We start from the raw sequence: 112,968 nt of genomic DNA, 5'->3' as shown, positions 1-112,968 counted from the left end.
GCCTTTGGACTTTTGAAAATTCAATTGTTTTTGGTTTTTATTTCTTCAATTCCAAAATATATTTCCATTAAAATTTATGTATAAGCAAAATTGATTACCATTCTGTTGGTAAAGCCACTGTGTTGTAAATCTCTCTGAAATCCGCAGCCATGATCAGAACGTATGTAATTAATAAATGTAGAGTGACCTAGAGTTTTTGGTGAGTAAAAACCTGTGGCTAAACTACATGAATTCAAGAGGCTGCCACTCCCTTCCAACCTTTCTTTCCCCTGTTTCAGATTGCAGTTATAAGAAAAGCTAAAATGTGAAACAGTTGATCTAGCACAACCTGTGGATGCCTGGTTTGACACACACTGGTGCTCCTTAGCCCACATGGGACTGAAATGCTTTTACAGTTTAAACTCCAGTCGGCAGGCCTGGCTCAGAAATACTGTAAATGCAACACAAAATTTTTATGCCAAATTATTAATTTCCACTGTTATTTGCCCATCTCCAAATATCTTACAAATATCATCTGAGATTTTAGTTCTAGAACTGTATTAATTTTTACAACTATATTTATTTATATACATATTAATTATATATGTAATTTTTTCAACTATTTTCTTTAGTAGTTCTTATAGCAAGATTCATTGTGAGTCAGTTTTGTGGCCACTACATGCTCCCAACCAATATACAATGATGGAACAGGGACATAACAAACCATAATTAAAATTTCCATTTAGAAAATTTAAAATTTCCATTTAGAAAAATAAAGAGAGGCACAAAGCAGTTACTATTCCATAGCAGTGATGGAATCCAGCAAGGCAGGCATTGTAAAGGTCTCTACTGCAGGCATGTAGAAGTGCTCTGAATAGGCCCTGCTTCTGTTTTCTGGAAGGGACTACTTTGTCCATTATTCTCCATGACCCCTGGCCTGTTCTCTGCTAGGTTCTTCCTGGTCTCCTTGGACTACTTGGAGGGGGACATGGGGTAGTATGCCAACTTTGTAATAACGGAAGGTTGGAGACCGGTGGTTGATTTAAGTCCGTCTTCACGGTTTCTCTGGCAATATAAATTACTTCAAAACCTTAGTAGGCTTCTGATCTATTTGCTTCCAGTCAGTTGAATAGTCAATAGTACTGGTCAATAACTCCACTCCAAATCCCTTTCTGGATATAGTTCTTAGCCTGATATATTTTGCTTCACACTTTGATCCCTTACCCTCTCAACTTAATAGTGCCTATTTTAAAACTACCTTAAACCGTGGTTTAAAAAAAAACGTATTTTTGATTGTATCATAGACTGATCTCCTAAGAAAAAATAGACTGTTTTCTGTTTACTGGACACAGAAAGCCAGTAACAACTCAAATTAGTTTTAAATCCATCCTATTTAATCAATGACAATTTGCATCTGTAATCACACTTTAAAAGCCAGCCAATCAACACCACCTTCACACCAGTTAACATCCCTCTGAAAGACAGCCAGTTGACAACAGTCTTCCTCACTTCCTAGCTAAAATTCAACCTCCAAACTCTGTTTCTGAAAATCTGCCAAGTTCTTAACTCAATGGTTTCCCAAACTCTTTATATAGATTTTCTGTCTCACAAGCCTAGATCTCCCTTTCTTAGTAAGTAGCAATTTCAGATTTTTATTTTAGAAAGTTTATTTTAGAAAGTGAGTGGTGGTCTCTTACATTGACAGCTCTCAGTCACTTTATTAAACTGAGAAATTGTACTGGGTCAGTGTGGCTCAGAAGTCTTAAGTCTCATTCTTTGATGTCTAGATATAATTAGATTTTACAACCCAAGAAGGTAAGGATTTCTAGTCATCCAGCTTGCTTTTTTTCTAGAAAGCTCATGCCCAAATTCTAGGTCAATGCTGTATTATTTAGGTTTGTGTGTCACCATTAACTCCACCTAACGTAAGTTTTCTTATATATGTTAGGAAAATCAAAACTAGCTATTATAAACAAACTTCTCACAGTTTCAATAGATAATATAATAAAATTGTATTTCTTACTCACATCATAGTCTTTTGTAGGTTGGATGGCTTCTTCTCGTGTGGTTCTACTCCAAATAGTAATTATAGTAATTCAAAGATCCAAGATTCTTCTATTTAGTGGCATCACCATCATGGATATCTTTTCTTCTGGCCATGTCAACAGTGGAAATGTCATGAAAAATTCATATATCTATATATTTATTTATTTATTTTGAGATAGGCTGGAGTACAGTGGCATGATCATAGTTCACTGCAGCCTTGAACTACTGGGCTCAAGATCTTCCCAACTCAGCGTCTCTGAATAGCTAGACTATAGATGTAGGGCACTGCACCCAGGTGACATTTTAAGGATCAGGCCTAGAAGTAGTGGACATCATTTGTCCCCACATTCCATTGGAAAACAGTCCAAGGTAGTCTTCTGTGTGCACAGGAAGAAAGAATGGAATTGGAAATATTCAGGCAGTCTCTTACACAAAAGACCACCCAATTTTCTTAGTTCTTGGAGCTCAACTCATAGTGCACTCTTCGTACATAATAAATATTACTTGAACTAACTGAAAACAATTTTATTGAACAGGAATGAAACCTGAGAATTTACCGCTAAAGTATTCATTTTGGGGAATTTGGCTTTTATGACTTAAAATCATAGGGAGTAAAAAGTTATTTCCTTATTTTCTTCTTGATATTACAGTTCTGCTTACATTTTAACAATATTTTCAAATAACCATAAATGGGAAGGGAAATTAGCCTATATACAAATAGACTTAAGGATCTGTACATGTTCCAGTTTAACCATGTGGACTATAGTTACGCGATTATGCAATGAAATTTTATTTCAATGCATTGTGTAGAAAATCTTCCAAAATTATATAAAACCCTAAGTCTATCACTTTGTCATGTCAGTTTCATTTTAAAGGTATACCACTGAGAATTCTAAAGATTTTTCCGTGCTTGTTTAAAAGTATGTATTTTCAATATGCAGATATTTATCAATTATATTCCTCTAGTCTGTTTCCATGGCATATTTCACTAATTTACTTCCATTGCCATTCTTAGGTCCAGGAGAATGTACAAGGGCACACGTGATTTCAAAATCTTCCAGCAGCCACTCTTTCCCAGCTGGGCTATGAAAACCTCACAGACATACAACTGTAGTATAATACGCTATGAAATCAAGTTTATATTTTTCTGTATGTCTTATAACAAGGACCTCAACATTTCAGATTGCATCATATTGTCTTTTCCATTGGATTCATTGTTTGACAAGGTTTAATGACAGTAGAAATATTGTGACCTTTTCTTCACCCCAGGTAAAAACATTTCACTCACTGAATCTTTGGCAAATCTGTTGATTACTATCTGATGAGCAGAGAAAAGTCTAGTGATTGCATAAAAATGAGCAACTGAACAGATTCAGGAATAATTATTGGATTAAATGTCTGTAAGGAAAATGCTGTAATTTAACTTTATTCCAGGCCTAAATATGGAGAGAGTTAAAATATTGTGATGTATTCTAGCAGCATACTTGAGGATCTGCCAAGATTGCCATTATAATCCTTACTTGTCAGGAGTTTATATTTTGTCACATTTGGTTGACTATGAATTGGAATATAATACCTAAATCTCACTTTTAGCTTTAGACCTAATTATATTTAAACTATTATATGTGTTGACACAAGAAAACACACACAAATTGCAAATCACGAACATACTTCTACGAACAAAAATTTTTCTCTCTATCCCAACAGTGCTTCTTCCATATAGAAAATTTCATTGTTATCCTGACCAACTCTCTGAAGTATCTTCATATTTCTGGTCTTCCCTTTGGCTTCCGGAATGCTACCTACTCATCCATTTACTAACTTATTAATTCAGCAAACATAAACTTAGTACCTATTGTGTACCAGGAACTGTGCTGGATTCTGGAAATGCACTTAGGGCTAGCAGGTTGCCGAGGCAGCACAGTAGTAACTGCATGTCTGGGCTTTGTTCAGATAGCCTGTGATCAAATCCCAGCTCTCCCATTTATTTTAAAATTTCCTAATTTGTAAACTGGAAATAATAATATATTTCCTGGCACAGTGCCTGACACAAAGTAAATCCTGAATGAATGTTAGCTATTATCATCTGATAGTCTCCCTGGCTATCAGAAAGGAGAGGGATAGGAGGGGGGTTATGACAGAGAAATAGAAAATAATTAAAGTAATTCTCTTGATGTACAAATTTCCTGGGACAAACGCTCATCAGCATATAATCCACACATCCTTCAACACCTTCTCAAGGTCAGTCATTCTATACTCAAGATATATTTGCCACATTTTTAAAATAGTATCTTCTCTGATTATGTTTTAGGTGAATTCATATAGACAACACCCAAAACATATTTATCTAAACAACAGTAATGAGATCATATGTTCATCTTCGTAGTCCAATTATCCTGTTTTATTTTTAAAATGGCTAATGACAATTTTAAATAAGTTGAGGTTTGTATTGTTATTTACCTGTGCTGGTACAGGTAAAGGTCTATTTTATTTTATTATTTCCTATTTGATTTTCTCTGATGATCTCAACATTGTAGAGCAAGAGAGTATGTACAAAGTCTGCAATAGTTCCAGACCTGGCCCCAGAAACTAAACAAATGCTTTATATGGATTATTTATGTTATTAAAATGCATTATCAGCTATCAATTTGCTTATAGAAGCAAGTTTTCCTCAACATGGCTTATGAAGTTCTAGAAAACATGTCTCAGGCAAATGAAATAGTACTCTGAAGAAAGGATTACTCCAAAGGGGTCATCACAGAAACACTAAAAGTTGAGGCCGGGCGCGGTGGCTCAGGCCTGTAATCCCAGGAGATCGACACCATCCTGGCTAAAGCGGTGAAACCCCATCTCTACTAAAAGTACAAAAAATTAGCCAGGGATGGTGGTGGGTGCCTGTAGTGCCAGCTACTCGGGAGGCTGAGACAGGAGAATGGCGTGAACCCGGGAGGCGGAGGTGGCAGTGAGCCGAGATCGTGCCACTGTACTCCAGCCTGGGCAATCCAGCCTGAACAACAGAGAGAGACTCTCTAAAAACAAAAAAAGTTTAGATCCACCAAGCTTTCAGAAATCATCTTGCTTGCACCGCTCAGTTGGAACTTGAAACTAAGGCTGAGACATGTTCAGTGATTTGCCAAAAGCTATGCAACACTGGCAAAGTCTAAAAGTCAAGGTGCATAGATTTCCCATTCATTAATTTTTCCTTCATTCATGACTTAAGTCATTCAATAAGCATGTATTAGGCAACTTGTCTAGGCCAGGGATTGTGCTAGATGCTGGGGATAAAGCTACCAGTGAGACAGTCCTGCCCTAATGGAGCATAAATTGCTGAGGTGACTGTGGGACAGGTGAAGAGAATATTAATAAAGAATTATAATGTAGGTGCCACAAAACAGGAAGCATAAGGGGCTTTGATAAAGCCCAGGGGAGCCTATCTCAGTCTTGGTGTTCCCAGAAAGCTTCCTGGAGGAAGAGAAGTCTAAGTTGAAATTTGAAAAAAACAAAACAACAACAATAACAGCAACAAACAGACAAAAACAAGACAAAGGGAGAAAAGAAGAAAAGTAGAAAATTCTTTATCAAAACAGACCGAGCAACAAGACAACAAATATAACTCTATACAAAATGGAGTCACCATTACTGCTCTGAGATGGTGCCATATGTTGTAATAAGGGATACCACCTATCTGATGAAACTTTGTATCACATTATCCAGTAAAATGTGTTGACAAAATCTTTGGTAAATGTTGAAAACTTTTCCCCAGGCTTTTTTCTCCCACACACAGTGTCTGAGTCTTTATTAAGAGTCATGGCTTGGTTAATGTATAATCCACATCAACGTTACTTGAAAAAGAAAAGGGATACATTTTGGTTGCACTGAAAATAAAATATAAAATATTTAAACAGTGAAATTTGAAACATAGAGTAATCCATAGAGTAATAAAATACATAGAGTATTTTATTCTGCTGATGACTTATTTAGCACAATAGCTCACTAAAATATTCTCAGCCTCAAATATGTAGTAGGACATTTCCAGTAAGTGTGCATATTCATTTGTGCTGAGCTGGCTTTTTATGTTGTCTTAACCATTAATTTCTTATTGTCAAAATACTGAGTGGGAAATTTTAGTTAACAACATCAATTTTTATTTAGCATTTTTATGGACCAATACAATTTTAGGTGCAACAACAACAACAACAAGAACAACTAAAGTGCTTTCTCTACACATGAACACAGGGAGGGGAACAACACACACTGGGGCCTGTCAAGGGGTGTGGGGGAGGAAGAGTACTAAAAAAATAGCTAATGCATGTTGGGCTTAATACCCTGGTGATGGGTTGATAGGTGCAGCAAACCATCATGGCACACGTTTACCTATATAACAAACCTGCACATCCTGCACATGTATCCCAGAAGTTAAAAAAATTTTAAGTGCTTTCTCTTATAGGCAACTGGTATTTCACTGATTTTAAAATTCATAAAAAGTTCAAGTAGATTATCTAACTATAATTCACTATTTTGATACTTTACACTGTCACAGAAGACTAGGAAAACTCAGAGGTATATGAAAATACTGTTTCTAGGGTTTTATGAATGAATGGTCTGCTGTGGTAGATAAAGTGATATATTTTTATTTCTTAAGAGAATGTCTTATTGACAGTTAGGGATTCCATAAAGGTTTTGAATGACTTAATGCCTGAAAGTAAAAACAAATATATGTAATTAACATGAGGTCTGATACAGACAACTAAAACCATGCAGATATTTGTAAAGTCACTCTTTATACAAAATGGAGGTACCATTACTTGCTTTGAGATAATAACTAAGGCTGTAATTACTAATACTGCTTATGTCCTGACATTTAGTATTACACTATCCATTAATATGTGTTAAACAAAAGTGTGGTAACTGTTGAAAACTTAGCCTCTCCTCCTCTGCAAGAAACCACATCTTCTCACATCCAGCACTCCTAGACAGTAACAGCAGTCTCTTGCCTGAAAGAATCTAGTGGTCCTAAACGTATAGAATCCAGATGTTAGTGGATGGCTTCAATCATCCCACATGGGACCCATGTAGTGAACATTTTCCTTTTTTTTTCATTTTTAATGTCCATATGTTTGTTTGGCTAGAAATCAAGTTTCATTACATGCTCCTATTATTCCACTGTATAACAATTTTATTTATAGGCCCTTCACATAAGGACTAATGTCTTTGATAGAAAGGCTGCTAATGCTTATTTAAGCTCACTATAATGAAAACAATATTGTTGGAACACCAAACAAATGCCCGACCTCAGAACCATGACTTGGTCCTCTCCTGGATAATGGAACTTCACAATGTCAACTTACTCTCTGGGTTCCTTACGAAAATGCACTGAAGGTAGACAGAAACTTTATTAAATGCTGGAAATTCACATATAAAGCAAGCATAGTATACTTAATCTCCGTATTGGCATTGAAAAATCTTCTTGATGCCAAGGCTATGCTTGAATTTAGGGGCTCACGTAAGTTATGAATGACTTAGAAAACCAGGCAGGAAGTAGGCAATTTTGTTTCTGAATACACTCTATATGTGTGTACACATGTAGTAGAAATGGCAGTCTTGATTTCTGTTCTACTCTGCAAAAACATGTTTGGTCATGGCGCATATTCCAAAACTGAATGTAAAATACATTATCTGAAATATTAAAAGTGCATTGATGTCAAGTTGGATCCCAGCCTATTCTTCCACACTGATCCATAGGTAATTAAATTATGTCCTGTAAACAAATGCTTGACTTGACAGCCTCACTTCCTCATTCAGAGGGGTCTGGTAGTAATCAAGGATCCCTTGGTATTAACTTTAGAAAGTTATGTTCTCAGTGAAAAAAGTTTTCTGTTTTAAGAGTGTCGCCTTTATGTTTCAGTTATTTACATTTTTGCTTACATATATAGCCATGAACAAATACATTGATTAGTATGTGATTTAATAGTACCGTTATCTCAAGCCTCTGCAAAGTGTCTTATCAGCCATCTCAAAGCATATGTTCTTCAGTCAAGCCCCAATAATATTTTAATTAAATCAATCTACAGTTTTCTTCAGGACATCTTGGTCAAAGTGAATTATAATGTAAACAAATGAGAGATCTTTTATTACATAATTAAGATATACATACTCAGCTAGTGTGAAAAAATAATACTTCAGCAATCATTTTAAGTGGCTCAAATTGTTGTCATATTGTTATTTCATCAAATACAGGGATAAAGAAATGAATAAACTTAAAAAATTTTTTAAAAGATGAAATTCTCAGTTTGCCTCCAAACTAGAGGCTGCATATACATTATCCATTGTTTGCAATTATAACTTGTCTTAGGGACTGCTCAATGTGCACTCAATTGAGCGCACATGAATAAATATTCCTAAGTGATAAAAATACCAGGTCAGCAATCACATGTTACATTATATAAATAATCTATATAAAAGATATTTTAAAACTTAAAATTCTATAGGAATGGCATGAATGCCTCAAGGTGTTTTACAGGACTAGATAGAAAAATAAGTTTTTGGAGTGATGGGCAATTATTAATATAGAAGCAATAGTTTTCTTCTAGTTTGAACTGCAGATTTTCATTATTATTTTATGTAACTTTCAATATTTTCTCTAAATATAAATTTTAAGGTTCTAACTAACATTACATTATCTTTTGTGCATAAATAAGTATGGGAATCCTTTACAGTTAGTATTCTATGAATATTGTTTATTTGGTTTGGGAAAGAAACTATTACTTAAGGAAGTTATCTAATAGAGACAGGTATATTTGATTTTAGGCTCTATAATAATTTGATTCAATGGTTTATGAATAAGAGTTACATACATTAAGTGTAACTTTTAGTATATTACTACTTTGTTTTGCGAGGTTCAAAACAATTTTTATTTGAAGCAAAAACATTTTTATTTGAAAATAAGCAATAATTGTGGTAATAATGATTTATTAGTATATCCTTTGCTCCAGGCTGTGTATGGGATACCTAACAAACACACATATATAAATTTATTCTCAACAATCTTATAAGGTTTATACCATCATCACTTAACATGGAGAAGTCAGGGACCAAGATGTTTAATGATCTTGACCCAAAATAGCAATAATTAGTATGGTTCAAACCCTAATATAAATGACCCAAGATGCTACAGTCTTTCTGATGTTTTCTTTACTTCTCCTCTGCCCCATCACCCATACACATCACATCTCTTTTCACAGAATCTCTATCACAGCTTCTGTTCCCTATGTATGGTCATACTTAGAGGCAGAGATGATACTACCTTGGAAAGCATTTTTTTATTATTATTGATATCTGACTGCATTTTGTTAGGCCTTTTATATTTAAAGTGCTAAAATGTACATAACACAACATTTGTCATCTTTTTTTTTTTAATTTTTTTTTTTTGAGACAGGGTCTCTCTCTGTCACTGAGACTGGAGTGTAGTGGTACAGATCACAGCTCACTGCAGCCTCGACCTCCTGGTCTCAAGATATCCTCCTGCCCCAGTCTCCCAAACTAGCTGGAACTACAGGCCTGCACCACCATGTCCAGTTAATTTTTTTAAATTTTTTTTGTAGAGACGAGGTCTCCCTATGTTGCCCAAGTTGATCTTGAACTCCTGGGCTCAAATGACTCACCTGCCTTGGCCTCCTAAAGTTCTGGGATTACAGGAGTGAGCCACCATGCTCGGCCAAAATTTACCATCTTAATAATTTTTAAGTGTATAGTTTACTATGTTAAGTAGATTCATACTATTGTGCAAACAATCTCCAGAACTTTTCCAGAACTGAACCTATACCTGTTTTACAATTCCCTATCACTCCCTCCTTTATCCCCAGGCTACTACGATCCTATTTTCTGTTTTATGAGTTTAACTATTCTAGTTACCTCAAATAAGTGGCTGTCCTTTTGCGACTGTCTTGTTTCACTTAGCATATTGTCTTCAAGTTTCAACCATGTTGTAGCATGTCAGAAGTTATTTCATTTCAAAGGCTGAATAATATTACACTGTATATGTGCCACATTCTGTTTATCCATTCATCTGTTGATGGCCATTTGGGTTGCTTCACCTTCTGGCTATCGTGAATAATGCTGCTATGAACATGGGCGTACCCTGCTTTTAATGTTTTTGAATACCAAGAAGAAGAATCACTGGATCACAAGGTAATTCTATTTTTAATTGTTTGAGGAACTGGCATAATGTTTTCCATGGTGGCAGCATTATTTTACATCCTCACAACGGTTCACAGGGGTTTCAATTTCTCCACTCATCACAAACACTTGTTATTTTCCATTTTTTTAAAAAAATAGTAGCCATCCTATCAGATGGGCAGTGATATATTGAGGTTTTGATTTACATTTCCCTCCCTAAAGAGTAGGCATGTTGAATATCTTTTCATATGCCTGTTGGTTATTTATATATCTTCTTTGGATAAATGTCTATTCAAATCCTTTTCCAGTTGTTTAACTGGGTTATTTGTTTTCTTGCGGTTGAGTTGTAGGAGATCTTTATGTATTCCAGACTGTAACCTCTTATCACATAAATGATTTGCAAATATTTTCTCCCATTTCTTAGGGTGCATTTTCACTCTGTTGATAGTATCTTTTGACATACAGAAGTTTGTAATTTTGATGTAGTCTAATCCATCTATGTTTACTTTTGCTGCCTATACTTTTGGTGTCATACCCAAGAAATCATTGCCAAATCCATTATCATGAAACTTTCTTCTTATGATTTTTTCTAATAATTTTATAGATTAGCCCTCATTGATCCATTTTGAGCTAATTTTTGTATACAGTATAGGGTAAGGGCCCAACTTCATATTACACTATTTTTTTAAAAGTATGCATATATGTTTGTGTGTATGTATGTATTTATATTTTTAAATGAACTGCATTGAGTCTATCTGAACTCGGGCATTACTGTTGAGTTATAGAAGAGCTAAGTTGTTTGGGGATCTCAAATCTATGTAATAAATAGCTGCCTTAAAAACTCACAGACTTTAAGTGAACACAGATAGTACAAATACCCTTTCTGAAACAAACACAATATGAAAGCTAAGGTAATAAAATGTAGAACTTGAAGAGAAAACATGTCTCCTGAAACCCAAAGGCCAGTTGTATGGAAATGACTGTGGCAGAAACATATATAATTTCAATTGTATAGGAAGGGACAATAGTCTCAAGATATGTGTCATGGAGAACACAGTAAAAAACACGAAATGGTCCCTATTTCTGAAAGTGTTTATTATTTAGTGAAAATATGACAGCTAGTATATGCCACATAGAAAATAATTATATACATATATTGGTAGTTATTTGACATAGCCTTTACCCTCATGAGAACATATATAGAGTTGTCTATAGATATTGATGTTCAACATGTAAGGGAGGCATGCCAAGCTTGTCAAAGCATGGCAGATGGTCTACAAGGAAATTGATGCAGACAAAACATCAGTCTGGTTGGACTTCCCCAGGGAGTGTTTTTGCCATCTGTTTAAAAATGAATGATCCTTTTCATTTTCTAGCTTTGGTGTTGTTGTTAAGAAAATTAAGAAATAAATGTTTAATAACAAACATTTTCTATCATTTACTAGTGATATTTGTTCTCTGAAAAACCTCAATACATGGAAATACACACCCACTATATACAATGCATGTGTATTATATACATACACGTTTATTAATATGCACATTTGCATGAATATATTTATATATCAAGCTAAACTCTTGTTGATAGAAAATACAAATATTTTCAGTCCAGAGAATGACTAAATGAACATACCGTGGGCTTTGACATCTTCATGTTCTTGCATTGTTTTACAGTTTAGGACAGTTATTTCCGTTGCTTACAATCACAGTGTTTGATGTTTCCAATGTTCTCCTCTAACATGTTTCAAACAACCCTTTCTACATTCTTGTCATCTGGATCTCATCTCCATGTATGCAAGATACTCACCCACACAGCCCTCCATCTGTATGGAATTGTTAAAGGGTCTTAAAGATGATTTACTTAAAATTCTAAACATTTCAATATATCAGCAAAAATGGCTAATTTAAAAGTAACATTCTATTTTTTTAGAAATGCCCTATATGAGTTAGTTGTCATTGTCAATGCTTTTTATTAGTTATTTGCAAAGATTTATGTAATTACATTTTGACAAGTAATTTTTTAAGAGAGTCTCTAAAAATGACTTCTGAATCAGAACAATGCCCACTTGGGTGGGTGGTCAAGTGGGATTCTGTGAGTCTGGCACAATGTTGGATGGAGAACTGCCCTGGCATGGTTGTCTTAAGAATTTGGTTCTTCAGCTAGGACATTGGCTAGTAAAAACAACTTCCAATCAGCACCCTAACAAGCTTCTTTGCATCAATCCATGAGTATTTAAGTTGAACAAACATTTTGAATTTAAATATTCACTGAGCATTTAGATAGCACTTTAGGCATTAAGAACCAACTGAGTTAATAGAATAGGGTTAAAGGAGACACAGATGGAGCAGATTGTTATACTTGGGGATAGGAGGTTGTCTGCTAAACTTTAATTATAATTACATTTTAAAACTTTAATGCCATAAGATTAGCTTGATACATATTTTTCTTGTATCTTTCTTTTAGACATGATTGAAAACATTATGAATCAGGAAGATACAATCCCACAGAAACTAATTTTCTCTTGATACAGAAACTAATTTTCTCTTGACCAATGAATTGACTTTGCTAATTAATCAAATTGCAAGATAAGCCTATGGCTGGATGTGGTGGCTCACGCCTGTAATCCCAGCACTTTAGGAGGCCGAGGTGGGCGGATCACAAGGTCAGGAGTTCGAGATCAGCCTGGCCAATATGGTGAAACCCTGTCTCTACTAAAAATACAAAACTTGGCCAGGCGTGGTGGTGGGTGCCTGTAGTCCTAGCTACTCAGGAGGTTGAGGCAGGAAAATCGCTTGAACTCGGGAGGCGGAGGTTGCAGTGAGTTGAGATTGTGTCACTGCACTCCAGCCTGGGTGACAGCCTGCTTCAAAAAAAAAAAAAAAAAAAAAAACGGATAAGCCTACCATACAGTTTTTAAGTTGTTGAATAGTGAAAGTAACTCAGGACTTTTATTCTTGTTTTCAAAATGGCCTTTACACAAAATGATTCACCATAGTTCATAAGAGGTAAAAACACAGATTAAGATATTAGCCAAAAGCAAAAAGCACAGAGAGGATTCTCTTGAACAATGAAACATGGCTTCTCCATAACATTTCAATGACTTAAAATACTGATGTTATTCAGATATCTTAGCAATTATATAATACTTTCACATGTCATTTGCTTTCATTTTATTTTTATTAATACTTTAAATGTAGTGTAATAAGGTTTGTCATATAAAAGAGTAGCCCTCTAGGTCTTTTTTATTTGCTTATTCTGGTACTTACTTTCACATCTTTAAATAACATGTTTTAGCTGCTATTTCTTTTTCAGTTTTAAACTTTACCATCTTTCCAGTAGGGAACAGTGAATCTGCCCTTCTGTTATGTTTAATATTGAGAGTCAATTTGATTGGATTGAAGGATGCAAAGTATTGTTCCTGGATGTGTCTGTGAGGGTGCTGCCAAAGGAGATTAACATGTGAGTCAGTGGACTGAAAGAGGTAGACCATCTTCAATCTGGGTGAGCACCATCTAGTCAGCTGCCAGTGTGCTAGGATTAAAACAGGCAGAGGAACGTGGAAGGTCTAGACTGGCTGAGTCTTCTGGGCTCCATCTTTCTCCCATGCTGGATGCTTCCTGCCCCTGAACATCAGACTCCAAGTTCTTCAGCTTTTGGACTGTTGGACTTACACCAATAGGTTTGTGAGGGATTCTCTGGCTTTTGGCCACAGACTGAAGTCTGCACTGTTGGCTTCCCTACTTTTGAGGTTTTGGAACTCAGACTGGCCTCCTTGCTTCTCACCTTGCAGATGGCCTTGTGGGACTTAACCTTGTGATCATGTGAGTCAATACTCCTTAATAAACTCCCTTTCATACGTACATCTATCCTATTAGTCCTGTCCCTCTAGAGAGCCCTGACTTATACACCTTCTTTTGTGCTTTCTTATTTACCTATCCTACACATGCACCTGTCTCCTCTCCATCCTCCTGTTTTCTATTTGCAGTATCTATCTATCTATGTATCTATCTATGTATCTATGTATCTATCTATCTATCTATCTATCTATCTATCTATCTATCTATCTATCTTTCTTTCTTTCTTTCTTTCCTCCCTCCTCTCTCCTCTCTCCTCTCTTTCTATATATGTATATACTTTTAAATACATATAATATTTATATTTCTTTTATTACAGTGAACAAAATGCCTTTTTAATTTTTTTATTATACTTTAAGCTCTGGGATGCATGGTCAGAACGTGAAGGTTTGTTATATAGTTATACATGTGCCATGGTGGTTTGCTGCACCCATCAACCCATCATCTACATTAGATATTTCTCCTAATGCTGTCCCTCCCCTAGCCCCTCACCCCTGAACAGGCCCCAGTATGTGATGTTCCCCTCCCTGTGTCAATGTGTTCTCATTACTAAACTCCCACTTATGAGCGAGAACATGCAGTGTTTGGTTTTCTGTTCCCGAGTTAGTTTGCTGAGAATGACAGTTTCCAGCTTCATCCACGTCCCTGCAAAGGACGTGGTCCTTTTTTATGGTTGCATAGTATTCCATGTTGTATATGTGCCACATTTTCTTTATCCAGTCTATTACTGATGGGCATTTGGGTTGGTTCCAAGTCTTTGCTATTGTGAATAGTGCTGCAATAAACATAGGTGTGCATGTGTCTTTATAGCTGAATGATTTATAATCCTTTGGATATATACCCAGTAATGGGATTGCTGAGTCAAATGGCATTTCTGGTTCTAGATCCTTGAGGAATCACCATACTGTCTTCTGCACAGCAAAAGAAACTACCATCAGAGTGAACAGGCAGCCTACAGAATGGGAGAAAATTTTCCCAATCTATTCCTCTGACAAAGGGCTCATATCCAGAATCTATGAGGAACTTAAACAAATTTACAAGAAAAAAACAAACAATCCCATCAAAAAGTGAGTGAAGCATATGAACAGATACTTCTCAAAATAAGACATTTATGTGTCCAACAAACATGAAAAAAAAGCCCATCATCACTTGCCATTAGAGAAATACAAATCAAAACCACAATGAGATACCATCTCACACCAGTTAGAATGGTGATCATTAAAAAGTCAGGAAACAACAGGTTCTGGAGAGGATGTGGAGAAATAGGAACACTTTTACACTGTTGGTGGGAGTGTAAATTAGTTCAACCATTGTGGAATATTTATATTTTCTTAATGATTACTGTTCATTTACTATAATTAGGCAAACTCCATTTAGAGCTGAGATATGTAGTATTCCATGGTTACATTTCCTCCCCTGAATAACTTATATTTGCTGGAATTAATAATCATCTTATTTAATTCATTTGATTAGTATTATTAGACGTGTACGCATCACCATTACAACCCACTAGCATTCCCTAAGTTGTACACATCTTCTCTCAGGATGTTGAGTACATATTGGGGAAATCTGTCTGCCTGTATCTGGGCAGGTAACTAACATCGTACTTTAGAATGTGTAGTTTCTTACTGCATATTCTCAGACTTAGAACTTCTGGAAAAATTCCTGCCTAATAGGAGAGACCCATTTAACATAATGTTAACGTTTATTGGCTTGCTTAGTTTCTGTTTCTCCCACTAAACTATAAGCTTCATGGAGACAGGAAAGTTCCTTGCTTGTTCAGTCCTATATTCATACTCCCTGGTGTGGTCTTTAGCCCAAGGGGTTCACTCAATAAATATTTATAACACGGAATGAAATGAGCACATCATATTATAATTCTTTGAAGCTAGGTTATTTCAAAAGTTTCTATTTCAGAGAAAAATCTTTTATTTTTATTTAAGTGACTAAAAGGCCATTTGTGTGGTAGGCTTCATAATACATTACCCTACCAGTAAATTTAAGTCTCACCCATTTAAATGACAGAAAATATTTCCAGCCTTTGGAAGGGAATTTTGCCCTCTTCAAATCATTTCAGTTTGTATAATTAGAGGACCTTGATAATATTAATTTAGGGGAAAGGATCGAAGTGAAAGGGGAAAAGTTCCCTTGTCCCCCTCGCAGGGCATGCGATGGGGGTATGGCTTGTGTCTTTAGTGTCCCGCTGCTCAGACCTCTAGGAGAGCATTCAGAGGGGCAGGTTGTGGGGCTCCGACCCCAACAGCAGTGTCTAGGGGTTAATATATACAGCTGAAGCCCTGGTGGGCATGTGTTACAGTGTGCTCTTTTAATTTTGCCGTCTATAGGAGGTCTGTGTTAACCAGCTCAATTAGACACTATACCTTGTCGCAAGGACAGAGGGATTTCTGTATCCCGGGATTTTGCTTTGGTGTACCGGAAGAATCGGATGATACATGGGCTTGGAAAATTCCTGCAAGGTTTTATTGAGTGGAAGTAGCTCTCAGCAGATGGGGGAGCCAGAAGAGAGACGGTTTTCCCCGGGGAATCGGGCTACTGGGTGGCACGGTCCTTCCTCCAACTGCCCCAGTCAAACTCCGCGTAGTTCTGCTGACCGGTGGCTTGCCAGCGTGCTGGTTACTGTCAGTGAGTTCTTCTCTCTGGGCATCCAGCCTCCTGTATGTTCCTCCACTGATGTGCTCCTCTCAACGTCCAGCTGCCTGTGTGTCTGCCTGCTAGGGTCTCGAGGTTTTTATAGGTATGGGATGGGGGCGTGGCAGACCGAGGTGGTCTTGGGAAATGCATCATTTGGGCAGGAAACCAAAAATGCCTGTCCTCACCTGGGTCCACAGGAGTTAAGCCCTAGACAGGTACCACACCCTTCCCTGCCTCTGTATCATTTAAAGGGACCACGCTCTTCCCTTCCCAGCACTTCCATATCACAAGCAATATTTAGATACCTCTCCTTTTACTTACTTTAAATAGTTAAAAATGCATTCACTTGCAAATGACTTTAGGTAAATTACCCTTTCTGTGTTTCAGTTTACTCATATATAAAATGAGAATAATAGTAACATCGATTTCAAACGGTTGTGGTGAAGATTAAAAGAGTTACACTACATATAAATTCCTTATGGCCAGACGCAGTGGTTCACGTCGATAATCGTAGCACTTTGGAAGGCCGAGGCGGGCGGATCACCTGAGGTCGGGAGTTCGAGACCAGCCTGATCAATATGGAGAAACCCTGTCTCTACTAAAAATACAAAATTAGCCAGGCACAGTGGTGCATGCTTGTAATCCCAGCTACTCAGGAAGCTGAGGCAGGAGACTCTCTTGAACCTGGGAGGTGGAGGTTGCAATGAGCTGAGATGGCGCCATTGCACTCCAGCCTGGGCAACAAGAGCAAAACTCCGTTAAATAAATAAATTAATTAAATTAAATTAAAAAGTGCTTATAATTGTATTTGAAAAAATGTATTTCCAGATAACTACTTACCACAGAGATACAATGAGCCATCAGGCATATATTCTATATGGGAAGCTTGAGGAAATACATGTAATTGTAGTAAACAAAATAATAAATTATGTCATGTGAAAAAAATCATATTTACGTGAGATGATAAGACATAGCAATATTTAAGGGGAAAGTTTTCTATGTTGGAGATTGCGGCAGGAATTCCAGTTGCCTACCCAGCATTGATTTTCTCACTTTCCAACCAGAATCTAATTACATTCAGGTATCTGGTCTCCACAAAGACATGTGCTTCACCAAAAGTGATTCTATCCCCAGTTGTAGGTAATAAACTCTAATTTGGCTAAGCAAAGTATGATAATTCCACTTATCTCATCAGTGATTGGTTTAGAAATGGGCATGTGACCCACATCTGGCCAATAACATGTGAGAGTTGGTCTTACGGGAACCTTTAGGGAAGTTTTCTCACTCTCAAAACGAGCCAGGAAAAGAGATGGTTTCTCTTTGTTCTTTTGATGACGATACATCTGAATGTGATGCCTGGAACCGCTGAAGCCATCTCTCTACCAGAGAGGGAGTCAGTCTGAGAGCAAAACCAGCCCTCTTAGCATGGCGGTGCCAAGTGATGGCATGAACTTGGGTCCTTAACAGCCTGGCTGCACTGTGGAGGGCTCTAGGCTTACCCAACCTCTGGACTGCTTTTTGTATGAAGTAATACCTTTATTTCTTAAGTCAGTTTGAGTTAGTATTTTCTATTAATGCTATTCCAAAGCATCCAAGCTGATAGAATATCCTTTTAAAATAGATAATAAGGAATAAGTTATTATTTAATTAAACATATACTGTTCTCCTTTAAGAAAACTGTATCATGGAGAAAGGGTGATATAATAACATTCCCTCTTTTCTTCTCTAAGGTGTCAAAATCCTAAGATTAAATTTTTTAAATGTCATTCTTCAATTTTTTTTTTTTTTTTGCCAAGTCCTATACAATCTAAAAACACTCCTGTGGCAGTTTTCCAAAGTCATGTTGTACAGCAAAAGTTTCCATTTAAAGTATAACCTCCTTCCCCAAATGGGACACACTAAATTTAAGGAAAGCTGGCTGTTTAAAGTGCAAGACTACAAAATTTTCAGCACTATAATTGATCAAAATGAACAAAAAGATGCAAAAATAACCTTGCAAGTGTTAATACTTATAAGTAGGAAGAAGCCCAAATTGATTTCATAAACTAAGAATTATTAGCCAGGAAAAACACAGTATCAAAACAGACACCACAAATCAACATCCAACTCCTGTCTTTGAAAGAGGAAAGCAGAGTGGTGGGAAGTAAGTAAAGGCAATTCTGAAAATCTTCTGAACTCCTCTGATTTAGATTTTTTTTTTCTCGAATGGAATATGGATGTGCTACTAGAATATAAGCTCCTCAGGGCAGAGATTTTTATCTGAGTTGTTTACCAAAATCTCTCAGTATTTACAATAATGTTCAGTAAATATTCATTGAATTAATTAATACATACACTTTAATCTTGGCAGAATTAGGCCCCTGCATAGGAGTGTGAACAAGTTCAAACAAACAGATGCAGTTTTCCACATATCACTCATTCAGTACAAAGACAGAGTTGAAATTATCTTAAAGTATACATTGGTACTTTCTACTTGCCTGGTTGTTATAACACAATCATAAGATATTAAGTTGGTTTTGCAAGTGACTTAATGAAGTACATAATACTTAAACTTAATGAGACTATTCTTTATATATGATTTTAACCCTTTCCCCTAGTTAATTCACATTCCTCATTATATTTATCTTTACACCAACTACCAAAAGTTGCTTGAAAATTAACTCTCCTATTTTTGAATCAAGAAAATGAGGCAAAATAGTTTGGTAATAAATATTAACTAATAAATAGTTAACTGTTGAATATCTATGGCACACAAGATATCAGAGTGCCATGGCATGCATGTTAGTTGTTTGTCAGCAACAAAGCTGGATCAGAATTTGAAGTCATTGAATATTCACCTTCTTTTTTGACTATGTGTTGTTCTAAAGAGATTTCACATCAGCTACCAACTACATTCAGCTAATAGCAGCTACTTGATGTGCTGTGTTGAGAAGGGAAGAATACTTTGACTGATGATCAGTGTTTTCCAAGGACTGAGAGGGAGCAGAATGCATGCTGTATATTTGGCAGCATTTTATAGTCAAAAACAAAATGTTGCCTTCATAAAAACTAAATCTAACCGCAGGGAAAACAAAGGCAAAAAACAGAGGATCAGATCCCTGAATTCTTATGAAATAAATATAAAAGAACATCCAAATAAACTAGCAGCTAAAAAAGGCAACCAGAAATGATAGTTATGTTATCGTCCAGTATTGCATGTCAATTGTGTGGTAATCACTGTATTAGGAATTAAGAGAAAAAAAAAAAACAGATAGATAAAGGGATAGATAGCCCTTACCCTTGACTTCAAAATGTGTAGTGGGTACAGGACCAACATATAAAAGATGAATACAGAAACATGGAGAACAGAGAACATGAGTGACTTCTTCTACTATAGACACTTGGGCAAGGCATTGGGTCACTGAAAACTTGGGTCTAAAACATTTAGTTTGTCAATTGAGGGAGAAGGAAAGAGCATTCCAGGTAGAAGGAATAATATGCTACCCACAAAGTCATGAAAAGGTTTGGCATGTCCAGGAAATATTGGCATGGCAGAGGCATCAGGGGTGTGTGTGTGTGTCTGTGTGTGTCTATCTGTTTATGCATATGCACTGTAACATGGGAGACAAGAGAGGCAGGAGGTGAAGCTGTGATGAAGCTGGTAAGGACCAGATTGTGAAGGGATTTACTGCTGAGCTAAAGAATTTGAGTGTTATTCTGAAGACAGACTAACATGGGGAGTCAGCAGGGCTTATTGGGTGGTGAAACAAACCAATAACTCTCAGGGCACATGGGAAATAAATAGATGGAAGACAGGAGAAACCAGAAGCTGGGAGATCCATCCAAACTGATGATGAGGAGGGTAGAACTAAGATGGAGACAACAAGGATGGTTTAGAGGCCACAACGGAAAGATGTTGCTTTTATAGAACATCAAAAACATCTGTTAACCGACAAGTGAGAAGATGAGAAGGAGGATGAATAGATGCTGACATAATGATATTATATGGAGGAAAAGTCATTTTTTAAAGATCACAAAAGGAGAAGAAGGTTCCAGGATGAACCACAAAAATAGTAACTTAACTTCTGTCCTGGGCTCTTTATATTAAATCTCACCACAAACCCATTTTACAGGTAAGGAAACAAAAACCTGGAGAGATTAGCTTCCCCCTCCCCGCCCCCACCAAATCACACTTTTGGTAAATGTAAGAATTTTGCATTGTTTTGAACATATTATGACTGGTGAGCAACCAGGAGAGGAGGCCCAGCAGGAAGTTAGAAACATGAATCTGGAAATAGGAATGAGTGCTTGGGGCCAGAGGTACAGATATGGAGCCAGTAGTCTGAAGCCATAGGAATAGCAGCTCAGCCAGAGTGAGAATAAAAAGAAACAACAGAGCCAGAAGGACCTTCCACATTAAGGGGCTAACAATGAGTGGGTCATTGAAAGAAATAGGAATTAGCTGAGAGGGACAAGAAAAACTAGACTGCAAGGTCCAAGTTTCTAGAATCAGAGGTTAATCAAACCCTATAAAGATATGGAAAAGATAAGGACTGAAGCAGGCTATGGAATTAGAAAATTAGAACTCTGAAGGAAATGATTCATAACCTTCAAAAACTCCTAAATATACAATTCTATACCATGACTATGGAAATTAGTTTGGGTCAGCTATCACATTGAGGCAGAGGGAGAGACCAATGTATTCCTTTGGCAGAACAGTAAAAACTGAGCTAAAAGCAGCATGAATATAAAATGTCTACAAAGGAAATAGCTCTGAATCTAGATCATTTGAATTTTATATGAATTTTCAGTCATATTTTTTTCTGAACACTACCATTATGGCAGTGTGGCACAGTGACAATAACATCCATAAGGAGAATTATGTTTTCGTCCTGCATAATCAGAACCATGAGTACGTCACCAGTCTTCTTTGGATCTCTGTTTCCATATGTATACAATGATAATCTCTGAATTCCCCTCCAGTAATAAAAGTTATTTGATTCTATAGAAGAACTAAGACAATGATAACCAGCTGACCCAAAACATATGAGACTTCTTAAGGTAATTAAGAAGTCCCCCTCAAAAGTGCATTTTAGCTACTACTTGAAATGGAAACTTTTTTGTCTTGCCATTTAAAAATACTGTTGTTAGACTTACCTAGAGATTTATTGCTGTTGAAGTAAAATATTTTAAAAGAGTCATTTATTTGCTCTTGCCAGTTAGTTCATGTTGTGAACTTTCATTTTTAACACTTCTTTCTTTCTTGTTATATAATTGAGAAGCTGGCTTAATACCTAATGCCCAAAGGAAAGACTTCTGTCTCTCATGGATCCCCCCACTCAATATTTCAATTTCAGTAATTTCACTGACAAAAGAACACATACCAGAAGTTGCCAAAATTAATATGTTAAGTAACTAATATGTCAAGTATATCTCTAGTTTCAACTGGACAAGTCAACAACTGAATAGGAAAAATCAGGGTAGGGAAGAAAGAGAGAGACAAAAAATGGAAACAATGATTTTTAACGAATAATACTATGCCTTTAAGAGTAGAAAGTGAAACAGCAAAAGAAAAAAACAAAACAAAATACCAATTATGAATTCATCACAATACAAACTGAAGTAACAAGCTATTTTGAAATTACCCCTAAAACAAATTTAAAATAAAATGCAAAAGCATCGAACTTTCTCATCACTTTTTAAGAAAACAACAACAACAACAACAACAAAAAAACAGATCCCAGAGGCTCTGAACCAAACTGTTGGCAAAAACATAAGTCTCTTATGGGCATTTTGCCCAAAGGATGATTTCTCCAAAACAAAACATCCACTATTCATCATGGAACCATTAATTCTATTCTTGTTATAAAAATCACATGACTTTCAAAACCAAATTGAAAACTAAAGGCCTAAATAATATCACAAAGCAAAAGCACATAATAATGAGAGGACAGCACAAAAATATATTTTGAAGTAATATTTTACATTTTTGAAAAGTCTACTCAATATTTTAAATATGATTTCACACTTATTTTCTAAAGTACTCAAGGGCTAGAAAACAATGAAGGGCTTTGCAGGAGGATTAACAGGATTTGAGGGAAGTCAATGGCAAATGTTGAAAATGTTGATCAAATTGTATGGTTTACCGGGCAATAAATTATTTTTCACCTTATTTCCTCTTAATGAAGATAAATTAGGGAGGTAGGTGATTGTAGGCTGAAGGAAGACATCCAAACAACTACCCAAATGGTGTGTTATTTGTTGCTACTTCTCTTTCAGCTGGGAGAAGCTTGGTCCACCTCAGCCTTGGGCCCATGCTTTTATAACTAGTGTTAACATTCATTCTGGATGGGTAGAAGGTTCTGCCCTCTTTCAGACAACAGTTATTGCTATGGTTTGAATGTATGTGTCCCTCCAAGATCTGCATGTTGGAATTTAAACCCCAAGGTGATGGTATTAAGAGGTGGAGCCTTTTGGAAAGTGATTATGTCACGATGGCTCTGCCCTCAAGAATACATTAGTGCTCTTATAACAGAAGTTGAAGGAAACCCCCTAGTGCCTTTTGCCTTCTCCATTCCACCATGTGTGGACATGACATTCTGCCATATGAGAATTTAGCAAAAAGACACCATCTTGAAGAAAAGAGACAGGCTTCACCAGACACCAAATCTGCTGGTACTGTGCTCTTGGACTTCCTTATCAATTAATGATTCTATGGTATTTTGTTATAGCAATGGGAACAGACTAAGACAGTTACAGAGACACACACTTGCATTGAGTGTAAAAGGAGGGAAACTTACAGTCCTTTTAAGCAGAAACCAAGCAAGTTGCTAGACAGCTGGCTGGTACACCTGGAAGATGAGGGGGATGATGTGCGTGACAGTTGCAAAGGAAAAACCAGCAACAGCGGGACTTCTAAAGTCTATTATGCCAAACTTTGATCCATTTGAAGATGGCAGTGAACCACCTCAGAATTTTGTTTTGTTTTCTTTACAACTGGTCATGCCTGCTTTCAAGAAGCTTTGGCCCTCTCAGGGAGATTTCCCTGAGACAATTTCCCATGGGAAACCAAAAATGGGCCTTGACTAATATTCAGGGTCTTATTGTTTAGACTGAGTTTACAAAGCTGAAGAGGTTGATGCCCTGAAGTGTGAGAAACTGACCCCTCAAAATCAAAATAAATTCTTGCCAGCAGCTGCCACATTGCTCAAAATTGAAATGTGGTTTGCTTACTGCATAGTGCCACTCTCCTTCTCTATGGAGAGCCCTTTGATCCATCCCTCCTCCTCTCACTGCCTTAAGTGGCATGAGAAGGATAATTGAAAATAGGACAACACCTCCCTGCTCCCAAGAGGGATTAAAAGCCATACATCTATTGAATATTTTGAAGAATAGCGGTCAGGGAAAGGATTCCAACTTTTGTGGCTCTGTTGCATTCTAGCATGTGAGTTATCATCCTAGTGGGTCCCATAGGGTGAAGATATGTCCAAATTTGAGTTGGGGCAGAGATCATGGTGGGGAAGGAAAGTTACCATAACCTGAGGGTTGAGCCCTCTGTTGTTTTAACATATTGTTGTTTTGGCTTCCACTGCTGAAAGTATGAGTGGTGTTGACGTTTTACGTGCCTATACTGTGAATGCTTGCAAGTACCAAAAGGGATTTTAGTGATTGGAAACAGCCAGATGTAGAGAGGTGCTAATACTTCTGCAGTCCCACATCTTCAATGATTCCTTTGAATTACACATCTCCGTGACTCTAATGTTGCCGATGGGAGCCTCTGGCAAAGGAAGGTGGCCTCCACTTGGAGGTGCCCCTTAGAATTTGGGCTTCGCCTCCTTAACACAGCTACCAGCAGATAGGCCTCTTTTGAAAAGCAGCTATTAGTTTACTATTGGGTGGGTTCTTGTTGAAACTGAGCACCTGACCCCCGGGGGAACTGTAACTCTTTGGGTGATATTTCAGTTTTGGCAAGATCAACTCAGACTCCATGACTAACAAAGTGAAAAAGGTCCAAAAAGCTCACTTGTCAAATAGAAATGATAAATCAAGAACACAGCCAGCCTGGCCTTGGTGACATCTAGGTGCTACATGAAAAGATGCAGCTTTTCTATTCCACCACCTGTAGCAAGATGCTGGCTCAACGGAGCCCCTGATTCATAGAGGTTCCCCATAATCACTTCGCCTGCTTCACCAGTGGTTCAGCTAAGCTGAAATCTGCTGGTGTCCACTGGGTGGCTTCAACTGCTCAGTCTCAGGCAGGGCCAACTATTCAGAACTGAAAATAGGCACAGTCATCACTGCACTTAGTGGGCAGAACTCAAGGCTGTTCTCATAGCTCTGGCAAATAATACCCTTGATGAACCTTATTATATTTTTACTGACTCTTGAGTTGTTGCCATGGCCTGTCACTAGGAAAACTACAGACTGGCAGATTTTAAAACACTCTTCTTTGGCTCTACAAACTAATAAAACAAATAGTGGCTGCTGATTGAATCATCTGGGTCACTCATGGACATGGATGGACCCATTCTCTGTTGAAACTTTCTGTAGTCAAGTTGTCAATTGGGCCTGAACTGCCTAGATTGCTACCCTTGCTTACCTAAACCACCATCATAGCAGATATGGCAATATATCAACCATCACATTGGGCAAAAAGTAAAAAGTCCTGTGTTTTTGATGCATAGGCTACAATTGCGTGCCAGAATTTTGATTCCTGCTAAAAGTTGACCTGATTGTCTTGAGGGCAGCCACACAGCATGGGTCACTGACCTTGACCATATCTGTTTCTGACACATTAATCACATCTGCTCTGTGACCTCTCCTAGGGGTTGTAAATGCTGCCTTACTGCAATGAACATTTTTTCAGGTTGTGTATTGGTGTTCCAGTCTCATAAGTTTACTCCGTGCACAACATTGTGGCCCATGAAACTAATCTGTTGTATTTCTGACTTTATGGGCCACTTGGCATCTGACAACAATGTGCCTTTTATTGTAAAACAATTCAACAATCGGCTAGTACTCAGATTTGATGGACCTTTTATACTTACTATAATTCTCAAGGACCTAGAATTGTTGAACGTTCTCCTCAAAAATTGACTCAAGAAATGTCATGTCTGGCTGTACCTCCCACACCTTCTTCTGGTTCACATGCCTTAGTAAGGCAGTTTGGTCAGTAAATGCAGGTGTTCCCAGAAAGAGATCATCTTCTTTCAATGATATCCCAGATAAGGGTCAGAAGGAAAGTGCTGGGAGCTACTCTGAAAATCTGAGATTCCACCTGATCATTACTGGGCATGATGACGCTTTTTTACCTAATGGGTAGCCCTAGGGAAAAGTCCTTCCTTTCCCTAATGGTAGTAGATAGAGCTGGCCTGGTTGATATACCTTCTGGGAGGCTGCTTAGTAAAAAAGTGGCAGGATATTTAAACTTAATTCTGGTTAACAGATATGGATTTACTTGTTGCACTGACAAGATCTTAGCTAAAAAAGCTAATGGCTAATTGGTTGAGTACATTACTCACCAAGTGCCCCTACAGTGGTCCATGTAGGCCAAAGTAGGGTGGCATAATGGGTCTCTTGCATATTTTTTAAATGCTTTAGTCCCTTTTGTATCTAGTCCTTCTGGAGGAAAGCTTTGAATTAGCAATGATTGGAAAAAAGATGAAGTTATAGCTTCTGAAATGGGACACAAAATTACAATTGTAGGGAAAGCAACAATTCAAGGACTTGAGAACACTCTAGTAGCTACACAGAAGGGAGGAACTTTAATGATGGCTATCTTCCAAAACAACCCCTGGAGCTTTCATCGCAAAGGAAAACAACATGATGTTGTTCTCCCAAACTGTTGCCAGCACCTTACATTTAAATTAAAGTTGAAATTAAATTTGACTGCTAGGCCTGCCATACCTCAACAGAGGAATCACTAGTTAATCACTATTCTCCTTTACCTTACTGAGACGTTTATGGAAACAGCAAGAGAGCCCCAGCTCCTATACCACAGCTGGGTGTGTGTGTTTGTGTGAGGATACACAGACACAGACACAGACACACACACACACATGAACCCACCTACCAATACCCCCAGGTATCTTCCCCATTTCTCATAGAATGAATAGTTGTCACTGTTCATTCTGTAGTATGGACAGATGGCACCCAGCTGGTGGCACAAACGGCACAGGAGTGCCCCTGGGCATCCCCTGCATAAACCAAGAACTAGACTTAATTGTTTTAACTGAACTGGGAACTCAGGCTTACCAGATGGCCAGAAGACCACACCCAGGACAAGGTCACCTGTTCCTGTGACTGATGTTGGTCCTGTTTGAGGTGGCCTAATAAGCGTTAACTTGTCTCTAGAAAACATGGTGACTTTGACCTTTTGTAAGAGACTTTGGCATTTAAGGAAATACCACAAATCATTCTTGTAGACTTCGGGTGACTGCAGGGATCTCTCCAAAATGAGGCTTACCTTGGTTATTCAGGAAAACTTTCTGGAGAGAAAACTGATTTTTTGTTTAAGTACAGTCTGAGGGCCCATGATCCCTACATTGGGAATAACTATGAGAATAATTAGAAAAGTTGATATGAAGTTTGTGCCAGTCTTTAGCTAAAATGATTAATGATAACATCTTGGCCCTGAAAGCATTCAGGTCCACCTCAATTCACTGACTATGGATGCTGTGAATGGCAACATTGTCCTAGACTTCCTCCTTGCAGGCCAAAGTGGAATCTGTGTACTTGCTTATACATCCTACAATGCTGGGACTAATGCTTTGGACAAAGCAGGAGGGTCGATGCAGAAACTTAAGGAGGAGGACAGCTGGTCTCCTAATGCACACCTTTAATCATGGGATTTGTTTGGCTGGATGGGGCCAGGACCCTGGGAGGCACAGTTGAGGTTAGTACTTCAGCTTGGCCTCATTCTGGTACTTGCATTCTTATTCATGGTTGTCTTAATTCAATACTACATGAAACAAATTGAACTGATTTCATTGCAGCTAAATGGCAGAATTGAACAAATATGAAAAAGACAACACATGCATGGGTCTGTATCTTACCTTCAGTGTAGGAATATGCTTAGTCTTCCCTTCAGAAGAGTTTACATGTGTACAGTTAGGGTGTACACATGCAAACATTTCTTAAGGGAAACAGAATTATAATATACCAAATGGCCTATTTGTTCTAAGTACAGCTCTAGCTCTTCATGTGTTAAAATTACTCAAAGGCTGGTGAATCATCTGTCTTGAGTGATCATGGAATCTGAATTTTCTTGAAACGTTTACATCAAATGTGTCCAATTCTGTGGTTTCCCTGGGCCACATTGGAAGAAGAATTGGCTTGAGTCACACAAAAAATACTAACACTAACAATAGCTGATGACCTAAAAAAAAAAAAAAGAAAAAAAAAAGGCAAAAAAAGTCTCATGTTTTAGGAAAGTTTATGAATCTGTGTTCATTCAAAGCTGTCATGGCCCACATGTGACCTGTGGGCTGCAGGGTGGACAATCTTGGTTTACATGCTTTTGGTATTTTCTTGAAATATTTGGTAATTTGGAATTACATGGCTTTGCTAATTCTGTGCTCTGGTCATATGTCAAGAAATTTTTTTCATCTAATGAACACAGTGTTTAAATATGTTCTTGGTAATAATATCTGAACATTTTATTTTACATACCAAAGTACCACATATGCTCAATTATAACCAGTCTGCCTCCTATTTTGTTCTCAGTTCATTTTGTTATACTTCAATTGAACTATCCAATTTCCTATAAACAATGTATTTAATTTCCTTACTACTGATGGTCATTGCCTATTCAGTTTTCAGCTGAGAAAAAATCCTATCAATAAATATTTTACTTCTCTTTAAGGATTATAAAGTAATAAAGCCTGTTATAAAACTTCAAGCAGAAGAACTATATAATAAGAAATCAAAGTCCCCCTTCACTCATATCCTAATCTGTCTCTCTCCTCCTTTGCAAAATTCCAGTTTCCCCAACACATAAAAGTAATCTATTGAGATACTGATTTATGCTTTCTTCTTGCTGCAATTTCTCCTCACTTATGTAAGAAAGTATCAAGGCTATACTTCAACTTCCTGGCCTTAGGAAATGTTTATATGTGCAAAGCTACAGAAAATTTTGGGGTGGGGGGCATGGAGAGAATGGTTGAGTGGTTTCCTAGGAGAATATAACCTTAAACTCCAGGGTCCCCAGCCTTAGCAATGATTTGTCAGGCTCAAATACTTGGCTTTAAGAGATCACACATCAAGGATCTAGAACTAGATGTACCATATGACCCAGCCATCCCACTACTGGGTATATACCCAAAGGATTATAAATTATTCTACTACAAAGACACATGCACACGTATGTTTATTGTGGCACTATTCACAATAGCAAAGACTTGGAATCAACCCAAATGTCCATCTGTGACAGACTGGATTAAGAAAATGTGGCACATATACACCTGGAATACTATGCAGCCATAAAAAAGGATGAGTTTGCGTCCTTTGTAGGGACATGGATGCAGCTGGAAACCATCATTCTTAGCAAACTATCACAAGAACAGAAAACCAAACACCGCATGTTCTCACTCATAGGTGGGAACTGAACAATGAGATCACTTGGACTCGGGAAGGGGAACATCACACACTGGGGCCTATCATGGGGAGGGGGGAGGGGGGAGGGATTGCACTGGGGAGTTATACCTGATATAAATGATGAATTGATGGATGCTGACGAGTTGATGGGTGCAGCACACCAACATGGCACAAGTATACATATGTAACAAACCTGCACGTTATGCACATGTACCCTAGAACTTAAAGTATAATAAAAAAAAAAAAAAAAGAGATCACACATATGTGGGCAATCACCATCTCAAGGTGAATGAGGAGTAGATAATTAAAGGTCTTCTCTGAATATATTGTCCTGTGCAAGGGGCCCAAACCTTGCATGATTTAGAATGAAGAGTTCATAACTAAGACTAAATATCCTATCAGCTGATTAGATGGAGAACCAGGATTGAAGATTATAGAAAATATTTTGATATAACTTCCATATAACTCAGTCTGTGAAGATTTACAACCATCCGACACACACACACACACCCCAACCCTGGCAAAACATTACTAACAATACTTTGTATCTGTTTAAGTTTTCATTTGGTTAAAGACTTACAGAACAAGCATTCATTAAAAAATCTGGATTTATTTCCTTTAAATTCTACTATATTTGGTATATACACTGAATATATGTCACAGGCATGGTATTTATGACACATGCATAAAACATGTATGCTACTCTTAAGGCAAAATGCATCTGTGAGGATTTTAAACTTGAGTGGCATAGAATATGGTCAACATAAAACATTCAAAATTTCAAGGTGAAGGTCATTAAAAGCTTTAGAAAATTAAAGAGCAGCATGAGTTGAGTCTTCTCTGAAGGGATTTTATAAAATTCTCACTCTCAGAGGAATGAAGAGACTTCTACTTTTGACCAATATGATCAAGACAGAATAATGGGTTCCAAATTAATTCTACCTCAAACAACTAGAAAGCTGTACTATACATATGTTTTTACATATTGTACTCTGGCAGCACAGGACAGTCATTCCTTAAGATGGGAAGACAAATGAGGTGGCTTTAAGGTATGCCCCAGCTTACTGTCTGAATCAGAGTTTCCAGACTGCAGCCTGGGGAGGGAGATCTAGCTGGGGCCAGAGGATACTGAGCTGGGAGTCCACTGAGGTAAAGAACTTAGAGTTCACAGAGTACAGTACTGCACCCAGAGTGCCAGGTATCTGCAGAGGCACCCCTGCAATTCTTCAGTAGAGTACTAGTCATCAGATGTGTGCGAGGAAACCATGAACCTCCTGAAAGAGGGGCAATAGGTGGGGCTCACATGAGGATGAGAAGTTTGTGTTCCCACTAGCTGTAGTGTAAAAACCTCACAATCCAGACAGTATCATATAGAGTATGCCAAAATGTATTGCTTGAGTAGTGTGGCAACATTAGTCCTGGATAAACACTGCTCTGCTACCACCAGGAAGTCACAAAAGAAAATCTGAAAGGATAAAACTGTTTTTAATACTTTTCAATAATTGTATTCCATGACAAAACTTGTGAATATTTACAGAAATGCAAAAATACCAAGTACTTAACAAGAGAGAGTTCACATGTCTAGAATCCAATCAAAAGGGACCATTATTATAAAGGAACCAACAAAATACTACCCTTAATGAGAGTAAAAATATACAAACTCAAAAATGACACTCAGAAAATATTAAAAATTGCTACAATTATATTCCATATATTCAAAAAGGCAGAGATTAAGCCTAGTATATAGAAAAATGTAAGAAATAAAAAAACTAGAGATGAACACTATCTGATATGAAAAATAAAGTGCATTTTAGAATAAAAGATCAATGAACTTCACGAAGTATTTCAGGCAGAAGGAAAATGACACCATATGGAAATTTAAAGCTGTATCATGGAATGAAGAGCATTAGAAAAGGAAAATGTAAGGGTAATACAAAAATTGTTTAAATCTTTTTAAAGGATCATTTAGCTTCTTGCTGTGATGTAGTAACAGGGACTATTATTCTTTCACCTGGAATAAATAAACACACACATAGCAAAATAATGGAAAAAATGTCTTTTCAAAAGCAGTGGACATTGGGTAGTAAAAGACAGTGAACCCTCAGAGATGGGAAGCAAACAGAGTGAGCTTTATGACTACTCTGGCTTACTGACTTAAGTGAGTTCCCAGTCCACTGTACAGGGAGGGAAAAGTCATGCAAACTTGCAACCCCCTGAGGTGAGATGCAGTTATGAATCTGAGTAGATCAAGCTGGCTACAGTTGATACGGCAGGGTATCAGAGACAAGTGAACTGCAGAGAGAGAGAGAAGTCCTGAGATCCAGAGACGTCTATCTTGAGTATTAAGCAGATTACTGATCACCATGGGTGTGAGTAAACAGCCTCAGGCCGGGCAAACAACCACCCACAAAGATCAGAGGGCACTCCAAGCAAAAAACATGTGAAAAATTATACCAAGACACGCAATAATCAAGTTGGTCAAAATCAGTGATCAACAGAGACTACTAAAAACAGCAAGAATAGGCCGGGCGCGGTGGCTCAAGCCTGTAATCCCAGCACTTTGGGAGGCCGAGACGGGCGGATCACGAGGTCAGGAGATCGAGACCATCCTGGCTAACACGGTGAAACCCCGTCTCTACCAAAAAATACAAAAAACTAGCTGGGCGAGGTGGCGGGCGCCTGTAGTCCCAGCTACTCGGGAGGCTGAGGCAGGAGAATGGCGTGAACCTGGGAGGCAGAGCTTGCAGTGAGCTGAGGTCTGGCCACTGCACTCCAGCCCGGACGACAGAGTGAGACTCCGTCTCAAAAAAAAAAAAAAAAAAAACAAACAGCAAGAATAAAAAGATACAACAGATACAGAAGAACAGAGATAAAAATGACAGAAAATTTATTGTCTGAAATAATTCAAGAAAGAAGATAGGAAAACAACATGTTTAAAACACTAAAATACATTTATCTGGAATACTACACTCAGTGAAAACACCTTTCAAAAACAAATGTAAAATACAGACTTCATCAGACACAAAAGCTGAAATTTATCACCAGATTTGCACTCCAAAAATCTTAAAGAATGTACTTCAGTCACAATGAAAATACAAGAAAAAAATACAGGTCTACACAAAAAATTGAGGAGCACCAGAAATGGTATCTCCCTGGGTAGATAGGTAAGATTTTTTCCCATTATGTAATTCACTTTAAAGAAAAATTGCCTGGGCCAGGTGCAGTGGCTCAGGCCTGTAATCCAAGCACTTTGGGAGGCCAAGGTGGGCAGATCACTTGAGGTCAGGAGTTTGAGACCAGCCTGGCCAACATGGTGAAAACCTGTCTCTATTAAAAATACAAAAACTAGCTGGGCGTCTTGGCAGGTGCATGTAATCCCAGATACTTGGGAGGCTGAGGTACGAAAAAAATCTCTTGAACCCAGGAGGTGGAGTTGTAGTGAGCAGAGATCGCGCCACTGTACTCCAGCAGCCTAGGTAACAAAGCAAGACTCCACCTCAAAAAAAAAGAAGAAAGAAAAATTACTGGTTTAAATAAAGTAATATGAGGTTGATGGTACATGCAACTTATATTTATAAGCAAAATAAAAATAGCATACAGGCTGGGAAGGGAAATATGAAAGGTTATAATAAACATGAAGTGGTATAATATTGCTGTAAGAAGACAAAAAGTTATAGTATACAGAAATCTCTGGGCCCAGATGATTTCACGAAAGAAATCTACCAGTTACAGAAAAATTAATAGCAATACTATATAATCTCTCAGAAAACAAGAGGAGAAAATACCACCCAATTTATTTTATGAAGCTAATATTGTCCTGATATCAAAATCAAAGATAGTACAAAACAAGCAAAAACTAGACTAAAATCTTTCATGAACATAGACACAAACATCCTTAACAAAGTATTAGTGAATACAATTCAGCAATATATAAAAAGAATTATACAATATAACCAAGGGAGTTTATTTCAGGAATGTAAAGCCGACTCAATATACCAAAATTGAGCACGACAGTAACAGACTGAAGAAGAAAAATCACAAATACATTAATTGTTGCAAGAAAATCATTTGACAAAATTTAACAGCCATTCATCGTAACAACTCTCAGAAAAGCAGGAACAGAGAGGAACATCATCAATTTGATAATGGACATCTATTAAAACACTACAGCTAACATATTTAATGATGTAAGACTGAATGCTTTCTCCTAAGGCTGGGAACAAGACAAGGATGTCTGCTTTCACCACTCTTGTTTAGCATAGTACTAGAAGTTCTAGCCAGTGTAATAAGTAAATAAAAGAAAAGGCATATATTTGGAAAGGCAGAAATAACACTGTTTCAGTTTGTAGATGACATAACACTCTTTGCAGACACTCCTAAAAATCTACTGAAAAACTCCTAAAATTAACAAATGAGCTCTATAAGATCAAGGCCAACATATAAAAATTGTGATTCAATATGCTAGCAAAGGGCACTTGGAAACTGAAAATAACACAAACCACTTATAATCAATCACAAAATAAAACATGCGTATAAATCTAACAAAATAGGTACAGAACTTGTATGGAGAAAGCCTCAAAAACGCTGATAAAAGAAATCAAGTATCTAAATAAGTGGAGTAACATATCATGTTTGTGGACTGGAAGATTCAACATAGTAAGGATGCAAATTCTCCCCAAATTGATATACAGGTTTAAAATAATTCCTATTAAAACCTCAGCAAGATTTTTTTTTTTTTTGTAGATACAGACAAGGTTGTTTTAAAATTTATGTGGAAAAGGAAGGAACAAAAATAGTCAAAAGCTATCTTGGAAAAAAAAAAAAAAACCTGAGAGGACTTACTCTACCTGATTTCAAGACTTAAAGTAATTAAGACTATGTGATGCTGGTTGAAGGATGGATACATAAATCAATGGAACAGAAGACAGAACCCAGAAACAGATTCACAAAGGCAAGATCTAGCTGAATTTTGACAAAGGTACAAAAATATTTCCATGGAGGATAGTTGTTTCACCAAACAGTGCTGAGACACTGTTAATCAGTATATAAAAATTAACATATTCATTTAGAAAATGTAAATTAAGCCACAATATATTACTACCATATACTTACTGAATGGATAAAATTAAAGGAGTCATAACGAGTGTTGGCAAGGATCTGAGGCAATAATACTCTCATACGCTGCTGCTAGAATGTACAATGGCACAACTATTTTCTCAAAGAGTTGGCTATTTCTTGGAAGGTTATATGTATGCCTGAAATATAACCCAGCCATTCTACTCCTACTTATTTACCAAAGAAAAATAACATAGGTCGATGCAGAGACTTTTACACAAATATTCATAGCAGCTTTATTTATAACAGCCTCACACTGGAAGCAATTTAAGTATGTGTCAGTGGTGAATGTGCAAATAGTGATGCATCCACACAATGGAATATTACTGGGCAATAAAATAGATGAACTATTGATGTACACAACATGGAAAAATCTCAGGATAATTTTGTTGAATGAAAACAGGCAGGTATTGTATGATTCTATTTATAAAATAGGGATAATGTATATTTTATTAAACAGTTATGAGGCTCAAATAAGATTATGTATGCATGAGAACCAACTAACATATGAAAATGTTATTATTTATTTTCATTGAAGTAATACAATTTCATTTTTCAGTCATCTAACAATGTATTCCTGGAACCAGATCATGACTCTCCTTATGGTTAATTTTTACTGAGTGTTTATTATGTATTTGTTATTTATTTAAATCTCAACAAAAATCCAATGGGGTAAGTACTATTAGTATCATTTTACAGATGAAATTGAGACCTAAAGCAGAGCAGCAATTTGGGTTAACAGAAAGAGAGCTCCACTGAGAATTAGGAGACCTGAATTTCTTGTCTTGACCCGAAGGCTGTGGGAAAGTCTTTAACCCCTCTATTGCTATTATTGAATAACAGTAACAAGTTCTCAGTTTACTTCACAAAGCTCTTGTGATGATCAAATAAGATAATATGAAACCGCTTTATAAACATAGAGTATTGATGTGATTCTGTGGAAAATTACATAAACACAAATATCTTTGGAAAGGTAATTTAAATAAAGTTGGAGAAAAGATAAAATAACACTATGCTAAGCCCTTTCATTTTTTTATTGTCCTTATTTATATTAGTTTAGAATACTTTATTTCAAAAATTTAAAGGTCTAAATACTTAAAAGGTTTCCAAATATTTACAGAATTGTGTCTGAAAAATTATGCACAGATGTTTGTCTATTGTTTTTCATTAGTAAGATTAGCTACTCTACAGTGATAAGCATTTTAATAATAAAAAGTCAGGAAATTGTTATTTCTTAATATTTTAATTGTCATTATAATTTGGCAGTAAAAATCACTTTTCGCAAAGACATTACATGTATATTAACAAAACACTCTTGATTCATTCATTGTTGTTTTTCCATTTCTCTTGGCAGTTTTGTAAGAATCCATAACTTCAGTTTGTCTAACTCAGGTTTGCTTAGCTCATGGTAAACATCTGGAAAACTATGAAACTTCGTGGTCACTCCTAGAGATTTTAACATTGAGTTTGTCTCTTCTGCCCAAGAATGAAGAACTAATTCATCTGCAGTACCATGACACTGAAATAATTCAGGAAGTACACCATTACTCTTCTGAAGAGCCTAGAGAAGAAGATATAAAGACAGAAAAGTTTAAGAAATTCCATTTAAGATCATTCTTAGAAATCAGAGAGCAGGAAAATTCCACTTTTACCAAGGCTTCAATAACTAATGGGAAAAAAAAGACAGAGGGAGTGCTGTCTGAGGTATACATTGGTGGGCCAGGCCTGGGGACTTAGCTGGTTCCTGACACCATTCAATTTGCAACTCTGTGTCACTTACATTTATTCTATAGAGGACATCTCAAAAATGACCAAAGCATTTCCTGAAGAAACTGAGTGACTTGGGCAGACAGACCTCTTTACAGTGTGAAAGGAAGGAGGAGTACAGAGCTAAGGTACAATTAAGGGGACAATTACATTTTAGTTCTCTATTCTGTATCTGCTTTATCATTTCCACTTCTGGTACTGAAGTTGTAATATTATAATTGAAGCTGCATCAAATTCACAGATGAGGATATTGCTACATAGTAAGTATGAGCTATGTAATTGATTTTTGTTTTGATTATGTTCATGATGCAATAAGCAAACCCAGCTATAACCATCATGCAGTTTTAATATGTATACAATTTACATATATGCTCCTCCACAACCACAGCCATAATTATCCTTTCCTCCTTGACACTTTGCTTAACAATATTTCTTGTACAGGGGATTTCCAAAACATTAATGATCAGCTGGAATTTAATCACTATGACTCATCTGGCCATGAATTCCAGGAATGCTCAATATGTTCATTTTTTTAAAAAATCTGGAACTTACCTGGTAAACAGCAGATGCTTTATTCAGAAAACTAGAAAGAGCAAATACTCCTGCAACATCTTGATGATTTCTATATGCTAAATGCATTGCCATGCATCCTCCCATAGAGAATCCTCCTAAAAGCAAAAACACACTTACAGAAAAAGGAGAATACACAAAATAATAATTTAGGATATGATATATAACAATTTTCCATATTTTTGAAATATCTGGACACCTTGAAAGAGAATGCTAAAAACAAATTTTGCCTACTGTAAGTTTCATAGACAAAAGCCTGAGATGCGTAAATAACCCTGTTCCCTCTATGTCACCACCAGTAAAGAGAGCTGTGCTCTACAAGGAGCTAGGATTACACCAAGTAAAATATCTATTGTAATTCAAAATGAGTCATATTACAAGCATTACTTAAATTCTCAATATCTACTTATATTTTGTTTATACCTACAGAAACCCTCACACTACAACTGTAACTAATAATTTGCACCTTTCTGTCTTACTTGCTAAGCTGTGAGCTCCATGAGGAGTTATGTTTCTGGTGTCTGCTATATAACAGATATTTAGAGAATTTTGAATTAAGAAGTATGATAAAAAAAATTTGAGGAGCTAGTTAACACATTTTTGGATTACAATATTATTTTGGAAACTAACTTATGGTGGTGTAATAAAAATGAAACATGTATGCCTATATGTAGTTTTTAAAACCAAAGTTTGAAAAAAAACATTAGTCAAACTGTTATTGTCTCTTTAATGTACCAACTCTATGCCAGTCACTGGACATATGCAGATTAAAACACACAGACCTTCCGGTTCAGGGGAACTTTGATGAGGAAACACATCCAACACAGAATATGGAGATAGGTGCATGAGGTGACGGCAGCAGAGAGAATGGTGGTTCCAGGCCTGACAAGTCAGTGACTCAGTGTAACATTCCTAAGCTTGAGAGAAAGCTAAATGACATCTCATTATGTTCCATGAGAAAATATAGAATGTTAATCATGTAGCCACACACTCATAGAAACACAAAAATATACTTTGATGTAGAATTCAAATCTCCTAATTTCGAGTCTGTTGCTTTATTTCACTTAACAAACTGTAAAGCTGAGCTCTTAAGAGACCATAAATTTGAATTTACTATAATAATCTTTTATTCATGGAGGGAATTGAGGCCCAAGACTAGGTACACATTATTTTAGATATAAAGCTATTAATAGTAATTTCGGAATTCAGATCTTTTGCAACAGAGTTTAATATACTTTCTACCATCCCTTGATATTTGTTATAATAGGACTACTTTATCTGGAATAGGCAGGTAATATGATTTTGGACTCAGAACACAAACACCCGAGAGAGGATTACCAGTCTGGAAAAGTTTAGATTTTTTAAAAAGGCACACTAAGTAAATAATGAATGAAAGTTATCTGCGATTTTCAACATACCAGCAAGAAATAATAAGGTCTCATTGTACCAGTAGCTCACCATGGACAAGAGCTACCTGAAAGGTTCTTTCAAAATACCCCCAATAACTCCAGATGCAGATACATCTAATTAGAAGTTCATAAATGAGCTTGGTGGGGGAGAAAAAAGCATAAGCATCTTAACACTGTATGTAAAATTTGCAAATGTACATTAGATTCTCCAAAAGGTTAAAAGCTACTGGGCTACATTATCCATGAATTTGTGCATTAAATCTTTGACATGTCCCATTTAGATATGAACAGTTTATGTAAATACACAAAATTAGTATTTCTGGTAAACATTTATTCTAAGTACACAGAAAGAATTCTCAACTCTTTATTGGTTTTTGCCACAATTCTAGCTATAGATTTCTCTCTGCTTATGAAGTTTTCTCTGTAATAACATCATGAGGGTTGTAAAGCCAAGACATTTTGAAATAAAATTCTCATTGATTTAATTTATTGAGTATAAATTATTTAGATTCTGAAACCCTTAAGAGTAAGAAACAGCTTTTCTTCAATAATCAAATTTTCATTAAGTGCTTATGATTAGTTGAACAAAGTGTCTCTGTGGTGCACACATACTAATGAGTCAGTTTCAACTTTACATGCCCAGTGGTGAGTGTAGTGCTTTGCACGTAGCAGTAACTCAATAAAAATTTAACTGAATTTTTAGAAACCATGTTATGGGTTTCTAATGAAAGCAGTAAAAACTTACAAATATCTCTTAAGCTTATCAAAGAGACAACATTAAGGAAACTTTAGTTCTAGTCCTGCCTGTGATACTCCCTAGCTGAATGTCTTTGTGTAAATTATTTAAAATGCTGGATTTCATTTATAATAAAACAAGACAGATGGACTAATCTTTAGAGTTTTCATCAACCTTTTAAATACAAATACTTAATCAGTTATAAAAACTAAAATTGTGAGAGCTTTAAAAATGTACAGTTACTGTAAATACAGAAATCTATATTCAGCTTAAGAATTCCTATCTGTCAGAACACAATTCTAGCTTTCCTAAAAGTTCACAGAATAAATCTTAGCAAACACTCAATTCCTTCATCTCTTCCAATCTCCCCTTCTGTTCTTTAGAGCCCATTTACTTACAAAGGAATTTTGGGTTGCTTAAAATCAAATACACTGTTAACAATAAAACTACATCTCTAAAATAGAAGAGAATGTGAGAGAGGAAGAGATGGGATTTGAGCACAAACAGTGAGACACAGAGAACAAAAAAAGAGAGTTATAGACCATGATGTTAGGGAGGGGGCAGTAATTACCTGTGCAACTGGGCATTTAACAGTTTCTCTGTAGCAAGGCAATATTCTTTAACAGAAGGAATCATAACAAGTCACACTAGAAATTTTTCTTAGCATTGAATTCCTCAATGGAATTTATTAAATGGATCTTTATTAAACATAAAAATCCAAAATCAGACATTCTACATACAGCCGCTTCTGTTGCTGATTCTTTTCATAAAATTCTGGGACATAAAGACTTAACTTTCACTAGAATTTAAAGATTATAGGAGCCGGGATTTTTGTGTTTTATTCACTAATGTATCCCTTTATGCTTACAACAGTGTCTGGCACACAAAGTGTTTATACTTATTAAACAAAAGAACTTAATGTAACTGTAAGTCAATAACAATATCTCTGCAAGGAGACAAATTTATCATCAGAAAATGTTAAGTTTTTGGTAATTTAATTTGATATAAAAGTAAACCTTAAAAAATCCTAGGAAATCTAGGAATGAATAATTAGTGTGCTCCAGGCCCATCATTCCTAATCTGACCTCTTAAAAATAAAGATTTTAGACCCAATCCCAGACCCACTAACAAAATCTCACTGCGTATGTCTAATTTTTAAAATCTCTTATGCCATAAATCAGATGTCTGATAATCACAGCTGTGTGGCCAATAATTTAAAATTAAATATAATGGGTAAAAACAAAAAGTTAAAATATGGTCACGACTTACAGAAAAATCTACACGTGATAGATACCAAGGCTGCAGGAGCAAATTTCAGGAGCTTGAATTATGTGTCTGCCAAATATAACTAATTAATATTTGAAATATGCTAGTGTGACCAAGGAACCAAATTCTACATTTTATTTTATTTTTACTAAAGAGCCACATGTAGCTAGTGGCTACCATAGTTCTAGATCATCTAAGCTGTACGAATGATTGAAAAAAGCTTCAAAATTTACAAATGAAGCAAAAATAAAATTAGTATTTCACAGATAATTTTGAGGCTCAGATAAAGATCATTAAAAGATAAAATGTAAAGAAAAGATTAGTAGGCAAAAACTTACATTAAAAAGATTTTAAAAGCATACCTATCAAGAAAATTTTACATATGAAGTGACAAACACTTCATTTTTGTTGACCAGGGAATGTAATCACTTTACGTAGTTTCAGAACCCTTTGATGGTAACAACTTTAAAAAAAAAAAAAGAGAGAAAACATTTACCCACACATAAAATGTCATTATGAATACACATAAATGCATCCTGATTTAACTTCATGTTCAATTCTCGTAAGTTACAATGAAGAAAAATATACTCATTGAAATATTATTATTTTAAAATTTAATCTAAGTCCCTTTCCCATTTATGATTTTGTGAGGTACTCTGTAACTCCTCACTAGCCGTCTTTGACAATACAATGACCTTTAGCATACGACACTACTGTGAAAAGGGACTTTGTGTATTTTTTCCTAACAGAAGAAAATTTAACACAAAGAACTAGTTATTTGAATTCAATTTTCCACCTAAGAGTCTAAAAAATGATATAAAATCTACTGTTCAATAAGTAAATACCAAAATAGTAAATCCATTGTAGGTAATGGTTATAACGGGTATTTACGGTTGCTGGCAAAGTATTTAAAATGTCAAGAGTTAACATTTCAACATACACTTAAGATTAACAAGCTGAATAAAACATGTTAAAAAATAATAAACCTGGCTTTATGAACTCTTTATATAAAATAAAACAGAAACAATCTATAAAAAGACTATATTGGGAACATTAAGATAATCAATCTGAAAGTAAAATCCTTAAAAAAATCCACTTATAATTAAAGTGTGTTATCAACTAAAAAGAGCTTTAAACATGCAATAAAGTCCATTACCATTCTAAATTTCAACAGTTCTTCCATTTAATTGGTGTACTATTATAACTATTATTCATATTTGGGAATACAGAAATTATGACTAATATATTTATTTGTATATCTCCTCTCATACAAAACTTATGGGATAAACAAAATATTTTCCTCTATGGAAAACTGTTAGAACAACAATCCAGAGCCTTTAAAGTCCTACTAGTTGTTGAAGAAACATAAAATGTTTAATTAAAATACATATATGCTCAAAGAAAGTAGAAGAATGCTATCATTCTGAAGTTTTAGCTCCCATCTGGGCTATAGAGAAAACGTGTACAAATTCAGAAAAAGGCAGGCTGGAAATTTTGATGCTAGACCTCATCTTGGGAATTCTAACTATTCCTTCATTTATTTTTATATTTAATCTTACTGCAAAATTAATGTACACCCATTGTACAAAATGTTTCTTGTAAAAAATAATTTTAACATGTTCTCTTAAATTTCATTTTAACAGTTTAACTCTACATGTTCAATTTTATCTTTTTTTCATGTAATACTAATTTGAAATTCTACAGAATTACAAAGTGTTATAATTTTTAATTGAACACATACTTACTGAGTGCCTTTTATGTGTGTATACATATAGTACTTAATGGTTACATAATACTCAATTCTATTAATGGGCCATCATTCCCTTAACCATTCCCATCATGATGGATATTTAGATCATCCACGTAAATTACTCAAGTGTAGTTCCAGAAGCACTTGATTCTCTCTGCTTCAAAATTCTGATAATATGCTCATATTATTACATTTCTGATAAATCTGTTCATATCATTTGTCAGGTTCTATACTTCCTAGATCTAAGTTAAGCCTAAATTATATCAGTATTTACTCTTAACAACAAATTATCACCACCTAGTGGCCAATAAAGGAAGGTATTATGGGGACCTGGGTTCTAGTCCCAACTCTACATTAGCCAGGAATCACTTTGAATTTTAGTTTCTTCACCTCTGAAATGAAAATAATTATATCCTATTTTACCTACTGCAAGGCCCAAGAGATCTAATGTATATAAAAACAACTTCAGAACTTAAAACATTACCTAAATATAAAACACTGACATATAATGGCAATTTTAAAACTATCCAGTGCAATATAGATGCCAATTAATTTAAGGTTATCTCTACCATATGTACTTTCTAAGGACAATAGTACACAAGGGAAAAATGATATACCTTTCTCCAGTTTCCTGTCTTATACAGAAACAAACTAGAAGGAAATGAAGAGTTCAAGACAGGCTTTAATAGTGATGGAGAATGTACTGACAATAAAATGCTTATATTCTACACACTGGACACTTTTAATATGTTAATGAAGCCAGAAGAAGGCAGGATAATCTATTATTAATTATTTTCTCAGAATACAGAATTTGAATCCTGGTTCTGTCAATGACTATATTGCCAACTTTCGAAAAGTAATTTAAAAGTCAATATTTTATTGCCTGTTTTCCCTATGTTTGATCTTAATGTCTGGTAGAATCATATGAAGCATAAATACACGAAAATAAATTTTTAAAAAATCAACATTTTTCTTATATTCCTCATGTACAGAGTGAGGATCCATGAATGTCTCCAAGGAACCCCCTTTAATTGAACATCCCCTGTAATGAACCTTTTGCTGAGTTCTTCCTATCTAAACAAAGTTTATCATTTTTTTCTATTAAGAAAGCAATGCATATCCATTGCAGAAAACTTAGAAAACAAAAAATTTTTATAGCTAAACCCCACAGATGATTAAAATTTTAAATGCAGTTTTACTCATTAAAATAGTGTGTCAGTTTAGCATTTCATCATTCTACTAGATCTATTGAATTTGCTTTCTTGCTGTTTTTCTGACCTTCACACTGACTAGTCGGCCCTCCAGAGTTGTCAGCATAATCTTTCTAAAACACCCATTTGATCACATCATTCACTCCATGTATATAATTTAATGATACTAGGATTTGGGATGTACACCAAACCATTTTCTGGAAGGATTTAACGTGTTCTTTGCTTTCTTTCCTGAACATGTCTGTTTACCAGTCACATTCTCAATTATTCTTTAAGACTCAGTTGCCACTTCAACAAAGCAGTTCCTAACTCCCAGAAACATTTACTTTTCTCCTTGCTGCTTACACTATACCTTCTACATTGTTCTTCAATAATACCTGTATGGTATTAGAATACTTTCAGATCCATATCTGTCTTACTAGACTGTAAATTTCTGTTTCTTTTATACTCCAACACTTAAAATGTTACTGACAATTTGAAAATAAAATGTGAGAAGTATCATTTTTGACCTGTCCAAGCTAGACACACTACCTAGAAAAGGTGAAAAAAAAATTGTTTCTAAAACTGAGTTCAACATAACAAAATACCACTAATCAAATAAAACCACAAAGAAAGAATGGGCTGCTATCGACATCAGATATGGAGAGTAGTTTTGTTTATAAAGTTACACAAATACAACTACACTCTCAGAGATTGGGTCCCATTAGGACATACTGTCTTATATTAAATCAGAAATCTGAACAGATTATTAAACAAAATGAATAAGGGTAACAACTTTTGAACCTATTACCTTCATATTTCTTTTCCAATCTGACATTTTGCTAGTTTTTCCCATTATAATTATTTTTTAAAAGAAACCTAGCCTGGGCCAGGCATGATGGCTCACAGGTGTAATACCAACACTCTGGGAGACTGAAGCAGAAGATCACTTGAGATCAGGAGTTTGAAACCAGCCTGGGCAACATGGAGAAACCCTATCTCTATATAAAACAAACAAATAAAAAAAACAGCCAGATATGGTGGCATGTGCCTATTGTCCTAGCAACTCGAGAAGCTGATGCAGGAAGATCGCTGAGTCCAGGAGTTTAGGTTGCAGTGAGCTATGACCACACCATTGCACTTCAGCCTGGGTAACACAGCAAGACCCTGTTTCAAAAAAAAAAATTACCTAACTTTATTCCTTTGGGTTGTATGTGCTTAATAAAAATTGTTTGGAATCTCAAATGCATTTTTTCTTTTATTTCCCACAGAATCCCTCCTTCATTAAAATGTTTTGAATAGCACTTAAATCTAACAACTTAAATGTATCCTAATAGACACTGTACAAAAGTATAAATGCTAGTAGAAAAACACCAAACAGTAACTCTTGTTTAAATAATCTAGAAGCAATGAAAAAGAAAGAGGGAAACACAGCTCATATACCACTGAGGAAAAAGCAAGCAGCTGGTAGGGAAGAAACAACTGAGCTATCTGTAAGTCTCCAAGTAGTACCACTGTTCCAGTGTGGCCTTTTGCTATCTAGGTGCCCATAGGATGGGTGGTATGAAGTATATGATAATGGCAAGAAAACTTTTTCAACATTACATGTCAGACACATTTGTTAAGTATTTCACACCAACTGACTAGTTCAACTTTCATAACTCTAAAAGGTAGGTATTATTACTACCATCCAAGACACAGAGAGTAACGAGACTGGACACCTACAAACTGGGGAATATAGGACTAGACCTCAGTACTCTGAGTCTAGAGCCCAAGTTCTTAACTACGTTGTATGTTGTCAGCTTAAGGGCATTTGTAATTATGATGTTTCTAACTCAGGGAATACATATACGAGAAGTTCAGCTGGATCACTAAGATAAACAACAACCACAACAAAAAACTGCAACAAAAGACTTGAATACTATTTGCTCTATGAATCAATAACTAATGTATATGAAGAATCCTGCACATGGAAAGTGGGGTAACAGGACTAATGTTTTGTCACAGTATAAGAGTTCAAGAAACATGTGTGTTTTGTGGCATGTGTATAATTCCATAAAACTTAGTAAAGATTTATTTTCACTGGTTGGTTAAAGAACTATACAGTTAACAAAAACAAACATGACTGCATTTGCACTTCTGTGGTCTCTTTCTGTATCTCAATGTGGAAAAAAGACGCTTTATAGACATTAATTAGCTTATCTCACAAAAAATGCTTTTACCCCCTCTTTAATCTGGTATATTATATATTACAATATGAAATTAATAAATCTTAGATTTTATAATTTCATAATAGTCAACATATCTTCCAAAAAGAAATTTTATTCTCATAAATTCAAAAAAGGCTTAACAAAATACTGACCATACAACTGTTGCTTTAGAATTATAAGTAAGACTGCATTTTAACAAGGTTCTCTTGGTACTTCAGAAAATAGTCTTTCATTATATGCTAGAAACAAAAATAAACTCCAGATGAGTCAAATAATTCAGCGTAAAAAAAAAAAAGGAACACTAGAAAAGCCAGTAGAAAATTTATTTTATATTCACTCACATTCTAATGAGAAAACTTAAACTCAGAAATTATTTCAAAGAAATTATAAAAAGTCTTTTTTTAAAAGTCTTTTATGTCAAACTATAATGGAATTGAAAACAACAAATTAAGCACAAATTAAAATTAGTTACCACTTCCTGTGTACTTGAGAAAAATTTTTTCTTTTTTTTTTTGAGACAGAGTCTTGCTCTGTCCCCCAGGCTGGAGTGCAGTGGCGCAATCTTGGCTCACTGCAACCTCCGCCTCCTGAGTTCACGCAATTCTCCTGCCTCCTGCCTAGGCCTATAGGCGCTTGCCACTACGTCCAGCTAATTTTTTGTATTCTTTAGTAGAGACGAGGTTTTACTTGGATGTTAGCCAGGATGGTTTCGATCTCCTGACCTTATAATCTGCCCGCCTCGGCCTCCTAAAGTGCTGGGATTACAGGCGTGAGCCACCGCGCCCAGCCTGAGAAAAATTTTTTCAAGACCATATTATTCAATGTGATAAGGTTCTAATTCTACTAAAGGCAGTGGAAGTATCAATTGGTACAATTTTTTTGTGAAAGGAATTTGATAATACGTATTAAGAATCTTAAAAATGTTCAGCTAAATGTAAAAATCGTTGGCTTTAAAGTGAAATAAACTTAGATTCAAAATTCATATTGGCTCCCAGACCTTAAGAAAATCCAGAGATTCAAGGTTAGTGGACTGCCTCCTTGTGCCAGGAGGCAACTCCAGGGAGACAGTCTTCAGGACCTTCCAGACCTTGCCATATACATCTCTTCATCTGGCTGTTCCTCTATTATTTATAGTATCTTCCACAATCAAGTGATAAACTATACTCAAGAGGAAATAATCCAGGCAAGGAAGAGCAAGCAGATCAAGATGTGTAGCTCTTTCGGCTGCCAAGTTGTGGTTTTTGACAGATCATGGCATCAGGAACACTACCCCCAAAAGAGATCTTGTGAGCACTGAAGGCCAAATGCTGTGAGAAGACTTTAGGGCTGTGGTGATGCATGAGGTGGTGTCAACAATCCAGCAAGGAAACTAGGTCTACGGATCAACTGCTTACCCCACATGGTGGCAGTGAGAGTACCAACCCCTTGGGTGATATCAGTGTCTCACACCATCTAGAGAAGGTGGAATGCCAGTTGATGAACTGATCTTAAGCCATCCTGAAATGTGCTAATAAGTTGTGGGCATTTCAAGAGTTGGCTGGCCATGGTGTTCCTCTGTCACTTTTTCTTATGATGGCTATAAAAATTTTGCTAAAATGATTGATGAAGCAGAAGTACTGGAGTTACCAATGGTAGTGAAGAATACATGGGGTCACAGAGGTAAAGCTGTTTTCTTGGTTCGAGATAAGCACCATTTATTTGGCTGATCTAAGCCATCTTAATCATCATGAAGCTCTGTATCCATTCCAGAAGCTAGAAGAGTTTCATCGACAGGATATATGTTGTTCCATTGTCATGGGAGGCTGTATGGTTGGCACTATGTTACGCTGTTCAATAGATGGAAGGATGCAAAGCAACTGCTCACTAGGTGGTGTGGGGATAATGTGCTCACTGAGTGAACAAAGGAAGCAGCTAGCTGTCCAGGTGTCTAATATCCTTGGGATGAAAGTGTGTGGCATTGACCTTGTGATGAAAGATGATGGCTCCTTCTCTGTCTGAGGCCAGTGAAATTTGCAATTTTCCTTCAGATGGACCTCATATTCGAGACCAGCCTGGGCAACATGGTGAAACCCCATCTCCACGAAAATACAAAAAATTAGCCGGGCGTGGTGGTGGGCGCCTGTAGTCCCAGCTATTCGTGAGGCCAAGGCAGGGGAATGGCGTGAACCCGGGAGATGGAACTTGTAGTGAGCGGAGATCACACCACTGCACTCCAGCCTGGGAGACAGAGTGAGAATCCATCTCAAAAAAAAATTAGCGCGTAGTGGTGTACGCCTGTAGTCCCAGCTACTCGGGAGGCTGTGACAGGAGAATTGCTTGAACCCAGGAGGCGGAGGTTGCAGTGAGCAGAGATCTTGCCATTGCACTCCACCTTGGGCAGGCAACAGAGCAAGACTCCGTCTCCAAAAAAGAAAAAAAAAAGATCAGTATTAACCAGCTTTAAGAGAGGTTTGATCATACTTACTTGCACAATTTTTCCCCATTTTAAAAAGAAGTGTTATAAAATTTTTTTCCACAGACTAAAATATTAAAATTGAGTGAAAGTTTGATTATTCATGAACAGAATAATAATTCTTGTCTGTACAGTATCTCATTTCACCTCATAAAAAAGATACGAAAGAGGAGTTTCTAACTTAGGATACCCTAATCATATCTAAAATAATTTATCTTGCACAGGGTAATCGAGGGACTCACACATATATTAGTACCTCCGACTCATTAGCAGAAAGAAATACTAAATGCTTTTTTTGACTGAATGACCATACTTTGGAGTACGCATACTACTTGGTATCGAGAAATAAATGGGGAAGAGAACTGCTTAATTAAATCATCATTCATATGTTCACGTACAGACCTTCTGTTGCCACATATATTATGATGTATATACTTTGAACAGTTATATATCATGTATAAGTAGACAAATGCATTTAAAACCACAAACAGAATAACCTCTGTATCTGATGAAAAGCTCAAGTTTGTGTTGGTGGGGTATGGGAACCAGGAAAAATATATGTATGTAGTTTTTTTTCAACTTCACCAACTATATGATAGGAAATGTTTGAAATTAGTTCACTTCTAATTTTACTTACCATCTTTTGTGCATTCAAGTAATAATAAAACATAGCTTTAGCAACCTATTTCTGGGCTGTAAACTCACACATTAGAATGAAAAGGGGAGAAATGGTCAACTTAGATTTTATAAACATGGATATCTTCTTGAATTCCCTTAAAATCAAGGTAAAGAATAAGAAAAAAATCATTCTGGAAGACCCAAAAGAAACAGCAATAGATATTTAAGTGAATGTTAAATTTATTTTCATGACTGTTTAATAACTTTTATGTAATTTCATTTCCATTATGAGAAAAAATATATCAAATGTGTAGTCATGACAAAATCTTAATTACTGTAAAGTTTTTATATGTTAAAAATTGTAATTCTAAACTATAAAAACTATTTGATAGTTTTTATATCACCCATTAAAACTGGATTATATATAACATACATAATATATACATATACGCATATATTACAAGTATAAGCTATTTTACTTAAAATTTTTAATAACAGCTTTTTTTTTTTTCTTTTTTGGTGCCTATTATTGACTTGTCATTTCTGCTGGCTTTTCTACAATGAACTTTGAAATATTTCTGTATATACTGTCAATCAGAAAACTACCCCTGGAGCATTAGAAAAATTCAACAAGAGACTTGATTTAATCAATCACATTGTCAGACTTTGAAAAGATATCAAAGGCACTGATTTTCAAAATACATCTTTTTCTCAAGAAGAAAACAATGGAAAAACAAATTCTCTTCATTCAGTGAGCTCCAAGTTTGGGGTTTGGGGGGCTTACAGACATTGCAAAATCAAGTCTTGTGTTATATTTTTCTCCCAGGTCACTTTTTTTGAGGTTTATGAGCGATCTGGCTGGTAAGACATGATTCCCTCTAAGAAAATATAGGTGCTCAAACAGGTAACCTCTCCTACTACTGTTTTTATGTGTGTGTTTAACTTCATTTAAGATTTGTTTCTGCTTTGAGAAGTGTCTGTTCATGTACTTTGCTCACTTTTTAATGTTTTTTTTTTTTTTCTTGTAAATTTGTTTAAGTTCCTTGTAGATTCTGGATATTAGACCTTTGTCAGATGGATAGATTACAAAAATTTTCTCCTATTCTGTAGGTTGTCTGTTCACTCTGATGATAGTTTCTTTTGCTGTGCAAAAGCTCTTTAGTTTAGTTAGATACCATTTGTCAACTTCTGCTCTTGTTGCGATTCCTTTTGACCTTTTCGTCATAAAATCTTTGCCCTTGTCTATGTTGTGAATGGTACTGCCTAGATTTACTTCTAGTATTTTCATAATTTTGGGTTTTAGATTTCAATCTTTATTCCATCTTGAGTTAGTTTTCGTATAAGGTGTAAGGAAGCGGTCCAGTTTCTATTTTCTGCATATGGCTAACCAGTTTACCCAGCCCCATTTATTAAACAGGGAATCCCTTCCCCACTGCTTGTTTTTGTCAGGTTTGTTGAAGATCCGATGGTTGTAGATGTGCAGTCTTATTTCTGAGATCTCTATTCTGTTCCATTGGTCTATGTGTCTGTTTTTGTACCAGTACCATGCTGTTTTGGTAACTGTGGCCTTGTAGCATAGTTTGAAGTTGGGTAGCATGATGACTCCACCTTTGTCCTTTTTGCTTAGGACTATCTTGGCTATACGGGCTCTTTTTTGGTTCCAATTTTAAAGCAGTTTTTTTCTAATTCTGTGAAGAATGTCAATGGTAAGTTTAATGGGCACAGCATTGAATCTATAAATTACTTTGAGTTGTATGGCCACTTCACAATATTGATTCTTCCTATCCATGAGCGTAGAATGTTTTTTCCCATTTGTTTATGTCCTCTCTTATTTCCTTGAGCAGTGGTTTGTAGTTCTCTTTGAGGAGGTCCTTTGTATTCCTAATTTTATTCTCTTTGTAGCAATTGTGCATGAGAGTTCATTCATGATTTAGCTCTCTGCTTGCCTATTGTTGGTGTATAGGAATGCTTGTGATTTTTGCACATTGATTTTGTATCCTGAGACTTTGCTAAAGTTGCTTAACCACTTAAGAAGCCTTGGGGCTGAAACGATGGAGTTTTCTAGATATTGGATCATGTCATTTGCAAATAGATACAGTTTGACTTCTTCTCTTCCTATTTGAATACGCTTTCTTTTTCTTGCCTGACTGCCCCGGCCAGAACTTCCAATACTATGTTGAATAGAAGTGGTGAGAGACAGCATCCTTATCTTGTGCTGGATTTCAAGGGGAATGCTTTAGGCTTTTGTCCATTAAGATATTGGCTGTGGGTTTGTCATAAATGACTCTTCAGACATTTCTCAAAAGCAGACACTTATGCAGCCAAAAAACATGAAAAAAAGCTCAACATCACTTATCATTAGAAAGATGCAAATCAAAATCACAATGAGATGGCATCTCACATCAGTCAGAGTGGCAATTAATAAAAATTCAAGAATTTTTGTATTTTGAATTTTTAAGATGCTTGCGAGGCTGTGGAGAAACAGGAACACTTTTACACTGCTGGTGAAAATGTAAATTAGTTCAACCGTTGTGGAAGACAGTGTGGCAATTCCTCAAAGACCTAGAATTGGAAATGCCATTTGACCCAGGAATTTCATTACTGGGTATATACCCAAAGGAATATAAATCATTGTATTATAAAGGTACATGCACACATATGTCCATTGCAGCACTATTCACAATAGTAGACATGGAATCAATCCAAATGCCCATCAATGATAGACTGGGTTAAGAAAATGTGGTACATATACTCCATAGAATACTATGTAGACATAAAAGGGAACAGGATCATGTCCTTTGCAGGGACAAAGATGGAGCTGGAAGCCATTATCCTCAGCAAACTAACACAGGAACAGAAAACCAAACACTTAATGTTGGAAGCTATACCATGAGAACACATGGACACAGAGAGGCCAACAACACACACTGGGGACTATGAGGGAGGCGGTGAGAGGGAGAGCATCAGGATAAACAGCGAAGGAATACAGGGCTTAATACCTAGGTGATGGGTTGACAGGTACAGCAAACCATCATGACACGTTTACCTATGTAACAAACCTGCACGTCCTGCACATGTATCCTGGAACTTAAAATTAAAATTTTTAAAAGATTTGATATTGTTGTACTAGGATTTTTAAAAATGTAACATACTGCAGAAAATCCACAGTATCTCTAGTACTCAAAGATTAACTAGATAAAGTAATAGATCTGGGAAAGGAAGAGAGAGGATGGGGCAAGAGACAAATGGACACCAGTTACCATTCAGTGTGATAAACTCTTCAATACACACTCATTAAGAGTACTACTCAGAGTATTTTCTCCTTTTATCTATTTTTTTTTTCTTTTTGCTTACGAAGACTAATTTTATTTTTTAAAGCAATTTCTTATCCTAATCTTTTATTTTCCTATTGCCACCACACCACTTCAGATTTTCATTATATTATACTGGTTTCTCCATGTCAGACTTCTCATCCTTTTACTTACCCCTTCTACCAAATTAGTTTTTCAAAGTATAATTCTAATTAACTATGACTTGAAGACATTATTTAATGATCCTTTACCAATTATTACATGTTATTATACCTACAACATAAAGGATAAAAACTGAACAGAGTATTTACTGAGAGACTAGAATAAACCAAATATTTTATTCATCTCTCAGTAAACAGATATTATATTATTATTTCCACTTCACTGATTAGGTAGCAAAAATTAAGTGTAAAAAAATAAGTGGTGAGCTAAGTAGGAAGTGGTGGACTGCAGATTTGAACTCATTTTTGTCACCATTATTTCATCATGTTCTAGTCTCTTACAGTGGCTATCTGAGTCAACAGGTACTTTCCAGTTAGACGCAAACTTTGTTATAGCCAACTAATGTCCAGACAGACAAAAACAAAAGGTATTACTTTGTCTACTTCTATTTTAATGTACATTCCCTATACCTAGACTTCTACAGTATAATAGTTAAAATTTTAATAATCTGTGCATCTTAAATGCCACTGCCATCTTTCTATGAAATCTTTCTCTTATAGCCCTAAATGCATATGACTACTTCTTCCTCTGAATTCCTATGGTACTAATCGACAATTTACTGATTGGGTAATGTTATTCATTATAGATTTCCTGAGTATTTGCTCTGTGCCAGGCATTGTGATAGGTCCTGGGAAATAAAAGAAATATACACTATCATTTGCTTTGAAAAGCTGTTAGTTATACCACATTAGAGCACTCATCACAGCCTGGCTGGCATTACAGTTACCACTTTAAGAATCTTATTGGCCATTTCAGGTTGTAAGAAATATGTAAGGCAGATAGATCCTGTTTTATTTATCTGCATGTCCCTGTGAACATCTATAATACTGTGTGGCACATAGTGGGGACTTAAAAAATACTTCATAATCCCCTAGACTAAGTTGGGCATCCCTTCCCTATGCTCTTCCTAGTCCTCCTATACTGCTCCATGTTTCTCTCTATTAGAGTTATACATCAACGTTAAGCATAGAAACATAGAAATACAGAGTTAAACATAACGAGGAAACTAAGGACCAGAAAAGTGATATTACTGGTGCTAGAGGCCTTGCTGCTTTCAACAAAGTGGAAACTAACACCAACACGGAATAGAATAGATTTTATCCATTATATCATGTTGTCTCTCCTGACTTAACAGATAGTTCAGTACTTCAATAAACACAAAGAAAGTTTATTAGTTTACCCAAATTCTATCTATAAAGAATTTCAATGTGCATTTTAAAGTTATTTATAACATAAAGGAGATATTTAATTTGCTTTTTAATTTCATCATTAAATATAACCCATTATAAGTTAAATAGTTAGATGGAAATAAAATCCTTTCGCCAAAATATGTCGTGTACTATTCATATTCTACACGCCCCATCTCACTTTTGTGTGTATTAGAAAAACAGAGATTTTAATAATTTATGCATATGCTAAGTACAGAAACAGAAAAAGGTATTAAGCAGAATAAAGAGCTTATATAAAGCTACTTATATTCCCTTAGGAACAGGGCTTGCTGAAGACAAGTCTAACAAAAATTTATAAATACTTTATTCTTGTGAGATTAACTCTGAAGATTATAATTTTCATAAATTTAATAGTATATTCTGACTGTATATGTTAATAATGGCAATAGCTGTTTAAATATATTCACAAGACTTAAGATAACTGAAGTAAAATGTTTTAAAAATTGAAATGAATAATCTCTTAACTGAAAATTAAACTAGAAGAAAAATTTTAACTGCCACAAGATTCTCAAAATCTGTTATTATTCAAAAAGAAAATCAATTAAAGTTTCATGTGCTGTTGCTTATAATTCTAATATCTTTGAAATCCTCAATATGTAAAATTTATCTGAAACTATGAATGCATTAAGTGATATGTAAGTGCTTCTAAATAATGTTCCAAGTAAGATTTGATGTATAGAATTAGACAAAAGTGAACAGCTATAAATTACCAACATTTAAAGGTCTTACCTATTAATATCCTGTTCTTCTTGATGCCACTTTTTACTTCTTCATCAATCAAATCAGTAAGCACTTGACACATGACATCAATTGATTCAAGGTGTTCTGGGCAGTCATTGCTTATTTTAAATCTGTCAAACCATACATTGGAGAGTCCTCCTTTCATAGGAGTATATGATCTGTTTAACAACCGCCCCCAAAAAAGAAAAGAAAGGAAAAGGGAATATGAAAATTGATGCTTTAATTCTCAAAATATTAGTGTTTTGAATAAATGATTTCAATTTCCTCTAAGTTTTATAAGTTAAATGCATATTAAAACTACTCCCATGTATACTGTATTAATTATCCTATACTTACATTTAATCCATTAAAATTTGCTAATGCCAGTTCATATAATCTTTACCTACTCCCTCCATCTTTTAAGAGGTAGAACAGTTACAGTACCAGTGAATCTTAATCCATTCATTGTATATTCATGCTCTGGGATACTATGTTGGTTAAAAAAAAAATACACACACATACGTGCACAGGCACACACACCATCAAGATATTCCAAACTGTAACGGAGTAAAGGGGGTCCTGTATTCAAGTACTATGTTGGTAGATGTAAATGAAAGGGGAACAAGAAAAAATCTTAGAGATTTCTGTGGGCAAACACAGAGAAGCACGGAGGATATATAAGATAAACACAGAGAATAAATGTTTTCCAAATACATAAAACAGAAGAGTTGCACAGAAGATAATACTTATCCCTTGGCATGCCCTGCTTTCTCCTCACGTAATGATGAAAAAACAGAGTGCCAAAGAAAACACTGCCAGTGACAAAAGTGTCTATAGTAATTTGAAAGAACTCTAAACCAATGACAATATATCCCTTTGAACTTGACACAGGATTCTTCCCAAACCAATACCTCCACCACTTTGCCATCTCAAATTTAGCTATATACTGTCACCCACCAAAGTTAGTAAAGTAAAAGCAAGAAATGTGCAGCTAAATTGAAAAACAAAAATAGAGGGTTAAAAGACAACAGGTGAGACCTGAACGTGCTTTTGTACTTCTTCTCTAGTGAAAAACCCAAGTAGAACCTCAGCATATCCAAGGAGCTAGAAATATTCAATTGTCATTGGCCTTGGGATGCATACAATCATTAGGACTAGTGGGTGGTGCTGGAAGGGAACAGAATTACACCATTTTTCAATATTGATCATATCACCCCAAAATAGACATCCACTTAAGGAGCTTGGGCATCAAGAAGGTTATATTTGGAATGTTTCTCAGAGAAACTGAAAAAAAATCTGGAAACAAGAAAGTTGCGCTGACTAAAATTTAACAAAAATTCATATACAGGGGATCTTTTATTTACTCAAATAGAATCATAAAAACATTACTTCGTAATGTTTTCTAAAATTTAAATGGATACGATGAATACCTCTGAAAGTCAGCACATAAAAACTTAAATGTTTCCCTAAGTTTATGCAGACACATAAAATTTTTAAAATATGAAATTATATATATACACACATTGTTTAGATGTTTTTAATGTAAATCTCATTCATTTTTTACTCATCTCTCCATTCCTCCTCTTCTCTCCAACTCCCTCACAAACCTTGTCCTTTACATTCAGTAAACTGTGTAAATGATCTGAAATATATCCTTCAATGTTATTCTTATACATAAAAACATGATATTTACAGGCTATTTCTTGGAGCACTATTAGCTTTTCAAAAATAAAGTAGTCTATCTGATTCTATTATGTGCATCACTCTTTTTTCCTTCAACAATAGCTCATGGAAATCCTTTCATCAGATATAGTTCTAACTTACCCTTTTAATGGCTATATTATATCCTATGATAAGGATATTCTACAATTTAATTAGCCATTCCTCTATTAATGGGAATTAATTTGGTACCCAGTTTTTAGTCACTAAGAACAATGCTTCATTAAACATATGCATACATGTTTTTATGTACTAGAACTTTTACTCCTATGGAAAACAGTGAAGAAACAGGTTGGATTAAAAGGTACAATTTTTGTCTTAATAGATGCCTCAAAGTTGCTTCCATAAAAGTTGTAAAAATTCACCTTCCTGCAGGAAAGGTACAAAAATGTCCTTTTGCCCACAGCACTAATAGCAGTAGGTGCTAACATACATTAAAATGTTACCATTTAAGAGTATCAATAGAAGTTTTAAAACCAACTTTATTGAGGTATAATTTACATATATAAACTATATTGAACTACACACATTTTAGGTGTACAGTTCAATTACCTTTTACAAGGCAACCACCATCTCCACAGTGATATATAGAACATTCTTTTTCCTTGGAAAATTCCATCATGCCCCTTCACAAGCAACTCCCGTAAACTTCCCAGGCAACTACTGAGTGAGTCTATCAATATTGATTTCTTTTGTCTGTTCTATAACTCCACATAAGTGGAACTGCTGATTGATACCATTTGCTATATTTTTTCCTATCGTGGTTTCAATTTTTTTCTTGTTTAAAAGAGTACCTTGTCTATTATTGACAAATATTTGTTACATTTATTTCAGGCATTTTCTTCCAAGTCTATTTTGAATATTGATATTATGTTATTATGTATTTAAGGTTTTTTTTTTTTTTAAACTGGATAAAAGACTCCACATTTGATATATTTTTTTTTTAAAAAAATTAAATTTATGGGTCTCCAGATTTGCTTAAGAAGCTCCTGCCAATCCATACATTTTTTTTGAGACGGATTCTCGCCCTGTCACACAGGTTGGAATGCAGTGGCGCGATCTCGGCTCCCTGCAAGCTCCGCCTCCCGGGTTCGCGCCATTCTCCTGACTCAGCCTCCTGAGTAGCTGGTACTACAGGCGCCTGCCACCATGCCCGGCTAAATTTTTGTATTTTTAGTAGAGACGGGGTTTCACCGTGTTAGCCAGGATGGTCTTGATCTCCTGACCTTGTGATCTGCCCGCCTTGGCCTCCCAAAGTGCTGGGATTACAGGTGTGAGCCACCGCGCCTGGCCCCATACTTTTTTTTATATGTAAAAGCCCAGATTTTCTTTTAAGATTTTTGTTTTCATTTTTACATCTAAGCCTTGAATTTTGGGGGAATTTCATACATGGAGTAACCTAAGGATTCAAATTCATTTTATTCCATGGGATAGCCAATTGTGCTTGTGCTATTAAAATAGAGAGAAAGGGAGGGAAGGAGGAAGACACCCTTCTCAGCAAACAGTGAAATTTTATCTTTGCCACATATTTTATAGTTCTGCATTATCTAGTCTCTCTAAACCTGATTTCTGTGAGAGAATTAAGCCCTAAGACATACATTATGTATAATGAACTGACTTCCCTCCAACACATCTAGAATGGTGCTAGTTCTATACCATATATGCGGTGGGCGGGGGAAGAGTCACTCAAATAATTTTCTATGTCTTGTGATTCAGCTGAAGAGCTTTAGTTGAGAAAGGCTCTATTTCGTTCCACTATTCTATTTATCTATTAAGTTAGTATCACATTAATCACATTATAGTGGTTTTAGAGCATATTCTGAAGTTGTGTAAGATAAGTTCCCCTCTCCTTACCATCATTACTACTAGTCTGTGTTTTCATACTTGTCCTAGCTATTCTCAGGCATCTATTGTTCTTGGTTATCCAATAAATTTAGTAAACTTTAAACTACTTTCAAATAATTATCCTTAAAAAATATTTTTGGAATTCTAATTAATATTGCATTATTGTCTGAGAATTACATTTTATGACATAAACCTGTGAGGAGGGCAGATTTTTGCAGACTGAGCTTTTCCTTCATTGCTCTTTATCCAGGCTCTCAACGCGTGCAGAAAAGATAAAATCTTGCACCAACTCTATAGTAGGACTCCTACAGAGCACAAATTATCCCACAATCCCATACGCCTTCTGACCCCAGAAGCTGTGTGGCTCTAGAAAGGTAGATAAATTGGAGTTAGAAGGCAGAAAGCATTCAAACCTTCCTCCTCCCAGAATCCCTGAAAATGAGAGTAGATGTTTTCCAAATAGTCATTGTCAGACAAAATGAAACCCCAAATTGTAGTCAAACTGTCACTAAAATCACGGTGAAGTTCTAAATCAAAATATCAAAAATACAACACTCACTTTAAAATTCAAATGAGCCTGTTACCCTTTTGAATTGTTTCTACTTCCCTTTTCATTTGACGCTGCTATTTCTGTGTTTATTTGTCTGTCTAAATACTTAAATAAGGATGATATCATAGGCTAAAATGTGAATCATTCTGGGAACTCAGCCATTAATGGAAAAAAGTGACATTCACTTAACTTTTCTTTTTTTGACAATACCTTAATTAGAGATAGATGCTCTGTAGAGGTAGAATCCCAATGTAAGTATTTTACTGATGTGGTAGCTAAAAAAATTAAAATTCTCTTCAAACGGAGTAATTGAGAAAAGTTAACAAGAAAAAAATAATTTAGAACTTTCTTGCTAAGAAAGCATAACCAAGAATGTATAAATCTCCTAAAATGTTAGAATAACATTTAAATAAAATATAAAAGTTTGTTTTTTAAACAGCTAAAAACCGTCACATATGTTATACTCATTCACCTTCTTCCTCAAATAAATCACTTTATTAGCTGGTATAAAACTCCTCAGACATTACCACAATAAATAAATATGTTTGGCAAAGAACATCTGTGTGGTTCCTAAGTTAATCAATCAATCAACCCATTACACATTGGTAAAATATTAAGCTAGAATAAAATGTCCAAGGTTAAAAAAAAAGAGTTGACATTCAGCTTGACACCAAGTTGTTTTTGATCTGTGTTGCCTTAAAGTCATAAAATCCAAAGGTCATTTATAACCTTTAAATTAACAAACTGGCATCAGTCTTCCTCTTTATCCTCATTTCATACCACTTCTCCCACCATTCACTAGGTTCCAGTCACATCTGTCACTTTCTTTTCTTCAAATAGGACAAGCTCATTATCAGTTGAGTGACTTTGCATCTGATATCCCCACTACTTAGAGGGCTCTTTGCAACATTTCTGCATGGTGGGCTCCGACTATTCATTTAGGTCTCAGCTCAAGTGTCACCTTCTCAGGGGAGCTTCTTTGACTCTCCAACTGAAAATATACCTCCCTTTTACCCCACAACACACACATATACTCTCTATCCCATTATTCTGTTTAACAGTCTTAACACCATTTATCACTATTTGAAATTATTACATTTAATTTCCCTTTATTTTCTGTCTCTACATGAGCTCACTGACAGCAGGGACTTTATCCTTTCCACAGACATAGCCCAGGTGCTAAGAACAAAGCCTGACATAGAATAGATGCTAAATATTTGCTGAATAAATTTCAGTAATCATTTGTGTCACTTGGGAATAATTTGTGTCAGCTAGAAATAACCATGTCTAAAATTATTTTTGCTTCAAACATATTTTGACTTTAACTCTTGTAAAATCTACACTGTGATTTGTAGAAAACAGTCCATTTTTGTTCCTTCTTTAAAAAACAATACCTAGGAAAACTTTTTCATACTAGTGCATATTTAAACATACCTAATACTTACCAAAGAAGTACATTATTTCTTCAAAGTAGCTGTTTTTAGTAGGGTTCCTTACTAGCATACTTGTAGTACAGATCTAGCGTTATCAGGAGAGGGCTCTCCTACTATCATGCTTCAGATAGGAATCCTAAGTGATGGAGTAAAGAGGAATTCAATTGTTTACGATGCCTAAATAAAAAATGCCTAGTTTATTTTAGAATAGGTATTTACTGAAAAATACAAACATGGACTTTATGTGGAAAAACAGTGAATCCAAAAGTATAGGCACTATGCAAATCTTATTACTTTTATAATTTTTTAAAACACCAAAAGAAACTATATTATCATATAAATCATAAGTGGCTTGTTAAAAAGTATTTTTAAATGGAAATTCTGATAATAAACACAAACTAAGAAAATCTCTAATTGTAAATATAGCTAAAGCATGTCATAGAAATAAAAATCTTTATTGGGCACTTGAATTAAAGAGTCCAAATTACCACAGTGGGGGGGGGAAAAAAAAGCAGTATTTTCCATCTAAATCAACACAGCAAACTAACTGCTGAGTTTTACTGAATATGCCCCTACCTTAGCTGATTTAAAACATCTATTAAATATAGTTGAGGAAAATGGATACCTTATAATCCAAATGGTAATTCACAATTTAATCAAAACACACTTACATGCTATAATAGACCACAACTGAGTAAATACAATAAACTATTGTTCTCCTCTTAAGCTCTTTAAAATATGGTTGACTGTTGAAAACAAAAATTATAACCTTGTTTGGTACAGTTTTCAATGTATGCAGACAAAATACATATGAAAACTATAACATACACAAGATGAGGATAAAGGGACCTATATAGTTACAAGGAAAAAAAAACCAACAAAGAACTCTAAGTAGGTAAAAAATCTGTGCTATGTACACCATAATCCCTATGGCAATCAGAAAAAAATAAAGTAAAATGGTGTATTAAAAAACGAATAATTCAGTAGAAAGTATAAAAGGGAAACAGAGGAATGAAAAGCAGTAGACCTAAATTCAAGATGTAAATTGCTTAAACAAATCACTTGGAAGACAAATTATCAGCTTGGCTAAAGATGAAAACAAAACCCAACTATGTGTTGTCTATAAGAAATCCACTTTAAATATAATGATATAGGTAGGTTAAAAGCAAAAGAATAGAAAAAGACATACTGTACAGCTCTAATCAAAAGGTAAAAGGATGAAAAGTGTCATGTAAACAGTAAGCTTAGGGAAGTTGAGGTATACTATATTTTTATTAAACACAGCACAACAGAGTATTACCACAAATTAAAAAGGAATATTTTATAGATAAAAGTAGCCATAAAAAGACAATAATACTACATGAATATGCACCTAATAATATAGCCTAAAAATACATAAAGAGAAAACTGATAGAACTAAAGGGAGAAACAGACCAATCTACAATCACAGAGATTTTAATACCCATCCCTTGGTAACTAACAGAACAACTTAGAAAAGTAATCACTAAGCATATACAGAATTTATGTGATGCTTTCAAACACCGTGAACCATTAACATTTATAGAACATGACACACAGAAATGCACAGTAATAGTCACCAAGATAGACCATATGCAAAGCCATAAAAAGGTCCCAATGAGTATCAAAAAGAAGAAAATCATACAGGCTATTTTCTCTAACAATAATGAAATGAAACTAGATATCAGCAGTAATAAGAATATTTAGAAGAGCTCCAAATATCTGGAAAGAACATATTTCTAAATAACTCCTGGGTTAATGAGGACCCAGAACTTATGGGTTATTTGGGTCCCATGAGTTATACAGGTCCCAGAACTATCTTTTCCGTAACTGGCCAGTGTAATACCTTCCATCCCACATGCCCTTCTTACAGTGTAACTCTGTCTGACACTTCATCAAGAAACAGAAGTCTGTGTTTTCTCCGCTTGATTCTAAGTAGTCTTTTAACTAACGAGGGAAGAGTACTATGTTACTGCTAACACTAGGTCTATAAGTCTGGTTCTCTTTAGACACTTGCTCTTGGAATCCAGCCTCCATGCTGCCAGGAAGCCCAAGATACTACATGGTGAGGTCTCACATAGGTGTTACAGTAATAAGACCAAAGGAAGGTCTTTATGCCATATATCCAGCATTATGCCATATATGTGAGTGAGCCTTCAGATGATTCCAGTTCCTAGCAATCACATGATGAGTCATCACCAGTCTTCAAGTTTCCCCATAGGAGAGTCCCCAGATCAAGTCATAACCACTGGCCCCCTTCTGAATTCTTAGCCCATAAAATTTGTGAACGTAACAAAACTATTATTATTTGGGGTGGTCTGTTATATAAGTACAGCAATGGGACCATGAAGATTTGAAGACATTTCAACACAAATAAAAAGAGAGAGAAAAAATTAGTGGAACTTAGCTAAAGTAATATTAGTGAGAAATGTACAGATTTAATGTAAATAGAAGAAAATAAGAAATATAAGAATAGATATAAATGAAATAGAAAGCAATTAAAAGAGAAAATAAGAAAGCCAAAGTTGGTTCTATAAAAGCTTAATAAAATTGGTAACCTCTTGGTAAGATGAACCATGAAAAAAAAGAGAAAATACACAAATTATTACCAGTAATGAAATAAAATGTATCAACAACAAATCATAAAAGCATTAAAAGGAAATATCATGAACATCTTTGTGTCAATAAATTTGACAAATCAGAAAAAAGATACAAATTTCGTAAGAAACACACATTATCAAAACTGGCATAAAAATAAATATAAAATCTGAATATCTTGGTTTCATGAAAGAAATTGAATTCATTACCAAAACCTTCATACAAGGAAATCTCAGGTTCAGGTAATTTCACTAGTGAATTTTATCAAACATTTAAGGAAGAAATAACATAAACTCAGACACAGAGAAGGGAATCCTTCCCAATGCTTTTAAGAGACTAGCATAATCCTGATGATAAAGTTTTTCAAAGGCATTAAAGAAAATCACAGAACAATATTCCTCATGAACACAGACATAAAATTCTTTACCAAAGTATTAGCAAAACGAATTTAGATACATATAAAAAGGATGATACATTACAAAAGGGTTTATCTCGGGAATGTAAGGTTGGTTTAAGACTTGGAAATCCATTAACGTCATTCATTGTGTTAACAAAATGAAAGATAAAAACCATGACTATTTCAAAGGACACAGAAAAGCATCTGATAAATTCACAAAGAAACCTCTCAGCTAATTAGGCAAAGAAATGTCCTCGATATTAAAAAAAAGGCAAAAATACAAAAAATACCCTAGAACTAACATCACACTTAACAGTGAAATACTGAACACTTCCCCTCTAAGATTACACAGGAAGGAAGTACTCACTTCTATTTAACATGGTACTGGAAGTTCAAACAAGTTCAAAAAAGCAAGACAATGAAATAAAATGCATACAGAAAATTCATAAGGAATATACTAAATAAGTACTAGAAATAAGTGAATTTAGAAAGATAGGAGGACACAGGACAAAATAAAAAAGTAAATTTATTTCTCTGTACTAGCAACAATTTAAAAATTAAATTTTTTAAAATTCCATTTACAATAACATGAAGAAACAAAATACTTGTAAATAAATTTAGCAAAAGACTTCTACACTAAAAACTCCAAATCACTTCTGAGAGAAATTAATAAAGACCTAAATAAATGGTGAGACATACCATGTGTATGTATTAGAAGGCATCTATTTTCTCTAAATCAAACTAGATTCCATGCAATTTCAACCAAAATCCAAACAGGTGTTTTGCAAAACTGAAGAGCAAGTTCTAAAATTTACACGTAAATGCAAGTAACATAGAATGAGCAAAACTTATACCACTTGGTTTCAAAATTTTCTATACAGCTGTGATAATTAAAACAATTTTGTACTACTATAAGATTAGACCAACAGACCAATGGAATAGAGTCTAGATAAGAATTCAAATTATGCTCACAAAAAGACTTGTAACAAGAATATTTATGGTAGCATTATTCATTAGTTCTCCAAATGTGCAACAACAGTAGATAAATAAAGAAATTGTGGTATATTTATACAATACCTACTTAGAATTTTTAAAATTGAACTATTGATATACACATCACAAATATAGATGAACTCCAAAAATACCAAGTTGAATAAAAGAAGCCAGACACAAGATTACATTAAATCATTTCACTAAATGACTCAATTTAACTGAAATTCAAGAACAAGCCAAACTATGCTATAGTAATAGATATCCAAACAATAACACATGAGATGGGAATCGACTTGAAAGAAGCATGAGGAAACTTTCTGCTGTGATGAGAATATTCTCTAACTTAATTGAGGTAAATAGGTGCATAAAGTTACCAAAATTCTCTGTACTATAATTTATCAAAATTAACTATACACATACAATTTTTGTATTTCACTGTAATTTTAAAGAAACATGTTAGAACTTATGTCCACAAGATGTCATTAAGAATGTGAAAATGCAAACCACAAAGAGAAGGTATTTGTATTCATATATCCAACAACAATAATAAACTGTAGCGAAAAAACTATAGAGCTCCAACAAATCAATGGAAAAAGATGACCAAATAAAAAGAATGGGCAAATAATCTGAGTGGGCATTTATTTTGAGGATATTTAAATGCTGAATAAGCATATGAAACAGTGTGGAACATCATTAGCATTAAAGAAATATTAATTAAAAGCACAATAAGATACCATTACACATCTACTGGTTTGGCTAAAATTAAAAAGACAATGGAAAGTATTCAGGAGGATGTGAGATAAATGGGAATATTGAATACTGCTGGCGAGGCTGTCAACTGTTACAGTCTCTCTGGAAATAGGTTTGGCATTGTGTACCAAAGTTAATAAAGCTTAACCTGCTTTTATACGTTTCATTTTCACTCATTTCTATAAATACTGGCTTGGGTAAAGCCACATAATAGTAAGCATCATTTCCATGTAACGGGAGACTAGATACATTCTAGGACAAAACTGGCCAACTAACAGGCAGGTAAACCCTGAATATCATTTACATGCCATCAATTGAATGATTTTACAAGCCAAGTAATATCTTCAGTATACCCTATAGGAATAACATCGTCCATGAAATATCTGTAGTAGAGAAAAACTTACAGGTTTACAAGTGGTAAAAGAAAAAAAACAGGAGAGAGAATAAATACCAGAAATGTGGACAATATTGGAAAGATATAGCAAAATGTTAAAGCATGAAATCTTGATAAATTTTTAAAAAGGTTGTTAAAATTCATTTTTATCCTGAACCAATCACATTAAAAAAAGTGAGAGTTAAGGAAGGCACGTATCACATGCCTCCTTTAGATGTCATCGGAAAGGTAGCAAGCAAGGTAGATGACACCAGAGTCTCTCTTATTAGCAGCACAAGAAACACTGCCATAATAGATGGAAGGTAGCAACTATCCTTACAACCCCAAATGAAGCCATATTATGCTACAAAAGCAAGGACAATAAATCTATGCCCAAACTGCTTGCCTAAACAGGGTCATATGTTAGGAACATCAGTTAGAAGTCTTAAAACAGCAAAGTATACCATGAATGCCAGAGCATTCTAATAAAATACTATCAAACAGCATTCTGAAGTGTGGAAACCAGTTAAAAGCTGTAGACTTAATGACACCGCAGTGCTCCTCAATTTGAGACTCATTAGTTAAAAGTGGCCCATAATCTTGTGCTCACTCAATTAACCTATTACTGGGTCACGCTCTAGGATAAGTAACTGCAACTCCTTATGAACAATTCTTAGATTATTTACCACAACAAAATACGCTTTTTAAAACCTCACATAGGCATAAACTATTATACAATTAAAATATTAGTATTATATATAAATACCCACAATTACTCATTCCTATTACACTATTTTAAATTATAACAAGCAAATATTGCAAGATATTTATTTGATATTCACTAAACATCTATTTGTCAGGTTCTATGCTAAGTGCTTATAGATACTGTATCCTTCAGTGTCTGCAGGAAAACAGAAGTAAGTATCATATCAACTGTTCTAGAAAATTAGTCTAGCACAAGGTAGGAAAAAATCAGCTAATTGTAATATACTAAGTATGATATCTCTCTTAACTGACCTCCATTGACCTGCCTTACAGTATTAACCAAACCCATGTGTTCCTATATCTAATGCTCACGGAAGACCAAATGGTCCAGATCGAGGCTTCATTCTTGCACACCCTCACACTTTCACTCCCACAAATTGAGCCTTATGTTTTTTATGCTTACCAAGAGTCAACTATGTTTGTTCTCAACTTTGTTTATGCCAGCTTCATTTTCTATTGCAATTAAATAATTTAATATTTAAAGTAATGTGGTGGAAATCTTCTATGTTTCACTACTAATAAGTGAAAACTTGAGCAAACCAATAAGTATTGTATGCATAAGTAAAAATGATGACTTAATCTACAACAGTGGCTCCGAATATATTGTATATGGGAACTCCTCTTTAAGGTCTAAAACTAAGCTGTAGAAAACGGCAGCCCCCACCACATAAGGTTATGAAGCCCATAAATGTAGCCAGTGCAACTTAAGGAACTTAATTTTTACTGTTATTTAATTTAAGTGTAATTAGCTAGCATCAGAAGTAAGATATGTAGTATATGTAAAACACATGCCAATTTTTGAAAATTTAGTGTGAAAAATATAAAATATCACTAATAATTTTATACCAATTACATGCTGAATATTTTGAATATACTGGGTTAAATAAAATGTATTATTAAAATTTTACATATTTCTTCCTTTTTATAATGTGGTATCAAGAAAATTTTAATTTATTTGTAGCTCATATTACACTTCTGTTGGTGAATATGGTCTAAAATGTTTGATGATCTGTCCAAATAGCTATTGATTATAAAACTGTATAACAAAAAGTTACTATGAAGCTGGCTAATCCAATGATTTCATATTTTACTAAATCACAACAGCAACCACACATAATGCTTAGTGCACATGGAGATTTCTGGATTTTCTGAAATATCTCCGGCCTAAAGTTTGAGAAATACTGTCTAGAATTCCTATCACAATTGGTAATGACATGAAATTCTTAAGATAAAAAACATTAATTCCTAGAATAAGGTTTTCAATGGTCTTATGATTAATCAGACAATTGTATTTATATTTAGGCAGAAATGAACTTCTTTCCTCTCTGCAAAAATACCACTATGTTTCTTCCTTGCAACTCAACTACCCTAAAAATGAGTAACAAAAAGCTCTTTTGACATTTTCAAAGACATGCAATTTAGAGCACAAAAATAACCACTGGTGACTGGGTCTTTCAACTACATTACCAAACTTTTGAACTCTACTAAAATTACATTTAAATAATAACTCCTTTGAGTCTTCAGTCTTATATTATCATTTTGTTCTCTCTTTTTCAATTCTATCAATTAAAGTAAGTAAATTCTTATTAGTACATATAAAAACGTCCTTGAAGTTCTGGTTTTATTTCTCTTTAATACTAAGTTAACGGAAATATAAAGCAAGGCATTTGCATAGTATGCCTGATAAGAAAAAATCAAGAACAGGCTGGGCGCAGTGGCTCATGTCTGTTATACCAGCACTTTTTGGGAGGCCGAGGTGAGTGGATCACCTCAGGTCAAGAGTTCCAGACCAGCCTAGCCAACACGGCAAAACCTTGCCTTTAAAATTAGCTGGGCTTGGTGTCACACGCCTGTATTCTCAGCTACTCAGGAGGCTGAGGCAGAAGAATCCTTCGAATTCGGGAGGCAAAGGCTGCAGTGGGCCAAGACTGTACCACTGCACTCCAGCCTGGGCAACAGAGCTAGACTCTGTCTCAGAAAAAGAAAAAGAAAAAAAAAATCAAGAACAGATTATGAGAAATCAGATTGGGGCGTAGCTCCACATATCATTTCACTTAACCAAAAAAAACCCCAATACTTGATTTACAGCATGTGTTCCGAATAAAAGACTATGCAGATGTTAATTTAATATTTACAAAGAGCAGTTTGACCTCAAAACTATAGCAGTTTTATTACTGTGAATTTTGTTGCACACACCTACAGGTTATATAACCTAAATATTTATTAAGTAGTCAATTCCATCTTCCTATTCTGGTTTACTGATTAAAAAAGCATAACATTGTTTCTTAATAATCCTTTTAAATGTGGAAAGAATGCCATAAAACCCTTTTCCAGAGATTATGAACTCTGGCTTAACTAAATTATTAGAAAGATTATACTTGTTGGAGTTATTAAGTTTCCTTTTGGGGTGAATGTAGGGACGAAGAAAGTATGAAAGTTGAGCAATCTGCAGGGCAAGAGGGAGCAGAGTTACATAAGCCATGCTTGGGACACAGTTTAAATTCAGAGCTTTAGGGAATGCTTTACAGAGAGGGAATAAATTACTCACCTGACAAAACTTGGTCCAACAGTGTCACTGCAATAAAGGATACATTCTGGGGACAAAGTACTCTAATTTAAAGTATCTTAAATACAAAATCAAGCTTAAAGAATTCCTAGCTGGCACATCTCTTTACATATATTTTATGCCACAGAGTTATATTGACAAGTGAGATAAATTACTACATACCTGGGAGGAGCTGTTGGATAAATAATTTTTATGTGTTGGAATGTTAAATCTTGATTTAAAACCTGCTTGATCCACATTCTTAATCTTTGTCCAGAATCACCTGATGAATCACAAAATCAAGATTAAAATAAATATTTTAGTAATACAATGCATTTCAAAGCAGTCTAAAACTTTTATGTCACACAGAGGATGGAATAAGGGATTTAAAAAACCTACATACATAATAATAACTGTATAGAAACTGACTTATTAATATGAATTAACTAACCAGGTCTCAGTAACTGGCAATAATTTTGATTATTTTACTCCTGGCTTCACCATTGATTACTCTGAAGATCTTGTTTAAGCTTAAGTTTTAAGTTTCCTAATTGTTTAGTGGGTATTACAGGAATAAATAAATTGATTTTTCTAAAAAAAATTATTTCTGTATTTATATGTGATTTTTAAGTCATTTATCTTATTCTTAATAGTAATAAATTCCTAAAGTGATTGTTAAACTTCTGTAGTTAGAAGAACCTAATATAATTTTCTTGGTTTAAAAAAAGTCCAAAAGGTATACTCAATGTAATTTTAACTTGAAGAAGTCATAATTTAATTTTGACAACATGTTTACATGATCCAAAAGAATGATTACCTATTCCAAAGCTGATAAGTAATAAAAAACCATACAAATATTAATATATATGTATTTACACAAAAAATGGAAGGAAATAGAAGTCTATCTTATGGAGTCCTGAGGAGGAAATTAAGAGGTCACAAGTTTAATTTTTTCATCAATTAACTCATTAAGGTGTCAGTTCAAAAACTGTCTATTGAATCCCTATTAATGTGTCAAACACTGTGTTCACCTCTAGAGAGGCAATGATGGAGTAATTCAGTCCATATTCTTATGGAGTCTGTAGCATATTGCGAAAAACAGAAATTAGTCAAAAAATCACACAAATAAATGTGAAAGGCAAATGTAACTGCTTCAAAGATGAGATACTTGCTGCTGCAAGGATTTATTATATTCAGAATTGACTGGCTTATGGAGTTCAAGGATAAATGCACTAGCCTATAAACTATGCAAGACAAAGTTTATTATGTATTTTATCTGAGTTATTTGTTCACATAGTGCCTAGAACAGGACTGACAAAAACTAGGTATCCAAAGATAGTTGCTAAATGGTTTGAACTAAAGTCTACAGGATGGTGAGAAGTGCAGGGCAGAAGCAAGAAGTATCCCAGGCCAAGGAAAGGGCAGGTGCCAAGATTCTGGACAAGAGGGAGCAGTAAGACATGTAAGAACTGAAAAGCAGAGAATGAAAAGAAGAGCAGTGTCTATAAAATGAGACCAGAGAAACTGTAGGAACCTGACAAATCTGTTCATGGAGAAGCCATGAATATTTCTGGCAGAAAGGTTGGCATGATTCTAAAGGATCAATCTGGAAAATGTGTCAAGACAGAATTGAAAGAGAGCAAAAGTTGATGTACACAGATCAGTTAGGAAACTATTGTTCATGCTTAGACTAGGGTGATGATGTAGACAGAAACAGATACTAGAGAAATTTACGTGGTAAAATTAATAGAGATTGGCAACGGATTTGTTATGAAGGGTCAATAGTGAAAGGTTTCATGGATGACTGACAGGCTTTTGACCAGAGTAACTGGGTGAACAATAATACTAGACACCTGCCTAGGCAGGAAACATAAGCAACAGGCATACACAGGTTGCGTGTGAGGTGCCTCTTTGTAATGCATACAAGGTCTAACACCATGGGTTGATTGAGCAACTATGGACAGGTAGAGGGGAAGACAAAATCCAGCCTAGGGTCCTTAAGGAGGATAAGCTAAGAATGAGTTTCACATTATTAAAAAGTCCTTTCTTAAAAAGAAAGAGAAGGGAAAAATATGGGGAAGAGACCTTACATGGCCCACGAAAGCTAAAATGCTTACCTGACTTTTTACTGAAAGTTTGCCAACCCCTGCCCTACACTACCTGGATACCCTCTTGGGATATCCCTTCCTATTCTTCTCACTCCAGGCACACCAGCCTTACTGCTGTTCCTTGAACATGTCAAGGAACCTACTGTGGGACCTCCGACTTGGCTTTTCCTTTGTCTGAACAGTCTAACCCAATATCTACATTATTCTCATCACCTAAGTCTAGCTGTAAAGTTTCATCTTCTGTCATCTTTGCAGTGAGGCATATCCTGACTACTTTATTTAAAATTGTAACACTGTTCCAACTCCTCATCCAAGGAAGCATTCCCTTATCCTGCTTTCTTTGCTTCCATAAAACTTACTACCTTCTACTATAGTATTTATTTATTTCACTAGAACATAAGCTCCATGAGAGCAGTGATTTGTTTTGTTCATTGCTATATGATCAGAGCACAGAACAGTGCCTTACTCATGGAGGCTGTGATATATTTCTTGAATGAATGGATTCATGAATGAATGTATCAGGCAGTTAGATAAACTTGTCTAGAGCTCAAAAATAGAATCTATGAATCTCCACAGAAATTCAAACATTCTATTTTTAGCTATACACCGGCGACACAAATGGGTATCTCTAGGAGACTTCTGTGATTAGCCTAGGGAGAAAAATGTAGAGTGAAAACACCTTGAACCAAATTTAGAGAAACCCCATCATTAATGGCAAGGTAGAGGAGGATGAGTCTGCAGAAGAAACCAGAAGGAGCAAATCAAGATAGAAAAAGAACCAGGAGAGTTTTTTGAGAAGAAAGCTGAATGTGGATGACAGTTCACGTAAGTGGAAGACTGAAAATGTCCATTACATTGAGCGACACAGAGCTTGAGCTTACTGGTGACTTTACCAAGAAGCTACTCAGTCAACTTGCTGAGCCTTACTACACAAGAAGAAAGACATAAACAAGACACATGGTTTGTGCTTTGCGCACCTAATAGCTTCCTGTGGAATACAGACATTACGTTACATAATTACAAGTATGATGACTACTACTGAAAGAAGAACCAGTGTCCTATGGGAGCAAATAAGAGTGAATTAATCTGATCTGAGAGACTGAACAAAACTAATTAACCTATCATTTATTTTCATCATCTTAAAAGAAGGTCCGTCTTTAGTACTCTATTAATAGAAAAGGCTCAAATTAAGTTGGCTATATGTAATTTACACTCCCATATGTTATTCTATGGCTGCTATCTCCTAGAAGAAAACCTCAAGCTTTTAAGGTTTTTTATTTGAAAAAACAAAATACGCCTTTAATAACATTTTTTCAGCCTTGAAGAGTAAGAATGAAGCTGCAAAACAACATCTATGCATTCACAATGTCCACTTTTTAAAAAGCTAGTACCTTATTCCATAATAAAACTGTTAAAACTGGTTAACAGTATGGTAAAACTGAGTGTGATTAAACTGTTAGAATTGCTTTGCCCATATTCTAATTAAGCAGAAACCAAACATCTCCTACAACATAACCGCATATATTAAAGTGTAATGTAAAATCACTAGTTGCTAAAGACCTACTGGATGCTAAAGACCTGCTCCTAACGATAAAGATGATAAAGACCTACTCCCAATAAGGTTTTATTTACTTCAATGGATATTTAAACATATAGGAATCACATTATACTCGCATACTTGGCAGAATTCTTTGCATAAATTCTTGGTTCAAAGTGCAAAGGAAAAAATACATACATACATGACTCTGAATTTTAGAGACATACCATTACAGGTTATAAAAATGTAATCTGAAATTTAAAAAAAAGGATAGTTACTTTAAGCAAAGAGGTCCAGGGGAAAAAAGAACATAGTCTAGGAGTTCTTCCTAAATATAATGAGAATTGATTATGAGAAAGGGTACAGCGTTGGGGAATTTCTGGGTACTTATGAATGAACACTCTTGGAGCCCTAAATAGTACCACCAGTCTCCTAGTTATTAAGTACCGCTGTCATCTTGCACACTTCACCTTCTAAATATATGCCAAGTCTTTCCCTTTAAACACTATTGGCCCTCTTCTTCCCTATCTCCAAAACAATACATCCTAGTTCAAGCTTTTTCACCTTACCCCACCAAAGCCCTGAGTTCGAGGTCAGAGAGCTTTGGGTTCTAATCCCAAATCCGCCACTACTCACAGTAACAGCTAAGAGACCTTGGCCAAGCTGCTGAACCTGTCTGGCCTCATTTTCAAAATGAAGAGAATACGTCCCACAATTGCCCTTTTCCAGGTCTCTGCCCAGTACCTTTCCAATTCCCTTCCAATCACAGTCCCTTTTAAGCCTATCCGTCTCGGCTCAAAGACCACTTTCTTCGAAAAGTCTGACAAGCTTTTCATCTTCCAAATGCCTTAATAATGCCTAACCACATTTTTTTCTCTTACAATTCACTTGGCAGGAAACCACGCACCGTCTTGTGATCTTCCATGCACTGCTGACTCAAACTAATTGAATTGTTTTTGTTTTTAACTTTAGGTAGGCCCCCTGAGGACACCGGCTGCATCTCATTTCTTTAAAAAACATTTCCTGAGAGCTTACCCTGGGCCAAGCACTGGGGGAGCAAAGATTGACACAAGGGCCCTTATTCTCACAATCCAATGGGAAGCTCACAATCCAGTGAAGAAGACTGACAAAAGTGATTACAGATGAGTGTTAAGAAACGATACAGCATTAAGTACACGTTACTAAGGGTAAGCAGTGGAAGATACCTGCCCCTGGGGCTCCTGCCCCTGTAGTCTATCTTGGAAGTTTAATGACACAGGCGGGAAAGGGGAAGGAAGGAAAGAGAAGCAGGAAAAAGGAAAGGGAGAGAAAACACTCCAACCATGGCACAGCGGGTTACAGAAAAGAGATACTCTGTAAACAGTATCTAAGATTAACTGTGAATCTCAATTGTCTACATTAGTATGGGAGCCTGCAGAAAGCAATGGGCAATTACGACTGAAAAATCTCTAGTAGCTGATCATGAAAAACACTAAATAATTTCCCTCCAGCAGAAGACTTACCTTACTAACTTGCTCTGTTTAAACTTGGGGCGAGGAATGGGGAGGTGGTAAAGGTTGCACTGGAGAGAATGTTGTGTGGACGGAGAGCCGGCTGAGCGGCGGGACACAAGGCCCCAAAGCGAGGGTGGTGGGGCACTAACCACCCGATAGAAAGAGGAAGATTAAGGAGAGCGGCTGGGGGCAGGTGGCGCTGCCCGTGCATCCACAGTAGGGGCTGGCGACGGGGGAGCCACCCACTGGGCCCTATTTGGGCCCGGCGACACCTCCACTTGGGCAATACTAGGGTAACCGAGGGGAAGTTGTTTCCCGAGCTGTAGAAAACCAGGACGTAAAATTGAAATCCACCTGAGCCATGTAGGAAGATCAGAGAGGCGCTATGCCTCCCAGCCGGCGACACGATACAACGCTGCAGAACTGACCCCGACGTAGCCGCCATAGCTGATACCACTGCCAGTCATGTGGCTCCGCCCCTGCGTTGCCGCGCGGGGCCGCGCACGCAAATACGCAGGCACGGGCGGGGGCACGCCCGGGAGTGCGCATGCGCACTGCGACTGGCCCGCTCTCCGAGGAGCTTTCGATACTTTGGGGTCACGTTTGAGGCAGTTGTAAGTGTACTGAGTTTAGTTTTGCTAATAATGGTATTCTACGTGTGTCAGCCTCGTATGGACTTCTGTAATGACTAATGGATATGTTTATGCCCTGAGCATTTGCTCTAGGAATTTTAAATGCAATCCCAAAACTCAAGATTACCTTATTTGGAGAAATTATTAGTGTTATTATGTTTAAAATGTAATAGATAGAGAGATATTTTACCTTTCACTTTGGGACTCGCACAGGATGTTTGCAGCTTTTGATACACAGGGTAAGGGAAGCATATAATAATAGCTTCTCTTCGTGTGTCTTACTTTTAATACATAGTTTACAAAGCAAATCTAATGAGATTCTACCTTATATACCCATTAGAATGGCTCTGTTTTTTGATTAAAAAAAAAAGAAAATAAGTATTGGTGAAGATGTGTAGAAATTAGAAACCTTGTGCATAGCTTATGGGAATGTAAAATGATGTTGCAGCAATAGAAATAATTTGGTGGTTCCCCAACAAGTTAAACATTGATTTAACATATGATCCAGCAGTTGCACTCCTAGGTTTATGCCCAAAAGAGATGAAAGCAGGAACTCAAATACTTGTACTTCAGTGTTCTATAGCAGCATTATTCACAAGTACCAAAAGGTGGAAACAACTCAAATGTTCATCTACAGATGGAGAGATAAAGAAAATGTGCTATGTACATATTGGAATGGAATATTATTCAGCCTGTGAAAAGAATGCGATTCGGATACATGGCACAACATGTATGAACCTTGAAAACATTATGCCAAGTGAAATAAGCCAGACACAAAAGGACAGATACTTGTATGATTGCACTTACATGAGATATCTAGAATTGGCAAATGCATAGAGACAGAAAGTAGAATAGAGATTACCAGAGGCTAAGGGAAGAGGGGGGTTGGGAGGTTGTTGTTTAATGAGTACAGAGTTTCTGCTTAGATAGTGAAACATTTTTAGAAATGGACAGTGATGATGGTTGTACAACATTGTTAATAAGTGCCAGTGAACTGTACACTTAGTAAATTTTGTATGTATTTTACCATAATTTAAACAATACTAAAAAATGGAATTATTTCCTCTATGAAAGCCAAAACATAGGTATCTTTTAATACTGAAGGCAGTGGTCCCAGCAGGTTGCTCTTTCCTCATGTAAAATTCAACAAAATAACCCAGTAGAAGCTTAAGTGACATTAAACACTGGCCTTCCATTCATTATAGTCTGCATCACATTTAAGCAACTACGACTTATCTTTTATTTGTTCCAGGTAATGTAATCACCCTACTTCCAGGTAACTAAACTGTTTACTATCAAACATCAGTTGCCAAAATCAGCTCTAAGCTATCATGGTGTTGTATTAATACCAGTGCCGTCAACCAGAATGGTCCTAAATGCCATTAGTTAACCAGATCGAAAAGAAATTCTGAGTCATTTCTCCAAAGCCCGTAGATCTGCAGCTGAGAGTTGTATAAGTAAAATCCCTAAGAAGGACAAATGAGGGTAGGCTGAGCTCTGATAGTCAATTCTTTAAAAATGCCTCTGTCTTTTGACCTGCCTTCCCCATATAAGTTCTAGATAACCTTCCCTAGCCAGGTGAGAAGAGGGCAGTGTTACTAGGAAAGATCACTTGGAGCTATGCCAGGGAAGGCTTTGAGTTCTACTCTTAGAACTCCATTTACTACCAGAAAATCTTACTGTACACCACCCCATGCTTTTGAGACAGCAAAAAATGAGAATATAATTAAGAGTAATGATTAATAATAATAAGCAACTAATATTCATGGGATTCAGTAGGTGCCAAAAACTGTCATAAATTAATTCCAATAAAACTCAATGCTATCACTATCCTCTTTTGTCGACGAGGCTCAAAGAGGTAAGAAACCTGGCTCAAAGTCATAGTGCCAGTCAATTGTAGAACCTGGATTCACATGCTGGACTTGACTCCAGAGCATAGGTTCTTAACTATTACCCACATTTACACATGAGTGCACAGAAATAAAGCAAGGGCATGTCCCAACTCTTATTTCAAAAACAAAAGTCCGGAATTTGTATTGTGGGCCTTTATAATCTCTATTAGGTGTTCCTGTTTTTCTTTAGTTTTTCCCAAGTCTCCTGCTATTAGTTCCTGATTTGTTCTTCCAACTATTCTACCAGTTTAAACAGGTAGATAAGCAGGTGGTAGATATCAGAAGCAACCTTCTGTATTCTGAATTTCACCGAGAACTCCAGCCTTCCCAGATTCATTATTAGAATGAGCCAGATTCTTCCAAACTTAACTCAAGTGCTCTTTTATTTCCAGTGATTTAAATGCTTAGCTATTGTTGCTATGCCTTTTATCTTTATTTGTGTATAGGACAAGTAAAGGTTTTACATTACTATATTTAGAGATCCCATCTGGTAGGCAAACTGTTGAACAAAAATGTGTTGTTCCTTTCATGTTACTATACTACTTTGAAATGTAATTAAGTTTCAGGATGACTATCGCTTCTTTTGTGGTGGATCTTTTGCCCTATTGAAGGTGGGGGAATATTGTCACTGGAAGAGTCCTATTCATGCATTCTTTTACTCTTTGTATAGCTCCTAATTATTTTTTGTTGCTACTCATTTGCTTTCTGCCAACCTATATGCACTTCCTTTTGGTAATTTCAGTTCTAAACTTAAAAAAGCAAGTAGGCTGGGGCGCGGTGGCTCACGCCTGTAATCCCAACACTTTGGGAGGCCGAGGCGGGCAGATCACGAGGTCAGGAGATTGAGACCATCCTGGCTAATACGGTGAAACCCCGTCTCCGCTAAAAAAATACAAAAAAATGAGCCAGGCGTGGTGGTAGGTGCCTGTAGTCCCACCTACTTGGGAGGCTGAGGCAGGAGAATGGTGTGAACCCAGGAAGCGGAGCTTGCAGTGAGCCAAGATCGCACCACTGCACTCTAGCCTGGGTGACAGAGCAATACTCTTGTCTCAAAAAAAAAAAAAAAAAGCAAGTAAATGAAATAAAACAAAAGAAAAAGAAAAAAGTCTCCTATTTTGCAGGGTTTCAATATCTATTAGGATCTAACGATATAAATGGCAAAGTCGGAGTTTAGTTTACTGTTCTTCAGTGTTTTGAGAAATGCTTTAGGCCACACTTGGTTTTCAAAACAGAAAAACAATTGAAAGTTCAGCCATTAAGATTGGTATATTTTGCCTGAGTGCAGTGATTCACTGTAATCCCAGCACTTTGGGAGGCCAAGGCAGGCGGTTCACTTCAGGCCAGGAGTTTGAGACCAGCCTGGCCAACATGGCAAAAACCCATCTATACTAAAAATACAAAAAAAGTAGCCAGACATTGTGGTGCATGCCTGTAATCCCAGCTACTCGGGTGGCTGAGACACAAAAATTGATTGAACCCCGAGGCACAGGTTGCAGTGAGCCAAGATCTCACCACTGAACTCCAGCCTGGGTGACAGAGCAAGACTCTGTCTCAGAAAAAAAAAAAACAACGAACAAGATTAGTATACTTGGTGTTTTCAAATGATAACAGTTAAATGAAGTTGCATTAGTCATGCAGACAGTATACAGTTACCCATTTGTTGTTTGGCTCATTCTTAAGCATCAAACAATATCCTCTCTATTGGTTAGTTTTCATCTGTTGCATCATTCAGAGACAGAGAGAGAAACACATATATATAAACAATACATACATATTGCACAAAATGCTTCAGCTTTAGGTAATTTAACATTTTTTCATAGATTAACAAAACGATTTTTTATACATTCCCCCTGTCCATTCATGAAAGAAAAACTAGAAAAAACTTAAAGGTTTTGAATTCTTACAAAACAGCAAAACTATACTTTTTAAAAATGAGATTATAAATTTTAGTGTAACCATTGCTTCAGTTCTGAGGACCTTAATCTTTTTCAGTCCAGTCTTTCTAGATAGAGATGTGGGTCGTTCCTCTACTTCACCTTACTACTAGATGTGCATGGTCTCATTCTCTTTTTAGAGCAGATGGGTCACCTGGGGCATTGTGAGATGGACTGAGATGACATTAGCATTAGGGGTAGGGGAATACATGAGCTCCTCAAACACAGACCAAATGCAGCCTTGGAGAATGGATAGTGATTACTCTGTTGGATTATTAACAGTCAACGTGATACACACCAAAGCAGTGTGTAGGCCCTAGAGGAGGACAGTGAACTTTCCTCCCTTGGGTTCAGGCTACAGGGTCAGTGTTTATGCATGGACACCAGAACAATGTTCTTTGTGTTGCCGTTTGTCTCCTCTTTTCTGGAAAATGGGTCTTCTTCCATTTGAGCACCTCTCATGACCAGTTCTCAAATTCCTAAGTTACCCTCTGGAAACACTTCTTATTCAACTTCCACTCAGTGCTTATATGAGTCTCAGGAATCCCTCCTGCAATCTTCGTATTTGTCTCTGTACTCTAGAACCTATTAATTTTTTCTCTATAACAAATTTTGAGACTTTTAAAATCCAAGGCAAGAATCAACAGCAACTCCTAATCAGGTTTTGGGCCCTTGAGGGCAGGCAAGTTCAAATCCTCCCATGAGATGAGGGGAAGTCGTTGCATTGCATACGTCTATTACAAAGAAAAGAAATAAAAGCCGAAAGAGTAATTTCCCTATGAATACACTCTGAATATCTACTGTATTTTGCTACATTCTTTTAACAGAAGATAAGATAGGTAGTTATAAAAAATATTGAAGTAATGAAATGATAGGCGTTCCTGTTCCAGCTTTGGGGATGACAAGCTATTAGACAGGCCATTTAGTCTCTTTGGACATGTTTCTCCAATTGTGAAATAAGGGAGCAGGACTTGATGGAGAAGCCCCAGGTTCTATGAATCTGAGATCCTGAAAGAATTTAAATATGTGACATGTGCCACTCATTTATGAACATACCTCTGATATTTAACTCTGCTTTTAAAATAATGGTTCAAAACTCTTAATTGCACTATATAAACTTTTAGTTAGTAGTATGAGAAAGATCAGCACATGTGCTTCTCCTTCCTCCTTGTATGGCTGAGTTTAGCAGACTTAATCTCGTACTACTCTTTCTGTGATTACTTTTAAAAGCCAGGAATAAAAGTTTAAAAAAACTTTAAAAAAAAGATATTTAGAAAATATGAAGTCAATTTTTGCAATTTGAAAAGTGGAAGCGCACTTTATTCTGAAGTAGACTGTTTTCAGGATGTGTCTGCATATGTGCATATTTCTCTGTGTATATATATGAATATTTTCTATATATGTATAATTGGCATCAAGGTATGACAATGGATTTTCTTTTGTCATAATTATTATATGAAGAAAATCAAGAAGCTTTGAAAAATTTACCTTAGTTTATATTTGAAAGGCAAATTAATACATTTATTTTGTCTTATCGTGTTTCCAAAGAATTTACTTTCTTATAGATCGATGGCAAAATGTCAGTCTTCGGGAGCAGATATTCTTTGTGTAGGTTAAAAATGGATGCAAGTGTATATACCCAAAAGTATTGAAAGCAGGGGCTCAAAGATATATTTGTACACTCATGCTCATAGCTGTGCTATTCACAATAACAAAGAGGTGGAAGCAACCCGAATGTCCATCAACAGATAAATGGGTAAATAAAATATTGTATATACATGGAATATTGTTCAGCCTTAAAAAGGAAAAACATCCTGTCACATGCTACAACATGGATGAATCTTGAGGACATGATGTTAAGTTGAATAAAGCAGTCACAAAAAGACAAATACTGTATGCTTTCCCTTATATGAAATATCTGAAGTAGTCAAATTCATAGAAAAAAATAGGTATAATGGTGGTTACCAGGAGCTGGAGAGAGGAGGAAAAGGGGATTAGTACTTTAATGGATATAAATTTTCAGATTTGCAAGATGACAAAGTCCAGGAGATTTGTTTCATAACAATATGAATATACTTGACACTACTGAACTGTACACTTAAAAATGGTAAGATCATTTTACATTATGCGCTTTTTATCACAATAGAAAAAGGATGCAAGTGACAAGAGAAGTTTAAAGCAATGATTATTCAAAATATTAGTTTGTCATTCATTATATATTTTCATTCATATGCATTTATTTAGTTTTCCTTCACAGGGGTTAACAGAATAAAATAATATAAGTGAAAACAAATATCTTTATTAGGTACTCTTGCAAACCTGAAAACCCATACACAATTTCAAAATCATTGTAAGCAAAATCATCATTGACCTGTGGTACAAGGTGCGATGGATTTGAGGTAGGAGAACCTAGGATTGAGTACTTTTCCTGCATGGCTAGCCCTGTGAACTACTAAATTTTAATTGCCTTAATAGCAAGAACTGTTTTATTTCTTTGTATCCTCCCTAAATGCCTAGCACAGTGTCTCAGATGTTACTTGTTGGAGTTAAATTATGCTTTTAATTGAGTTATATTTTGAATAGGAAGGATGAACAAAGAGAGAAGTGCTACACTCCTCTGGCATCTACTTGTTACTCTGGCATGTAAGCAGTAACCAGAGGTACACAGGTGACAGGCCACCTCTTGGAGAAAACCAGCCAAGGCCAGGGTCAGGAGCACAATATTAGGACTGGTTTTCAGCTTAGTGTGGGAAGCAAAATTTTTGAAAATTGCAAAGCCCAATGTCAAATCTTGTAGTGAGAACCAAGCAAAGCTAGAACATGACCCTGAGCAAGAGATAACTAGATCATAAAAGACAAAGAAACAAAAGAACCATAATATAGGAAGGCTGGTAGCTTAAAGTGTGGCATATGTGATTGGAGTACCGAGGTCAGTCAGCCAATGAAGAAGAGACTCTCTACCATGGCAAGGCAATTAAATTGATGATGATAATGGTATGGGGTATTTATAGTCTCATTTAAGATTTAGCTTAAAGTTACAGACCCTCTCAAGTGAAAGGGAAATCAATATATACCCCCCCCACACACACACGCGCACACACACATTGCTCTGAATGCCTGTTAGAGGGTTTGTGAACCCACCAAAGCTAATGAGCGGACCCCTTGAAATTGGTGGATCTCAGAGTGTGACTCACCTACCTCGTACTTTTATACTTTTGAGGGCAGAAACACATAAAATTAATGGCCACAGGTCCGTTCCAATTCCCAACAAGGCAAAGCTTATGAGAGGTCCTGTGCTTTATGTCTTCAACTAAATCAAAGCAGTACTGTTTACCTGGTGCTAGCTACAACTGTCCAGTTTAGTTAGTATAGTAAAAATAATTAATTTTTATGGTGGTTGTCTCAGAAATATGTCTATTATATGTACCTATCAGTAAAAAGTTTTTAGAACATCTCTTATGAATGTGTATTTTTTAATTTATAAATTATATGAATGCACTACTATAGTAATGCATTATGTGCATACTGAACATAGAAAAAAGTAGAAATGTAAAACAGGGAAGAAAGGTAAAATACAAACAAATTCTTTTTTTTTTTTTTTGAGACAGAGTCTCGCTCTGTTGCCGGGGCTGGAGTGAGTGCAGTGGCCGGATGGGTTTACGCCATTCTCCTGCCTCAGCCTCCCGAGTAGCTGGGACTACAGGCGCCCGCCACCTCGCCCGGCTAGATTTTTGTATTTTTTTAGTAGAGATGGGGTTTCACCGTGTTAGTCAGGATGGTCTCGATCTCCTGACCTCGTGATCCGCCCGTCTCGGCCTCCCAAAGTGCTGGGATTACAGGCTTGAGCCACCGCGCCCGGCCAATACAAACAAATTCTAATGTTTTCTTTCTACATGCCCAAAGAACTGTCTTGTACACCGTTAAGGTGTAGTAATCCTATTTAGAAAATACTATTCTTTAGGTTAATTATGCATATCAAAGCATGGAAATAAAAGCAAGTAAGGTCATTTTGATAGGAATGCCTCATTTTAAGAAAGTATAATTTATATCTCAAAGTCTAAATTTTCAAGATAGAGTACATATAACTTATATCTCAATGAGTGTCTGTTTCTGTGACCTTCTTGCAGTCAAACCAGATATTTTTTTCATTTTCATTTCTCGGTGTCTACAATAGCATTCTTCGCAGAGTTGTCTTTTTAAAAAGATGCTTTTACAGTGCATCTAATATAAGGATTGATACCCTTTTTCCTAAAACTCTTTAGGAACACACCTCTACTTATGTTCCCAGTTTTATATCTGGTGACATCCGGTCTTACATTCTGCTTTTTACCACGTTGAATACCAAGTGTTAAAAATGTGCTGTGCCACCTCCTGTCCCTTCACCTTTGCCCATTCTAATCTCAGCCAGGTGTGTAGCCCTCCTCTATTTACTTCTTCAACTGCCTACTCATTCTTCAAAACTAAGATCTGCTGTTTCTTCCTTTGATCAGTCGTCTTCTGCTGGCTCTTAGCAAGCTCAGCTACCACTAACATAGCCATTTGCACATTTGACTGTTTACTTTTCTGCCTTTCCCTCTTTATACCAACATTGTGGGCCTGAGAAACAATAATATAAACAAAAATAAAGAGATTCTCTTTAGTGTTGGCTCTGTGCTAAGTCCTTAATCATTCTCTCACTTAAAAATAGGATGCAGGTATGTGTGTGTGGATGTGTGTTTGTAGAAATAATTTTTACTTATTTTTTCTCATATTGCTTATTAATTTATGCTCACATGGTCATTATAGAATGCATAATACACAAAGGACATTCACAAATTATATTAACCACATGTCTCAATAAGAAAAGTATAAAAGACAAGCAATTTAGTTAATAATTTAGATTAAAAAAACACACTACACATCAGTGTTTGGAACCTTAACTGACAATCTCAGCCGTTGCTTTAATATGTACAAATGACAGAGTTTGAAAAACTGTTTATCCAGGTATTTTGTTTCTCTTTTCTAACAATTTGTATATTCTTCTTGCTAGCATTAAAATCAAAATGGAAAAACATTAATAATGTTTTATTTATGAAGACAAGTGAGTTGACTTTAATAAAAATATTGATTCATGTCTTGCTTTTCAGTAAGAAATACCACCCATGAAGTCTGCTGGCACTTGCTGCTAGTAATAATATAATTTCAAGAAAGCCAGAAAAAGTGCATACCTTCCCTTGAAAAAGTGTGAATTATTTATTTTTCTTAATAGAAAATGTAAAGTGCATCAGTGTTTGGCTGATAACAATTTAACAGCATATTTTTACCTAGAAAATGGAAAACATCAAAAGGGCTTGTCATAAATTAATATAAACCATAATAATTTATCTCCCTTTCTATAGAGAATAGGCATATAATTTAAAATCTAAAAACAATGAAAGGATTAGATAATAAATTACATTCAGCTTTCATTAATATAGCTATTCTTTCTTTTTTTAAAGAGAAACTTCACCTATGCTATACAGATTTCAGTCTTCCTCTTCTCCACAAAAAAGTATCCTATTTATGTAGGATTTTTACATCATGCAGATGGAGGTGATAGACAAAAAAGGTATTTTTCATGGTTATTGAAATCATATATACTAACAATTTCGCTCTGTTGCCACTCTTGTTAGAGAATAGTTGAGTTCAGTCATATGGCATGGTTAACACCTGGAAGTCACTCAAGGTAATAACTACCACGGATTTGTTGCTTATTCAGAGGAAACATATCAGAATGGAAGTAAAGAAGGCAAACCTTATGTCTCTTTTGACACACAAGGACTCAGATCTCATCATTGTCTTTACGTCATCCATTGTGCCAGTAAAAAGATCAAACTGTCAATAAATATGTTCTTTGTCTTAAAAGAAACTTCCAGAAAATGTAAAAATTCACTGCAAATGAAATATCTTGATTATTTCAGTTCAAACAGGACATGGTTTTCATTTTGACCCATGGCCCTGGCCACAAACACAAGGTGCATGCAGTTTTTTCTACAATTTGTGCTTTGTGTAGAGCACCAAGTTTCTCTCATAACGTTATTAACCACACTTGTTCATTTCTGAGTATGGGAAAAAAAATACAGAGTGTAATATAAAAAGTTTAGCCATACTCTTTATACTGAATAGCAGTCATTTAACTGTGTTCCACAGATCTCCAAGGCATTTTCAATAGTATCAATCTAAGAAGCTTTTCTAGGAATTTCTTTAAATCTGGTTTAATAATGACGACATTTTCATTTTGTCCCTATGACTATTCCTATAGATTCTATGGCATTTAAAAGGTACATATGAGCTCAAAAAAAAGACACAAATCTTGTAAAGATCAATTTTTTTTTCATTTAAATAGTGGCCTATGTCACAAGTTAGAAAAAAAGTAAAGGTTTTTCTTTACATACAAAGCTTATGCTAATTATGGCAATTATTTTGGGATCTGTAACTTAAAATGAAGCCCTTTGAAGGCAGAACTTTAATTTGTAGCTATGGTTCTTGTTCTCAGAAGCTGTATGTGTTTTTAATTATTGTCTTTATTGACCAGTGATTGGCTAAATCCTTTTCTCAAAAGACATCACCACATTCCACATTACTGTGTTTCTAGCTGTTCTGCTGATATTTCTTGCCAGCCTCCCACGTTGTTTGAAGAAGTACTTACTGCATCTGTAAGAGTGTGTCTGTCAGGATCTTGCTATTTGCAGTTCATTCACTTAAACTCATTGAAGCCTTTAGGGTATATTGTGCCTAGACCAGTGAAGATGTATTGTGATCAACATAATTTGAATTCAAGTGGATTAAAATCTCATTGTAAGGGATACAAAATCAGCAATAACTCACATGCCCAGATGTCTCATTCTAATGCAGAATTGTCCAGTATTCACCACTTGCCAATGTGAGCAGGAGAGGCTTAAAAAGTTTTTAATAATCTTTCCTTCCAGAGTAAAATCAGGAATTAGTATCCCAGAGATTATGTGGAAATGAGACAAACTTATCTTCACAGTGTAAGTCATCCTCAAAGTTCAACTAGATACCAAAAATTTAGTATCTGTTACCTGATGATGGATAATTACCTGAGGATTAGTAATAGAAACTTTTCATCAAACTTAATCAAGTTCATTAAAATGTTACTAGCACTGGTAGATTGCCTGCTACCTTGAGCACTGTTACAGAAGTTAATTGATAAGTCTGTAATCTTGAAAAACTTGTTAGAAACTACTACAACTAACTAAAATTGTTCCTGTTTTTCCATTTCCATGATAGATATTTAACATTAGTAACAATAACAGTAGTAATAGGCTGGGTGCAGTGGCTCATGCCTGTAATCCCAGCACTTTGGGAGGCCAAGGTTGGTGGATCACCTGAGGTCAGGGGTTCGAGACCAGCCTGGCCAACATGGTGAAACCCCATCTCTATCAAAAAAAAAATATATATATATATAAATTAGCTGAGCATGGTGGTGGGCGCCTCTAATTCCAGCTAGTGGGAAGCTGAGACAGGAGAACCGCTTGAACCTGGGAGGTGGAGGTTGCAGTGAGCTGAGGTTGTGCCATTGCATTCCAGCCTGGGGAATAAGAGCCAAACTCCATAACACACACACACACACACACACACACACACACACACACACACACACAGAAAAGAATAGTAACAATAACGGGAATGAATTTCTTCCTGGAAATCATCTGCTATTTGCAGAATCTTCATCTGTTTGTGAGGGAAAATACTGCAGTGATACATTTTATTGAATTATGGAACATAAAAATGGTAATATCACACAGCTTATGTAACTCAGTCTTGTATTGTGGCCTTTAAAATACACTCAATATGCTCAGATACTTTTTGGGAATTTGAAAAAGGTCACTTTTCAGTGGCTTCTTCGTGTGATTCCACATTTTAAAAGGTGCAACCAGAATTTTCTTACTTGGTTCCATTATTTACTAATCTGCACATGATTTAGACTACCAAAATGGTACTTCTCTTAAATGTTAGTTATGCTTTTTGGGCTTCTACACTAGTATTTATATTTTTTGTCATTACGTATTACTACAATGTGTTATTCAGATGCTATGAGTACTTTGACTATATATTGGTTGAATTCATTGAAAACTTTATCCAATGAAATAGTATAGAAAGTTCATAATTATAATGTATTATGCAAAATGAGAGATAAATCAGACTTAATTCTACCTTTAAGGAGTTTACATTTAGTAAGGAGATACGAGATGTACACCTATAATATAAGGTAATTAACAATAACTGATATAATAAAACCATAGCAATTTTTTTACAAGTTCAGAGGAGAGACTGTATTTCTAGCTGTGTAAATTCAGGGAAGGCATCTATGGAACAGATAATCACAGCTCTCTAAATACGATAATCAGGAATTCCCAGCCACTTGAGTCAACAGCACCTAGAAGCCTTCGGGCAGGGCTTAAAGCTGCTCTGTGTCCTCTCGTTTTACCGAAGTTTAGTGTTTTCCTATGGGAAAGGAATGTACCCTACCAATGCACCCTTATGCCTCTCTACCTTGTTCTGGCTGCAGCTCATTTATTTCAAGCCCTGTGTAAAGGGTTTTTTTTTTTTTTTTTCCTTTCTACGATTGATTTGGGATCTTTTGCTATAACAGCATGTTCTCTGTGATTTATTAGGCCTGCGTGACTTGGGTATAGTAAACTTGCAATAGACATGTACTGATTGAATGTTGAATGAGTGACTAGTGAGTGATTGAGTGAGAGAGTGAATGAGTGGGTGAGTGACCATCAGCTGGGAAACAAACCAGCCCAAGAAAAACAGCTGGGCCCTGACTATATTATGTCATGTAAATTTCACAAAAACTCTTAGCATCATTCTTTGAACTCTGTTGTAGTTATTCAATAAATAATTGTTGGACATGATGTTCCTCAAAATCCTCAAGTTGTACACTCATATTACAGTATTTACATTGTTAGGGAAAGCTATCTCTTTGTGAAAGGGATAATCCTATTTCACTACTGCGTAAATAGATCATTATGTAGTGTTTCCAACCGCTTTCCTAGAAATAACCCCTTCGAGGTTCAAAAAGGAACCAAAAGTGATTAGATTTTACAAATGTTATGCCACTTCATACTACATATAGTATTCAACGAAAAGAAAATCCCAGAAGACAATTCTGTTTGCCCTATGGGCCTACCATCATAAAGTCTCATTGTTACAGCATCTACATTCTGGCATTTGTTTGTCAAAAATGGAGTGGAGGTAAAAGTATTCTTTTTGCCAGTTTATGTGATGCCATAAAGCAGCATTTTTCATTTTTCAACACTTATTAGCTCAGCTCCCCAGCTGTGTAGCACCACGCCCTGGTGTGAAATTGAGAGAGAGAACTCTGAAAAGTTTATATTGGCTTAAATTTATAGCTTTCTTTTGGGTGGGGGAAGGGACTTTTTAAAAGGACATTGTAATTTTGTGATGTTGTATTATAAAACCTCTATAATATGAAATAATAGCTATGGGAATAATTATCAGTATATTGTGTTTGACTCCCCTAAAGCAATATTAACGGCTCTGTATTTAGAAGAAGAGTGAAGTAGGAAGTTTTTAATTAATTGTAAATTAGTTGATTGACCTGTTTAATCTAAGCACTTTTATATCCTGAAAAATGTACAGCTGAGTGTCTTACATGAAAAATATGTTCAAATATGTGAGTCGCAGACAAAAATACAAGCTCAAACTCCACTTAAACAGTTGGATTTTGACATAAAATTATTTGTATAATTGCTTTAAAACTTTATATCTCTTGTTTTCTGGAGAGCAATTTCAAAAAGACAAAATTAAATTGATTTCACTGAAGGTTTGGTATGGTCACCAGAAAATGGGTTAAAACAATTATTGTAGCATGATGTAGCACATTAAAATGAAATGATTGACTACAAGCTAAAAGTTTTAAGACAAACTTAATCCTTGGCTGCTTCTCTCCTGCTCTCACATGCACCCTAACGTGACAAACAAGGCAGAGATTTTTAAAACATTTTAAAAACTACATCTTGAGTGAGACACTGCGAGTAAACTCAGATCAAACTTCTTATATTTATGTTGTGTGAAAGGCTTAACTATCAACACAAAATCAGGTTTTTAGCTTTCTTCTAAGTAATACTTTATATTGGAAGTAGAGTGGACGAAGAAAGAGCCTTTACACATCCTAAATAAGCTTGAAAGAGATGCACAGATATCTTTCCAGCCAGGGTGGGAGGGAAGATCCGCGAGTCAAGACTTGCACGCTGCCCAGGCTGGCACTGACAGTACATAAATACCTTCCTGTACTATCAGAATGAACTGAAAGCAGCCTTAATTGGCTTGATGACTTTGTTTGCACATGTAAAATGCAAAGTAGTAATTGTATATCTTCTAAAATAATCTTGAAATTCCAGAGCTGTCTTCAATTCAGTGAGCTCTTTCAATCTCTGTAATCATAATCTTATTCCAGATAGAAGACTAGGACATTGGACATTTCAGCAGGCATTTTAAAAAGTGACATTCAGCAGGCATTTTAAAAAGTGACAACACTAATTTTTATGCCAAGTGTAAGGATTATTCTTTAGAAATAAGTGAGACATCTTAAAGAGAGCTCACTGATGCCCAAATTCTATCTTTTCACCATGGTTGTGAGGTACAAGGAAAGGGCAGCAGCTGGAAAATGAGGCTGGTATACAGCCATTTACAGAGAAAGACTCATTTTGAGTACAAAGAACTGCATCTGGAAAGAGGATAAAGTGGTTTCACAGACAGCACCTGGTAGTTTGAACAATAGAAGAAAATAGGTACCATCACTCAAATAAAATCCGGCAAAAGTTACACCTTGGACTTCTCGACCAGCGTTAATATGTAGCCATATTTTTACTTGGGAAGACACAAAAGACAGGCTAGGATTTAGAAATTCATCTCAGATCAGAGGCCTTTTTTCTATTTTTTTTTTTTTTTAACATAGGAGTGACATGTTCATGTTTGTAACAGGCTAGCTCTGGCACATAGAAATAACAATAAGAGTGAATGAGAGGCTATAAGACGACACTCATTAGTAATCTTTTTCTGTCTTTTTTTTTTTCTTTTGAGATGGAGTCTTGCTTTTTTGTCTAGGTTGGATTGCAGTGGCTCTTTGCAACCTCCACCTCCAGTTTCAAGCGATTCTCCTGCCTCAGCCTTCCGAGTAGCTGGGACTACAGGCATGTACCACCACACCCAGATAATTTTTATATTTTTATTAGAGATGGGGGTCTAACCATGTTGGCTAGGCTAGTCTCCAACTCCCGACCTCAGGTGATCAGCCCGCCTCAGCCTCCCAAAGTGCTGGGATGACAAGCGTGAGCCACCGCACCTAGCCCTTCAATAGACTGAGAAGTATGGGAGAGAGGGCAGATTGGAAAGGTTGAATGGTGTAGGACTTTGTTATCCATTTGACTTGGAGATGAGGTATAGGAAATAATCTAAAATGGCTATTTGAAAGTGTTCTGGTGAAGATATTAACAAGTATAAAGAATACAGATGAAGAAGCAAGTGTAGAATGAAGATAATTAGTTTAATTTTTGGTGGGTTGTTTGAGGTGTTAATGGGAATTTGGTGACAGCTGGGAATTTTGGTCTAAAGCTCAGATTGGGGATAGAAATAAGTTTTGGGTATAGTCTCCTGGTGTGCCCGTTTCCTTAAAGTGCAGTATTGGGGTGGGAATTACCCGATTTTTCAGGTGTTGTGTGTCTCAGTTCTCCTGGCTAGGAAAAGGGATTCCCTTCCGCCTTGCGCTTCCCAGGTGAGGCAATGCCTCGCCCTGCTTCAGCTCTCACTGGTCGGGCTGCAGCAGCTGACCAGCACCGATTGTCCGGCACTCCCCAGTGAGATGACCCCAGTACCTCCGTTGAAAATGCAGAAATCACCGGTCTTCTGTGTCGCTCGCGCTGGGAGTTGGAGACTAGAGCTGTTCCTATTCGGCCATCTTGCTCCGAAGTCATTAGCATATAGGAATCAGAGAAAACTACAGGAATTGAAAAATCACTTTGGGAGAAAATTTGTAGGAGAAGAAAAGATAACTTAGAAATCATTTTTTTGAAACCCACATTTAAAAGCTAGATCAAAGAAGACAAATTAGTGAAAACCTCTCAGGAGGAATTACACAAGTAGAAGGAAATATGGTGGAATGTCATGAAAGCAATGGAAACAGTTGTTTTAAGATGTAGGTGAAAAACTGCAGGGTGCTACAGAAGGATGAAATGAATCCATTGGATTTAGCAGGTAAGGGAGAGGTGACCAGAAAAGTTTCTGAGAGCAGGTTCAGTAGAAATGTGGGACTCGGGGTCAGATTGCAGTGACTCAAGTTGGGAATCTGGAATGAGAAAGTGTACACAGCAAGTGTAGTCTATTCCTTTAAATAGTTTACTTGTAAAGCGAAGGAACAGACACGGCTGGAAAAAAAGGTATTTTAAAATATGGGGATGATGCTAACTTGTTATAAACTGACAAAAGAAGCTGAAGGAAAAGAATAAACAGAACAATCACATGCAGGAACTCAAAGATGAAAGGGGAAGGGAGCCAGAGCCTGGAAGAGCAAGGCCATGCTGCTTCTAACACTAGAAAGGGAAGAATGGGTAAAGAAATAGAGGTAAATCTGAATGTGAGAATAGAGTACACCCTGCAATGACCATTTTCTAAGAATAAAATAGAAAGCAGATTAGATGCTTAAAAACATAGAGGTTTAAAGGAAAAGAGAACTGAGTAAGAATAGGGAATAATTGCTAATTCACTATAAATACAAACAGAATATTTAAAGGAGCTAATCAATATTGTCATTAAATTTGTACCAATAGCTTCTGGAAATAAAAGAAGAATAAACAATGTATTGATTCTGTTTTTGGAAATAGCAAGGCAGGAAGTCAAGGTGGGGTGGAGCTATTAATGAGACTGGCGAGGATGTAGTACTGTATTGGTTTAATAGGAACAGAAATAAAGCCAGAAAAGGCAAATAGACAGGAAAAATGATGAGGTAAAAAAGCCTGTAGATCTTCAGTGGGGTCTCTGAGCCAATTTAGTGGGAATGAAGGAATAAGAGAGATGAAAGGACAAGAAATGACATATTAATACATTGAAAGTTAATTATTTCAGACGTAAGATATTATGATACAGAGTATGGTAGTGTAAGAAGGCCCCAGACTGTTAGGGTTTTAAGGGTGGCGAAGAGCAAGTATATTCTGTGTCCAAAGTCAAAGAAATGGAGACAGGCTGGAAGAGCGCTCATGAGGCCCAGAGAAAAGGGAGGTCCAGTTGGAAAGGAAGCAGTGACCTGTCTGGAACAGTAGCTGTGTGCTGAAATTTAAAAGAGAAAGATATCTGTATTTCTTTTTTAAACTGATAGACTGAGCTAATTACAGAAGGATTTGAAAACCTATTGCAGGATGAGAGCTTTTATCTAGTGGACAATTGGAAACCATAACAAAATGTTAAGCAGCAGGATGCCATGAAGAAAGTGATGTTTTTGACACATTTACCTGGATGGAGACTGTGGAGGGGATTTCAGAGAAGAGGACTCTACACCTTCAGAGTGTCATCAAGGGGCTCAGAATAGAGGAGATAGGAGGTCTGAGCTTGGGAAGTGACGTGAATCCAGACAGCCCCAGTTAACAGATGACAGGATCTCATGACAAATCGTACACAGGGGAGATACAGAAGGAAGAGTTAAAGTGTTTCTAACGTTTCCAGGCTGGGACGCCAGAAAACTGTCTTTCTATTAAGAGATGTGGGGAAATTAGAAAGGAGAGGGTGGGGGTGGAGAGAGGGAGCCAGGGAATCAGAAGATCTGCTCCGATGCTTCTTGTTTGTGTTATGAAAAAATTAATTTCTTATGAATCCACAGGATGTCAAAAGCTCATAAACAGAGTTATTATCATGTTGTTTTCTTTTATTAAAACTGATGTGTGCCAGAGCAGTACGCTGCTGAGAGATTGTCAGTAGCAGATATCAACCTGGTGTGAAGAAATCAGAAGTTGGGTGCCTCATTTGGTCATTTGGAGAAAAGACTTCTGGTGAACAGGCTCTGTTAATGATGTCCGTGTTCCAATTAAAAAACTTTTTTAATGGAGGATAATATGAAAAAGACCATTTAATCACACCTTGATTTTTTTTCAGTCACAGCTGCATATGGGTAGCAGGCACCATGCTGAGAGCACTACCTTTGATTGCAAAGCATAAAATTTTTACAGGCTTTTTTTCCCCTAATAAGTTAAAATTTGGGGTCTCCTCTATGTTGCATTTGGGTAGTAATCTGGGACAAAATATTCAAAAGTGTGTAAGTGGGCCTAGTTCAAATATTTTTTTAAAATCATCTTTGATGTTTCCTAGTTACTTAGGTTGTGGAAAAAAGTAGATTAATGATTATTTTAAATGAACTTTACAGTGTAATAGGTTTAAAATTGAGCTAGATAGATCTGTAGTAACTAAGAGTAATGAAAATATTTCTTGAATTGGTTGTTTCATAGCAGAAAAATGACAGCATTTTATTATATTTTTGGAATTTTTTTCTAAAATATTTCCTTTAACTTTATTTTTATAGAACAAGAACGTGTCTTTTAAGAGCATGCGGTTTTATAATTATGTGGAAGTATGCTACGCAAGGGAAAAAAGGCTCTTGCTGTACGTAAATTTTGCCCTAATTACTGGACCATCAAAAGTGAGAATAAACGTTGCCAGTATTGGCTTGTGTTTTCCTCTTGTGGAGTAAGATCCATAATTTTCCCCACGTAGAGTGTGATTTTCAGAATTTTTACTTTATTTTTATATCTTGAATCTCTGATTCTTCAGGGATTCAGAGAGTCATTGAAATACCTTTTCTAATTATTTCTAGAATAAAGAGTAGTAGTAGTGGAGTAGTAATAGTCGATTTAAAGCATTCTCTGTATCTCCCGTTCTTCTGCATATGTGTCTCTGTGCCCAAATCTCTCTCTCCTTTCTTCATAAGAACACCAGGCATTGGATTTAGTGCCCACCCTAAATCCAGGGTGATTTACACCTGAAATCCGTAACTAATCACATCTGAAAAGACCGTATTTCCAAACAAAGTGACCTTCTGAAGTTCTGGGTAAACATGAATTTTGGGAGGACAATGCTCCACCCATTAAAAGTAGTAGTAATCATGTGTTAGGCTTGTATTATTCTATGTTTTGAAAGTAATCAGCCAGAACAGCTGTAGAGGGGAGGGCCTGCAAGGGTGAGTGGCCAAAAATGTGGAGGCTTCAGGATATAACACAGGAAGTGGTCTGGCAATAGAGCTGTCCCTCAGGCCTTGCATGTTCCGTAGAGTATTCACCAGATGGACCCGCAGCAAGATCCTTGGCCTTGCATATGTCTTCCAAGATCCCGTGACATTTCTATATGTGGAAATATAGTCAGCAAGTTCTACCCTGATACCTAAACTGAGTTCACCACATACTAGACTAGACCAAAAAAGGGGTAAAATGAATGTAGAGCTTAGAAGCACACCAGTTTAGCCCCTCATTCAAGTGTCATTGTTTTTCTTAACAAATACGCTAATAGCACCTAACACTTGTGAAGTACATGTTTACTCATCGAGCGTCACATTTATAAGCAAGGTGGAAAGGTGAACTGGGATTCAGAGATTTGTGAAAGAACATGGGGCTCATCAATGAGTCCAGTGTTTCCTCAGCATCTGCTTGATTCTAGGCTATGGCTAGGAGGTCCGTGAGCCAGAAACAGATTAAAGGTTGGCTGATTACTGATCCAGTGGCCATTCATTATATCATATGTCTTATGCAGTAGTGGCCATGAAGCGGGGCTCTGGGGTTGGAATCTCAGTTGTTCTATTTGCCTCTCTGAACCTTGGATGTTTCATATGTAGATTGGGAATGATAATAGTAACTATTTCATAGGCTTGTGGTAAAGATTAAAACAGTTTATGGAAGTACAGCACTTAGAACGGTGCCTGATACATAGCAAGTATTCAACAATATTCAGTTATTATTACTGCTCTACACAAGGAAGTTTAGTTGAACAAGAATGTGTATATCTTCCTTAACCTCAAAAAGGCGATTATTATTATCAATACTAACATATTTGCATAGTGCTTGCAATTTGCATTTATTTTCATATAATCCTTTTAAAAACCATTCGATTTAATCAATACAGTTAGTTATAGGTTAAAAAAACTGCACTTCAGAGAAGTAAAGTGACTTGCTTAGGTACACTGAGTTAGTAACAGTTCTGGACTGAAATCTATGTTGTCAGTCCTATAAGCCACTCCTTATATATTAGGGGAGAGGGAAAAAAGTTGGTGAATATACAGTAACTCTATCCTAAGCTCAGTAATATGGAAATTGAACTGAGAAGCATCTTATGACATGGAAGATGAACTGATTTCAAAGTCAGAAAACTTGCATTTTGGCTTCTTCTCTGACATTTGAGCTGGAAAATGATGTCCGTGCTTTTGCAAAGTCAACTGACTATTAATGAGATGAATCCTCACTCCTCAGGTCCATGTGATATGTTTCAAATAGTAGAGCTCTGAGCTGTTAACATGCAAATCCTTCATTCACTTGCTGAGTTTGTATTTTCTGGAAAACGGCAGAGTCTGGCTTGTGGAGCAAACATATTTGTATAATGTGCTGGTTGCCATGTGTTTGGGAGAGGTTCTCATGCATTGCTGTTGATGCAACAAGGATGGAGCTTTTAAATGTTGATACTATGAAAATGTAATGTGATTGGACTTGGACAAGTGCCTGAACAGACCACCCATCATATTATTTTGCTGCCAAGCAAATTCAATTGAAGGGCTTTGAAGTTTCTTGATAGCGAATAATTCACCTTTCATTTTAAATGCATGCTGAGTTGTACTGAAATATTCATGCTGAAAAGTACTTTTTGTTGCATATTTTTTCAAAGAACTTTCCCTTTTTTCACTTTTATTTTTAGGATTTACTTTGAAAAAAAAAAAAATCCTACCTTGTTGAGGGAAAGAGAATACTTGGTTTTAGGTGTACCATGAGATTTAATCATTGTTTGAAGGTGATCGCTCAGAAGAATGACCTACTTTGTGACCTTTCCTGTGTTTGTTCACCAGGTCTAGTGACTGGAATTTGCCTTATTCCATTACTTCTTGCCCTGCTATATGCTCTTCCATATTCAGAGGAAATTCTCCCACTGACGACTAGCGTTTTACCTGGCATGTAGCAGGCATTTAATACAGCTTGATCATTTGAATTGTATGTCCCATCTCAGTAACACAGGTAGTTTTGGGTCTTAGCTCCCTTCTTAATTTAACTGTGCCCCTGGCTACTGAGAACAAAGTTTCTGTTTTGAGAACATCCCCATTACTCTCACACTTTCCTTCCCCCACACTGAGAACCCTGATTTCCTGAGTGACAGCTCATACTAAGATTTACCAGAGCCACCTGCTCCAAGAAGTACAGTTGTGACTGGAGTGTAGAGGGTGTGAGAGCAACTAAGCAACCATTATTTGGGAAATACTATGAAATCATATCTTCACAATTGCTTACAGTAACTCACAGCTAGAGAAGCACATCATTAGTTTCTTAGTTGGAAGTCTTCTTATGGCAGCACATGATCTCTTTTGCCCTTGAACTCCCTAGGGCTTTTTTCTTTACTATCTTTTCTTGTTAGGCAGTTTTTGCATAGTGGTTAAACGTGGATTTTAGAACCACATTGCCGGGGTTTGAACGGCTCTACCACTTACTGTGTGATCACAGGCAAGTTACTTTCCTTTTTTTCCTGCTTCAATGTTCTTATCATAATTCTTATTATGAACCTAATAACATTACCTAATAAGTAGGACTTAATGTGAGATTACATAAAGTACATATTTATATAACTATAAAACAAAATCTAGTGTAAGTACTCAGTACATTGTAGCCATTATTAGTCACAACTTCCAAACAGCCGTTAATCTCCCACCACTACAATAAAATCTCTGCTGTTAAATTCCCACAGACATGCAGTCTTAGGGGTACAGATGGGATGCTGAACAAAGTTCAGAAGCAAAGGAAAAATTTAGGTCTCAAGAAATCTCGGAATAGAAGCCATCATTCATGTCCCTGACATTCACTGGAAATAAAACGGGTAATTTTATTATGATAATTTTCTTAATTGGTGATTCCAAACTTTACATGCACAGAATCTCTTGGTGAGTTTATTAATATGTGAAATATTTGATATGTTTGAAGTGGGGCCCAAAAGGTACATTTGAAACAGGGTCTCAAATGAGTGAATGATGCAAATAGTCCACAGATCACATTTTGAGAAAGCTTTTCTAGATTTTGATAAGGTACCGCTCTCCTCTTGCTCATTCATTCATTTGATATTTGTTCTGAATACCTGCGATGAGCAAGAAATATCATGCCTGGAGCTTTGCAGGCTCCAAAATGAATTAAACACTGTCTTTGTTTTCAAGAAACCAAAAATATAGTGAGGAAGATATGTCACACATATTTTTTAAGTTTTTAAGGAAATGAACGAAATGCACTACATATTTTCTGTAGCTGAGCAGTGTGATTAGAGGGCAAAACTTGATCAGTGGGGTTAACATAAGAATGAACTCCCTAAACTCACAAGGGACACATTCAAGAATCGTGATTTAAGAAAATGAATCACAATATTTTAATAAAATGGACCTAGACTAAACTATAAGGTCTAAAAAGTTTTCTATACTAGAAATGTGAGAATGTAAACGGGGAAGGTTTGGAAATGCCCATCAAAGCGGACCCTCAATTAGCATAACTATTTTCTTACTTCATCTTTAACATTTGAGTCTGTGTTTGCTCCCAAAGTATGACCATGAAGAACTTTTCCTTCCCTGTGTGCATAAATGATTCCGTTCCTAAACCCACCACCAGGAAAATCCTGAGGAGAAAGTGTCGCATCCAAAAGTCATGTACAGTAGGATGGTGCTGTTTCTGGCAGCCTCCTTGTAACAATTAAAATAGAATAAACCTTTTAATTTCTTCTTCTACCATTATATCCTCAGCTCTTTGATGAAAGTCTTATTTACCCTTGCAACCTGTTCATTTGCAAGTCACTGTGAAAGTGAAATTACTGGCTGGGCTCAGTAGCTCACACCTATAATCCCAGCCCTTTGGGAGGCTGTCGCGGGTGGGTCACCTGAGGTCAGGAGTTCAAGACCAGCCTGGCCAACATGGTGAAACCCCATCTCTACTAAAAATACAAAAATGAGCCCAATGTGGTGGTGTGCACCTGTAGTCCCACACACTCAGGAGGCTGAGGTAGGAGAATCACTTGCACCTGGGAAGTGGAGGTTGCAGTGAGCTGAGATTGCACCACTGCACTCCAGCCTGGGAAACAGAGTAAGACTCTGTCTCAACAACAACAACAAGAAGAAGAACAACAACAAAGAAAGTGAAATTACTGATTTTAACAATCATGTTAAAATGATGATTGACATTTTTCTGATTGGGACCTCAGGCAGTATCTAATTTAACTATAAAACTTGAAATGGAAATTCAGAGAACTGAGTGACCTGTGTAAGGGCAAGTAGCTGAGTGGTAACAGGTCTCGGTGTCTCAAATCCAGGTTTACTGATTCATTATTCTTTTTAATAGGTCAGTGGGCTCCAAACATATTTATGATCATGCATCCCTACTAGTAAAACAAAATAAACATTTTGAGCCAGTCCTTCCAATATCTTTGTACTTACGTGTAAAATGTTTACATGTGCTACTAACTAGTATATTAATCAGATTATACAATATGTTTTAAAAATACATTTTTAAAGGACAAAATTGAAAATAAATAGTATACAGAAGATGTAGAAATTTTTTCATCTCCCTGCTTTGGAGCAAGGCCACTCAGACTTTTATCTTAGTAAGACAAAATGATTTATGTCATTTATGTCAGGGAAATAAAAAGTCCTTAATGGTTATAAGCAAGGGGTAGCGTACTTCCATCCCTAGTGCCTTATTTCCACAACACCTTGGTCCAGGAATGTTTATTAAACGACTGGCTCAGGACTCATTTCTGCACATTTTTTTTCACTGTAGCTTTTTGTTGTTGTTAAGTTATACCACTCCAGTTTGATAAAAGAAAAGATTAAGACCTTTTTTTATGAAACTCAGAAGGTAAATTTTATGCTGTGTATTGAAAAGTGCATTTTTTTCTCTAAATACCACACATACCTGTTTCATCTCTCTTTAATTCCTGGGAGAGCTGATGAAAGAGAGCTGTTTTTCTCCTTAGGAATTTCCTTCAGATTATTCTTATTTCAGTACACTAATCTTCTGTTTTTAAGTTTCTTCTACAGAAATTACACATATCTCAAAGCCAGAGGATTTTTATTTCAAATTTTCAAAGGGTAGCAGAAGGAAAGGAATGCCTTGAGACCTAAGATCTTGTTTCCAAAGGAGTCCTTAGAAGTAACAGGGAAGGCTTGGAGTTTGGTAATGAAGGAGGTAGTGGGAGTGGGTGGAGGGAAAAGTAGATATCAATATAAGCAGATTATCTCTAATGTTTTACAGAGTGTTAAGGGTCTTTATAAACACAAACTGCAAGGAACCTGGGATCTGACAGCTGTGGGAGGAATGCCTGTGAGGAAGGAGGAGGAACAGAAGGTGTGGTTGCTAGTTTCCAAACAACAAAAAAAGAGATGTCAGCCATTTTAATGGAAAAAATAAAGCCCCACAGGATGACAGATGACGGAGCACAACTAGCCAGCATTCGTAATGCTGGGACCAAATATCTTTCATGAAACACTCAGACACAGATCTTTAGTGTATGTTTCCCTGAGTTGGTAGAGAAAGAGAATGGATTGATCCCGTGCTTTATCAAAGATGCTGGAGTTAGACTGGAAAGTGAAGGAATAATTAGCTTGTGGAAATATCCATTAAACAGATAACCTTATACTTGTTCACTCAGACCCCAGAGAGAGCCAGGTAAAAATTTCCTTCTTTTTCTCTCTCTCTACATAAACACATAAACAAATTATAGTAGGTAAGTCATGGGAGATTACTGAATTGCACTGCTTAATTTTCTGAATTTACAACTGGGAGAGAAAAGCCTTCCTTTCAGAATCCTTGATGAGTGAGCTGATGGCAGTGACAGCACTTACCTTGACTTGTGTAAACAAATAGGACTGATGGGTGGCAGCTAGTCCTGACTCATACAGGTTTTGTACCATCAAAGGTTTATATCCTCTAAAATAAAAGTGACAAGAAAGAGAGTGAACTATCAGAATAATTCCTCCCAGCTGCAAGATTTGGAGCTAGGCACTGTCAAAGGCAAAGTGTGCCTGATCCAGTTAAGAACTCTCTCATTCTTTATGGAATTTGAGTATTAAATGAAGCCCCAAGATTTCTGGGTTCAGGTTCCAATTGTTTACTAACTAAAATAAAAGAACCCACAAAACTGTTCAGGAGGCTTTGTGCTTCAAATCATTCTTACCAAACATGTTGATGAGTTAAGTATAAATTAATCAGAAACATATGGTTCAAATTTCTGTGAAAATCCACAGAGTATATTAAGGGAATTAAAGGGAAATGTGTTAGGCCAAACATATTTAAGAATTTGACAAAACTGAAATCTACCAAAATAGTTTAACATGTTCTGGTGTGTCTATTCCAGTTTATTCTTTTTTAATAGTGTGTTTTCTCAAATGCCTTAAACTTGCATTTTTATATGATGTGATAAATCCATAAATAATTGTAGCATATAATCATGAAGTTACCAATCTAGTTCTTTATATGAATCTGAAATAATCAGATTTATCACAGCAAATGATGCTATAGTTAGACAAAATTCAAATATATAAAAAAATTAAGGAATTTGGACCAATCACAAATAAGCTAAGTTGTGAAATGGTGAACTCAAAGTTATGTAATTTATTGAATTTAAGTCATTTCAAGCATATACAGTCTTTTAATTTATTCATCACAATTTAGTATTGTTTAAAGCACTGTCCATAGGTGTTTTGGAGCAAGGAAGATTTTTAAAAAATAAATAAATCAAATGTGGCTCAAGCCTTCAAGGAAGATAGAAGACTTTAGGTAAACTATGCTAAATTATCATAAACTCAGAGATATGATATTACTTGCTACATAGTTTAATTATAAATAATATTATAGAATTTCTTTTTAAAGCGGCTCTTCTAAAGTGAGGAAAAGTTTATTATTGCCCAAATAAAGCATTCATAGAGTTAATATTCATGTAACTTAGCGTATTACAGAAGACAAATTTTTCTCACTCTAAAAACAAGTGGAAATTATCTTGTACTTAAAGTCCTTAAACATAGTCTGACTTTTTAAAATTAACAGTGCTTCAAGCTAAAGAAGATTAGGTTAATCAGATTTTGTTATTGTCAGACCCTATGATATTTTAGGGTCCTTTAGTGACTCCTTCTGATTTCACTAAAGAATATTATGCAAAAGTGAATGTATAAAGCATAGTGGGGAAGAAAATTTCTTATTTGTTTTCTAATATCAATATATCACTCAGAACCATAGTTCATGTGAATGATAAAAAAAGAAGAGGAAACTTGAGCTTTAGGTGTCAGAAGATACCTAAAGATAACTCTCAAAAAGCATCTCACCAAACTATATTTCTGAAGGAAACATGAAGTTTTATGTAAGATGTATGCACTGAGGCACTTACCTTCATACAAAAATATAATTGTCATGGTGTTTATCATTTTCATACTTTCTAGGTGTCCTGGAGAGATTATTTTCCTTCTTACCTCATCTTTCTTGGAAAATGCAACATGTTAGGCTGACAATATCTTTCAGCCAATAGGGTTTGATAGAGGCAACTCCTTGGATCTGAGCCTTTTTTGGGGATGTGGTAATTTAGGATCCCTGCTTAAAATGGAACTCTTCCCTGACAGAGAACTAAGGCATGGGTGAGGCCACTGCAAAGAGCCAGGCAAGCAGGACCCAGCCAAACTGTGGGGGTGACATTGCCATCCCAGTGTGTCTGTAAGGCAGAACATTGAGCCAAAGAGGATTGTTCTTGAGGTTTAAGGTTTCATGGAGCTTGCTTTGCTAGGTTTTGGACTTAAGCACTTGAGATCTGTCACTCTTTTTTCTTCTTTCTTATTTTTCTCTTTGGAAATCGGAATGTTTATCCAATGCCTGTCACACAATGGTGTTTGGAAAGCAAATAAACAGCACAGCTGGAGAGGAATTTTGCCTTAGGATGAATTGTACCTTGAGTTTCACCCCTATCTAATTTAGATGATATTTAGATGCTAATTTGAACTTTTGACTAGAGTTGATACTGAAATGAGTTAAGATCTTTGGGGCTGTTGGAATGGAATAAATGTATTTTGCACGTAAGAAGGATATGAATTTTGGAGGGCTAGGGTGGAATGCAGTGGATTGAATGTTTGTGCCCCCATCACAAAGTTAGTATGTTGAAATCCTAACCCCCAATGTAATGGTGTTAAGAGGTAGGCTCTTTGAGAAGTACTCAGGTCATTAGGGTGGAACCCTTATTAATATATTAATGTCCATATAAAATGGACCCCAGAGACCTCTTTCCCTCTCTTCCTGCCATGTAAGAACATAGCAAGAAGAAACTGTCCCTGATCCAGGAAGCAGGCCTTCACCAGAGACCAAATCTTCCAGTACCTTGATCTTAGACTTTCTGAGCCTTTAGAGCTATGAACAGTAAATTTATGTTGTTTATAAGACACTCAGTTTATAGTGTTTTGTTATACCAATCCAAGCTAACTAAGACACTGTCATTAGTTGGCATCTAGGCAGTTATGGTCCTTGAAATCTATGTTCTGATTGAGTCCAGTCCTGTTGGAGAGATGGTCATGTTATGGGAACCTCATTGTTGGAGCTGTTAGCTTGAAGTGTAAGGGTGCTAGGAGGGTAGAAAGCAACTGTAGTACTACGGGCAGCTCTGATGAGTGGAGGAGTGGAGCCTTGGAGCTCCCAGTCTGTGGAGAAATCAGACAGTGTGTTTATTATTATTATTCTCAGTATGTGGACAACTATAAAGTAGATAATTTGTGCCCTTCTGGAGGTGTTTAGAGGCATTTGTGGGGAATTATCTGTGTATCAGGAACTGAGGGCTCTCTAAAGAGCATGACTAACTCAGATTCTGGCTCGTCTGGCATGGGTACCTGAGATCTCATCAGTGAGTGTAAGTACAGGAGCTGAATCTTCAAAGAGCTTTGGTTCTTAATGGGGATGGGGGCTGGGAAGTGGTGGAAACAATAGCAGGAACTAAAGAATCACAAGAATGGCTTCAAATTAAGGTACAGCTTTATTCCAGGAAAAATACAAGGAATTCAAATAAGAGTGAAGTAGGAGTAGAATATTGAGGTAGTAGTGAGAAGTAGGAATGAAATTTGGTGAACCTCAAAATCAATTGTCTAACTTAGTTAACTTGGGACACAAATTATGCACCAAGACATTAAAGATTAGCTTTTTATTAGAGGCAATTCCAAAGCAGCTCAAGAAACCTGTTTCGCTGAGAATATGATTCAGCATTTCAAACATTTAAAAAAAGACTTCAATGATTTTAAGTATAAGAGAAACTGATGGAACTAACAATTTTTCATAGCCTAGTCTATCTTAATATATGGCCATTTCATTATATCATTTTCTATATTTGTCTATATTTTCTTTCTCTCTCTTTCTTTCCTTCTTTCTTTCTCTCTTTCTTTCTTTCTTTTCTTTTCTTTTCTTTTCTTTTCTTCTTTTTTTTGAGACAGAGTCTCACTCTGTAGCCCAGTGGCATCATCTCAGCTCACTGCAGCTTCAGCCTCCCGGAGTCAGGTAATCCTTCCACCTCAGCCTCCCGAATAGCTGGGACTACAGGTGATACGCTCGGCTAATTTTTTGGTTTGTTTGTTTTGTTTTGTTTTTGTAGAGATGGGTTTTTGCCATGCTGCCCAGTCTGGTCTTGAACTCCTGGGTTCAAGTGATCTGTCTGCCTGAGACTCCCAAAGTGCTAGGATTACAGATTGAGCCACTGCTCCTGGCCGGATTCTTATTAAATAAAGATTCCATGGAAAAAAAAAAAATAGACCAGATTGTGATATTTTAAAAATTGCTCAAATAATTTAAAAAGAGAGAGGGCAAAAACAGACATGTTAATGGTAATAAAGAGAGCTCTGTTATTAGGAAGATAGAGTATCTTGAAGACTTACTCTACAGATAGAATGTAAAAGAGAAAGAATAGTTTTTTGGAACTGTATCTATATAGTTTAGATTGACCAATCAATTACATGAAACCTTTCATCTCTTTTGCTTTTTGGTAGAAATCACAATACTTGGAATTTGAAATGATAAGGCAGTCACTTTAACTATCCTAATGAAATTTAGTCTACCTTCAGCACACCAATCAATTACTTAGTTATTATCTCTTAAAGTTAATATGGAAGTCTACTTCACTTGAGGGGAATATGTTTTCGGCTTCAGATTAAGGAGGATGAATTTAGCAAATGAATATTTACTTCCTCTGCAGTGAAGTGAAAATAAATTAATGAGAGCTAGTGATTGTACATGCTTCTGCTTCGTGTTGTCAACAGCATTTATTTGTCATCTCTCTCTTCCTCAAATGCATGCTGTCTCACACCTCTCTGCAAAACATCCTTTTCCATCTTACCATCTCAGCAAATTCTTACCTTTCAAGTAAGAAGTTCCTAAACTTCCCTCCAGCTGCTCAGAGTTAAGTACACCCTGCCCTGTTCTCAATATGTGTTTTTTATACTTTTAACAATAATTTCAAAAGTGTATACATCTACCTGCCTGTTTTTGTGATGGTTGCATAACACAGTGGTAAAAAGCCCATGCAGGGGCACTAGACAACTTAGACTCAAATAAAAGGAACTGGCTCTGAGATCTTGGCCAAGTTCCTCAGATCTTGAGGTCTTTCTGTTCTCACTTGTAAGGTGAGGGCAATAATTTAATTTACCTTACAGGCTTTTTTTAAGGAATAAATGAGTTAATATATGTAAAGAACCCACTTATATTAATATATGTAAATGAGTTAATGTATGAAAAGATTTTTATTTTCTCATCTATTATATCTATAGATTTACATATGTATAATTCTCATAGTCTATGTTTATCAAAAAATGTATTGGTATAAATATTGCTGAAAAATCTTAAGTTATATACTCATATTTCTCCATGCTATATTTATGTAGCACAAAGAGGGCACTTGATAGTACACAGTTAATGTTATAGAAAGTTAATTCTAATAGTAAAAGTTAAAAAGTACTTCAAAGCTATCCACATTAAAACAGTTAACCAGAAGACTGCCAGATCTTCAATACATACTGCCTGCCCTGCTCTGAATTTAAATTCTCAACCTTACTTTAGAAAAATAATGTTTACCAACCAGGCAGAAGAGACCTAAATAAGCTTACAACTTAACTAATTTTGTCTTCGTTCCTTCTAAAACATGTGGAATATGTTTGCTTTACTGTTTAAAAGTGTTGTTTTATTGATCTTTTTATATGATCCCTTTACAGCAAAAGGTTTTGATATAGTCGAATAGTATGCTATAGATTGTGTAATAATAACGACATGTTATTAAGACCTGGTATATATTTTCCCTTATCACTTGCCTGCCTTTCCATTGATATTTTAATTTCTATCATCCCTCTCAAGCCTCTTCCCAGTTATTCCAGGAAGTGGGTTCCCAGTGCTAGTCAGCTGCCTTTCTTTTGGCATTGCTTCTTTAGGAAGTAACAATCACTGGGTCTATTACTCATGTCAGTTATTCTTCCCTTCTTCAAATTCTGATTTTGATAGAAGAACAGCTTTTCCCTTTGCTCCTTTATTCTAAGAATATATTTCAAGACTCTATTATTTTCAGCTAAAATACTTTTCCTGTGGTTTGGCAGTCATTTCTTTCACCCATTGCTAAAGCTAAAATCCCTTATCTTGCTTCTAGTTATTTTTATATATGACACCTCCAAGAAATTGTTAGATTTCTTTATATTTTTTGAAGGATTTCTGCATATAAAAGTTTTATGTCCCTTTCCCACTTTAGTGTAGTGGCCTATAATTTCCTTGTTCTAGTGGTTTTAACTTGAAATATTTTCAATTGCTGAATCTTGAGCTCTTTCTTAAATCTATTTCATCTTCCTGCCATAGGTTTCCCAGAAGCTCTCAGAGAACCAAATCAAGATGCTTTTTTCTTTCATTCAAAGTCAGTCCTCTAATTATTCCTATCATATTCTGAGCTGAATTCATACTGAACTCTTATCTGGTCATCTTACGTATATTTTCCTAAAAGTTGGATAAAATATATTTATGTTTCCTGCCCTTTTCATTGTGGTTTGTTGGCCTCAAAAACTCTTTACATAATGTAAGATTGGGCTTCTGAAACCCCAAAATCTTGCATCTTCTCAATCTAGCTGTCACCAATAGCTTTCTCAATTTTTTTTTTAATTAGACAAAAAGATATGGGCTTTTCTCTTACCTCAGAGATAGTTTTAAATAAAAGAAAATGCAATCAGATGCAAAAAGAAAATACAATCTTCCTAGGAGGCAGTTGGGAGGGCAATGAACACAGAGCAATTTCCCAGTAATATGGGGCCTCTGATGTAGGCTAAGAAAGCACGGAAAACCTCGCAGGAATATAATTAAAGAACTTAAAAATTCAGAATATATTCTCCTACTTTACTAAAATGATATCCACCATCAACAAACAAAGCAACAAAAACAATAACAAAAAACACTGTTTCTTTAAGAAAGTCCTCATCCTAGTTCTGCGTTAGTCATGGAAGTTACTATATTGTTATAGTACTTTTACTCCTAAAAAAAATCCCATGTCAAATTCTTCTGGTCTCCTTCTCTCTCTCCTCTACTGCAATTTTAATGTCTATTTCATATACTATGTACACTGTACATATTATTTCATTTAATCTTCAGGACAATTTACAAATTAGACATTAGTACCTCATTTGCCAGATGAGGAAATTGAGGCTTCAAAGATTAACTTCTCAAACTGATTCAGCTAGAAACCTATTTGGGACAAATACTAACACATATATATTATGTATACCCTCTATCCCCTTTCCTGCCCCAGTGCATTTTTTTTTTAAGTGGAGAATTCCGTAAAAAGTTAGAGAGATGGAAACTCCCAACTGGTAAGCCACAGAAGTATTGGCTATAGTTTAGTATTAAAGGGCTTTCCTGATGGCCAGAGATTCGGGACTCCAGGAAGTTTCTTTTTGTAGGCCTATATGAACAAAAACACATGAGTTACCATAAAGAAAGGACAAAATATTGTGAGGGGCGCCATGCCAATGATTCCTAAGTTAGAGAAAAGGAACTGCAGACTGGAGATTCTATTTTAACTATCATTGTATCCTCCCACTAAGCACATTAGCTGATGCTACCCCGTAGGTACTTAATAAAAGTTGAATTAATTCATAATGAGTGTATAAAACAAGGTGAATCAAAGGAAAAAGAATCAATGATTGTTAGGGAATCAGACAGGGACACGGAGAACATCAGCATCTGATCTAGTATCTGACACGTATTAGTGGTAGCAATTGAGATTAAATACATGCATGAGCTTTGGATAAGTCAGCTTTTAGGTAGACACCTGAATTTACATCTACACATCAACCAGTGATGGTTTTTTTAAGCCACCTGAATGGAATTCAACAATTTACACCTGTGCTTTTTGTTCTTCAGATGCTTCCATAGCCTCTGAGAACTGAAGGAGTGGGTAATCGCAGGGGAGGCAGGGACTCCATGGCATTATCCATGCTGGTCCTGATTCTGTTGTTACAACTCCATGTAATTCATTTGTGACCCCAGGCCCTGGGAAGACAGGGAATCTTCAAGCTCCCTTCATGCAGTAGAGAATCACTATTCTAGGACTAAATAAAAACCAGCGGAGAAAACCCCTCAATAATTTGTCAAGACCAGAGGTATGCACATCGCTATAGCGGGGCCTGCTGAGAAGTAGTGGGACACAGCAGTTGTGATCATGGGCTCTGTAGCCAGGCTACCAGATGCTAATAGTGTGACCAATATTAGCATCCAGAGCACAGTACTTAAATAAGGATCAAATGAGCCAATGTATACAAATTGGTTAAAACAGCGCCTGGCACTTACTAAACTCTGATTCCATTAGCTATTTGTAGTAGTAAGGCAATTATTTGTAAAATGGAGAGAAGGAAACCAATGTGATTGGGGTATATGCGGGATGTGAGATAGGAAGTAGATATATATAGAAAAGAGGCAGTAGTAGGAGAGAATGGAATGTAGCCAGATGTGTGGAGACATTATTGTTCCTGATGCTGTCTACATTGCCTTATTGGCTTGCCTTTGTATTAATTCCAAGCAGGGCCAGGTTGGGGAGTCCGTGGTTTATACTGGAAGAGGGGAGGAAGATAAATGTCAAGAATAGGGAGAAGGGTAGTTACTCAGAATTTCTGCTTGGTTCTGGCTTTCTAAATAGGCCTACTCAGCTGTTGGATAGGAAAATAGCTGGTAAGTTTCCAGATGTATGTCAGGAAAAGGAGGGAAAAAAGTAATGACCTAGCAACCTGACATTAGGATCATGACAGGGACATGAACTACGATAAAAAAGCTGAAAGAGCTCACAAAATTATAATAAACAGCCCAGCACTCTTTATCCTCAGCCCTCGACCCCAACCACATTTCTGGCCAGATAAGTTGTTAAGAGAAGATGCTGGTAATTCAAACATGGAAAATTCCATGGCTACTTTAATTCTGTTAGAATTTTATAATGCCATCTTCATACAGTTAAATTGAACTCTATGTACCCAGTGCAAACAAGGGAGAAATTTTACAATTACTCGGTTTGCTTGATCGATTCAGACAGCCAAACTGGGTTAGTCATTTTGGTATGATTACTTGATCCAAAAAAATCCACTTGGAGGCTTGAATTTTCTAGTTTAGCTGTCTAAATTGATCAGATTAATCAAATTTTAATGAAGTTTTAGGTTGATTTCTTCCAGGTTTGATTTTGTATTCAATCATTGTCTACATCTCTAGCTGAAAATAGCAGTACAATCAAAGGGAGTTAAAGCAATCTGAGACAATTTAGTAATACTATAAAGCACTTTATCTTTATTCAGTTATTACCAAAAAAAATTGGCAGTGATTATATCCGAAATATATCCATATGGTCTGTCCTCTAGATCTACAAAGCTAATCAAATCACTGTAGTCAGAAATCTGTTTTCCTTGATCAGCCATATTCTTGCACGCCCTTGATCAAGCTTTTGCTGCTGAGACTAAGAGCATCACAGAACAGCAGCTGTGGCAATTTCTATGACACTTAAAATATTTTCCATGCTTATCTTTTTCTTCCACAATCCCTTCCTTCTTTGCTTTCTCCTCCATATATTCCTTTTCTCTGTTTTATTTTCCTTTGTTTCTCTTTTTAACTTTCCTTTTTTTTCATTCCCTAATTTTGTAAGAGCTCTTGTGGACCTATTTATGTCTAACTGCTAGGGGCATTCAGTGCCTGGGGTCAAGACAGGGTGCTGACATTCAAAAGCAGCACAAATATTCAGAAGACTAACAAGTACTGCTCTCACACATTTCCTAGGAAAAACTTTAAAGTGGTCATTTTGTTTACAATTTTTTAATTGTAGTAAAATACACATATAATAGTTACTATCATAACCATTTTAAGTGTACAGTGTAGTGGTATTAAATACATGCCTAATAATTTGCAACCATTACCACCATCCATCTCCATAACTCTTTTCATCTTGTAAAACTGAAACTCTAAACCTTTTAAGCCAAAGCTTCCCATTTCTGCCTTTCTTTAGCCTCTGGCAATGACTATTATATTTTTTGTCTCTATGATTTTGACTACTCTCAGTATCTCATATAAATGGGTTCACACAGTACTGGTCTTTTGTAACTGACTTATTTCACCTAGCATAATGTCCTCAGGGTTCATCTATGTTGTAGCATATGTCAGAATTTCCATTCTTTTTATAGGCTGAATAGTACTTCATTGTATTTATATTACCACATTTTGCTTATCCATTCATTCGTAATAAACACTTGGGTTGCTTCCACGTTTTAGCTATTGTGGATAATGCTTATATGAACATGGATATATAAATACCACTTCAAGACCCTGCTTTCAGTTTTTTGGGTATATACCTAAAAGTGGAATTGCTGGATCATACAATAATTCTATTTTAAATTGTTTTAGGAAATGCCCTACTGTTTTCCACATTTGTTATTCTCTGTTTTTGTAAATAGTAGCTATTTGTATTAGTAAGGATTTTCCAGAGAAACAACCAATGAGAGAGAGAGAGAGAGAGAGGGAGAGAGATTTGGAGATTTGTCATAGAAATTGGCTCATGTGATTATGGAGGCTGAGAAGTGCCACAATATGCCATCTGCAAGCTAGAGAACCAGGAAAGCAAGTGGTGTAATTTAGTCTGAATCCAAAGGTATAAGCTTCAGAGTCTGAAGTTCCCAGAATCAGGAGTTTCTATGTGTGAGGGCAGGAAAAGAAGAATGTGTCAACTCAAGGAGAGAGAGTGAATTTATACTTTGGCTACCTTTTTGTTCTATTTGGGCCTTCAATGGATTGGATGATGCCTACTCGCAATGATGACAATGGATATACTTTACTCAGTCAAATACTATTAATAATATCTTCCAAAAACATCCTTAATGACATACTCAGAAGTAATGTTTTACCAGCTACTTGGGCATATCATAGTCCAGTCAAGTTGACACATATAGTTAACCATCATACCAACCTAATGGGTGTAAGGTAGTATCTTGTTGTGGTTTTGATTTGCATTTCCTTAATGACTACTGATGTTGAGGATTTTTTCATATGCTTATTTGTCATTTATACATCTTTTTTGAAGAAATGTCTATTCAAGTCCTTTACTCATTTTTCAATCAAGTTGTTTTTTTTTTTGCTGTTGAGTTTTAGGAATTCTCTATACATTCCAAACATTAATTTTTTAAATCAGATATTAACTTGTAAATATTTTCTCCCATTCTGTGGGTTGCCTTTTTACTTTGTTGATACTGTCTTTTGATGCACAAATTTTAAAAATTTTCATGAAATCCAATTTGTACATTTTTTACTTTGTTGACTGTAACTTTGGTGTCTTATCCAAGAAGTCATTGCCTAACTCATTGTTATAAAGATTTTGCCCTAGGTCTTCATCTAAAAGTTTTATAGTTTTAAGTCTTACATTTAGAATTTTGAGTTAGTTTTTGTGTATGGTGTTAGGTAAGGGTTCAACTTTCTTCTTTGGCATGTGCATATCCAGTTTTCTCATAACTATTTGTTGAAGAGACTGTCCTTTTCCCACTAAAAGTTCTTGCCACCCTTGTCAAGAATTATTTGGCCATATATGTGAAGGTTTATTTCTGTGCTCTCTATTCCGTTCAACTCCATGTCTGTCCTTATGCCAGTACCACACTGTTTTGATTACTGTAGCTTTGTAGTAAGTGTTGAAATCAAAAAGTGTGAATCCTTTAACTTTGTTTTTCTTTTTCAGGATTGTTTTGTCTATTTAGGATCTCTTGAGATTTCATATAAATTTCAAAATGGATTTTTCCATTTATGCAAAAAATGTTATTGGAATGTTGACAGGGATTACATTGAATCAATAAATCACTTTGGGTAGTATTGGCATTTTAATAAGAGTAAGTCTTTTGATCCACGAATATGGAATGTGTTTTCATTTACTTACGTCTTTAATTTCTTTCCGCAATGTTGTGTAGTTTTTATTGTACAGGTCTTTCATCTTTTAGTTTAGTACTTAGAAATTGATTTTTCAGTGCTATTATAATGGAATTTTAAATGTTATTTCCTTTCAGATTGTACATTATTGGTGTATAAAAATGCAACCAATTTTTCTGTGTTGATATTGTATACTGCTACTTTGCTGAATTCATTTACTAGCTCTAATAAATTTCTTATGGAATCTTTAGAATTTTCTACATATAAGATCATATAATATGCAAACAGAGTTAATAATTTTCTTTCTTTCTTTCCAAGTTGGATGTCTTTTATTCCCTTGTCTTTACTAATTGCTCTGGTTAAAACTTTTAGTACTACATTGAATAGAAGTAGTGAGAGTGGGCATCCTTGTCTTTTTTTCTGATCTTAGAAGAACAGCTTTAAGTCTTTCATCATTGAATACAATGTTTGCTTTTTATATATGACTTTTATTATGGTCAGGTCATTTCTTTCTACTCCTAGTTTATGGAATATTTTTATTGTAAAAAGTTATTCTGCATGAATTGGGATAATGATGTGCTTTTTGTTCATTCTGTTAATGTGGTATATTGCATTGATTGACTCTGTATTTGAATCATTCTTGCATTCCCAGATTAAACCTCACTTGGTTATAGTATATAATTTTTCTAATATGTCAGTGAATTAAGTGTGCTACTATCAATTTTTACAAGAAATATTGGCTTGTAATTTTCTTTCCTTGTAGTATCTTTATCTGGCTTTAGTATCAGAGTAAAGCTGGCCTCAGAGAATAAGTTAAGGTGTTTTCTCTCCTCATTTTTTTTTTTTTTTGAAAAGTGTAAGAATAATTCGTATTAATTCTTCTTTAAATGTTTGTTAGAGTTCACCAGTGAATCCGTTAGGTTCAGGGCTTTGCTTTGCTCGGAGTTATTTGATTAATAATTTAGTTTCCTTACCAGTTATAGGTCCAATTGGATTTTTAATTTCTTAATAATTTAGTCTTGGTAGATTTTATATTTTTAGGAATTTGTCAATTTCATCTACTGATCCAATTTGTTGGCATACAATTGTCCTTGATACTCTCTTATAACCTTCTTGTTTGTGTAGAATTGGTAGTAATGTTTTCATTTTCATTTCAGTAGCTTCTCTTTTTCTTAGTTCAGCCAACTAAAGTTTTGTCATTTTTGTTAATCTTTCCGAAGAACTAATATTGGGGGGCTTATAATTTTCTCTCTTGTGTTTCTGTTCTCTACTTCATTTATCTCTGCTCTGATTTTTATTTTTTCCTTCCATCTGATAGCTTTGTGTTTAGTTTGTGGTTTTTCTAGTTCCTTCAATTGTAGTTAAATTGAGGATTTGAGACCTTTCTTGTTTTTTAATGTAATAAGTTATAGCTATATGTTTCCTCCTTAGCACTGTTTTTGTTGCATCCTGTAATTTTTGGTATGTTATATTTTCATTTTCATTCATCTCCAAATATTTTCTTCATTTTTTAAATAGTTGTTTAAGAGCATGTTGTTTTATTTCCACAAATTTGTGAATTTTCCAGTTTTACTTCTGTTATTCATTTCTAACTTTATCCCAGTGCTGTCACAGAAGATACTTTGTATGATATCTATCTTTTAAAATTTATTGAGACTTAATTTGTGGACTAATGTATGGTATATCCTGGAAAATATCCCAAGTGCACTTGAGAAAAATCCATATATGTCTGTTAGATCTTGGTGTATTGTGTTGTTTAAGTTCTCTGTGTTCTCACTTTTGTCTGGTTGTTCTATTCATTATTGAGAGTAATGTATTGAAGTGTTCGATTATTATTGTAGAGTTGTCTATTTTTCCCTTCAATTATTTGACATTTTCCTTAATATATTTTGATGGTCATTAAGTGCATAAATGTTTATGTTATTATATAAACTGTTATATCCTCTTGATAATTTGACTCCATTATCATTGTATTATAACCTTTTTGTCTCATGATCTTTTTGACTTAAAGTCTATTTTGTCTGGTATTAGTGTAGCCATACTTGCTCTATATTGGGTACTAGTTGCATGAAATGTCTTTTTCCATCCTTTCAATTTTAATTTTTGTGTGTCTTTGGATCTAAAGTGAGTCTCATGTAGACAGCATATAGTTAGATTGTACATGCTCTTTTTAATCCATTTTGCCAATCTCCCTTTGATTGAAAAATCTAATCAATTTATATTTAAATTAATTACTAATAAGAAAGAATTTACTTCTGAATTTTGCTATTTGTTTTCTATGTAACTTTTGTAGCTTTTGTGTCACCCATTTCATGCATTGCTATCTTCTTCTGTATTTACTTGATTTTTTGTTTAAACTACTTTCTCATTTCCTTTTGTATATATTCTATAGCTATTTTCTTTGTAATTGCCATGGAGATTATATTTAACATCCTAATGATGTAACACTCTAATTTGAATTTATACCAGTTAACTTCAATAACATAGCAAAACTCTACTTCTTTAATAGCTCAGTTCTTACCCATTCAATTTTTGATGTCATGAATTTACATCATTATAAATTGTGTGCTCAAAAATATAAAATAGGAATTTTTCTAAATGCATCAGTCTCTTAAATTATGTAGAAAACAAAATGTGGGGTTACACATCAAAGTTACAATTATATTGGGTTATAGAGCAATACTTTTTTAACTGTTTCTTAAGCAATACTTTTTTAAATGTTTCTTAAAAGTGGAGTTACAAACCATCATTACAATAAGATGATACCAGCTTTTATTATTGCCTGTATATTTACCTTTATTGAGATCTTTATTTCTTCATATGGCTTTGGATTACTCTCTAGTGTGTTTTTTTTTTTTTTTTT

At 35.7% G+C, this 112,968-nt stretch overlaps 1 protein-coding gene and 1 long non-coding RNA gene across 6 annotated transcripts; one reads left to right on the top strand and one right to left on the bottom strand.

Annotated features, from left to right (window-relative positions):
• Positions 1–34,608: 34,608 nt before the first annotated feature.
• On the bottom strand, positions 34,609–73,474 carry LYPLAL1 (lysophospholipase-like 1). Of its 5 annotated transcripts, XM_011929446.1 has the most exons (6): positions 73,324–73,404; positions 68,015–68,114; positions 67,835–67,861; positions 53,855–54,024; positions 36,715–36,830; positions 34,609–35,956 (listed from the first exon to the last, which is right to left on the bottom strand). In XM_011929446.1, the coding sequence occupies exons 2-6, from the start codon at positions 68,089–68,091 to the stop codon at positions 35,720–35,722; spliced, it is 627 nt and encodes a 208-aa protein (XP_011784836.1). In that variant the 5' UTR covers positions 68,092–68,114; positions 73,324–73,404; the 3' UTR covers positions 34,609–35,719. The 5 variants fall into 5 exon arrangements, with proteins under 5 accessions (XP_011784836.1, XP_011784834.1, XP_011784835.1 ...); XM_011929444.1 differs by lacking the exon at positions 67,835–67,861 and having other exon boundaries at positions 73,324–73,474; XM_011929445.1 differs by lacking the exon at positions 67,835–67,861 and having other exon boundaries at positions 53,855–53,976; positions 73,324–73,474.
• Positions 73,344–98,039, top strand: LOC105502791. The gene is made up of 3 exons (XR_001000402.1): positions 73,344–73,840; positions 92,003–92,082; positions 97,947–98,039. It is a non-coding gene; the product is annotated as an uncharacterized LOC105502791 (long non-coding RNA).
• The last annotated feature ends 14,929 nt before the right edge of the window (positions 98,040–112,968 follow it).

This window comes from Colobus angolensis, unplaced genomic scaffold (assembly GCF_000951035.1).
Source record: "Colobus angolensis palliatus isolate OR3802 unplaced genomic scaffold, Cang.pa_1.0 Scaffold81, whole genome shotgun sequence".
Taxonomy (NCBI): domain Eukaryota; kingdom Metazoa; phylum Chordata; class Mammalia; order Primates; family Cercopithecidae; genus Colobus; species Colobus angolensis.
Note: the sequence above shows the minus strand (reverse complement) of the source record. Positions and strands in the feature narration are given on the sequence as shown.

Coding starts and splice junctions, on each gene's coding strand:
- LYPLAL1 (XM_011929444.1), bottom strand. CDS start 73,414: ATGGCGGCTACGTCGGGGTCAGTTCTGCAGCGTTGTATCGTGTCGCCG. Junction 54,025..68,014: donor TATCCAACAGCTCCTCCCAG/GTATGTAGTAAT, acceptor GTTGTTAAACAG/ATCATATACTCCTATGAAAG. Junction 36,831..53,854: donor GAAGAACAGGATATTAATAG/GTAAGACCTTTA, acceptor TTTTGCTTTTAG/GAGGATTCTCTATGGGAGGA.